This window comes from Pan paniscus, chromosome 7 (assembly GCF_029289425.2).
Source record: "Pan paniscus chromosome 7, NHGRI_mPanPan1-v2.0_pri, whole genome shotgun sequence".
Lineage (NCBI taxonomy): Eukaryota > Metazoa > Chordata > Mammalia > Primates > Hominidae > Pan > Pan paniscus.
This window is the reverse complement of record NC_073256.2, coordinates 74034626-74156521: the sequence shown is the minus strand read 5'-3', so window position 1 is coordinate 74156521 and position 121896 is coordinate 74034626. Positions and strand designations below refer to the sequence as shown.

The window sequence follows — 121896 nt, the reverse complement described above, 5'->3', positions numbered from 1 at the left end:
TAGCACACTTGATAATTGTAAAGTTGCAACAACATTTTGCAAGAGGGAAAGGTAAAAATCAAAGTATGCCAAGACCAGCTCGGTCGGGGAGACCCTAACCCAGTGGCGCTAGAGGAATTAGAGACACACACACAGAAATACAGAGGTGTGGAGTGGGAAATCAGGGGTCTCACAGCATTCAGAGCTGAGAGCCTCGGACAGAGATTTACCCACGCATTTATTGACAGCAAGCCAGTGATAAGCATTGTTTCTATAGATTATAGATTAACTAGAAGTATTCCTTATGGGAAACAAAGGGATGGGCTGAAATAAAGGGATGGGTCTGGCTAGTTATCTGCAGCAGGAAACATGTCCTTAAGGCACAGATTGCTCCTGCTATTGTTTGTGGCTTAGGAATGCCTTTAAGCGGTTTTCTGCCCTGGGTGGGCCAGGTGTTCCTTGCTCTCATTCCGTAAACTCACAACCTTCCAGCATGGGTCTCATGGCCATCATGAACATGTCACAGTGCTGCAGAGGTTTTGTTTATGGTCAGTTTTGGGGCCAGTTTATGGCCAGATTTTGGGGGGCCTGTTCCCAACAAAAGTAGAAGTTGTGAGACCTTGTGACTGCAAAGGTAGAAAAGAGCTAGGAATTAAAATCTGATAAATCAGAATTTAGCCAAGGAAAACAGAAGGAAATATGGAATAGGTTTTTTTTTTTAAAAAAAAAAAAAGGAAAAAGACTAAATTTTCTGGTAGTGCATTTAAATAAAGAATGCATTATTGAGAAGTCAGGGGAGCACTCAGTGGGAGCATGGTCAGTGAGCAATACACTCAAGTGATGGACATCTGGTAAATATCTGATGGGCAACACGACCCTAAAAAAAACCCAAGGTCGGCCGGGTGCGGTGGCTCACGCCTGTAATCCCAGCCATTTGGGAGGCCGAGGCGGGAGGATCACGAGGTCAGGAGTTCGAGACCAGCCTGACCAACATGGTGAAACCCCATCTCTACTAAAAATACAAAAATTAGCCAGGCATGGTGGCACATGCCTGTAATCCCAGCTATTCAGGAGGTTGAGGCAGGAGAATCGCTTGAACCAGGGAGGCGAAGGTTGCAGTGAGCCGAGATGGCACCACTGCACTCCAGCCTGGGCGACAGAGCGAGACTCCGTCTCAAGAAAAGAAAAAGGAAAAAAAAAAAGAACACAAGGCCTACTACACTGACACCCTCAATATTTTTATGTTTTGACATTAGCTATATTACATTTCTGAAAATGCCAATCATATTCAGCCAAGTATTCTTCATCTATACTGCAGGAGATCACGGAAACCATGGCTACATGATACTCATGTCTGGGTAATTTCTAATTCTTATTTGAACAGGTAACTTTGATCCTCTCCCTTCATTTTATTAACGCAGCTAAGGGAAAGATACTGGCATGGATTCTTTCCCAGGACCTATACACCCCCTGGTGGAGACAAGAACAAGTAACCAAATTCCCATACCCTGATGACCTGATGTTAACTTGTCAAAAGGTAACTACTGTATAAGATTTTGTTTTACTACAAGTAGCACCTTGATTTTGTAAAGATTAACAGGCTCTATGACCTTAAGTATTTATTACCAGATAATGACATGTCGGGGGGGGAAAAAAAACATAGTTCCTCACTCATTGTTACCTGACGTGGCTCCTCGCCCATACATACCTATCAGTAGGTGGAAACCACACAGTTCCTTGTCTTACAGCCTGGGTCGTTGTATCAGATCCAAGTCACTTTGTCAAAGAAGTGAAAATGTAATAAACAATAGTACTCTTGATATTTCTAATTGCTGCCAACCAGTGATATCTGATGTAGTCTTCTCTTTTCTGGCTTACAATTGAATAAGAATACCAGATTCTTGCACTAGATCAATGTAAAAAAAAAAAAAAAGATTTGATATTCCTATCTCCAGTTAAAGAAAAACATAATATTCTTATAGAATTAGTGCCAGTGCCTTTCAAATATTCTGCTTTTTCTGCCACATCATTTTTGATGTAATAAAGTTTCTACGATAGGTTTGAAAAACAAAACAAAAACAGCAAACATTCAAGGAAAATATATCAAAACACTAAAACACATTAGAACACTCCATACAAGAAAGTTAAACAGAACCCAAACTACCAAATCTTCATACATTAACATTTCATCTGAGGATGCTTTTGGCAGTGAGGCCAAAAATTACATTTGCTGAATAGCCTTCAGAAAATTACTTAATATGCTGAATACTATTTGATATGCTGCATACTCACCATATTTGCTGAATATCCTTTAGAAAACTACTTAATCCTTTATAATAATCTACAAAATGAATATGTCAATATCTCTGTACCTACACTGCTAATATACTATTAAGAAATAAGGACAATGTTTTTTACCCAAAACTGCAGGACAATGGAAACTGAATCATACCAACCCATAAGGAGATACTGACTTCATCTCTACTCACAATGTGATTCTTCACGTCACTTAACTTTTACCCATGAAAATAATGGGGATAAGATTTATTCTGCTTATCTCCAAGGGTTCTCATGGAAGCTGTATTTTTGAAATAATGAATTTTGTATAGGAGCGAAGAGCTTCACAAACTCAAGTGCTGACATAGTAGAGATATTTCAGGATTTATGTTTATATAGGCTTTTACGTTGTTGGTATTTATAGATATATCTCCATTTACAAATTAGATGACCCCAAGTGTTGAATGTAAACTGATTTTTGTAGTTAAGTCATTCAGATTGCACTTAAAGGGACTCAATAGAGAATCATCAATAAACAACTATTTTATTTTGCAGTTGAATTGGCACCAATACTAATGTTATCTTATATGTAAAGATATTCCTGATGAAAGCTGTCTGTGTTATAGGGCTTTGCTCTTCTAATCCTCTAGTAAGCCTTGTCAGAGCTGATGGTGCCTCACCTCTGCCTTGCCACTGGCAAGATTCCATTCACACTTGGTACTTCTCCTGACATGTTACTGTCAGGAGAACTCAATGTTCCAAGGAAAGGTCCCAGTGAGTCAGAAAGTTTTGAAAGTAATATTTAGAAGTATATGGAGAACAAGAATGGAAGTGAAAGTTTATGGAGTGTTTGAAACTTTATGGAAAGTTTATGAAAGTTTATTGAAAGTTGGTTGGAGATTTAGAAGTATATGAATAAAACAAAAAACCACCACCACTACCCTACCCTATTTACATATAGTATGAAGATTTTTAAAATATTTTGGGATATTTACAACTAGTAAAAGTAAATACCAACTTGCTTACAGTAGGAAGAATAATGAGGAAATAAACATGTTTTTGCATATACTTAAATGCAATTATCTAAGTAAAATCTTAGCTTTGGTGAACCATTAAAAGTGGTAAAAAGTGGAATTAGGGGATCTGTTTGCAGGTATAAAATAATAAGTTGTCACAAATTTAAAAACTTTTACAAATGCAAACATCTTTTATGATTTTATTATTTTCACTAATAGATTAAATTAAGGTAGCTCCTCCTAATTTAAAACTAATTTAGAGAGGGGAAAAAAAGGGTTTGTGAGTCATCCAGTGATTCTTTGCATCTAAGAAGGTCGGATCACGTTAATATATGCCATGCACTCACTGTGGCATGAACATGACCTGGAAACCCATTGAGGCTTCTTTTTGCTATTTTCATTACATCCAAAACAAAAGGATTGAGATGCTTGTGGGTACAGTCCTATGTTAAAAGTAATTTCTCATTTTAAGAACTAAATGTAGAGAACTCCTGATCTCTTGTAAACTTCAGTGCCATTTTTAATGTCAAATATACTTAAGATTTTTATTTATAATATGTAATAAAAACCTATGGAAATTAAGTAAGTACTGGTTGAATATTTTAACACTCATAAAAGGGTACTTTTAAGAACTATCCAAATTAAGAGGAATTTATACTATCATTTTTTTCTGAAAAATAATTCCAAAAAGAACATTGAAACTCAGGCATGTTTGCAGATATCCTTGTCTGTTTATAAAGGTTGTTTGGAAATCTGTAACTCCAGGTCATTTCTACTGCCTTTGCTTGCGTGAAAGATTGCATAAGTGAGTTAATTTAGAGAACAAAAACAATATATAATGACAAGTGAGAATTTTCTTTATAAGTTCAGCCAAACTGAGTGGGTAGCCAAAGTCAACAGCTACTTGAACTTGTTTGATTTCAGAGGCATGAGTGCCACATAACTAAAGCCTCTAGTATCATCTTATTTTCTGCAGTTTTTTATTTAAAAAATTATTACGTAGATTTAGAATCTCATTAACTTCTCTTTCACATTTTTTTGGGTGTCAGTAGTCAGGTAACAAATAAATGATGATGAGCTATTACATTCAAAGTTGAATGTAATATGAAAATGTTGGAATATGTGAAACTTAATAAAAATAAATTGAAAAATGGATATTACACAGGCTTGTATTATATAGCCTGCATTATATAAAGTTCATATATAAAAATAAAATCTATAATAATCATACTGTAAGCAATCAGATCGTATGACAAATGACCAGGAAACTTTGGTTGTTTCAGAGTGAAAACAAAAATAGTTACTGAACAGCTTGAGGGTTTTCTACAATGTCTTCATAGCACAGTGTTCTTCCCTATCTCCAGACTTCTAGAATCACAGCAGTTACTACTACTGGAATTAAGAAAATTGTAGGTATTTCACACACTGTGGGTTCTTATATGGGCATTCCTTCGGCTTTTTCTTCCCAGTTCTACCATGGGGAACTGCCAAGGACACTTCACTTAAAGCTATATAGATATTACCAACACTGAGAAATGAACCAACACCCCTTCTAAAATGTCTTTTTCCTCCCTTTAAAACCCAATCAAAACATATATATTTTATATGTGTGTGTGTGTGTGTGTGTATATACACAAAATTTTTTAAGCCAGGGTCTTGCTCTGTCACCCAGGATGGAGTGCAGTGGCATGAACATGGCACTGCAGACTCAACCTCCTGGGTTCAAGCGATCCTCCCACCCCAGCCTCCTGAATAGCTGGAACTGTAGGCATGTGTCACCACACCCTGCTAGTTTTAAAAAATATTTTGTAGAGACAGGGTTTTGCTACGTTGCCTAGGCTGGTCTTGAACTCCTGACCTCAAGCAATCCTCCTGCCTCGGTCCCCCAAACTGCTGGGATTACAGGCATGAGCCACTGCACCCAGCCAACATATATTTTTCTATCACCAGCATCAACTTTGTTGGCACTGCTCTCTCATTTAAAAAATATTAATGTATATATTTTCTCAAGGACCAGAGGGTTCTATTCTTCATTCACTGATTTATTATTAATTAACCATTTACCGAGTGACTCCTATATGTAAGATATTGTTCTGGGCTCTAGGGACACACAGTGGAGAGTCTGGAGGAATGGGAAAGGAACATGTTAGTCAAACAAGTTAACAAGAAAATATCAGGTATTGCTAATGCTACGGTAAACAGTGTAAAAAGTAACTAAGAGAGAAAAGAGATGACTTTAGATTGAGGCATCAGGGAAGGCCTTTCTGAAGAAATTACATTTATTAAGCTGAGGTCAGAAGGACAAACTGTAACAGAGTGTCATTTACCCTAAGTAATGTGCTGCCTGCAAATACAGGACTGTGTTCTTGGTAGGCCCTCAATAAGTGGTAAGTCCAAGTAGTCATCTCTAAGTTATGTACTCCTGGCTGGGCGCAGTGGCTCACACCTCTAATCCCAGCACTTTGGGAGGCTAAGGTAGGTGGATCACTTGAGGTCAGGAGTTCAAGACCAGCCGGGCCAACATGGTGAAAACCCGTCTCTACTAAAATACAAAAAAATTAGGAGGGCGTGGTGGTGCACGCTTGTAATTCCAGCTACTTGGGAGGCTGAGGCAGGAGAATCGCTTGAACCCAGGAGGCCAAGTTTGCAGTGAGCCAAGATCTTGCCACTGCACTCCAGCCTGAGCAACAGAGCAAGACTCCATCTCAAACAAAAAAGAGAAAACAAAACAAAACAAAAAAACCTCCAAAAGTCATTTACTCTATTGCAAAAGTACCATACACATGCTTAATATTAAATAATATAAAGTCAGATTAGTTTGGGTTGCCATAGAACACCAATGTACACAATATTCTAGACACTAACACCTACTCACATTACAAATACTTATAATAGGTTTTCTTTTTTTTTTTTTTTTTGAGACGGAGTCTCGCTCTGTCGCCCAGGCTGGAGTGCAGCGGCCCAATCTCGGCTCACTGCAAGCTCCGCCTCCCAGGTTCAGGCCATTCTCCTGCCTCAGCCTCCCGAGTAGCTGGGACTACAGGCGCCTGCAACCACAGCCGGCTAATTTTTTGTATTTTTAGTAGAGACAGGGTTTCACCGTGTTAGCCAGGATGGTCTCGATTTCCTGACCTCGTGATCCGCCGGCCTTGGCCTCCCAAAGTGCTGGGATTACAGGCGTGAGCCACCGCGCCCGGCCTATAACAGGTTTTCAAAGGGGAAAAGAACACCCTCCTAGCCTCAATATTATGTATTTTATAAGTACATGTTTAAACATGGTATTTGCATGTAATTTTACTGTATTAATAAAAACAACCACCTCATCCCCTGGAATGTTGAATCTGTTACCAGTTTGTAGAAAGGATGAACATTTCTTTCTATAAGATATCACTTCATCTTACTACCTTCTTTCTCAAAAGCCCACATACAGTCACAAATTCCAGGCTAGGGCAAGCAGGACCTCCACTTGTATCAACTAATTCATGCTTTCACTTTCAAGTCTACTGATGCTCTGAATATCTGTAGTATTTATAGTTGCTACTTTTTAATCAACATACTTATGGAAAACTAAACATTACAGTTTTTACCGTTCCTGATAAAAATGATAAAATCTGTTAAACAAGCCTTTCCCACAAAGATAAAACTGAAGAATAAAATAGGGAAGATGTTAAATACAGAAACCATGAGGAAAGACGTTTTATAATTAAGAATGTTCTAAAAAGTACATTGAAAGGTACACTATGTAAGGAAAACACAAACCAAAAATCAGTACAAAGGCATACAACAGAAAGGACATGTACTCATTTTAAATATTCTTCTATCTCCAAGGTTAAAGTGAGAAAAGGCACTGGCTCAAATATTGACACTAATTGTGAGCCATTTTCAACACTATTTCCAAGCCAGTGTAAACTGAAGGAGGTAAAGGACAGTAAAGAGAATCCTGTGAGGAAAAACCTTTCTTAGTCCTCTTTTAATGTTGCCTAATTATCATACACACCTTAATTCAACAATAATGATAAGCCATTAGAAAACATTGTATTGCTAATTAATTATGTGTGAAGTCTTTAAGTCCATGCGAATAAGTTAGTTAACTGTTACGCCCTCCAAAGAAAGCAAGAAGTGTTGTGATACAATCAACAAAACAGTGGTTTATCAGCATTCTCTTTCCCTGTAGCTTTCCTTTGAGTAGGTGCACTTGGAATTGTGCCAGTGAAGCCACATGAAATCAAACTATAGGACTCAAAGGAAATTTTAAGGTAGCCACTGCTGAGGATGATTCTGAATGTCTCTGCTTTATATTGTAGCAGGATAAGCCGCAGACAAAACCCCTCAGACACCGAGTTAAAGAAGGAAGGGCTTTATTTGGCTGGGAGCTTCGGCAAGACTCATGTCTCCAAAAACCGAGCTCCCTGTGAGCAATTTCTGTCCCTTTTAAGGGCTTACAACTCTAAGGAGGTCTGCGTGAGAGGGGAATGATCAATTGAGCAAGGAGGGGGTACCTGACTGGGGGCTGCATGCACCTGTAATCAGAACGGAACAGAACAGGACAGAGATTTTCACAATGCTTTTCCATACAATGTCTGGAATCTATAGATCACATAACCAGTTAGGTCAGGGGTCCATCTTTAACCAGGCCCAGGGCGTGGCGCCAGGCTCTCTGCCTGTGGGTTTCATTTCTGCCTTTTAGTTTTTACTTCTTTCTTTGGAGGCAGAAATTGGGCATAAGACAATATGAGGGGTGGTCTCCTCCCTTAATATAGAAAGATTTATCTAAAGGAAAATGAATCATGAAGTTCAAACTTTGTAAAAGAGTATTTTCCCCTGCACAGATCCCCAGGTCATAGCTATAAATTCCAAAGAGGCAAAACTGTTAAGCTAAGTGGATTAGAGCTAATTATTAGTTCTAGGACACACATACTATTTTCATGTGCTATAACACACACACACACACACATACATATACATGGTTACACATGTGTACTAGGGCTCTTTTTATAAACTATTTGAGTTAGAAGATACTTTAATTAAAAACTTTACAGAGGATTATAGAAATTATTAGCCTTTATGACAATATGGGTCACATATATATTCACATCATTGATCAGGGACACTCTTAAGGGGCAAACACTAATACAGGATTTAGGCAGATAGTGAGGGCAAAAGAGTCCTCAGCAGAACTTCCCTTTTAACAAAAAGCAGCCCTGGAAATCATTTCTTTTCTAACAAAGAGCAGCCTGAAAGATCGAGCTGCAAACATAGGTAAGGAAGCTGGAACCTTGCACGGGAGGAGGCCTGCAGCTGTGCCAATAGAAAAGGGTTACCTGGGGGCCAGACATGTCCACCATGGAAACTCCATCTTCCCTTTTTTGTTAGCATGTGTACAGTAAGAAAGAAATGGGCAACATGGAGAAGCTCAGGCAGAGAACCCACCTGCATAATCAAAGATTGGGGTGGGGGCTGCCAGAGATTTATACCCTATGCAGATGGCACACCTGTTCCTAACTGGCTTTTTGCACCCTATGTACATCAGCACTACCCCCCCCCCCCCCCACTAGCTCATCTATAAAACTCCCTGCATTTCACTGTGGATCAGCAACCAATTTTTCCAGGACCCCTCTTGGTAGCAGAGATCTTCTCTTTCTTTTGCCTACTAAACTTCAGCTCTTAACCTCACTGTGTGTCTGCATTTTTTATCTCTGTGGCTGTGAGACAACGAACCTCGGGTGTCGCCCCAGACAAGGCCGCTTCAACATGATGCACTTTTTAACAATAGACGTTGCATGAACCCCAAATACCTGAGACAAGTCTCAACTTAGGAAGTTTATTTTGCCAAGGTTAAGGATGCACAAGTGTGACACAGCCTCAGGACGTCCTGATGACATGAGCCCAAGGTGGTCAGGGCACAGCTTGGTTTTATACATTTTAGGGAGACATAAGACATCAATCAATATATGTAAGATGGACATTGGATCAATATGGAAAGGTAGGACAACTCGAAGTGTGGGAGAGGACTTCCAGGGCACAGGTAGATAAGAGACAAATGGTTGCATTCTTTTGAGTTTCTGATGAGCCCTTCCAAAGGAGGCAATCAGACAGGCCTTTGTCTCAGTGAGCAGGCAGGTTTGCGCTAAGCAGTTTCCAGCTTGACTTTTCCCTTTAGCTTAGTGATTCTGGGGTCCCAAGATTTACTTTCCTTTCACAGTTGTGACAAGGTTTTCAGAAATCCATTGTGGCAAAAAAGCAGCACCTGAACCTTATTATTTGGGTAGAATAAAAACAGAAACAGTAACAGGATATTCAGATAATATGCTACAACCAGTTCCTTCTCTGTCCCTGACAAAGGTGCACCAAGGGAAATTAAACCACAGGAAATGTTATTCATGTTAAAACAATCTATTCAGGACTCAAAACTACAAATCAAAGAAAATTTGAAAAACCTTTCCAATAAGTTTCAGTGAAAACATTCTTTATTAGTAAGCAGACATTTCAAACTTTTTGATTACATACATCATGCAAAATGACTGACCTCACAGATGGTTGTCTGTTCATTGTGACATCTTTTTTGAGATGATTATAAATTTAAGATGACTGCAGTAGTAAAAATAATTCATGAAAATGACTCTCAATGAAGCAAAACACTACATAGCACACATGAAATACTGTTCATCCCTCCTGGATGTTTAATTCTCTCCTAATGTAAATCTCTATCTTGGAAGACTATTATATACAAAAATGGCAGTTGTTTTTGTATGTGCATCTATAGGCACTCAACTGATAAAAAACAAGAAAATTTCAAATAATTTTACAAGGATTGGTTATTTTTCCTGTTTTGTTAATCCAAAACAGGACAATGCCCTTTGATTTACAGTGTTCAATTCTTTTAAGAAATCATTTTCTTCAGAAGATGATTTTGACCCATGAAAAAGTTGTTTTACCCCTGGTAATCTTTTTGAAATGGGGCTGGCTGTTACACATTATCCGAGTTCTTTTCAGTAAGTGAAAAGGAGTAGGGCTTATTTTGAGAATTCCTCTATATTACGGCACTGAGAAAACTTCTCTGCAGTGGTGGGCTCACCACTTTCATCCTGTGGTAGTTCTGGTAGCACTCCCAGTGTGAAAACCCTAGCACAGGTAAATTCACCTCTTTGAAATAAACAGTGACCCTGGAGAAAGGTGAATTCCAAATCTAGCAGCATATTCAAGTCATCTGGCAGAGAAGCAGGCATAAAAGAGTTTTCTAGTTACTTGGGGTGCTGCTGTAACAAATACCTAAAAGTGGAAAAGTGGCTCTGGAATTGGGCAGTAGGTAGAGGCTGGAAGAATTCTGAGGAGCATGCCAGAAAAGAAGCTAAATTGCCTTAAACAGACTGTTAGTAGAAATATGGAATGTTAATGCTAGGGCGGCCTTTTAGAAAGGAGCATAATAGAGAATACCTCGATTGCCATAGAATATCTAAATCATCATGAATAGACTGTTGGTAAAAAATGAGGAATATGTTACTGGAGAAGTGGAGGAAAGGAGTCCTTGTTACATAGTGGCAAAAAGCTAAGCTGAGTTGTGTCCTGCAGTTATGTGTAAAGCAGAACTTTTAAGTGATGACTTCAATATTTAGCTGAGGATATTTCCAAGCAAGCTGTGGAAGGTACAGCCTGCTGTCTTCTTGCTGATTATAGTAAAATGTGGAAAGAGGTAGATTGAGGGAAGAACTGTTAAATATAAAGAAACCAGGACTTGATGATTTGGGAAATTCACGGCCTATTCAAATGGCAAAAGCCACTAAAACTAAGATTCACTGTCAGGACAGCCTTTACTCTAGAGAAAGTGATGAAGATATGGCTGTATAACCTTTTGCTAATACTTCAGAAACATCAAAAGGTCTGAATATCAGGTCACACAAAAGACTCTTTGAAGATATTAAGGGTGTGAATCATAGATCCTCTCAGCTATTTCAGAAAAAGCCAAAAACAGAGGCAGGATTTTCCAGGAAAGATATGTGAGGAGCCTCCTATCTAAATAAGTGCATCCCCGTGACATATGTAGAAGACCCACAAGTTTCTTGACAACGTTATAGCAGCAGAAGCACCACCATTTTTAACAGAAAGCTTTAGAGAATATAAAAGAAGAACAAACTGATAAGCTGATACTCAGCTGCAAACGTGTGCTACCTTTTGTGAAAAAGTAAAGATGACTCTGAGACAGTCAACAAGCCCAGAGAACAGCACTGAGGTGAAGATTACTCCCAGGCCTTGAAACTTAAAGAAGGGTGCCTGGCTGGTTTTGTAAATTGATTGGTGCTGATGGCTCCTTTTTCCATCTGTTTCTGCTTTTTGAACAGGAACGTGTGTAACTATTATTGTCTGCCTGTCATGCCATCATACTTGGGAACAGATAACTTGTTTTCTAGGTTCACATGTGCACAGTTGGAATTATGTCCCAGAAATCACACACGGATCCTCTCCCAAACTTAATTTAGATGGCTTCAATGTGAGATTTGAGACTTTTGAGTTGGTGAGACTCAGATAAGATTTTGGATTTAGAGTTGATGCTGTAATAATGGGTTGTGACTTTTGAGCACCTATGAGTGACGTAAATTTATTTGTGATGAACCTGAATCTTTAACACAGGAGTGGAGCGGGGGGTGGGTGGGAACTGTAGTAGGCAAGAATAATGTTCCATGTAAAATGTTAATGTCCTAATCTCCAAACCTGTATGTAACCTTAGATGGTAAAAGAGATTTTGCAGATGTAATTAAGGTTACTATGGATTTCAACACAAGGAGATAAGCCTAGATTATCCGGTGGGCCTCATTTAATCATGAGTCCTGCAGAGAACCTCTCCAGGCTGGTGTCAGAGAGATGTGGTAATAGAAGGGTCATAGAGATGAAACAGCACTGGTTTTTAAGATGGAAGAAGGAGGTCACAAGCCAAGGAATGAGGATGTCCTGTAGAAGGTGGAATGACAAGGAAATTATTCTCCTGTAGAGCCTCCTAACAGAATGCAACCCTGCCAACAAATTGATCTTGGCACCGCGAAACTCTTAACCTGGACTCCTAACCTACAGAATTGTGAAGATAATAAATTTGTGCTATTTTAAGCCACATTTTGTAACTTGTTATGGTGGCAATGGAAAACTAACCAGAAGTAATAATTAAGGATGAAATGGTGTCTGGGAAGAAGGAAAAGCTTCTGGCTTCAGCAGAAATGCAAACATTTATGCTGGTAATTCTTTAGATCTAGTCCGTCTGACAGAATTTACATTCCTGTATTTCTACACTAGTCTTGTTCTGGAGAAGACATTCTAGGTTGAGCACACAGAATAGTGTTTAGTGTATACAGTGAGTTTCCTAGAAAAATGTGTTGAATGAATAAATGAATGTGATCAACGCAAGCTCTGGGAGGAACTGTAATTACTTGATTTTAAAATATTGTTGCTGTTTACCATATCTTCTTAAGAACTGCTGACCTTTAGGCTGGGCGTGGTGGCTCATGCCTGTAATCCCAGCACTTTGGGAGGCTGAGGTGGGTGGATCACCTGAGGTTGGGAGTTCGAGACCAGCCTGATCAACACAGAGAAACGCCGTCTCTACCAAAAGTACAAAAATTAGCCAGGCATGGTGGCGCATGCCTGTAATCCCAGCTACTTGGGAGGCTGAGGCAGGAGAATCTTTTGAACCTGGGAGGCGGAGGTTGCGGTGAGCAGAAATTATGCCATTGCACTCCAGCCTGGGCAACAAGAGCAAAACTCCATATCAAAAAAAAAAAAAAAAAAAGAATTGCTGACCTTTATGTGTTTCTGTTTAAGTTCACAACAGTCATAATTCTGTAAAATACAAGGCAAAACTGTAGTTTCTGATACTAGTAATATATCTAAATCAGTAAGTAAAAAGGATGTGTAAAATCTTAATAGGAGAAATAATTATTGTATGATCAAACAATTTCAAAATCAAAAGACACGTTTCAGTATATATTATAGACAAATTTTCAACTTATTTGATCAAAAGATTTCTTAATGGCTGTTGGTCAATGCTGCATCAAGAAACTTTAGTGCAAATTTTACCAAATGCATTTATCAAAAAGGGGTTTTGTTCATTTTTCTCTGCAAACAAATGTTGTTACATTAACACTAAGCATGTAACAACTCATTTGCCTAGAAATCCAAAAACTATCAACATAAGCCAGTCCTTCAACTAAAAACTCAAACATACTTATCTCAAGGTCTATTCCTAATCCAAATTTGTCTATATTCAGATTGGAAGACAGAATAACAATAAAACCAAAATTTATCTGTAAAAATAATAAAAATAATTTGGCTGTTTTTAATGCTGAAGTATTGTCCTTATTAATATGGCACATCATCTATTCCCACATGCTACTGCATGGACAGGAACAATATTATTTTAGTTGCTGGAGTAACACAGTGTTAAGAATATCTGCTTCTAGCAGTGTCAGGCTTTCATCTGTTAGCTCTTTATTCGGAAATGAAGTCACAAGAATAAAGTCAAGAGCTGCAAATTCAGGACGAGACTGTACAATAAAGTTCCGAACATCCAGGATCCTGAAGAAATAAGACAAAAATAATTTGTAATATAAAAAATCATATTTTCATGTAAACTTAAAACTGAATCATAATAAAAATCACAAAATTTTAATCTTTATATAAAGGTGTTGTAACTTTCTTTAATATATAGTATTTCAATTGAAGGATTTATCTTAGGCTTCAGTTAAAATGTAAAGTAACTTTAGTGTGTACTTAACATTTACTTTTCCTGTAAAATGGAAACAATCTTCAGGTAAGTTATGAATAAAGTAAGTGTACTAATGTTGTTATTTTAAAAGTGCAGGTCCAGCTGGGCACGGTGGCTTACGCCTGTAATTCCAGCACTTTGGGAGGCAGAGGTGGGCAGATCACTTGAGGCCAGGAGTTCAAGATTAGCCTGGCTAACACGGTGAAAACCCCGTCACTACTAAAACCAGAAAAAATTAGCTGGGCATGGTGGTGGCTGTCTGTAATCCCAGCTACTCAGGAGGCTGAGCATGAGAATTGCTTGAATCTGGAAGGCGGAGTTTGTAGTGGGCTGCGATTCCGCCACTGCACTCCAGCCTGGGAGACAGAGTAAGACTCTGTATCAAAAAAAAAAAAAAAAAAAAAAAAAAAAAGCAGGTTGTACTTTTTTCGGAGTATAAAATATGTTAGCAGCATATGACCCAGAAAAAGGTAACTATGATTGGCCTGTGGCAAGGTGAGTCTAAAACTATGAAATGTGCTATCATAGGAATAATTTTAAAAAGTTACTCTCACATAAACATAGTAATTCAACCAAAATCATAAATATATCTATTAGGGTCTTACTTCAATGGACAAATCAAATGTTGATGTACAAGTCAATATTAAAGAAACATTTAAAACTATCTGAAGTTCTTGACAAAAGTACAATTAAACTTGATTTACAATACACATTTATATTATGAAGTATTTGCTATACAGAAAATTAATCCCAATCAAAATTATCACAAATTTTTAAATGAATAAAGTCCCCAAAAGGTTTTACTATGTTAAATTAAATCTGATTCTACTTCATATAGTTTTAGTAACAACGTAAAACTATAGTTCTTAATTTATTTTTCTGTGATATCTGAGATCACATTAGTATTTGGATAGTTTATAGAGACTGTTTAAATACCACATATTTCATTTCTTAAACACAGCTATTGTCCTTTTAAAAATGTTTCTTCTGTCAAAAACTTACTTCAAAAGTAAACCTAAAGAATATCATATTCTTCATTACTCAAGTCACATACAGTTCTACTTAGATAAGCAATCCAGTGTATATAACAGCAAACAGGACACTGTTGGTAAAGAAGCTTACCTGTGTGTACTATTGAATCTTTGTATCAAACGACTCCCATCTGCTAACCTGATTTGAATTTTTGTTGTTGGCACTGAATCATCAATAAGAACAACTGCATTAAGTATTGATTTATCCTCCTCTTCTGGAGAGGAAGGTGTACTGACTATTTCAGGTGTAAGGCTAAAAAAGAGGAATTAAACACAAATCTGAATATGTAAAATATATGACAAACTGAAGACAGCGATAAACACTTAGAACATGGCTTCATTTGAGTCTCCTATACTTCTTTCAACCTCTTTCATTATATTAAAAATATTTTGGATCCTACGATTCTTATTTGGTTTATCTAATCTCTCATAAAAGCCTAACTTTGCATCCTTTCCTCATTTAACTGTTTGCAACTTCATCACTGTTTAGCAAACCAGTTTTATTTAGAAATACGAGCAACTCTGAGTTAGGGTCAAAGAATCATTAAGAGCACAGACAGACATGGTTTCACATCCCAGCCATGTCAACTGTGTAAAGTTGAGTAAGTACATCAATCATTTTGAATCCCAGTTCTATCATTTATAAAGTGAGGGAATAATACTATGTTATGAAGGTATATTATACCAGTAAGTCCTTAATATTGTGCCTAGAACACAGTGTTTCAACGGGTGCCAGCTATTGTGAACATATTATCAGCACTAAATTCATTTAATTTGGACTTGGTTAATATTATTTAAAAACATCTGATTCAAGCACTGCTTTGCAAAAGAGAAATAACTTCTAAGTACCAGTGAGGAATAAAAGGTTATTACATGACAATAAATTCATAATGAAGCTTGATAGAACATCTTACCATTAGAACTTGGTTACTAGTGACCCTAGCATTGCTGTCTTAGCCCCTTCTAACACTAGCAGGATGATCAGCCAGTATATGCCAAAAGTGAATGTCAAAAATAGAGGAGTGCTCTTTTGGTTAAATAATTCAAATAAATTTAGCTCAATTTTCTCAGTCATCTTAAGGAATTTTTGATAGTCTTGAAGTTTTTTCTCTTGAACTCTGAGATTTAGATGGTTTCCTATAGATTATTTTCTTCTGGAAGAAAGACACGCATGTATCTACATATTACTAGTATAAAAGTTCTATGAGCATTTGGGCTTTAGTCCAATCTAAATCATCATGACTCTTACTTCCATTCAAAAAGCTTCTCTCTCAGAGTACACAGTAAAGTGATAAAATTACCTGGTACTAACCGCTGACACTTTCTCTTTCTTTAGCTATTTCCTGATGCTAATTTTAGAACTGATTTGAGGATACATAAAAATATACATAAGGTTAAAATTATGACTTACAATAAATGATCAGATATTAAGGAATTTCTTTTTAATTTGGAATTGAGGGCCTAAGTAATTGCACTGCCAATCTGGTTTACTGTGCCAAGAGTCCAGCGTTCCTTACACAAGGGAGGGGGATGAAAATCCAAGAGAAAAGACAAGAGACACTGAATGCAAAGGTCCTCTTTACCTCCGCCTCACTGATAACCAGGTATACACATTATCATCGTCACTACCACCATTACCACCTCTGCCACATGCATTATTTCATTTACATCAGCCTGGGAAGCAGTGTTAACAGCATGGTTCTCAGAGCTGGATTACCTGGTTTCAATCCCAACTCTGCACTTATTCTGTAACACCAGGCAAGTCACTTACCCTTATTGTGCCTGAGAGCCAACAGCAGCAGTGCTGTAAAGATTAAATTAATTAGGACACATAAGCACTTCAAATGGTGCTTTTATATAGTTGGCACTACTAAAAGTTGGCTATTAGCATTATAATTATCCTAACAACAACTCTGGAAAAAAAAAAGTTACCCCCAATATTCCTATTGGTAAGTGAGAGAGCTGAGGTTTACATTGGGCTCTTTCTACACACCAAGTTGCCTCCCTGTTGTTTTTGTAATCTACTGCTTTCTGTTTTAAGGCAGATTCTGATCAGGTATGCTTTTTCTCAAAACAGAAAATGGAGGATGGGGAAGCTAGGTAAGAAAATGTGTGTATGTCACAATGAAACTATTGTATATGGAATAACAACATTTGAGAACTGGAATGGATGGACTTCCAACATAATTTAGGACAACCATATCATTTTATCTAAAAGAAACCGAGTTACAGAGAGACTAAAAGACATGCTCAGAACCACACAGACAGATAGCTGGACAAGCTGGTAGTGTGGTATTAAAAACCAGCCTAAAAAGTTATGTTAATTAATTTATTTTATTTATTTATTTTTCTGGGATGCAGTGTTGCTCTGTTGCCCAGGCTGGAGTGCAGTGGTGTGATCTCAGCTCACTGCAACCTCTGCCTCCTGAGTTCAAGTGATTCTCCTGCCTCAGCCTCCCAAGTAGCTGGGATTACAGGTGCCTGTCACCAAATGCGGCTAATTTTTTTTTTTGTATTTTTAGTAGAGATGGGGTTTCGCCATGTTGGCCAGGCTGGTCTTGAATTCCTAATCTCAAGTCATCTGCCTGCCTCGGCCTCCCAAAGTGCTGGGATTACAGGTGTGAGCCACTGTGCCCATGCAAGTTATGTTAATTCTAATATTTAGCTGTCAAAATCGCATCTGTTTGCTATTTAAAACTTTCTCCATATCATTCAATTGATAAAGCCATAGTAAAACTTTTACATTAAAAAGAAAATTTTTTAAGAAAGAAAAGAGAAATTAATTGGTACAACAAGGTTTGTAGGCAAATGGCAGGAAAGGATGTAGGTTGTAATTCCCTCAGAGACAGGAGGAGAAACACCCTCTTCTTCAAACTTATGGAGGGAGAGGAGGATGGAAATGACCAGCTTGAAGGCTGGAGGGAAACATAATAAGAATGTGAATTCCCGTCAGGTTCTATTTTCTCAATGAAGCTGGAAGCAAAGAAATTTGCTGAGAGTGAGGGGCAGGGGTCGAGGAGGGGGTTTAGGAAAGCAGCTCAGGCCTGTGAGACTGGCGAGGCACAGCACTGCCTGCTCAGCACAGCTGAGGCTGTCCCCAGAAGTACTGAGTCACACAGGGCTGACAACCCAGTCAGGCTTCAGTCAGCTCACAGCTGTTGAGGAGCTGAGATAAGGTAAGGCTTTGAAGTTTTAGAGAAGAGAGCCCTCAGGGTCTAGGGCCCCAGATGAAGTCAAATCTCAGGTAAGTGAGAGTGGCAAGCACAATCTTTTGAAGAGAACAGTAGGACAAACAGGCAGTGACTGTTCTTCTGCAGAAACATCAACTTCAAATCATGATTTTTATCATTATACACGCCAGCTCAAAAGCCTACCAAGAATGCCTACTCGCTAGTCCTCCCTATTAAAAATGACTCTGTGATTTTGTTAGGCACTACTCTAGCTCACCAAGCTAATTTTTATTCAATAATACAGTTTGTTCTACCATTGCAAATTTGCAGTTTTATATCTATGGTTTGCTTTCTTCTATTATGTGAGGGTACTATGTAACATTTTTACAGCATTTTGGTTTGCACCATAATTGTATATCACATGAAAAGATTTAGTTCCCATCTATGTAACATTCTGTGTGTAATTAGACTGCCATCTATGGAAGACAATAGATTATTTTCATTTCTGTTTTACTTGCTTCTTTTTATTTCCTGCTCAGTAAATAATTGTCTTGAACTCTTGAGAACCAAGCCATTTTAGAAAGTTACTTTCTAAATGAAGGTTAACTATTAAACTTTTAATATATTTCTTAATGTAAATCTTTAATATAAAATGTTCTATGTAATTCTTCACTTTAGAATATATGATATTTGCTTATTCAACATTTGGGTTTGTGAACACATAGGCTCACATCATCATGCTATCTCCTTCTACTAGAAGCTGAAAATTCTAAAGACTCCATCTCCCAGACTCTCTTGCAGCTAGGATTTCATGATTCTACCCTTCCACCAAGCAAACAAACATACACTTGTTTGGTGGAAGTAAGCACTGCAAAGTGGAAACTCTGTAGCTCTTCTGGTTACTAAGGTGGTGGAGGCATTTATTTCTTCGATGATGGAATGTTCTAGTATCTAGTCCCTAGTTTCATGGGCACCAAGCACCTGACTAGGGGACATAGTTGTTTTCTCTGGAACACTCTTCCACTGTGTTTGTTTCTCCTGGCTAAGGAAAGCTTGGTTTGCTTGCCTCTTCCAGATATTCTATAAACTACACAAGATCCTGTAAGAAACCTATTACTACCGGCAAGTAGATTCTGTTTTCCATAATCAAAATCTTGATCAATATGGCTAGTAAATTAACATGGCATTATTACCACTGATGTCTGTCACTTTCTTCCATCAGTTTCTCCTTTCTTTTCTGTTATTTTCTCTATTTGCCTTATAAGGAAAATGACTGGCCTTTGTGAATACTATCATCAGATAATATCGTTATTTTCATGAGTTTAATAATCACTGGCTCTTCTTAGCTGCCTTCCCTTTATGCTACCTTCTTCAATTCCAAGTCTAGATTTACTGTAGGTCTACTAACAAGGATGTGCCGTCCAACATTAATTCTTGGTCAAACATTTAAATAATAGAGAAGGAATATGTATATATTGAAGAGATGACTAGGCATTTTATCTGCATTCTAATTAATCATAATCTCAATAAATATTAAGTAAAAATGGGAAGTGATAGAAAATTAAGAACATACATACTATATATACACATACATACATATATATACACATACATACATACATATATATATATATATATGTTGATCACAACAAGAGGAGTAAAAACATAATATTATACAATTTGAGAGAAGCCTGGCCTCCAGTCTGGGCAACAGAGCAAGACCCCATCTCAAAAAAAAAAAAAAAGAGAAAGAAAGAGAAGCCTGACATGTAAAGAGAGACGAGGGAGAAAATTTCCAAGTAAACCTGTGACTTAAAATTAAAGAGTTTGTGTCCTAAGAAAAACAGGTCAACATAAATTCCTGTATTTCCTTTATGTCCCCAGCGCCAGTCTCTATCAGGAGAAGAGAATACAGAAAGGGAGACTAGAGATAGCAAAGCATAAAGAAGCAATATTGAATTCTTTCCTATCTTGAAAAATAAGGGGAGAATAGACAACCAGTGTACACGAGGCAACTGAAGGGGGCTTGGAAGGGAAGGAATCACATGAAGAGAAGCAAAGGATGCACCAAAGAATACACTGGAAACATTGCCAATGTGGCAATTCCATATTACCTGCAACAATATGTGGACGAGTAGAGGGTAACTTTTACCAACATATTTTAAATTTCTAAGATTACATTAAGCCATGGCTATTATAAAGGAAACCACTCATACATTCTGCCATGTGCGTTGGTTTTTAAATTGTGCTCTTCAAAGTCCTAAGGTTCTTTGGAAATGTCTCAGGTACAATGCCTTCTTTCACCGACAATCAGAGGAGCTCAGGTTTTACATATTGCGCTTCCATGACTTGAAAAAAGGGTTTGGCTGTTTAAAAACTATTGAAAATCACAAAGCTAAGCACATTGCTCCTGCTGCAAGAGTTTGGTCATTACTGATGGCAGACATGCATGCTTAAGTTGTGATGTAAGGTATCCATTATTTTATCTCATCGACAACCCTTTACAATTCTCTCCTTTGAAACCAGGTAATCTGAAAGAGGCATATAATATAGTGGTGAAAAGCACAAACTCTGTAGTCAGAGTGCCTGGGTTTGAATCCCACATGCTAGTCATTTCTTAGCTCAACAATCTTGGGCAAATTACTGCATCTGCAAAATGAAGTAATAACAGTATCTACATCAAAGAGCTGTTGTAAAGATTAAGTGAGATAACACATGTATAGGGCTTAGGGGGCCACGAACATGGTAACTGCAATCTAAGTATTAATTACAGTATTATTAATATCACAATATTATGATATAATGGTATCACATGATATAATATTATGATATAATATTAACAGATGTATATATCTAATGTGCATGGTTCATATTTTTGTTTTTTACTTCATAGGTCATTTTGCTTTTCTTATTCTCAAAGAAAAATTCATGTTCAACAAAGGTATTTTTCTCATTTTAGGATTTTTACCTTCCAAGTTTTTGCCCTTCTCCACTAAAAGCCTTGAACCTCAATCTAGGTTTTATGTATTCTTGATCCTGATGATCCTCCATATCCAAATTCACTTGGCCACCATGAACAAGGCGCTGAAGCTCCAGGGGAATCTCTCTTTTAAAAAGGGGGGAAAAAAGTTATCATTAAGTTTTCCAAGAATTAAACTACACTGTTGAGATTACTGTAATTATTTCATGAGCTACACTGGAAAACAGAATTTTTTGCTTAAATTATAACACAAAAATTTCCATAATGACTGATCAGTCCTTGTAGATCTTTTTTAAAGTCACTTCACATTACTCCTTACTGGTTCTCAACATAGGGATGCTTTGGTTGTCACAATTATCTTGGACAGCTTCTGGTATTTAGAAAGTTAAATTTTAAGACAGCAATTTATATGTAAATCAGCACTAGAAAATTCCTATGAGGATAAAAAGGTAAATGTGGATATTTATTAATAAACTCCTCGGAGAAAGTTCTGAAAATTGATATGGGTGTTTTTGCTTGTTGGGTGTACTAGTCCATTTGCATTGCTATAAGGAAATATCCGAGGCTGGGTAATTTATAAAGCAAAGAGGTTTACTTTGGCTTATGGTTCTGCAGGCTGTAAAAGCAACAAGGCACCTGAATCTGCTTCTGGTGAGACCTCGGGAAACTTACAATCACAGTGGAAGGCAAAAGGGGACCCAGCATATCACATGGCAAGAGCAGAAGCAAGAGGGAGACGGGAGGTTCCAGGCTATTAAACAACCAGCTCTTGAGTGAACTACCGGGGTGAGAACTCATTACCATGGGGATGGCACCAAGCCATTCATGAGGGATCTGCCTCCATGATCCAAAACCTCCCACCAGCCCCACCTCAGTAATGGAGGTCACACTTCAACATGAGATTTGGAGGGGACAAAACATCCAAACCATGTCATTCCACCACTGGCCCCCCAAATCTCATGTCCTTCTCACATCACAAAATACAATCATCCCTTCTCAATAGTCCCCCAAAGTTTTAACTCGTTCCAGCATTAACTCAAAAGTCCAAAATCTCATCTGAGATTCAAGCCATCTTCTTTCTACCTATAATCCTGTAAGATAAAAAATTAACTATTTACTTCTAAGATAGAATGGTGGTATAGGCATTGGGTAAACATTCCCATTCCAAAAGAGAGATCTGCCAAAAGAAAGAGGCAACAGGCCCCACACAAGTCTGAAACCCGGCAGGGCAGACATTAAATCTTAAAGCTCCAAAATAATCCTTGATGCCACGTCCCATATACAGGGCATATTGGTGCAAGAGGTGGGCTTCCAAGGCTTTGGGCAGCTCTGGCCCTGTGGCTTCTCTCATGGGTTGGAGGTGAGGACCTGTGGCTTTTCCAGGCTCAGGTTGCTGGTGGCTCCACCATTCCTGGGTCTGGAGGTGGCACCTCCCTTCCAACAGCTCCACTAGGCAGTGCACCAGTGGGGACTCTGTCTGGGGGCTCCAACCTCACATTTCCCTTTGGTGTGGCCCTCTGAAATCTAGGTGCAGCCTCCCATGCCTCTTTCACTTGTGCATTCTGTGTGCCTGTAGGCTTAACACCATGCGAAAGCCACCAAGGCTTACAGTAGTGGCTTGTGCCCTTCAGAGCGAGTGGAGGCCCAAGCTATACCTAGGGCTTTTTGAGCTGCGGCTGGAGCTGCAGCAGCTGGGATGCTGGGAACAGTGTCCAGAGGCTGCACAGGGCAGCTGGGCCCCAAGTTTGGCCTCCAAAACTACAATTTTCTCCTAGGACTCTGGGCCTGTGATGGGGGTTGGGGGGGGGCTGCCTTAAAGGTCTCTGAAATGCCTTCAAGGCTTTCTTCCCATCATCTTGATTAGTAGCACTAGGCTAGGCTCTCTTCTATTCATGCAAATCTCTCTATCAAGTGGTTGCTCCACAGCCTGCTTGTATTCTTCTCCTGAAAACACTTTCTCCTTCTCTACTACATAGCCAGGATGAGAATTTTCCAAACTTCAACTGGCTCTGCTTCTCTTTTAAATATGAGTTCCAACTTTAAATCATTTATTTGCTCCTATGTCTGACCACAGGTTGTTAGAAGTTGCCACAAAGCCTCTTGAATGTTCTGCTGCTTAGAAATTTCTTCCACCAGGGCCAGGCGTGGTGGCTTACGCCTGTAATCCCAGCACTTTGGGAGGCCAAGGTGGGTGGATCATAAGGTCAGGGGTTCAAGATCAGCCTGGCCAAGATGGTGAAACCCATCTCTACTAAATACAAAAATTAGCCAGGCGTGGTGGTGAGCACCTGTAATTCCAGCTACTTGGGAGGCTGAGGCAGGAGAATTGCTTGAACCTGGGAGGTGGAGGTTGCAGTGAGCCTAGATCACGCCACTGCACTCCAGCCTGGGTGACAGAGCATGAATCGTCTCAAAAAAAAAAAAAAAAGAAATTTCTTCCACCAGGTACCCTAGATCATCACTCTTTAGTTCAACCTTCCACAAAGCCTTAGGGTATGGACACAACGCAGACAAGTCCTTTGCTAGGGTGTAACAAGGCTGACCTTTACTCCAGTTCCCAATAACTTCCTCATTTCTATCTGAGAACTCATCAGCCTGGACTTCACTGTCCATATTTCTATCAGTACTTTGGTCACAACCACTTGAGAAGTCTCTAAGAAGTACCAAATTTTCCTTTGTCTTCCTATCTTCTTCAAGGACGTCCAAAGTCTTCCAACCACTGCCTATTACCCAGTTCCAAAGACGCTTCCACATCTTCATGTATCTTTAGAGCAATGCCCTACTCCTTGGTACCAATTTTCTGTATTAGTCTGTTTGTACTGCTATAAAGGAATACCTGAGGCTGGGTAATTTATAAAGCAAAAAGGTTTATTTTGGCTCTTGGTTCTGCAGGCTGTACAAGTAGCATGGTACCAGATTCTCCTTCTGGTGAAGCCTCAGGGAACTTACAATCATGGTAGAAGGCAAAGGGGGACCTGGTGTATGACACAGCAAGAGTGGAAGCAAGAGAGAAGGGGAGGTTCCAGGCTCTTTTAAACAATCAGCTCTCACTTGAACCGCCAGAAGAAGAACTCATTCATTACCATGGGGATGGCACCAAGCCATTTGTGAGGGATCCACCCCATGATCCAAACACCTCCCACAGGCCCACCCCCAACAGTGGAGGTCACATTTCAACATGAGATTTGAGGAGGACAAAACATCTAAACCATCTAAACATCATGGTGTGATCTGTGAGCACTGCTGTCATTCAGTGTCGAGGTAGGGGATGTCAGATGCACTGCAACAGGAGATTTGTCTTACGTGATAAAGACTCGTCTTGGGTTCCAAAGAATCATCATGTGCCCTCCAGGGAGTCACGTGGATAATACTGTCTGATCCTAAAACCTAACTCTGTCTCATATACAAGCAAAACACATTTTTAAGGCTATTGTATTAATATACTTTGAAATCTCCAGGAATGTACGACCATGTAAAGTGAGGGAAGACTGTACTTTGTTTTGTTTGGACCTGTACCAAGTCCTTGAATGCAATGCTACTTGTAGTAATTAAGCTGACAACCTCATATACTTCATTTTTCTGTTTTTATACCTGTCACATTTACATAGGAAGTGCTAGACTGCACAGAGGTACAAACTAACTACTTCTTATGTGTGCTGTGTGGTCATACCAGGGCATTTATAAACTAAAACATGTATCATTTTATAATAAATTACTTTATTTCTTCAATATATTTAAGGTAGAACATATATTAATTTCTTTTGGAGAATCACGTACATAGATTATATTATCTATGAGTTCTTCTTTGAGGATAGTGTAGATGGTTTTACAAAATATTTCTTATAAAAAGGAGACAATGGGTCTTACATAGCTGAGAACCACTACCTGACATTACTCATTTTCTTTAGAGTCTTTTCTAAAACTCTTATTGATCATAATTTGTACATTATTGCAGATATGGTGTGGCCCAAATTTTAAAATTCTTTTAATATACCACATTTGTTTAAACATTAGCCTACAAAGTTTGTGGTTTATTTTCATTTAACAATAAATTAGTTTTTATCTATATAACAGAACATTCATTCTCAATATGTTCTTTGTTTCCACTATCTTGAAATTAGTATCAATTTCTACAGTTATGTTGGTCTTCGCTTAGCCAATCAAAACTTCCCCCACCTAGTTGCTCGCAGCTCTTCCCAGTGATTCTGCAGGTTTCCAAGTCCACAGCATTGACTTAAACCATTATATCCTGTATTTGCCACCCCCATATACTGCCTCCTAGGACAGCTTCCCACCTTTCCCAATGCCTTCAGCATACTTCTTAGGGCATTTGTTGCCTTTGTTTGGTATCCTGACAGTAACTGTATATAATTTAAATTCAAAATTCATGCTAATTAGTCTTCTAAAAGACGAATTTAACCTCCACTCCATGTCAGCCACTCATCCTGGACATATTTCAACATTTGGAAATGCTCCACCTTCTATTCCTTTATGGAGTATAACCCTGTATATATAACTCTGGTTATATACAGTAAAACTCTGATCCTTTCCTACAACTTAATTCCCCAGTTTATGCTCAACTTTATGTCTTTAGTTGCATATCTACTTAGAAATAACTCCACTTTCAGCTAGTTTAATCATAACACAGAAAAGCTTTTATTATCATAGGAAAATCACTTGATTCCTCATCCTTTAGCAAGAAGAGCTGGTAAGTTACAATGTTCTTTGGATGGGTGAGAGCACTGAATATCTGAGTTTACTTTCACAAATTATAACTTCAAACTAACCTTTTGAAATCTTCTGCCAGCAGTAATGCCACATTAAAAGATTTCTAACATAAGTTGCTGAATTTCAGGCATACATGCAATGAGAGTCACCCTGTCAACAGTAAGCAGGACAGTGGCTTAGTGGGTGGGCAGCTACATACTAATTAATTCATTGATTATCACACTAAGATGTTTCTTCTTGGAGCTGGGTTCATAGTTTCATCAGATTTTAAGATGGGCCAATGTCCAATGCCCCTGGCCCACAAAATTAAGAACCAGTGACTTACATACAGATAGCAGTATATCCTTTATAAACTTAAGAATACCTACACCCCCAGCAACCACTTATTTAATATATTCCAGGAACTACTTCTTGAAAACCCATAGTGCACTAATAATGAGTAGTCTGTTAAGAAAATAAGTCCCACTCTACATAACAAATAGAATACAAATAATACATCTTACCCTCTCTTAACAGACTCCAGAAATTGAGCATTTGTTGGTTCATTGTAAGGTCTCAATTCTCCATCATCTAAACTGAAACCATTGCTCCACAGTTTAAGCAAAATCTGAACCTTTTGGGTATAGAAAAAAATATATATATATATATATATATATATTCACATATACATAAGAATATATCTCCCCCAAATAATTTTAAGTTCCAAATGTGATATCCTAAAACGTATTTACTTAATTTAAAATAGGGAGTTATTTCTACTATTCTTTATTCATAGTGAAAGACATTAATGAAACCACATGTGTTTGTTTAGCTAGTTTGCATTCAGCTTAACAAACTGACAATGGCTGCAAATACCAAAGGTCCTGCAGCTGGACCCTGGCCTCGAAGTACAATTATTGGTGGATGGTTCACAAGAAAATGAAAGCAATGAGAAAAGCTGTACTCCATGATTCCCACTTCCTTCATTTTCCTTCATCTGCACCCATACTCTTCTTTGCTACAGAGCTTAAATATTCATCCTAAGGGGAACAGAATTTCCAGTGACCTTCCAAGAAACTATCAATGTCTAAAATAAAATTAAAACTCCAAAATTTCAAAAGGCAACAGAAACAAAGAATGACTTTAGGTGTTCTTCATTTACACCTCACCTCATTTTAGATTATGAAAATATACCATTTATAATAATAACTATATATTTGTTCATTTTTCTTTTTTTAATTGATTTTTTTATCTTAAAGATCCAGGGTCTTACTATGTTGCCCAGGGTGGTCTCGAACTCCTGGGCTCAAACAATCTGCCCACCTCAGTCTCCCAAAGTGCTAGGATTATAGGCGTGAGCCACTGTGCCTGGCCCAAGTTCATTTTTTAAACACCTGTTTTTTTTTTTTTTTTTTTTTTAAAGAGATAGGGTCTGGCTATGTTTTCCGGGCTGGCCTTGAACTTCTGGGCTCAAGTGATCCTCCTACCTCAGCCTCTGGAGTAGTTGGGACTCCAGATGCATGTCACCACGCCTGGCTGCAAATTCATTTGGAAAATGAATCACACATTCTTTCAACAAATAGTTCCATATCTTTAAGTGCAAGGCATAATTGTGATATAAAACATAAAGATCGAGACTGAAAACTCACACATCATTGGTCCTTTTAACCCATGTTTTAAAAAGTAACAAAAATATATTTGTATTATCAATTCTTAATTTTAAAACCAACAGTTTTAGTAACTAGAAGCAAATATTTATACTTTTTCATTTTGATTATTGTACCTACATCTTGCAGCTGATTTTCTCCATAGATATATTCAGACCGCTTACAAAAAGAACTACCCAATCTGTATCCTCCACCTGTAAATGACTAAAATACATAGCAAGTGAGTTAAAATTCACAAAGGATTATTCAGCAAAAAGTTATTATGTGATATGTATTTTAAAACTAGATTAATTCTAATTAGCCAAAGTGGCTCATACTGGGGAGCCTTCAAGAAACAAAATTACCATAAGACTTGACTAAAAGATAATTTCAAACCATTGACGAATAATGAAATGAAAACCAAAATTTAAGTTTCATTACAGCAGTGGTTCTCAACAATGGATGTCAAAATTATCATAGAGGCTTTTTTAAAAAGACACGTTTCTAGGCATATCCCAAATTTATTGAACCATAATACCTGAAGCCATCAGGTAGTTTAGATAACCTCCCCAAATGATTCTGATGGAGAAATTCCAGGTTGAGAAATGCTACTTGTAAGAATGTATGAAATGATACCACAAAAGACACGTAACTGTTCGTCTTTAGTATATCAATATTGTGTCAGTTGATAACAATTATAAAAGCTGTATAGAGGTGGCTCATGCTGGTAATCCCAGCACTTTGGGAGGCCGAGGCAGGCGGATCACGAGGTCAGGAGATCGAGACCACCCTGGCTAACATGGTGAAACCCCGTCTCTACTAAAAATACAAAAAATTAGCCGGGTGTGGTGGCGGGTGCCTGTAGTCCCAGCTACTCTGGAGGCTGAGGCAGGAGAATGGTGTGAACCCGGGAGGCGGAGCTTGCAGTCAGCCCAGATGGTGCCACTGCACTCCAGCCTGGGCAACAGAGCGAGACCCTGTCTCAAAAAAAAAAAAAAAAAAAGAAATTTAGAAAGGTACAAAAGCAATTCAATGGAGAAAGGAGTGCCTTTCAAGAAGTGATGCTGGAGCAACTGGACATCCATAAGCAAAACAATAAACTCTGGTGTCAACCTCTCACCTTATATAAAAAATTCAAATAGATCATAGCTTTAAATGTAAAGCTGTAACATTTTTCCAGATAACAAAGGAGAAAATATTTGGGACCTACAGTTAAGTGAAAAGTTCTTAGACAATACAGCAAAAGCATGATCCGTAAAAGAAAAAAAAGGAATAAATTGGACTTTATCCAAGTTTATAGCTTTTGCTTAGTGAAAAATCCTGCTGAGGATAAAAATATGAATGACATTCTGAGAGAAAATATTTACAAACCATGTATCTGACAAAGGACCCATACCTATTAAAATATACAAAGAATTCTCAAAACTCAACAGTAACAAAATAATCCAATTAGAGAATGGGAAAGTAATGAAGAGATATTTCCTTGAAAAGAATAATACAGATAATGGCAAGGAAGCACATGAAACGATGTTCATCACTAGCTATTAAGAAAATGCAAATTAACATCATTAGTTATTAGAGAAAAAAATAAAACCATGGCATGTTATCACTATACACCCATCAAAATGGCTAAAATTAAAAATAGTGACAATACCAAGTGCTGAAAAGGATGCAGAGAAACTTGCTCTCTCATATATGTGGGAATATAAAATGGCACAACCACTCTGGAAAATAGTTTGGCTGTTTCTTAAACTAAACGTACACTTAATGTATGATCTACCAATTGCACTTCTGAGCATTTATCTCAGAGAAATAAAACCATAAGTGAGTAAAAAAACCTGTACCCAATTGCTCACAGCAGCTTTATTTGTAATAGTCAAAAGCTGGCAACTAAAATATCCCTCAATAAATGAATGGTTAAACTGTGGTATATCTATATAAAATGCTACTCGGGAATTAAAAAGGAACAAAGTTGTGATACAAGCAATAACTCGACAGATCTGAAGGGCATTATGCCAAGCGAAAAAAGCTATTCCAAAAGGTCACATATTGTATGACTCCATTTGTATAACACTGGAGTTTCACCATGTTGGCCAGGCTGGTCTTGAACTGTGATCTGCCCGCTTCGGCCTCCCAAAGTGCTAGGATTACAGGCATGAGCCACCACACCCGGCTGGTTTAACACTCTTAACATGATAAAATTATAGAGATGAAAACCCGACTGGTATTGGCTAGAGGTTAGGGATGGCATGAGAGATGGGGTGGGTGTGAGTGCAAATGGTAGGCTATGAAGGAGAGTTTCAGTTGGGTGATTACACATGTGATAAAAGGACATAGACAGAGAGAAATGCCAAATTCCTGGCTTTCATATTATACTACAATCATGTGAAACGTAACCATTGGGGGAACCACTGGGGGAAACCATTGAAGTGAAAGGTACATGAAACCTCCCTGTATTCTTTTTGCAAATGCCTGTGACTCTACTAATTATTTTGTAATTAAAAGGTAAATTAAAAAGTTGTTCAGAAATGTAAGAAATTGTCTCAACTTTCAATCATTAATAGAAATATTATAATTTTATAAAAATGAAACAAATATTTAAAACAAAAATATACAATTAGAAAAACAATGTTTGCAAATAATAGAAAAATGAAAGAGGAGGTAAAATATAGAAACAATGTATTTAGTTTAAAATTGAGCACTGACCTTAGATTTATCATCACCTGAAGCTCTTGTGGCTTCATTCAGAGGGACAGCCCCATGTTCCCTTGCCTCTTTGAAAAGTTCATTCACAATTTTCCCAGTTGAAGGTCGAACTATATTTAATCCACTGTATTCATGTTCACTTGAGTAAAACCTTTAAACATTTTAGTTCATGAATAAAAACTTAGGATAACAGACATAAACTGAAGTAAAAAGCTACATAGTCTTATGAAAATAAAAGTATTTTATTTAAAAAGAGGTATTATTTTGACTTCTATGAGAATATTTAATTTTTAAAATGGGATTAAGGAAAAGTATAATAAATAGGAAATAGATCATATACTTTCTCACTGAGTTTGCAAAGATTGATTCTAAGGGCAAGTTCAGCCTCCAGCACGGCAACTGGCTTGCTTGCTGATCCCTCAGCCTTCTGTAACTGCTTATCACATACATCTCATTCACTAATTCAGCACTTCTGATGTAGAAGGAAAAGCAGTGTCAACAGTCAAAAGATAGTCCCTTCTCCCTAAGAAGGCCACACTCAGTAGAGACCTAGTTAGTGACGAGATCTTTAGATTTAGGCAGTATAAACAGCTAATTCTAAACTAAAGGGTTATCTAGAGAGGATTTATCTTTCAGAGATATTTGGATTTAAGAGACCTACTCCCTTAAAAGCCCCTGTGTTTGTTAAAAGTAAATAATTTAGACAGTAATTTTTTGGCGACCAATTTCTACTTTGACTCCAACTTCATAAATGGTCCTAGGAAACATAAAAATTACCTTTATGTAAGATTAATAACCTACTTTTATCTTTCAAGATTTTTTCTATCAAGAATATCAGAAACTATAACAAATGAAGTATTAACATGGAGACTTCCAGGGTAAGATGACAATCAAACTTCTTTTGTTAAAATACTTGTAACTCTCCAATCCAATTCCAAATTCACACTGAACTGACACATAGAACAAAACAATGGGGGGAAATGATATCTGCCTTGGAGACTAGGAATGGAATTCACCTTCAAGGCTTTCTCCTAAATTAGAATATGCAAAACTGAGTAAGATAGAGGAAAGAACAGACCAGCTCTCACTTTGCAGTAAAGGAAGGAAAAGATCCATCAGGATGGAGAACAAGGAGACACCAGGAGAACCCTACTAAATCCCACAAACTGCAGAAGGTGGAGGTGGGGCTTCATCCTGCCAGTGCTCTGGAGAAGTACACTGGGCCCACATTTATCTAGAGCAGGAGCCTATGGAAGCCCTTGTCCCAAGCTTACACTCAAGGGTCCAGAGTAGCAAGCAAGGTTGAACACTGCCCTAGTTGGCTTTTAAGACAAGCCTTAGTGTTAGAAGCAGATTATTTTAGGTAGCGACGACAAACACAGAAAAGCAAAGCAACACTTCCTGCTGCAGCTGTCTGCTGCCGTAACACTCCTCCCCTCTCTGGAGTGCCCTGGAAACGAGGAATGGAAGTCACCTTCAAGGCTTTCCACATCTCTAATCTGGCAAAGTGAATAATCATTCCTTTTTATCTCAGTCTTAGTGAGAAAGACCTTACCGCAAAAATCGGTCATAGCAAATGATTTCCTATCTCCTTTACGGTTAATGGTTTTTATTATTTGAAATCTTTGCCTACTCTAAGGTCATAAAGATATTCTATTTTCTTCCAGAAATTTGTTTTAATTTCTATATTTAGATCCACAACCCATATGGAACTGACGTTTATAGGTGGTATAAGGTAGAGGACAAGAACTATTTTTTCTCTACATAAATGTCCATTTGTCCCAGTACCACCTAATGAAATTCTGCCCCTCACTGCTCTGCACTGTCATAAACCAAGTTGCCTATGATTCTGAGTTCTCGTATTTTGGTCCATGGTCTACTGTCAGTTCTTACTCTCTTAACCATTGCAGCTTTACAATAAGTCTTTGCATGCAGCAGTGTAAGTCCTCAACTTTAATTCTTCATGAATGTTTGGGGCAAAAATATTTAGGTTGATTGCTGAAGTAATTCTCTATACTCATTCAAACTAACTTATTAAATATAAGTGAAAAGGAATAAAAGATAGGCATCTGTAGTACAGAATTAGTACTTAGCTGGGCCTTAAAAGGATTTAGGACATTAGGACTTAGATAAGCACAGAGGACAAGGGACAAAATTCTAGGAATGAAGAGGAACACAGGAGGAAAACATCAAAATGACCAGAGGAATCAGAAAAAGAATCAGTCTTTTACAGTTTTCTTTGTATGCAATTATGTCATTACACATAATGAGCTTTATTTATTTCCAATTTGTATACTTTTGTTTTTCTAATCTCATTGTGCTAAAACCTCCAGTACAAGTTGAATGAAAATTGTGATAGGGGTTACCCACTGATAATGTTCCCAACTTCAGAAGAGTTGAGCGGTTTCAATCTTTTTAGATCCTAATGATGATTACCCAAACCTTAAACTTATTATCTGCGACTGGTACCCATCTTTCCCGTGCATTTACTCCCTGTGGTAAGATTTTTGCTCCCATTGTGCTACTGAGTCTCAAGGTTTGCTACTGAATACTCAAAGGTTCTGAGTTATCTTCTCATTGCCAAACACAAAAGACTTCCCTCAGTTATTAAACACTTTCCGAAACATTTGATCCTTTTGAGCCTATCCTCCTTCTCCCTTTCGCTGTTTCATAGTTGAACTCTCTCCTGGACTTTCATCATACCAAAATTGCTTGTTTCTTTGCCCAATGGGATCCAACATCTCCTTCTCTATTTTACTGAGTTTTCTTCCTCCTCCTCTTACATAAATATGCCTATATACTTGACTTCAATTCCCCTCTATTTAAGCTCATGTCATCATCAAAATATTTATCCACTGCCAAAGATAACCTCTTCCTATACAGATGACTCTGAAATATGTGCTTTTACCACTCACTTATGGTCCAGTGTTGAATTTAAAAGCACCTGCTAGATAGTTCTACTTCACTCAAGTTCATCTCCAAAACTGAAGCTATTTCTACACATAAGCCCTCCCATTAACAATCACACTTTTTCCTGTATCCCAAATTTAAAACATTTAAGTCTTCTCTCTTTCCCACTGGCTTACTCCCTATATCCCATGTCATTACATTTCTACAATAAACACCTTGAAAATATCCTGCATTAATTTCACCCTTTTCTCTCCATTCCATTGACACTACCTCAATCCAAAATTTATTTATATATTTTTTGAGACAACATATGGCTCTACTGCCCGGGCTAGAGTGCAGTGGCGTGATCTTGGCTCACTACAACTTCCACCTCTTGGACTCAAGCTATCCTGCCACCTCAGCCTCCCGAGTAGTTGGGACTACAGGCGTGCACCACCACGCCTGGCTATTTTTTTGTAGAGATGGGGTTTAAGCCCTGTTAACCAGGCTGGTCTTGAACTCGTGAGCTCAAGCGATCTGCAACGCTTCAGCCTCCCAAAGTGCTAAGATGACAGGCGTGAGCCACCGTCCTTGGCCTTGAATCCAAAATCTTATTACCTCATTCCTTAGTTTACCTCAATTGTTTCTGTCTTGATTTCTTTCTCTCTTTATCCTGTTCTCTCCATCCTCATTAATTTTATATAGTATTGCCAGTCCTATTTTCCTAAATGAATAGTAATAGCTAACATTTATCAAGGGATGACTATGTGTTTAGTTAATCCTCCTAACAATGGTATTACTCCTATTTTACAGGTAAGAAAACTAAGACTGAAGGAGTTTAAATAACTTGCCAATTGGCAAAACCTTATTAGAAGACAGAGAAAAAAAAATTACAGGGAGGAGGAGCAAGCCAGCCTGGGGGGCGGCTGCACAGTCTCCAGGATCCCCAGGCCTGGAAGGGGGTCTGTGCACAGTCGGCTGGCTCCGCCCCGCATCTGGTCCCGAGCGGGCCTCCCTCGGGCCAGCCCAATGTGACCGAGCCCAGTGGAGCCTGAGCAAGGAGCGGGTCTGTCACGGAGCCGGAATGTGGGAGGAACATGACATTGTGGAGATGGTTTCACCCAAATATCACTGGGGTGGAGGCAGAAAACCCACTGTTGATAAGAGGAGCTGATAGCAGTTTTTTGGCAAGGCCTAGTAAAAAGTAACCCTGGAGACTTCACACTTTTTGTTAGAAGAAATGGAGCTGTCACCCACATCAAGATTCAGAACACTGGGCCGGTCACGGTGGTTCACACCTGTAATCCCAGCACTTTGGGAGGCTGAGGAGGGCAGATCACAAAGTCAGGAGATTGAGATCATCCTGGCTAACATGGTGAAACCCCGTCTCTACTAAAAAATACAAAAAAATTAGCCGGGCATGGTGGCAGGCACCTGTAGTCCCAGCTACTCAGGAGGCTGAGGCAGGAGAATGGCATGAACCCAGGAGGCGGAGCTTACAGTGAGCCGAGATCATGCCACTGCACTCCAGCCTGGGTGACAGAGCGAGACTGTCTCAAAAAAAAAAAAAAAAAAAAAAAAAGATTCAGAACACTGGTGATTACTGTGATCTGTGTGGAGGGGAGAAATTTTCCACTTTGGCTGAGTTGGTCCGGCATTACACAGAACATCACGGGCAATTAAAAGAGAAGAATGGAGATGTTATTGAGCTGAAATATCCTCTGAACTGTGCAGATCCTGCCACTGAAAGGTGGTTTCAGGGACACCTCTCTGGGAAAGAAGCAGAGAAATTATTAACTGAAAAAGGAAAACATGGTAGTTTTCTTGTACGAGAGAGCCAGAGCCACCTTGGAGATTTTGTTCTCTCTATGCGCACCAGTGATGACAAAGGGGAGAGCAATAACGGCAAGTCTAAAGTGGCCCATGTTATGATTTGCTGTCAGGAACTGAAATACGATGTTGGTGGAGGAGAACGGTATGATTCTTTGACAGATCTTGTGGAACATTACAAGAAGAATCCTATGATGGAAACATGGGGTACAGTACTACAACTCACGTAGCCCCTTAACACGACTCGTATAAATGCTGCTGAAATAGAAAGCAGAATTCGAGAACTAAGCAAATTAGCTGAGACCACAATAAAGTCAAACAAGGCTTTTGGGAAGAATTTGAGACACTACAACAACAGGAGTGCATAATTCTCTACAGCCGAAAAGAGGGTCAAAGGCAAGAAAACAAAAACAAAAATAGATATAAAAATAACCTGCCCTTTGATCATACCAGGGTTGTCCTACACGATGGTGATCCCAACGAGCCTGTTTCAGATGACATCAATGCAAATATCATCATGCCCGAATTTGAAACCAAGTGTAACAATTCACAGCCCAAAAAGAGTTACATTGCCACACAAGGCTGCCTGCAAAACATGGTGAACGACTTTTGGCGGATGGTATTCCAAGAAAACTCCTGAGTGATTGGTCATGACAACGAAAGAAGTGGAGAGAGGATAGAGTAAATGTGTCAAATACTGGCCTGATGAGTATGCTGTAAAAGAATATGGCATCATGCGTGTTAGGAATGTCAGAGAAAGCGCCGCTCACAACTATATGCTAAGAGAACTTAAACTTTCAAAGGTTGGGCAAGGGAATATGGAGAGAATGGTCTGGCAATACCACTTTTGGACCTGGCCGGACCACGGAGTGCCCATTGACCCCAGGGGTGTGCTGGACTTCCTGGAGGAGGTGCACCATAAGCAGGAACGCATCATGCATGCAAGGCCAGTCGTGGTGCACGGCAGTGCTGGAATTGGCCGGACAGGGACATACGTTGTGATTGATATTCTGACTGACATCAACAGAGAGAAAGGTGTTGACTGCGACACTGACGTTCTCAAAACTATCCAGATGGTGCAGTCTCAGAGGTCAGGGATGGTCCAGACAGAAGCACAGTACCGATTTATCTATATGGCGGTCCAGCATTATACTGAAACACTACAGCGCAGGATTGAAGAAGAGCAGAAAAGCAAGAGGAAAGGTCATGAATATACAAATATTAAGTATTCTCTAGCGGACCAGACGAGTGGAGATCAGAGCCCCCTCCCACCTTGTACTCCAACTCCACGCTGTGCAGAAATAAGAGCAGACAGTGCTAGAGTGTATGAAAACATGGGCCTGATGCAACAGCAGAAGAGTTTCAGATGAGAAAATCTGCCAAAACTTCAGCACAAAAATAGATGTGGACTTCACTCTCTCCCTAAAAAGATCAAACTTTCGCAAGAAAGTTTATGTGAAGACCAAATTTGGATTTGGAAGGCTTGCATTGTGGTTGACTACCTTTTGATAAGCAAAATTTGAAACCATTTAAAGATCACTGTATTTTAACTCAACAATACCTGCTTCCCAATTACTCATTTCCTCAGATAAGAAGAAATCATCTCTACTATGTAGACATTATATTTTATAGAATTTTGTTTTAAATTGAGGAAGCAGTTAAATTGTGTGCTATATTTTGCAGATTATGGGGATTCAAATTCTAGTTACAGGCTTTTTTTTTTTCTTTTTATAACCTTAACCAGTTTTAATTTTTTTTTCCTCATTGTCGGGGATAAGAAGAAATGATTTGGGAAGATTAAGTAACAACATCTTAGAAAAGTGAGAACAATCTTATTTACCGTCATGTATCCAATAATGGATAATTCATTTTGATGGCTTCTATTTTTGGCCAAATGAGAATTAAGCTAGGGCCTGAGACTGTCAGAAGCTGACTGGTCTACCTTTGCATTGGCATTAGAGTCATAGAAAAGGAATCATGGATATTTATGAATTAAGAGGTGTAGCTTTTTTTTTTCCAGCCGATGACCAATTACAGTTTGGCTTTTGACTGAGAAGGTTGTGGTGGGAAAACGTTTGCCATATTTTCTTTGCATTTGAGTAATTGTCTTCTACTCAGAAAAAAGGCATCTATGAATGACCAGTGTTTTTGGTTGTCAAATGTTGCTGACAAACTTACCCTAAAACTTCAGTGGCTTAAAAAAAAAACCCCATCCCTGGCTGGGCGCGGTGGCTCACGCCTGTAATCCCAGCACTTTGGGAGGCCGAGGCTGGCGGATCATGAGGTCAGGAGATCGAGACCATCCTGGTTAACACGGTGAAACCCCATCTCTACTAAAAATACAAAAAATTAGCAGGGCGTGGTGGCGGGCGCCTGTAGTCCCAGCTACTTGGGAGGCTGAGGCAGGAGAACGGTGTGAACCCAGGAGGCGGAGCTTGCAGTGAGCTGAGATCTCGCCACTGCACTCCAGCCTGGGTGACAGTGCAAGACTCTGTGTCAAAAAAAAAACAACAAAAAAAACAACAAAAAAACACAAACCCACCCCCAACTGTTCTTCAATCTGAGTTGGGCTCAGCTGGGCTGTTCTTCTGCCAGCCTGCAGGTGGCCACTCATATGGTCAGCAGGTTGGCGGAGAGACTGGGATGTCTGGGCTTCTCTTTCTGCCTGCAGTCCTGAGTCTCTCCTTCTTCGTGTAGTCTCTTTCAGTGGCCTGGCTGGCAGGTAGCTAGACCTCTGACATGAAGCTCAGAGCTCCCAAGAGCTCAAAAGCAGAAGTGGCCAGGCCTTCTGAAGACTTAAGTCCAGAATTGTCGCAGCTTCCCTTCTACTGCCCTCTACTGATGATGATGATGATGATGATGATGATGATGATGATGATGATTTCGTCTCATCAGAAGAGAGCTGGAGTATGCCCTCTACTTACTAAACAAGTCACATGCCCAGACCAGATTTTAAAAAAGGGTGTGAAGTAGAGGTGCAGTTAATTGGGAGGCCACTAGTCTAACAGACGGTCACAACCACTGCCATGGAAAACCAAGGATATTAGCAAAAGCAGAAGTTGCTAGTGACCTTGGGAAGCCAAAACTGCTTACAGTAGCTGAGACAAGCTGAAAGACTGAGAAATAAAGAGAGGGTCTTCAAGAAGCTTCCTGAATGATTTCTGCCAATCCTGAGCCTGTTTTTGGAACCAGTACTTGGGGAAACTGATCTTGTGAGGATGGATGTGTTTAGGGACTCAGGGCTTTTGAAAGCAGCACCACCCCACTGGGGCACCCCCAGACTTGGGAAATGTGACTCTTTCTTAATGCCACTGGTTTTTAGTCAGGCCACAGTGAGAAGGAACAGCCCTAACAGGCCTCCAGCCAGGTTGAATGAGATCATTTTTGTTTTAGCCAAATGGTAAGATTTGCTAATGTTCCACCTTAAGTGCCTTTTCCAAAGACATCCCTCTTCGCCTTATATGTTGAATCATCGAGTGTGGATATTTCAATGAAAATATCATTAATTGACTTTTGTGATGGTAATAAAATGCTATGGCATCTTTGCTGTGAAGTTATTGTTTCCTCGGATTCTTCTGACTTTGGCTCCTGAAAGGAAGGCCTAGATCCAGCCCTGGTAGTAGTTCCTTTCTGAGGTCTCTCAGTCTCTTAAGACCCTGAGTTAGTTTGGCTGCCATTCTCACTAACAAAATGTGTATCAGCCCCTATCCCTGCCCCCCAATATTCATTGAACTTTGAATTGCTTCAGAACACGGGTGTGGCCTAAAGGTATTCCCTTATTAGGGAAATGTCATGACTGCTGTCTTCTAGTAAAACTTGTAAAGAAAAAGATTCCAGTTCAGTATTTGCAGCAAGAAGCTTGAATCCTGTTCTTTTTATTGCATTGTTACATTGACTCATTCTCCATTTTGCTTTGGTTTTGTTTTGACTTGACTTTGGGGGTAAAGTCTTTCACCAGCACACAAGAGTTTGATTGTACAAATATATCTCCTGTATTAACATCTCTGCCCGTTGCTTAAGATCAGTTGCTTTTATACTCAGAATGGAAATACCTGATCTTGGCTAGCTTTGTTTGTTATATTGATTTCATTTAGATTTCCCTCCACAAGGTCAGCAAACTATCATGTTCTTATGTAACCTTAGGCCAAGGCCAGAGTTATCATAGTCCCTAGGTTGCTAAGGCTTATCATGTGTTTGGTAAAAGGTGATTGCAGGTTCTCAGATGAGGTTACTTTACATGGGATGGAATCAGGCAGAGAGGCTGGGATGATGGAGAAAGCTTGAGGTGCAGGTTTTAAAAAAAGGTGTGGAAATTAAAGTTCCAAAGAGGTGGTTGCTGAGGAAGTGAGAGAGCCCAGGGCCAGTAATGAGAGAGCCCAGTCAGTAATGGGTGAGTCAGGTTATTTGGAAAGTTGGTATGACAAATACATGGTATTTGTCTACTTCTAGGTTGCTGGTAGGTATTAAATATGCACAATATTCCAGAGCTCACTGAGGGTTTTAAAATTATAAGCATAGGATTTTATATTTTGGGGTGAAAGAGTTATCTGGCACATGGTATTGGGTTTTTTTAAAAAAGACAAATTTCACAGTCTTAATAGCTTTAAAAAAAAAAACTAAAAGGCGCTTCATGTCTAGTGTGTGGCCCTCCTGAAACTTATGGTCATCTCTCCCACTGAAATCAAGGTCTTTTCAAATGTGGCTAAATGGGGATGAGAAAACATGTGTAGGACTTTCTTGGTGTGTGTGCCTTCTTTAAAGAGCCCAGTTGCTTCGGGGAAACAGTCAAGAAAATGGTCAAGATTGTTTTTAGAGGTAATTTTATTGGGGATTTTAAGAACTAATAATATCTTGAGTTATTTTTAGTTCAGGGGGATGTGGAAAGGTTTGCAATTGTGAACTGTTTTGTTTTAGCTTAGTATCCATAAGGGAAACTTAGACTGTAGACATAACTACAAAGCCAGTGCAGTTTTTATTTTCTGTATGTTGTTGGGGGAATCAAGTTTTACATATAGCAAGCACATGGCCTCCCTGATGTCAGGATGCCTTTGTCAGGATCTGTATTTGCCCTTAATTTTATTGAAATACCTTTTCCTTCTTCCTCTTGAAAAGTTCCAAAATATAGTTTATTGTATCTTTCATCATTAAAAATTTGTTCTTTTTTCACTACAGGCAGTTCACACAAGGCAAAAACTATTGAACAGTTGGTTTTAGTGGGTCATATAACTTTGCTGTATATCAAACTAATTTTGACAAGTTTTCATCCTAAGCCTCAAATCATGTAATTAATAATTTGTCTGTTTATTTGTGACCTAATTGTAATTCTTTTATTAATAAAAGCTAATGGGAAAAGGATCCCTGATTAAGCTGATGACTAGACCTACAATTAATTTTCCTGCAGTATATGAAGTACCAGAGTATTAAAAGATATTTAATATTTTATCGATAAATCTATCTTTTAAAGGGAATATGTTTTAGGATGTCATCTTTTGATGTGAATCATGTAAATGTTGATAATATGCTGTTTATTATACATTTAGTGTTTCAAGAGATTCACTTAATTGCCTTTTTGCCCACTTATATTATGTAGTCTATTTGCAACTGTTTTTTAAAAAAATGACATTAAAAGAATACTTTATGTAGAGAAACATTAGTGGATGTTAATTGTCTCCCCACCTATATTTATGGGTGTTAGCGCAACTGCTTTGCTAGTTGCAAAGCTGTATTATCAGAGTAAAAGTGTATTTGTAAACTGTATGGGAACTAAAAATTAGGAATAAAACCATTTTCTTATATGAAAACAAAAAAATTACAACTGAGATGTATCTATCTTGAGTCAAAGCTTTTAACACTGTATTATAGTTTTGTCACTAAATTTTTATTAAAAGACAAATTGACTTTCCACTGCCTTCTACACAGGGGCAACTTATCTTCTTGGTCTTCAAGGCTGTATCCGCAACTGGCTACATAATTTGTGAGACCCAGTGCAAAGTGAAAATCGAGTCCCCTTGTTCAAAACCAATTAAGAATTTCAAAACAGTAACAGCAAAGCATTACTCCAAGCACAGGGCCCTTCTAAGAATGGGGCCTTGTGCAATAGCACAGGTCACATGCCTATGAAAGCCTTCCTGGCTGCACCCCCATCTATCCAACCTTATTTGCTACTAAGCTACTAAAGTTCTGCTGGTTCCTTTTCTGGTTCCTCTGGTCATTTTGATTATGTGACTCTCTGTTCCTGGAATTTTGTCCCTTGTCTTCTGTGCTTATCTAACTCCTAATATCTTAAATCCTTTTAAGGCCCAGCTAAGTACCAACTCTGTGCTAGGCATCTTATTCACTTTATCTCATTTAATTCTCAAAGCAATACTACTATATAATGACTTGTGGAGGACATATCCAAGTTCTGATTGTGATATTTAACTTTTCATGGATGAATATGTCAAAACAGGCATCAGACTATATCCTGAGGGTCTTTCTGTAGATTACGTAACTCCTGTTGTAAATTAAAAACACAGACCATCTTATGTCCAGAGTTTCAGATAATGAAACTGTCTTGGCTTAAAATGACAATGAGACAATAACTGTTTTGATTTCAAATACTGCCCAAGGAGGTGGACCATGAAAATAAGCACTGTTTTCTGTACCAAACAGACCTGTAGAAATACAACGAAACTGGGAAAATTTCGATATTGAATATGAAATCAAAGGAAGTATACACTTAGCATTAGAAGATATCATACTTAGAAAAAAAGATTGCAAACAATTTGCTATACATTGTATTATAAACAGATTAAACACAGTTTACGTCTCAACCTATATATTTTAAGGAAACTCAGTTCTTTTGATAGATAAATTATTCTAGAAATCAAATGTGAGGCACAAAATCCTTACAAACTGGATTACTGAATTACACCTATTAATCACAGCATTGTTTCAGACAGCATAAAAGAAAACCCTTCACTGAAATATCTTAATGACTATATTTGAATAGCAAGGAAAATATTAATACAGTAATCTTATGATAAGAACTCAAATATTAAGTCATTCAACTTATGTTCAAACTGGGGAAACAGTGGCCAAATAGTGAGTAAAATGTAAGTACACAGATACATATTAAGTACTTTCAAGACTTGGGAGAATATATAAATTAAAGAAGCAGCTAAAAATACAGTATTTTATATGTATAAAGGTAAGAATTAAATGAAAGAATAGGATGTTCAAATAGTGTCAAGATACCAACCTGCTGATTACAAACGACACACAGTATCTTACAATGGAGTGCTGTGGTGGTCAGCACCTTAACCAAATGAACATATCACTAATGGTGGAAAATCCTGAAATTATGACTCCTGTTGTCATGTAATAAATAGCAGACAATATCACTTATCTAGCATACCCGACAAAAATTCTAATAAAAATCTAATCATGAGGAAACAGTGATCTAGAATGTTAGACATTTTATAAGACATCTGGCCTAGACTCTCTAAAAAAGTCAAGATAATAAATTTTAGATTATGTAGCTGAGCTAAAAACAACAATAAAAAGGTGGGAAGAATTCTGTGTATTCAGAAATTCAAAACAGGAATAATTAAATGCAATGCAATGTCCTCAGTTGAATCCTAAATCCAAAGAAAAAGCTATAAGAGATATGTGACTACTAACTATATATTAAATGGCATCACAGAATTACTATTAATTTTTTTTTTTTTTTTTTTTTGGAGACAGAGTCCTTCTCCATCATTCAGGCTGGAGTGCAGTGGTGCCATCTTGGCTCTCTGCAACTTCTGCCTCCCAAGAACAGGCGATTCTTGTGCCTCAGCCTCCCAAGTAGCTGGAATTATAGGCTCGTGCCACCATGCCCAGCTAATTTCTGTATTTTTAGGAGAGATGGGGTTTTGCCATGTTGGCCAGGCTGGTCTTGAACTCCTGACCTCAAGTGATCTGCCCACCTTGGCCCACCTAAAGTGCTGGGATTACAGGCATAAGCCACCACTCCCCGCCTGAATTACTATTAATTTTGTAAGGTGTTATCAATTTTGCAAGTGTGTGCTTCTTCTTGGGAGACTCATGCTGAAGTATCTAGAGGTGAAGTGTCATGATGGCTACAATTTCCTTTCAAATAGTTGAGTAAAAAAGAGAGAGAGAATACATGCGTGCACAAGTTCAATGTAACATTGTACCAACTTGGTGAATATAGGTGAAGTAAACACAGTATTTACTCTACTAGTCTTGCTTTTTGATGAACTGAAAACTTATAAAATAGACTTTCTGAGAATAAGATATAATGGGAAAACTGACGTTTCTTCCCCAGGGATGGTATTTACAGTACTAAAAAGATGTTAATGAAAATATTCCTGGCAACAAGAAAACTCACAGCAATAAAAGACACCTGGTTCTCATCTCTTAAGTCTTCACAGTTGGTTGTTTTTATACTTCAGGGATTTTAATAACAACAAATACTATTTAGGAGGTCACACATTAGAGGAATCATCACCCAAAGGAAGAAGAGACAGACTTCAAAAATCATAGATTCTTAAATGGAGGACAAAAGACCTGCAGAGGCTCCATGGAGTGGCTTCAAGAAACACACAAATCCTTAAAAACGAATGACAAACTTGCACATGAAAGTTGTTTTGAGAGGAGAATTCTATAGCTTTCATCAGACCCTTAATGAGTCCTATGACTCAAAAAATATTAAAGAACCATTGTGCCCAAGAAAAATAGTATTCAGGATATAATTTCATATGATATCTACCAAAATATTAGGTATTTTAAGGTAATTTTTCCGTAAGTTTCTTTTGGCTTTCTGATTGTAAAAGTTTTAAAAATAGTACCTAAATGATATTAATCATTTCTATTTTTTATCCAAATCTGCCTCGATCTTGGAATAATAATTTTTAAAAATTATTGAAGAAACCTTGAAGAAGGCCATTTAAAATAATTTGAAGTTAGTAAATTTTTAGAAAGGATTATAATTTCTTTTTACAACAAAACAAAATAAAACTTACCGTTGAGGTGGTGTCCGTGGGCTCTTGAAGACTGTAGCTTTAGGTCTATTAGACTTGGAAGATTTGCACTTCACTTCATCTTCATACAATTCTGCCAAGGCCAACTACATAATAACAGGCTTGTTACAAAGTATAACACTAGGAATAACCTCTTCCATACAACTAGAAGTTATGTATAGAACACTAACTTAAAATTGAGTGGTAAAGACTTTTCATGAAAAAAGCTGCTGCTTCAGATGATTCCTTTCTGAAATAAACTTACTGCATCTCATTATATAGAACTAACCAAAATGCCACATCTATTAGAATAACTTTAAGTTATAATAATTACTTGATTATTTTCAATTAACTATTGAACAGTGCCAAAATCTGTTTTAGGTAACAAACCATTTTCAAATTTAAACCTAAAATTCTTGTGCAATTCTTTTAAGAATTCCTGAAGATGTTCACACTAACGTCAGCTTCTTTCATCAGATCTCATAAAATAGTTTCATTCAGCTATTCAAGTTTTCAAACTCCAAGCATATAAAACAATTTCAGAAGTATTCTATTTAAAAGTCTACCAAACTTATAAATTTCATCGTGTTTAGGAAAATGAGTTTCTGAACAAACAAGACCATAAATTATATATGGTTTATATACCATTTAGAAAGTAATATTACCAAATTATACATTCTAGATATTGGCTGGATAGTTTATTTCAAAATGAAATAAAATTATATTTGTTCTTAAAATGGAATTTTAAAAAGTAATCCAATATTTCAGTATTGTATAGAATTTTTTCTGACTTTTGACATCTTTGGACAACAACTCAACAACTTCCTTTAATGCTCCTGTGGCTATTCAATTATAATTGGCATGACCATAATCTCTGTTTTTTTTTTTTTTTCAAAAAAACCCCAAAAAACAAACAAACGAAAAAACCCAAAACCAAAACAAAACAGATTAAAATGCTCCTTTCAGAAACACAAATGATATGAAAACTACCTCCAAGAAGAACAGGGCATTGGGGCAATGTTAATTCTTTGAAAATTCTATTAGTCAACTTTTAAAATATACACAAATAAAACAAAATGAAAGACTTCTAATTTTTTTACCCCTACCCTCCCACATTCAGTAACATTCATATTTGTACAATGGCAACTTTGCTAGAAATCTAAATTATAAAAGTGTTTGGTAATCTAAAAGGACTGAATTCAAATCGTAACTTAGGCACTTCCTGTGTGATCTTGGGCAAATTATTTAATTTCTCTGAGCCTTAGTTACCACATCTTCAAATGCCTATAAAAAATCACCGTAGAGTCATTTGAAGGATTAAATAATGTATGGAAAGCACAAAGCATGTGTTCCATCACTAGAAGATATTATTCTTAAATGTTTAGTAATGATTGTATCAGTGTTTCATTTTCCCCAAGATTTTTTTTTCTTCCTACAGTGTTATATCTCCTTACGGTCCTCTACTACTCCATCCCCTCCAAAAACACAAAACAAAAAACAAACAAATGATAGAGGAGAGAGAGACAGACATGCACATACACAGTCTGATGACTAGGGTCTAAAGTTTTCAGAAATTTTACCTCCCTGAAATTTCTTTAAAGTAGTATTATTTTATGGATTTCCTTCTGAGCTGATTATGTCAGCTTTATGAATTACTTTTATGATATTCCTATTCTCATCAATGAAAATGTCATCTGTATTTCAAAGGCCCATTTCAGCTCTCCTTCACAAAACCTTTTCTAATCTTCTTAATATCTTTTTTTCTAAATACTCATAGCACGTGATACCCCCAATGACATTCATATTAAGCATTATGTTGTCATTACTTGTGTACTTTTGCTGTTTTATTTCCCCAACTAGATTTTAAGTTTCTCAAATTGTTTCTAATATTGTACCTAAAAGGCAACAAATTGACGTTGAATTATATAAAGAACATAATAGAAAATAAATCAGAAATAGATATAGATAGATGTATTTTACATTGGGGTTATATTTGTTAAACACTTTTTGCTTTAACAAGATTTGAATAAATGCTTCCAATCAAATAACAATTTTCTTTGGTGACATAAATTAAAACAGCAAAAATGCCACTAGCCCCATGGAATGTGGAACATACATTAAGAAAAGAGGAATATGAGGAAAATGATATTAAAGAGTCTACCTGGCTGAAAGATCCTAGTTATTAACGGTACATCATTAAAAACTTAGAAGAAAATGAGTAATATTTAGAGGGAGTTGATGCCATATGGCATCATATGGCATGAGTTCATTAGTAAATACTACAAAGAAATTTAATTTATATTATTTAATATAGATGACATTACATCAAAAGAGGAAATGATAATTTAAATTGATAAATATTAATTGAAGTACTGGTCAAAACTAACACAACAAAAAAATCTCAAAACGTAATTAAGAAAATGTTTCAATAATATGCAGAGGATAAAGTATGTAAGTAAAGTATTGATAATCTTTCCTCTAGAATTTGAAATGTGAAGAACTTGAAACCCGAAAGCAAAGGAATCGGGTGAGAAAATAAAGTATATAGCAAAATATTAAAAGTACTGGAATTCTCAGCCTTAGAGTAACCAATTCTAGACGCTGTAATAAATGATTATTATACAAACACCTGGGAACTTGTAGGAAATGCATATGCTTAAACTCTACTCTAGAACCAATGAATCACACTCTGGGGTAGGGCCCAGCAATCTCTGACAAGCCTTCCAGGTCACAGATGCATACTAGAGAATCAACAATACAGAATAATGACATTCAATATGATTAGGGTACTTGTGGCAACACAGTTATCAGAACAGCTATCCGACATTTTAATTCTTCTCATTTATAGTACCCACTATTGAGTCCATCCTAACAAATCCAATCCTAACCCTAACAATACTGAAGTTATCCCTGTTCCCACTCCCTCCCCGTCCAACCTATGTAGAAACACATAATATGTGGAGGAAAACTGGGACAGAGTATACAACTAAATACCTTAATGAACATGTGTGTGGACGGGCTGAGGGACACCAGAAGAGAAAGCAATTCAGAAATACTATTGAACACTGGTGAGGTTTTGGGCTTAGTTTTGCCACTAACAATCCCACCCCTAACTTTCCCCCTGACCATCTCCTTATTTGAGGGGGATGAAGGGAGCTATGAAAATCTACTCTGATATGCAAAAAAACATTTCCGAGTCTGCAGTTTGTAACCTGGGGGCTCCCAGGGCTGGGAGGCCTTTTGGGAAGCAACTATGCAGCTTTTCTCTGGTGGTACCTGGAACACTCCCTCCTGATTTAGATGCTGACAAACCCTACACTGCATGGCAGCTAAGATACACTTACTCAGGGGTAATTCTGCTTGTTCCAATTAGTAATATGTTGCCCCTTTACTCACTCTGAAAGACTCTTAGAGCAAGCTGTTAGGAAAGTAAGAAATATCTACTGAAAGCTGCACGAACTGCGTAACTCTTAAGAAAAGCATGTCTAGATTAAACGGTAACAAGATAATCTATAAATAATCAATATCCAAGGTACCATTTGCGAAGAACATTATTTAATTCTTTTAAACTTTTGATACATACTTTATTTCTTGATATGCCATCCCTTTGGCTGTTTTCAAGTTTCTTTGCAAGTTCTTCACATTCATATTAAGTTCTAAAGGAAAGATTATCAATACTTAGATACTGTACTTGATACACCAAATCACATTCATAAAGAAATCAGTTATCTTCCTACTGCCCTAACCTACAAGAAGTAGACAGAAGATGAAAAAAAAAAAATCCCCATCAAAACTTAGGGTGGAAATGAAGGCATTCTCACAATTAGCAACATCTACCAGAGTATCTCCACACATTAATCATACTTTGATCCACTGGATTAAGACTGCAAACAATTTGCCAAGAATCAGGTGGTCATTAACCAAGCTGTTTTCACTTTTCACATAAAAAGAAGAAATGGATTTAAATTAGGGAAAGGACATTAAGTTATACACTCTATTAACTTTAATGATATTAGAATTGACTAGCCAGGGAAAGTTATAGCATCTTTCTCCTGAGGAAAAAGGAATCAAATATTTGCCCAGCAACAACTGAGCCAGGATAATGTAGGAATTTTGCATAGGCCCTTTATAACATTATTTAATCCTTACACCACCACCAGCACCCTGACCTTCCTCAGTTTACAAATGAAGACACAGGATCAGACAGGTTAAGACATTTCTCCTAAGTTCACAAAACTACTAAGTAGCAGGACTAAGAGGCAAACCAAAATTGGTGGGACTACTAACTTCATGCCGCCTCTTAGTGATGTGGGTTTATAATAGGAAAGATGAGGTACACAATAGCTTCCTATCCCTTGATACTGTTTACTACTACTGAACCAACTATGGGAGCTGGAACTATTCTACATTAAGTTCACCTCCTAATGTTACACTGATCTCTCCAGCCTCCAAATTCTTCGCTTTATGCACTGCTTATTTTGGCACCCAATCATACTCCATCTTAAAATGTTATGCTAAGTATTCATACCCTATTTCTTCGAAGAAATCTGTAGGCTTCCAAAAGGTAGAACTGTCTTTTACACTTACATACCTACCCATCAATAGAGTTCAGCACCAACTAAGGATTTGATGTCCTTATTTCCACATTCCCAAAGCTCAGCAGTATGTTACAATGGATGGTGGTTTGTTCACATTAGAATGAAGTGTGGTTGTAAAGTAATACAGTAAAACTGTTCTACCAAGATTCTCCTTAGTATCTCCTTACTGATATTTACTTGTTAAATTTTTATCAATAATCTTATAATGAGACACAAAAACGCCTAAAATGAGAAAAGTGGCGTTAGTATCTGATAAAACGGGATTTGGTGCGCTACTATTTAGCTAACTAATACTAGTGTCCTACACAACATTACGAAGTTTTATTTCCCAGTTTCTTCAGTGCAATGTTTTAAAGACCACAGCTTAGACAACTAGGCTGTATGGGCATAGAGTGCATCGCTTTCCTTCACCCCTTTAAAAGAAAAACCTACCTGATAAAATGGAACCATTTTTATATTTAAGTAAGCAAGTCAGAAATAGCATCCAAGACAAAAAAGAACAAATCACGTATCATTACTGTTCAGGTGACTGTCTACTTCCCTGCGGCCACAGTAACCTTTCTTCTGGAGTAAGTCTCAAGAAGGAAGCATCAACCCGTGAACCGACCAACTGACCCCGCAAAATGTCATTCTAAACGAATAGCTATTTTTACATCGTACGTGGGGTGGAAGGGAGACAAAGCACCAGCGCTGGAGGCTTGGACACTTGTGTTCACGACCACCACAGTGTCAAGACCCGACCTCGGGAGACCGGGCGCCGGATTCTATCCCCAGACGGGGTCGGGGAAAGGCTCCGCCGAGGCCAGAGGTGGCCTCCAACTCGCACCAGCCCGCGCCGTCACCAGCCCGCGTCCACCGCGGCGCTCCCTCCCGCGGCTCCTCGCCTCACCTGCAAATCCCGCGCGCTCGGAGGCCGCGGCCCGGAAGACCTCCTCTCCTGCTCGCCGGGCTCAGGGCCTCCGCCCTCCGCCATCTTCCGCTGGCTAGCGGCGCCCGCTGCGGACGCACCTGCCGCAACTTCCGGGGCCGGTTGCCTGGCAACCGCAGGAGGGGCGAAGACGCGCAAGGTGCGTGCGCGTCCCCGCTACCCGAACCCGCGCCCCCGTTTCCGGTGCTGGCCCACCTTTTTGGTTTCTCCTTTTTTCTTAAAGGGAGTTTCTCCGCAGGGAAACCTCTGTTAAGTTTTGTGTTGCTCCTGCTACTCGCCTAAAGGCACTGTAGGCCGCCCTAGAGGGCAGCATAGACTTGCAGATTCATTTAGCTCAACAATGAAAACATCCTCTGGATTTTTCATCTGATGAAAAATTGCAACCTCTCCATCTAGTCTTGGTCAGATTCTCTGATCTTTCCTATCAAGGATTGGATGGTACATCGTCACCACAGCGTGAATTAGCACTGAGAGTGAAAAACACCGTAAAAAGTGCTTGGAATAATTTGCTAAAAGCAGAACTCTGCCGGGCCTATGGCTCACGCCTGTAGTCCCAGCACTTTGGGAGGCCGAGGCGGACGAGGTGATCGAGACCATCCTGGCCAACATGGTGAAACCCCTTCTCTACTAAAAAAAAATTATATATATATATATATATGTATATGTATATATATATGTATATGTGTGTGTGTGTATATATATATATATATACATACACAAAAATTAGCTGGGCGTGGCGGAGCGTGCCTGTAGTCCGAGCTACTTGGGAGACTGACGCAGGAGAATCGCTTGAATCAGGGAGTCGGAGGTTGCAGGGAGCCGAGATCGCGCCACTGCACTCCAGCCTGGCGACAGAGGGAGGATCCGTCTCAAAACAGAAAAAAAGCAGATCTCGAGACTATCAAGCCCTTGTCATTCAACTGAAATTGATTTAGACTCTGGTCTTCTTATCCTAGGCACTTTTTTTTTTTGAGACGGAGCCTCGCTCTGTCGCCCAAGCTGGAGTGCAGTGGCGCGATCTCGGCTCACTGCAGCCTCCACCTCCCGGGTTCAAGCAATTCTCCTGCCTCAGCCTCCCGAGTAGCTTGGACTACAGGTGTGCGCCGCCATGCCCGGCTAACTTTTGTATTTTTAGTAAAGACGGGGTTTCACCATGTTGGCCAGGATGGTCTTGATCTCCTGACCTCATGATCTGCCCACCTCGGCCTCCCAAAGTGCTGGGATTACAGGCGTGAGCCACTGCGCCCGGCCTCCTAGGCACTTTTATGCCCAAGGGATGCAAAGGTAAAAAGAAATAGTCCCAGTCATTATGAAACTCAGTCTAGTAGGGAAAAGAGATATGTAAACGGATAAGATGCAGCTTGCAGTAGAGCTTTGCTTGGGAGGGTTACAAAGGAAATGTGAGCCATGTGAGGGGAAATACTCCGTTGGTATCTGCTGTGTGCACCATGCTAGGTGCTGGAGTCGACAGCTTGCCGCCCGAGCTTTGGCATACTGATCGTTTTGATGTATAAAGGCATTTGAGGCTGGGCGTCGTGGCTGACGCCTGTAATCCCAACTCTTTGGGAGGCCGAGGCAGACGGATCACTTGAGGTCAGGAGTTTGAGACCAGCCTGGCCAACGGGTGAAATCCTGTCTCTACTAAAAATACAAAAATTAGCTGGGCGTGGTGGCGCGTGCCTGTAGTCCCAGCTACTTGGGAGGCTGAGACAGGTGAATTGCTTGAACCCGGGAAGCAGAGGTTGCAGTGAGCAGAGATGCACCATTGCACTTCAGCCTGGGTGTCACAGAGAGACTCCGTCTTAAAAACAAAAAACAAACAACAAAAAAAAGCATTTGATAAACAGCAGGTGCAAGAAGAGCACTCTGACCTTTTCTTCCTGAAAGCAGGAAAAGAAACTACCATGTGATAGATGCCCTCCCTATACCAAGAGGAAAGATACTCATCACCAGAGAAGGGGAGTTGAGGCCGAGAAACATCTGTACAGATATTGTTAAACTAACCAGTATCTTCCTAGATACTCTTCCACGATTGCCTCTCTTTGTTCAACCTAGTATATAAGCACTTAGGCCTAGCCACTTCTTCGGGTGTTTATTTTCCTGTGAGGACACCCACTTATACGTAAAGTTTTATTAAATAAAATTTGTATGCTTTTTCCCTGTTAATCTGTTTTGTGTCCGTTTAATTCTTGGACCCAGCTGGAGACTCTGAGAGAGTAAAGGAGAAAATTTTCTCCCCCAGCTGTGCATTCCCTGTGTAATTTCATTTATCCCTCTACTAGGTAGTTATGATTATCTTGTTATACCCGAGGAAACCAGATGATGAAGACTAACTTCACCCTGTAGTAAATGGCAGTGCCAAATACTAAACTGCACTTGTTTTCCTGATACTCTTTTAACATCAGATTCTGCCCTAGAAATCTCGGGCTCTTTAAAAAGAAATGCCTCATAGAGCCAAAGACATTTTAGCTGAGTGTTGAAGGAAAGTACTTCCAGTAGAAGTATTAGACCAGAAAGAATCTTGGTAAAGGCAAAGATATTTACAAAGACACTGATATTTAAAATATTATATTCATGTCAGCAAATTGCTATATGGTTGCAACTTAGAAATGACAAAAGATGGTTATGGAATGGTGGGGAGGAGACAGATGTAGAATGGAGGCTTGAGACAGATTCTGAAGGATCTTGCCTTAGGTTGGGGATGGAATCCTCTGAGCCAGTGATTCTCTAACATTCTTGTACATTAGAATCACCTCTTCTCTCTCGTCTCCAGGTACTCAGATTTATTAATAATTGGTATAGAGTGGGAGTCAGGCATCATATTTCTTAAGATGTTCGCAAAGTGGATTTTGCTGCTGGCCATGACGGTATACCTGATGTTGGACTTGTCCTCCCACTCTTAACAACTAAAAACAACAGTTTTAAGGCATTGAGCAACAGGCAGTACAGGTCTGTGATATCAGAAAGAAGGAAAACGAACACGGTGACTATATTTGCCTAGGCTCTTTATTTTTATTTATTTATTTTTTGAGATAGGGTTTCTCTCTGTTGTCCAGGCTGGAGTACAGTGGTGCAATCACGCCTCACTGCAGCCTCAATCTGTCTAGTTAGAGCAATCCTCCCACCTCAGCCTCCCGAGTAGCTGTTGCCTTGGCTTTCTGCATGGAACTCTCATACACTGCTAGTGGGTCCTAGAATGGTACAGCCACTTTGGAAAAGAGTTTGTCAGTTTCTTCTAATGTTAAATATTCCATTATCATAAGAACCAGCAATTCTACTCTTAAATATTGACCCAAGAGGGATATAAGTATACATTTATAAAGTATTTCTACTCAAATGTTCATAGAAGCTTTATCTGTAATAGCCTGCAAACTGGAAACAATCCAAATGTCCATCAGCCAATGAATGGATACAATTTTGATAAATCATACAATGGAATACTACTCAATAGTAAAAAGGAAGAAATTATGGATTCACATGTCTTGAATGAATCTCAAAGATATTATCTTGGGTAAAAAAAGCCAGGTGCGAAAGAGTAAATATTGTCTGATTCAATTTATATGAAATTTTAGAACAGGCAACACCTTTAATGACTAAAAGCTGGTGGTAGCTTGGGGCTGTCTTTTGGAGTAAGGATTCAGTTCCCCAATTGTAGGATATGTAGGAACTTTTTGAGGTGACAGAAGTGTTTTATAACTTGATTGTGGTGGTAGTTACACAGGTATGTATTAATACGTTTGTTAAAAGCACACTGTATACACTTAAAATGCATGCATTTTATATGTAAATTATTCATTTATAAACTTGATTGAACAAAATCCTTGCTCAACTGATTCTGTTGTGCAGCTATGTTTGAGAGCCACTGCTCTAAGGCAACTGGGAGCCATTAAAGGATTTGTGATTTACAAAGATTACAGATGCATCAATGTGTATGATGAGTCAAAGTTAGGAAATAGATTATTACAACAATGGGAAGTAGTTAGGACTCAATTTTTATCAGTGGCAGTGAGAACAGAAAGAAGCAATACTTGGTAGAAATATTAACGTCAGAACCGACAGGAGCTGGAGTCTTCAATGTGGAATACATGAAAAAAAGAGGAATAAAAAATGACATCTGGGGATTTGGCTAGGTGATTTGGCAAATGGTGCTACCTGTAAATTATTGAGTTGAAAGGGGGAAACAAATTTCAAAGGAAATAAACAAGTTTGTTATGGACATTTTGAGTTCAAAATGTATGTGGAACACTCTGGTGAAAATGCATCATGGAGCAATTGCAAATGTGGGTATAAAGATTAGAAGATTAGGCAAGAGTTTTGGTTTGGACATACAGATTTGGGTGTTGACTGCATGTAAATGATAGAGTAGACAAGGCTTCGCAGGAGCAGTGTGAAATGTGAGAAGATTCGAGGATTAAGAACACTCAGAAACACCAACATTGAAGAACTCAGTGGAAAAAGGAAAGCTTTCAATGTAGCCCTGAGTAATAGAGAGGTGAGAGGAACACAAGAGACTGGAAAAACTGGTGATGAGGCAGTTTCAACAGGCATACCAATGATGTCATTTACTACAGATAATCAAGAAAGATTAGGACTAAAAAGTATCCACCGGACTAAAGGAACAGGAGATGCTGTCCCAAAAGTTACTACCAATTTCATAGTTAGTGAGGAAAATCCATATTTTACTAGTTTCAGAGTGACAGATAGGACAGTGAAGGCTACATATTCAATGAACTTAATGTCAATGGTGTGCAGAAGTTGCCGTGCACTGGCTTATGAGAGCCTACTGTTAAATTTTTAGGAATTTTGCAAGGCAGTTGTTAAACAGGGATTATTAAAAATTAAATGATATAAATGTACAACTAAATTATACAAAAAACTCATGCAATAAATATTCAAATATCTCATTTCCTAGTTATTCGAATACATTTTGCTATTATCTATGCTCCTGAGGGGATTTACATCTATTGGATCTATATGGTGGAGATGCTATTGCACACCTCTTCCCAATTCGCATTCAGTGACAACATGTTAGTAGCTTGAAATCTACCATGGTGTAAGTATTCCCACCTCAGAAATTGGTAAACGCCATAAATAAAAGTTCGATTTCTTGTTTTGTTGATTGCCCACTGGAGATTTAAGGATGTGTTGGAGGAAATGTTTACAAGGCAGATAAGACTTAAAAGTATGCTGTGCCTGCAGCTGTTATGCTGTGAATAGCAAAAGAAAAAAAATGTAAATTTTCCTCTAGTATTTGAAAATTACTAGCTGATTCTGGAAGAAGTTGCTCACGTCGTTGAGTTACTATGGATGTTTGTGTTTCACTTGCATCTTATGTGTATCTTGTTAATGTGAACAAAAATATCAACAAACATTCAAGTGGTCGCCTTGAAGTCTCCTTTCTTTTGGCTTGTGATGAAAGTGATATCTTTCCCCATTCTTCTTCAAAGAACTATGACCACATACCTCACTCTCCTTGATTCTCCATTTTCTATTCTCAAAGTGGGTGAGGAGGTTCAAGAATCATGACATTCATCGTCTTTGAAACATTCTCCAGGAGCATCTTTCTCACACCCATTTTGACCTATCGTATATATTATGGGGTGCTTAAACTGGAAACTTAATGTTAAACATTTTATTATACTTATTTTCTCCTGCCATTAGACTAAGCTCATGGAGTATGTGGGCCAGGACTTCATCTCTAGTGCCTTAACACAGAACCTGGAACCATAATATGTACTTTTAATAACTATTTGCATGAGTGAGTGAATGAAGGTGGTAGGGATCCTGTATTGGTCCGTTCTTGTGCTGCTATAAAGAAATACCTGAGACTGGATAATTTATAAAGAAAAGGGGCTAAATGGCTCATTGTTCTGCAGGCTATAGAGGAAGCAGAGCAGCTTCTGCTTGGCTTCTAGAGGCCTCGGGAAAGTTATAATCATGGCAGAAGGCAAAGGGGAAGAGAAGCAGGTACATCTTACATGTCTGGAGCTGGAGGAAGTGTGGGGAGGTGCCACACACTTTTAAACAAACAGATCTTGTGAGAACTCTATCACAAAGAACAGCACTGGGGGGACGGTGCTAAACCACTAGAAGCAGCCCCTGTTATCCAATCACCTCCCACCAGGGCCCACCTCTAGCACTGGAGATTACATTTCAACCTGAGATTTGGGTGGGGGCACAGATCCAAACCATATCAGATCCATAACTCAAACCACATTTGACTATCTCCAAAGCCCATTTTCCATTCATGGAAAGTCAAGAAATAAGAAGATCTATCAACAGATGTCTTCATTAGATACAGACAGGACAGACAGTATAAAATGCAGGCCTATTTATCTTGCACTTCTAAACCAAATCCAGCTCCAACTTCACAACCTAAATGAAACTCACGTTTGTGTAATTTTACATATGCTGGACATCACTGAGAACAAGATCAGAGGTCACTGTAATATATAATGGCCTTGTTCCATCCTTTAAAACATTTTTATCTCATTCTAAAAATAGAAATAGAATATTTACAGTTGGTAATTTTCATGGATTGCACATTATTTCATGTAATCTACAACAACTTTCTGGGATAGGTATTGTCTCCATCTTACAGAAGTAGTTGAGGATCAGAGAAATAAGAAGAATTTCCTTATGTCACTCAGCTATTAAGTAGCAGAACTAAATTTTAAATTCAGGTCCATTACACTCAAAAGCACATGTTTTTTTTTGTTTTTGTTTTTTTGGTTAAAAAATACCATCTCCGTGTCTCCTGGGAGCTTTTTGCAGCCTCTGACTCTTGTGATTGTACCTTTCCTGAAATTTCCTCATGATACTTCTTAACATTGGTCTTCTTACCTACCTGACCATTCCTTTTGAGCTTCTCCTAATATTTTATCTTCTATCCACCCTCTAAATAATGATGTTCTTTAGGGCTCTGCCTTTGCCACTCTTATTTGCTCACTGTGTATATGCTTTTGCTGTTCAATATCTTCTGTTCTCATACCTACTATTTACACACAGTCAATTCTCATTATTTACAGTAGTTATGTTCCTTAAAGTCATTGAGAACACTGAGTTATTGAATACTGAATCATTGCTGCTAGGGAAAATACAGGGTAGGTTCCTGTGAACTTCTTACATTTTCATCAACTGATCAATGCATAACCTTGTTTTATGTCTATTTCTGTTGAAGACCCCATGTTTAATATGATCATTGATCCACTCACATTGAACTCACAGCCACCAGCACTATAACTCCTGCATGAAGGAAGTTTATCTAGCACATGCATTTTCTCCATAAGGACATCACAGCCTCTTGTACTTAGGAACACCAGACAGTACTTCAGCACTACCCTTGGGGGCCATCTCAAACAGCAAAATCACCAATAAAAAGCACAAACATGTGAAAAACATGGCACTAAATAGACTGTGCAAGGACACTTACTTAAAGTATAAAAGCTGAAATAAAAAGGCAGAATGTCACCTTGTTTGAGCTCAGCTGGGAATGTGCTCATGGGGCAACAGAAATATTTTGCTCCTTTGTGTCTGGGTTTGATCACAAAGCACTGCATGTGTTGGTTTGGGGGTCACAAATACATTTTGTGAGTAGGTGAATATGCAAATATGGAATCTGCGAATAACGAGAATGGACTGTATCTAAGACTCCCAAATCTCTTTTTCCAATACCCAGGTCCCTCTCTTACCCCACATCTACATTTCCAATTGTCTTTTCAACTGATATTTTCATTTGGATGTCTCAAAAACATTTGTGTCTCCAACTAATCCTCTGTTTTTGTCGTACAAACCCACTTCTTTTTCATTCTATCATTTATTAGATCAGCATCTAGCTTCAGCTAGAAATCAGGGTCATTTTAAATTCCTCTTTTGCCTTTAACCTTACAGTTTGTTGTTTACCAAATCTTCAATTTTTCCTCCAAAATATCTCTTCGATCTGTATTCTCCTCTTCACTCTTGCTTCCACTGGCACAGTTCACGATCTTCAGACTTCTGCCTTGGTTGTCACCCTGCCTCCCAGCTGGGGCCTCTGCTTTCATTCTGCCCTCTGTATCGCTCTCAGAACTATTTTTTAAAAGCACAAAGACTATCATGTTGCTGTTCTGACCATAACCCCACCAATTGGAGGAGAATAAAAGCCAAATCCTTGTTATGGAACGTAAAGCTTTTCTTAGTCTGTACACTTTTTGTTTTACCACCTTTACCTCATTCGCTTCCCATGTGCTTTAGCTGTTCTAAGCCACTGATGGATTTGCAAATATGCCATGTCATTTTGCACTTCATTACCATTTCCTTTGCATGGAACTTTCTTGTCCTCTTTATACCCAGTAAGCATGTATTCATCTTTCATGATCATGAATTCTAATGTGATATTTTGTCAAATCTTTACCACCTTCCTGAGGCAACTTCCCTATATAACTACAGAACTTCGCACAGTTTTTGTGAGACATTTTTTCAGTGTACGTTTTGTTGTCTGGTGTCTCTACACTGTGAAGTTCTCAAAGAGCAAGGATTATGTTTAATTCTCTCATATCTCCAATGGTTGGCTTATAATAGAGGCTTGATAATATGTTCTGAATAAATAACACACATACAAATGCAATTAGTTGGGTGTGCTTATTTTCAATGTTTACTATATTTAAGTTTACATTTTAAACATAAATTTCTTTTTTTTCTCAAATCCATTTGGTTATCTATTTCCAACTTCAAGATGCACAGGATATAGGTTGTTATTAATAGGCCTAAATTCTGGTGAAATTTACCAGCAGCATGTTCACTAATTGTGATGCCTAAGCAGGAATGGGCTCCTTCTGGTTAAATGAAATTATTCCTCTCAAGTCTCCTGGGCAGAAAGAGTCTGTAGGGCACTTATACTTGAGTCAGAAGGACAGGCTCTACTATTTGATTAGATGTTTACTGTGGGAAATTTCATTTAAGTATGAAAACTTCTAAATTTTAGCTGCAACAATCTTTATTAATCACCTACCTAAATAAATGTGTTTTGTGTGCTGTGCTGTGGGGAGATTCAAAATTAAATAATCTAGCATTTGTTCTCACACTCCTAATTTCAATGTATAAAAATGATGCTTATAAAAATCTAAAGTTAAATTTGGTACTATTAAAAAAAGGACTATAGATATGAAAAGGGAGAAATTAATTCTGATTAAGAATTAGGGTAGCAGAGAGGGAGGCATCTGAAGTGACCATTAAAGGATTGGGAGATTTCAATAGACAAAGATGACATAAGGGCCTTCTAGGCACAGTGGACAACAGCAAAGTTCCAAAGGGGAGAATGTGTGGAGCATGTTTGGGGAATGGTAAAAAGATTCGGCTTCAGTGGAGGATCTATGCAGTGGAAAAAGGCCTTGGAATGATCAAGACGGGTCATAAATGCAATGCTAAGGAGTTTGGTCTTTATTTCTAGACATTATTGTGAAAAATATTTTTGATGCAAGGAAAATATTATCTGCTTATTTTAGCAATTGCACTTGGTATGTCAGATGGAGTAGGGGAGTAGGAGACTGGAAGTCAGTGGATGCCAGTGGAATATTCTGAGACAACTTCTGGGTAAAAGCTATGAGGCCATGAACAAGATCAGTGATAGTGAGAATGGAGGGGGACACATAGATTCGGGGCTTCAGTTGAATCATGCCAGGTTTACTCCTAAATTATTATGCAGGAAAATATTTTCTATCTTTGGGTCTCTGAATATTCTCTTTAAATCTCAAATTGTATCTCTTGTTTTTATAGTTAAGCCTGTCTGCATTATTATGCACCCCTGACTCAAATGCTTTTCTAGGTTAATAATGAAACCTATACATTCTGTTTCCTTGTATCAGAATTTAATCCACTGAAATTATTTTATCCCCATAAATTGCCTATTAATCATCATATTATTCTCTTCTATTTATAACTTAAGCTTTATTATTAAGCTCTTTATAGGCTGGGAGATACTTAAGATAGCACTCTGGCCAGTCACCTATAGGTTGGCGACAGGGAAATTGAGATGGTCTTTGTTGTTTGTGGGTGAATGAGTAACTTTTGTAAACACAACCTCCAACAATAGTTTCTATAGTAATTTTGTTTTATTGCTTATACTCAAATGAGCAAAAATGGTTTGTGACCTCATAGTAGATGCTTTTAAGCCAAACTGAATTAGTTAAAACATATTTTTTTAAGTTTTACATTAAAAAAATTATAAGTAGCACATAGGAAATCTTAAAATTATTAGAATATGAGATTACCTCTGCAACAATATTGGATTCAGCTTTAGGATATTAGAAAGTGTTATTTTCATAAGATGGGTACAATATCCTCTTATGACTTTATGTTATCTGTAAGAACAATAATGATATCCCTTTTTCATTCTCAATTTTGGTTAATTCTGTCCTCTTTCTTTTTCCCTTTATTAGCTTTGCCAGAATTATATAAATATTATTTCTTTTTAAGGAATCAACTTTTGACTTTGTTTATTCTCTCCATTTCTTTGTTTACTTTTTGTTTCATTAATTTTTGCTTTTTTCTTTCTTCTATGTTCTTTGCATTTAATTTAGTATTTTCTAACTTCTTAAGAAAGATGCTTAACTTATTGACTTTTCAGCCGTTCTTCATTTCTCCTATATGCATTTAAGGCTATAAGTTTCCCTCTAAGAATAGTTCTGCTTCAAATCTTATGTGAAAGAGAAATACAGTTGTATTTCATTTCAGCCATCAAAGATATTTTTATCTAGTTACATACAGCCAAATTACATCATAAAAAATGTAGGGACTGTTTCACATGTGAACAAAAGTTAGAGTGGAGACAAAGCAACAGCTGTAGTATGTAGAGTAGAAAAACAATTTCAGTAGAGCCTGGAACCCATGCCAAGTGACACCGTGAGAACATAACTCATGTTTCTGTCTCCACATCCCACCCAGGCAGTTCACAAACTCTAGAAAAGAACATTTGACTTTCCAAAGGAGTTTGGGACATTAATAGTCACTCATATCAGGATCTTAAGCACTCAAGTAACCCTGCATGGCATTTGGGTATATTTTGCCTTAGCTTTGCTAGGATGAGTGTTAGGTTTTTCATATCCATTCATAATTTTATCCTGAACCCACACATGGAGTGTTCTGGATCAGAGGCAGAATAGTTATTATTTCTTATATTATGATAATTGTGTCAGCCCCCTCCCCTGCACACACCAGTGCTTACTCCTGAGGTGTCCGATGGCCCAAGATGCTCCATAGGTGAAGGATGGGGAAAATGGATTTTCTTCACTTATGTACAGGACCTCCTGGTTCCATCTTGAAAGGAGGGAGAGAAACGTTTGTTCCCTGGAGAGGAGATGGAAGGGTTCTGGGCTCTCACTTTAACCTTTTGGACTAGAAAGTCATCTCTCAAGGGCCTCAGGAGCCCTGGTGTCTCTGTCATGACCTAGAGATGTCTCCAGGGTCTTGAGTCTCACTTTCTCTTGAAATGTAAATACATTCCATGAGAATCTCTGGAGTCCTGTCACTATAGAGTTATAAATTAACTTCTCAAGACTTACTTTTAGCTCAGTAATATGGTTTGGCTGTGTTCCCACCCAAATTTCATCTTGAATTGTAGTCCCCATAATCCCCACGTGTCATGGGAATAACCTAGTGAGAGGTAATTTAATCACAGGGTGGTTACCCTCATGCTGCTCATGCTGTTCTCATGACAGTGAGTGAGTTCTCATGAGATCTGATGGTTTTATGAGGGGCTTCCCTCTTCACTCAGCACTCATTCTTCTCCTTCCTGCCACCATGTGAAGGAGAACGTGTTTCCTTCCCTGTCTGCCATTATTTTAAGTTTCCTAAGGCCTCCCCACTGCTGCAGAACTGAGTCAATTAAAGCTCTTTTCTTTATAAATTATTCCGTCTCGGGCAGTTCTTTATAGCAGCATGAGAATGGATTAATACGCTCGGGATCCAAATTTTTCAGGAAAATTTATTCAGAAAGCCTCAACTCTGCAGAAATACAAAAATATTTTCTCAAAACTCCACAAAGACTTTATGCCAAAGCAAATGCCATCATCTTCTTTTACTTGCACCTCACCTCCTACATATTCAAAAATGTCAGAAGAGTGCATATGTAAGTTCTAGGTTTATGTTTATTACATACACTTTAGGATTAATGCAAAGACTGCTATTTTTCTGTCATTTGATTTGCTTCCCTTTCTACTCCTAACGTGTAGAATTATCTTTTAAAAAGTATCTCCAAAAACACGATTAAACATTTACATATTCTTGAATCTGAAATTTCATCATTAACATAAAGGAATACAAAAGTAAAACCACTTCCATTAGAAATTTGACTGGGGGAAATTTGGGGGGTTGGGTGGTTCAAGACCAGTGCACCAAAGTCATGGATAATGTCAGAGTCCACTAAGGTATGTAGGTCTGTGGGCTTCTGATAAATAACCTGATTGATACAATTTCTTTCCCTTCTGTTATAGTTTATATATATTCATTTTGGCTATCAGCTGTTTCCTTTAAAGATATGTAGTAGATCTACCTACAGAAGTAAGGGCCTTTTAATTTACTGAATATTGCATGTTAGATAATCTAGGTTTGCATGATCATGTGAAGATAAGACACCCTTTGAGGAGTGATATAGGAGTTCTCTATGTACAATGAGCGTGTGTGTATGTATCAGTAAGGAAAGCATACTATGGTAACAAATAATCCACGAATCTCAGTGTCTTATAAGCAACAGGGATGCTGATACATTGATGGGAGGCTCTGTCCCATGTTGTCTTCACTGAGAGATGGAGACTGATACCACTTACACCCTCCGGGAACAATATCTGACATCACACAGGGGGGTGAAATTTGGCAAATTATGCTCAGGGCTTGACGTTTTTGACTGGAAGGGACACATTACTTCCATTCTTATTTCTTTGACCAAAGCAAGTCACATGGGCGTACCTAACAATCACAGAATTAGGGAAGTGTAACCCTCCCATGTGCTTGAGAAGAGTAGAATGGGAAATGCCAGTTAGTAGCACCAACAATGATTTCAGTGTCATCCACACATTCAGAGCAGGGGAGTGTTAAAAGTTTTTCCTGCAGTGGTCCTGAAGCACTGGTCCTGGGACTTCATTTTACTCTGGAGTTGTAACAAGGATACTACATGGCTGACCAGAAAATGCACCTAAGAAAAAAGTACAGATGCTCCGGGACTTACAACAGGGCTACGTTCCTATAAACCCATCATCAGCTGAAAATATTTTAAGTCAAATATGCATTTAATGCCCTTAGCCTGCTGAACATCACAGCTTAGACCAGCCTACCTGAAATGTGCTCAGAACAGTTATATTAGCCTGCAGTTGGGCAAAATTATCTAACACAAAGCCTATCTTACAATAAATTGTTGGATATCTCATGGAATTTATTGAATGCTGTACTGAAAGTGAAAAACAGAATGGTTGTATGAGTAGCATTATGAAGTTGTGAAGTTGTAAGTGAAACACAGTAAGTTGGGGACAGTCCGTACTTACAAAATTGAGGGTAGTAATCCCTAAAAGATTCCCAGAAAACTGTTCTTTTCACCTCTGACACCACTAATGTCTTCCTTTTGTCATAGCAGTAAAAGGAGTTAGAATTGTTCTCAGTTCCGAGCTTCAGAATTATGCAAACATCACATCAGTCTTACACATGGACTTTGCAATATCTATTTTGGCTGTTCAGAGACATTTTTCTTCCCTTTTTGCTTACTTCCCAGTTCTCAGTTGTGCAATATGTTACTGTCTTTGTCTGTGTTAGTGAAGTGTTCAGACATAGAAAAATGACCAGATAGAGCAGGGATAAAAACAAAGAAAGAGCAACAGACACCAGAACGGCAGCATTTCTATTCATCACTATCTAAGTATAGAGCCATTGAGGGAATTTAAAAGCCCTGTGGAAACTAGCCAGGCAGAGGGCAATGGACGCTAGATTCCAATATGACAGGATGGTACAGAACAGGAGAGCTCAGACAGGCTGATTTTAGAAGATGAGCAAGGCCAGCGCAGACCTGAGACCCGGCCGCTGCCCAGAGGCTTATTGCTGCTCCTCTCGACTAATCTCTACCATCTCCTCCAGTCCCGCACAGCCGACCTACTGCAGGACCTCCCATTGGTGTGCCTGGAGTCGGCCGCGGTTGTGCTGACGTGTTGACGCCTCTCAGCGCTTAAGACGCAGTCCAAGGACAGGGTGGCCAGACGCTATGAACATTACTTCTGTCAGCGAGCTGGACACATGTCATTTCCTGTGGTTACCTTCTTGTGAAAAAGATTGCTTAACACTGACCTATAGCATTGCTTTTGCCTTTTCTCAACGACTTCCATAGTGCAGATCTAGAGATATTTAAGCTTTCTGGATTCTGAAATCCCTCTGATGAAGGACCATGGTGCTTTGTATGGTAACACTGGTCTCCTGTATTCACCTGTCCTTTCAGCCTTTCCATCTGTGTTTCAGCTAACCCTCTTCAGCCCCTGGCTAAGACAGCCGCCACAGCAAAGTACCACACACTGGGTGGCTTTAACAGCTGCAAGATTTACTCAGGGTTCTGGAGGCTGGAAGTCCCAGATTAGGATGCCAGCCAGCATGGTTGTGTTGGGTGAGGGTCCTTTTCCTGGCTTGCTGATGGCTGCCTTTTTGCTGTGCCCTTACATGGTGGAGAGGAAGAGAGAGATAGAGAGATAGAGATAGAGATAGAGAGAGACAGAAACAGAGAGAGAGAGGTGGTGCCTCTTCTTATAAGGGCATTAATCCCATCATGAGGACCCTACCCTCACAACATAATGACCTCCCAAAGGCCCCGCTTCCCAATACCATCACCTTTGGGATTAGGGATTCATATGTTGAACTTACACTTACAGGGACAACACAGGTCAGAACATTGCAACCCCTCAAATTACACAAGACATAGAATTAAGCCTCTGCCATTTTCCATGGTAGGACCTACATATATCTGCTGAAGATTTGTAGGATGCCAGGAACTCCTCAACATGTTAGACTGCACAAAGCATTTCACTAGAATATTCTCTCTTCAACATATATTTTCTCTGTGGTTCCTACTATTCTGTGCTATACTGTCCCAGGGTGAGGTTGAAATTTCTTGCTCCCCAACTCTCAAATCTAAATTCCCCATCCTTTATCAACCAGAACTAACATTGTATTTATTTATTTTTAACTTTTATTTTAAGTTCAGGGGCACACGTGCAGGATGTGCAGGTTTGTTACAGCGGTAAACATGTGTCATAGTGGTTTGTTGTACAGATTATTTCAGTACCCAGGTATTAAGCCTAGTATCCGTTAGTTATTTTCCTGATCCTCTCCCTCCTTCCACCTCTGCCTTGTGACAGGCCCCAGTGTGTGTTGTTCCCCTGTACATGTCCATGTAGAACAATCTTTTTAAAAAACAACTATTATAAACGAGCCATTTCCTGCAGCTTTATCAAGTCATTTTTTTCTTCACAGATTCTCTGAGAATTCTGGTGAATACAATCAGCTCAGTGTCATTGAACACATGCATTTTTGACCAGGCAGGGATGTTTTGAAATTACTTCCTGATTGTTCTTGGCTTTGCGAGATGTTTCTTGGCCTATGAAATGCTCCCGCATTTAAAAAAGAGAAAAAAAAGAAAAAGAAAGAAGGAAATTTGCAACGTGGCAAATTTCCACCAGAGGGAGCACCAGCCCACAGACTTCCGGTGTAATTTGACCAGGGAATTCAGTCCCAGCCCCAGGTTCCTTTAATCTTTATTGGGCACTAGAAGATGAAATCCTCAGAAATACAGTATTATCTAAAATATACATTAATAGAGGATTGACTATATGACTGTGCCTGCTATTATGTAGAAATGTAAAGTTGAATTTGGCAGAGAGAGAGAGAGAGAGAGACTGCTGATGTGAAATTTCAGCTGACGTTTTCATTCATTTTCTAACAGCCTAGGAAAGAACAATTAAAAGCAATCTTTAAAACACCTAGCATAATTGGATGTTGATTTTATTAAGTGATTTCACGGAAAATTGTAGGCAGATGATTCTTTACATGTTCTTCTCTTTGTAGAAACCCTGGAGGTGTAATGAACATCTGACTTTTTGCTTCTCCATTTTCCCAAGGCCCCCTCAATTTACACCCTTCACTCCTCTTCCTCAGCCCCAAGACAAACACAGCCACTCACTGTCCTCAGAAGTAAGGACCAGCCAGAGGCAGGGCAGTGAATAGGAACAACAAGAATGCAACAAATTAAATTGTATCCCGAGTCCCTACTATGACACCAGGTCTCCCCTGCCTAGAGAAGTGAGCCTTACAGCTGAATGCACATTTCATAGAAACCAAGAGGTTACTCTTCATTGTCAAAGTGAAGCATGAGTCTTGTAAAATTAAAAAAAAAAAAAAAACAGGCCATCTTTGAGTGAGTAATGAGATACTTGCCTTAATTTGATTCTTAATTATAATGACATATCTGGCCTTTGAAATTGGATGAGACTTGCTTGGGCCTGCTGCATTTGACTCTGACTTTAGCTGAGAAAAGACTAGGTCCAAGGTTAAACAGCCTCAACATTATTCCTGTCTATATTTCTTTGATTTTGATAGTACAGAAAAAAAGGAAGAAACTTTTTCTGATTCCTTCTTTTAAGTTTTTGTCTTTCATTTTTTCCAGGTAATATGAATTAATTTGATATCAATTAGGTTTCAGGCTCCCATTGTTCACTAGCTATCAGCAGAGGCATCAGTGAGTGCCTTCATACAAAGCATAATGAAATAAACACAGGGGTCTCCCTATGGGGTAACAGCCTTAGGCGGACAAATAATTAACTAAATATGGCCAGTGGTAAGTGGATGTAGTATGAAGTGGCAGTCACGGCTATTTCCGTTTGTTGTCGGCCCAGTCACAAGTCCTAGATTTTCAAAGAGCATCACTGGTTACTATGAGTATCACCAAGGGAGATCAGGAGGTAGTAAGTAATTCATGCAAAAAAAAAATATTCTAAGGGTTCTTCACTTTAAGGATACTTAAATACTAAAGTTCATACAAACAAAAGAGATGAATAAGGAAATAATTATGTATCATTTCAGGAGGATCTTTTACTTTTCAAAAGGATATTTTCTATGGGCCTTATAAATTAAAAACATTATATAGCGTGTTTATATATAATATAAACATATTTATAAAGCTTGATTTGTGCATGTTTTAAGAAATATAAGTGCTGTTAAAGAAGTAATACTGTGTACATATTTTTATATTATAGACATTATATTCCTTTTGAATCACTACCCCTAGCCCAGTCCCAAGCACACATAAATAGACATCATGGATATTTGGTTGATTAAGAGATGCTAAGCTCCAGCCCCTGAAGTACAGGAAGACCTTGGGGGTACATATCTACTTATTTCCTAAGACTATTTGGATCCTTGAGCAAATGTGCTTTGGCTTCATTTTCTTTAGGAGAGATTGATTTTATGTACAGATAGAATAGGATGGCTACTTTGTCATTCATAGAGTGGCTACTGTGTCATTCAAAGAATGCTAGGTCTTACTATCTGTATTCTCCCAACCTTCAGCCTCTGCTGATCAGCTGTGCTTCCTAAAATTCCTCTAGTTGAATCACTGGGCCATAGACTTTTAGAATTGAAAGAAAATTCAGCAATCATAGTGCAATTCTTTTATGTAACAGCTGAGGAAACAACAGACAGATTAGGCATGCACCAGATAGCACAGTGATAGAGCTCAGTTTTGGGGTGCCTCCTAGTTCATAAACCATCTCCCCTTTCCAAGGATCGCATCCCACCAGGAGATAGGTCATGGCAGCCATGCATAGGACCCTGCCTCTTGAATACAGATCAATGAGTTGCTGGTTGTCACCCAAGCTTGGCCAGTCTGGTTCTCTCTCCCGGAATATGGAGTTAGGATTCAGATGCGTCAGGTAGACAATGTCTCAGAAGCTGGAATTGGAACATGCAAGCCATGAGGCAGACATTTTCTGCCATGGAGACATGGAGTCCTGAAGGACTGCTGGACAGAGAGAGATAAAGGGAGCAGACCTCCAGGGAGAAGCACAGGTGAAGTGACAGCACCTTCTGCTTTCTGACATCTTTCCCCTTGCGAGTTCCAGTTCCTGCCTGTCCTGTAAGCACACGCTAACTTCCCCCTTTGTGGCAGGCACATGTGCATGCATCGTGCCATCAGATTCTCACAGCATCATTGTAAAATAAGTAGCATCATCCTCACGACGTCCACACTTGGAAACGTGCTCAGAGCAGGTGGAGTGTTGGCCAAGATTGGCCGCCTAGTTGTGTGAAAGAGACAGACTGGCCAAAACTCCTTGCCATTTTCTCCACACCGTAAACTGCTAGTACAGAACATCCTCTAGCTTAGCTTCTCTGCTCTGGCAGGGCCAGCAGCCCAAGGGCTCCAGGAGGAAGGGGAGAGCAGGGATGGTGTGGGACATCCAGGGAAGTCAGGGACTAGGGACATGAGAATACGGAAGAAAGAGACATTTTTCCCCCTTGAAAATGTTCTCCTGTTTGACATATCTTTCTAATTTTTTATATTACATATAAACTAGTTTTTTTAAAGCTATGAAATACACGGTGATGGTTAAAATTATTCAATCACGGTGATGGTTAAAATTGTTCAATCAGTGTAAGACTGAATAAAGTAAAAATAGAATCCTCTCTTTCTCTGTGCACGACAAGCCAAGCCCGCATGCCATTAAGTAACTACTGAGTGTCACAGAAGAGTCACAGGGCCCCACAGTTCCCTGCTTCCTCAGCGCAGAGGACAACTGAGGCTCCCAAGTTGTAGCCTCCAGGCTGGGGCGTTTTGGAGGATATCTGACCAGGGCGGGGCCAGGTGCAAGCCCAGAGAAGATGGGGAGGAGTAGGAGGGCAGTGTGGCTGAGAGCTCTGTGGTCCTGGCACCGGCTTCTGCAGACAGGCCTCCAACTCCCTGGTGGGCCTGGGCCCATGGAGCTTTCAGAGGCCCAAAGCTCCAGATTCAAATACCTGGGAAGCCTCAGGGGAAGAAGGGGACAAGGCTGTTGGCCTCCAATTTTTGTCTCCATGTGTATTAATGTTTCAGGGCTGCCATGACAAATTACTGCAAACTGGGAAACTTATTGACGTGCTTCTGGAGGCCAGAAGTCTAAAGCTGAGGTGTGGGCAGGGTCGGTCCCCTCTGACATCCCTGAGCGTGAGTCATTCAACGGCTCTCTCTGAGCTTCAGGTGTCACCGGCCATCCTTGGCACCTCTTCCCCTGTAGACATGTCACTGCAGTCCCTGCCTGTGTTCACATTGCCTTCTTTGTGTCCCTGTGGTTTCTCCTTTTCTGACTCTGTAAGGACAGTCATGGGATTCAGGAGCCACCCTAATCCAAGATGATCTCATCTCACACTTTACCTTATTACATCAGTAAAGATCCATATTACAAATAAAGTCACGTTCTGAGGTTCCAGGTGGACCTGAATTTGGGAATGGGGACGCTATTTAACCCAGTACACTGTATCATAAATATCCTGTCTATTTGGGGATGATGCGGCCTTTTAGGGGCATCCAGACTACTTTGAGGATGACTGCTCTAAAAAGGCAAATTCCTTTTAGAAAATTAGAGATGTGTTAGACTGTGAAACCCTTGGTATGAAAATGTTTATGTTGGAAATCTATTCACATCATTTAATAAATTTTAACATTACATTTATCAATGCAAGAAAAGGAAAAGACATTCAATTAGAAAATAGACTTTCAGCTATATTACAATTTTTGCACAGTTGTAAGGTAATTAAAATTTTAAATTATATAAAAGTGCAAATAAAGTTTTGCATCAATGGAGGCCGTGAAGAATTAGACTAAATCCTTTGTAAGAACATTTTTATTTATTTTTAAGTTTAATGGATACTTGATAGATGTACATATTTATGGGGTACCTGTGATGTTTCAATACAACAAGCATACAATGTTTAGTGATCAAATCAGGTAATTGGGACATCCATTACCTTAAACATTTATAATTTCTTTGTGTTAGGAACATCCCAATTAACTCTTCTAGTTATATTGAAACATACAATAAATCATTGCTAATAGCAATCATCCTATTGTGCTACTGAACACTAGATCTCATTCCTTCCATCGAAGTACGTTTTTGTACCCATTAGCCATCCCTTCCTTATCCCTTTCTCCCTGCTGCTCTTCCCAGCCTCTGGTGACCACCATTCTACTCTCTACCTCTATTCGATCAACTTTTTCAACTCTGACATATGTGTGAGAACGTTTGATATTTATCTTTTTGTGCCTAGCTTCAATTAAACCATTTTGGAAGAGTTTTGACCAGAAATTGCATGTAGCCATTTACAGAATAAAATCGCCCACTAAAAAATTATGTTGGAGATAACAAACTTAGAAATACATCAATATTTAAAAACAACTTTTCAGAAGTTTAAATCAGTATTTAGTATCTTCCCAAATACTATGTGGTTTTAATTATAATTTTGTAATATAAAGAAAACATTATGATTTTTTAAAATACCAAGCTTCATATAGATACTTTTACATCCCCTCTAGTTTTCCTCCAGAGTTTGGGACCATTATTTTGCTATGTGAGTCATAACCTGAACAAGGTGTAATGCATTATGTTAGGGACTTTTCTGTGCATAAACAAATGTGCATATTTGTTTGTATATATACATACACACATAGACAGTCCCTAACTTACCATGGTTTGGCTTAACAAGTTTTGGAATTTACAATGGTGCAAAAGCCATAGGCATTCAGTAGAAACTGTACTTTGATTTTAAACTTTGATGTTTTCCTGGGCTAGTGATATATGGTGCATGCTGAGCAGCAGTAGCAAGCCACAGCTCCCAGTCAGCCATACTATCATAAGAGTGAAGGACTGGCGCTCTGCCGTGTGCAGTGTTGCCAGCTGATTTTGCCCAACTTTTGGCAAATATAAGCTGAACACATTTAGGGTAGGACAGGCTAAACTACGGTGTCATAAATGCATTTTTACTTAATGATATTTTCAACTTAACAATGGGTTTATCAGGATGTAACCTCATCTTAAGCCAAAGAGCATCTGTATGTGCAGACATTTATTATATTTATTTATAAAATTAAATCCCATAAAGTCATATATTAATATATTTTGTATTTATTATATTATAAATATTTATAAAGTTCCATATTTTTACACATGTGAAATGACAGTATACATATAAAGCAAAGGCTGGCTCCTTCCTTTAAATAACTTTAATTATTTTTTTAGTATGCACAGTACTATGTTATTTTAAAAAACGGCAGCATAGTATTTTATATAGTATTCTATATTGATATCTTATAATTTGTCAGTCTTATATTAATAATATGCAGGTTGTTTCCAGATTTGTCTCTGCTATTACCAATAATGCTGCAATAAATATTTGTGCAAAAGTATCTGTAGACTGGATTCCAACAGTGGAATTGCCATGCCAAAGGCTGCGTGATTTAAAATTTGTTAGAGACTATCAAATTACTAGCAAACTTTAGCACTAATTTACTCTCTCACTTACAGTTTATGAGGGAGCCTCTTTTCCCACACTATTGCCAACAGTCTTAAGTTGTCTATCAGAAAGTTGAAAAATGCTACCTTCTTTCTTTCTTTAATTATGGGTCAGAAAATAAAGAGATATTATGAGAAATATAAACTCGCTTGCACTAAATAATTCAATCAATCATCATCTATAGGAGAAAACATAAGAACTTAATAGAAATTTATTTCTTAATTATTCTAAGATAAAATGAGGCAGTAAAAGAATAATGGGAAAGCTATCAATATAATAATATTTATGGGAAAACCAACTTTGCTTTTACTTCAAAAATGTTTTAACCATTATTAAAATGGATTTTGACAGTCAATATGGCACGTTGTAAGGGCAAGTTAAGGCACAAAGATCATGTGACTGAGAACCAGGGAACCTGGTTTAGAGTCTTACATATAATTAGTCATCTATGATAGTCTTATATACAATTAGTGGTATGATTTTGAGCAAATCATTGAACCCTATTTAGCCCTTCTGTGTCTATTATCTCATGTGTGTAAAGTAAGGGGTTAGGGCCTCAATACCTTAAAAAATTGTACAAATGAAAGAATTTCTAAGTTCAATCGATATTGCTATTGATGATTTCCAAAATGAAAATCTTCCTATTCTAATCCTCCAGTAGGTGGTGATATTATAACACCTCAAATAGTTACTTATCTAGTAACTTGGAATCTTTCTTCAAGATTCATTTTAGAAATATTCTTTTTCATTGTAGTAAAATTTTAATGTTATATAGAGAATGCATTTATAAAATTTCTGTTACATTTAATGTACTCACCTAAGATATCAGTTAATTATTAATTTGTTCTTTTAGCGTCTATGGAAAAGAAATCCAAATTTAATTAATAATCTTAGGTGACATGATTTCCAATCTGTTATCGTTTTCTTAATTTAGTAAATTTTATAAATAGTTTGGTTTTAATTAATTGACTTAATTAGAAGACAATAAGTGAACAGAGATTGAACTTTGTTTATCTTACTTAAACTTGAAATATACTTTATAAGAAGATAAAGGAGAGCCTCAAATAAGGTCTCCAGCTATCTTGCTAGAAGATCACCTTTTACTAATTGTATAATTATAAAAAAATCAAAGGCATCAATCAAAAACTTAGAAGTTCTCCAGAAGTTCCAAGAATTTATGACTAAGACCTCAAAAGCAAATGCAACAAAACCAAAAATAGACAAATGGGACTTAATTAAACTAAAGAGTTTCTGCACAGCAGAAGAAATAATCAAAGGAGTAAACAGATAACCTACAGAATGAGAGAAAATATTTGCAAACTGTGCATCCGACAGAGGACTGATATCCAGAATCTACAAGAAACTCAACAAGAAAAATCAAATAACTCCATTAAAAAGTGGGGAAAGGGCACAAACAGACACTTCTTAAAAGAAGAAAAACAAGTGGCCAAACATGAAAAAACTGCTCAATATCTCTAATCATCAGAGAAATGTAAATCAAAACCACAATGAGATACCATCTTGCACCAATCAAGATTTCAAACAATTCTTTTTTTTAGGTTCATTTCATTTGAATTTAATTTTATTTATTTATTTTTTATTTTTATTATACTTTAAGTTCTAGGGTACATGTGCACAATGTGCAGGTTTGTTACATAGGTATACATGTGCCACGCTGGTCAAACAATTCTTTAAAAAATTAATTATGTACATTAATGACATGTAGTTAGAAAATAAATAGATAAAATAACAAAAGACTGCATAAATGGATAGTGATTTATCTTGAAACATAAAATGTATATTAACAGAATATGATAAAACTTTAGTAAGAAATACAGAGGAAGATACTTACCATTATAGACTAACTATAGTAAAAATGAGAATACTGTTTAAGTTAAACATAGATTAAATGTAAATATTCACTAAGAGCCCCAATGGAATATTTTATGCAATGTGACAAGTTAATAATAAAAATCTCCTGGAAAAACCAGCAAAGAAGTACACAAAATAATTTTTTTGTGGTAACGATAATTGGCTTACTCTATAAAATTTCCAACACTTCATAGAACTTTTGTTAAAATTAGTAACTAGAGAACAATACTAAAAATGATAATTAACATTTAAAAAAATTAAGAAGGAATTACTCTGATAAAGATATTTTACTCCCCAAATATAATTTTACAGATGCTTATATCATGTAAGACAATTAATACTAAAACACTTTTACCGGAATTGACCCTGGTGAATGCCACCAATGCATAATCAAACCCTGGTTCTTAATATGCAGGTTAGAAGCCCTAATTAGAGTTATATTTTTCTACTTAGAAAAAATTTTATGAAATTCTGCTTTAAGTTAAAAAATAAAAGAATTAAGTTAGAAATGTGAATCACTTAGAGAAAAAATGGTTATACATTGTTTCCTTGACAAGACATAATTTTGCTATAAAAATTTTAAATAGGATAAGCAATAATCTGAGTTGATTTAGGAGGTATTGTCTGAATGAAGGATAGGGGATGAACTCAGAAAGTCTGCAAATTTCAATTTTCTTTCTTTTAAATAAGGAATGAATAAATCCTAGCTATCAAAACTCTAGCTATCTGAATACAGGAACCTAATAGACTTGGATAAGTGGTATCTAAACTCTCATAATCCAGACTCAGGAACTGAATTAAGATAATAATGAGATATACTATGATGGATTTAAGCACAATTGAAAGGAGAAAGGAGTCTATGAAAACTGGTCTACTTTTGCCAAGAGCAGAGAGGTCTATGTAGGTGAAAAATTGTTCTGTCTCCTGGGCACAGAGCTAGACTACTTTTCCTAGCCTGCCTTGATGTGACCGTCTGGTTGCAAGTGGGTTCAGCCCTCTGAGTTTGGCCTTTAGAAATCTTCTGTGATCGCCCATACTCTTCTTCCATCTCTGAGATCCATGCAGAGGAATTGGCCGAGGACTCTAGGAACCTAGGGGATGGCAGAGCCGCAGATGGAAGGCGTCTGGACCCTTTAGCTGCTGCCCACCTCGAATATTTGTATTTAACTTTGCATGAGTGAAAAACAGATGTGTACTAAGATCTTGGGATTTGTTACTTGCTCTAATGCATGTTACCAACTTTTTATTTCTATTTGTCAAAATACATTTTTTCTTAGTTGAAATTAATGTATGAAGCATATTTTATAGTCTGCTTTCTTCTTTCAACCTTTGCATCAACTTATTTTTGTATGTAAAGAATGTTGACATGCTAACAGTTTTGAACACCTATATTAGTATTTCATGTTGTTAATATTCTCTTGAATTACCCAGCCTCAACTGTTTTCCATTAGAATTCCACTTTTTCACCATAATAAATTATGCTATTCAATACTTTTGTACCAATTATTTGGGAAACTTATCCAAAATGAAATTATTTGGCCAAATAAATGAATGGTTGAGAAAGATAAATGTGGTCAGTGGCCATTACACACTATATAAATTCCTGAAAATCACTGAGCTGTGCAAAATAAAGCAATAAAAAGTATGATCCATGAAAACAATGATAGGTTGTACCTTATTAAAATTAAAAACTTCTGCTCTGCAAAACACACTGTTTAGGGAATGGAAAGACAAGCCAGACTTTGAGAAAATATTTGCAAAACATATATCTGATAAAGTACTGGCATACAAAATATACAAAAACCTCTTTAAACTCAACAAATAAGAAAACGAACAACTTAATTTAAAAATGGGCAAAAGACCTGAACAGACACCTACCCAGAGGAGATATAGAGATGGCAAACAAGCGTATGAAAAGAGGCTGAGCCTACCTCATTAGGGAATTGCAATTAAAAAAAGGTGCCACTACACATCTATCAGAATGGCCAAAATACAGAACACTGACAACACCAAATGCTGGCAAGGATGTAGAGCATCAGAAACTCTCATTCATTGCTGGTGGGAATACAACATTATACAGTCACTTTGGAAGACAGTTTGGTGGTTTCTTATAAAACTAAACATACTCTTACCACATGATCCAGCAATCACACCCCTTGTTGTTTACCCAAATGGGTTGAAAACCTGTTCACACAAAAACCTGCACATGGGTGTTTATAGCAGCTTTATTCATAATTAGCAAAAATTGGAAGAAACCAAGATGTCCTTCAGAAGGTGATTAGATAAATAAAATATGGTATATCCAGACAATGGAATATTATTCTGCAGTAAAAAGAAATGAGGTATCAAACCATGAAAAGACATGGAGAAATCTTAGGTGCATATTGCTAAGTGGGAGAAGCCAATCTGAAAAGGCTACATACTGTAGGATTTCAACTATATGTCATTCTAGAAAAGACAAAACTGTGGAGATAGACAAAAGATCAGTGGTTGCCAAGGATTGGGGATGGGGGATAGGAAAGGAAAGGATTAATAGGGGGAGCACAGGGAGATTTAAGTGAAGTGAAACAATTCTTTATGATACCATCATGATGGATACATGTCATTATGTGCTTGTCAAAACCCATAGAATTGCAACACAGAGTGAATTCTTTTTTTTTTATATTATTATTATACTTTAAGTTTTAGGGTACATGCGCACAACGTGCAGGTTTGTTACATATGTATACATGTGCCATGTTGGTGTGCTGCACCCATTAACTCATCATTCAGCATTAGGTATATCTCCTAATGCTATCCCTCCCCCCTCCCCCCACCCCACAACAGTGTGTGTGATGTTCCCCTTCCTGTGTCCATGTGTTCTCACTGTTCAATTCCCACCTATGAGTGAGAACATGCAGTGTTTGGTTTTTTTGTCCTTGCGATAATTTGCTGAGAATGATGGTTTCCAGCTTCATCCATGTCCCTACAAAGGACATGAGCTCATCATTTTTTATGGCTGCATAACATTCCATGGTGTATACGTGCCACATTTTATTAATCCAGTCTATCATTGTTCGACATTTGGGTTGGTTCCAAGTCTTTGCTATTGTGAATAGTGCCGCAATAAACATACGGTGAGTGAATTCTAATGTAACTATGGACTTTAGTTAATAATGTATCAATATCGGCTTATCAAGTGTAATAAATGTACGGCACTAATGCAAGATGTTAATTAATAAAAGGGAAGCAAATTATATGGGAACTCTCTGTGTTTTCCATTCAATTTTTTCTGTAAATCTAAAACTGCTCTAAAAAATGAAGTCTATTAATTTTTAAAAATACACACTAGTGGCCGGGCGCGGTGGCTCACGCCTGTAATCCCAGCACTTTGGGAGGCCGAGGCGGGCAGATCACAAGGTCAGGAGATCGAGACCATCCTGGCTAACACGGTGAAACCCTGTCTCTACTAAAAATACAAAAAATTAGCTGGGCGAGGTGGCGGGGGCCTGTAGTCCCAGCTACGTGGGAGGCTGAGGCAGGAGAATGGCATGAACCCCGGGGGGCAGAGCCTGCAGTGAGCCGAGATCGCGCCACTGCACTCCAGCCTGGGTGAAAGAGTGAGACTCTGTCTCAAAAAAAAAAAAAATACACACTGGCAACAACAATAAAAACTAGCAACAAACACACATCACAAGGCTAGGTGTGGTGGCTCACACCTGTAATCCCAGCACTTTGGGAGGCTGAGGCAGGTGGATTACCTGAGGTCGGGAGATCGAGACCAGCCTGACCAACATGGAGAAACCCCGTCTCAACTAAAAAATACAAAATTGGCTGAGTATCGTGGCACATGCCTGTAATCCCAGCTACTCGGGAGGCTGAGGCAGGAGAATCGCATGAACCCACGAGGTGGAGGTTGTGGTGAGCCGAGATCGTGCCATTGCACTCCAGCCTGGGCAACAAGAGCAAAACTGTCTCAAACAAACAAACAACAACAACAACAACAAAAAAACACATCACAGGGCAAAAATGAGATTAGAGGCCTGACACTCAAATACTTCATGAGTGGCACACATTGATTTGACTCATAATGACTAGGAAGTAAATATTTTAAGTAGTTAACAGCAAATAAAAAAAAAACACCTGAAATGACTAATGTTGGTGTGACAAAGAACACCAGGTGTATATATTCAATGCTGCTCATCTTTTAGAGTAATATGATGTACATAATAAGGGATGTGAATGGGTGTGGCTCACATGCATGGTGAATGGAGTTAGCTAGTAGGAATTGGAAGGGGGTATGTGTTTTGTGTATTCCTACAATTTAGTTCAGTTGGATGAAATATTCCTAGTGTTTCTTGCAGACAAAATCATGCATAAGAAAATGGGAAATTTGAGTAATTTTCCCAAATGAATAAGTTAATTAATTGTGCCAGGACAAATTTGGTTTTCAAAGCAAACATCATCACACAACTGACTGTAGTATTAAAAGGCTTATTAAAACAACAGTCTTTGATTTCTTTCATCGATGTCTTCTAGTTTTCAGTGTGCAGGTCTTTCACTTCCTTGGTTAAATTTATTCCTAAGCATTTTCTTTTTTTGCTATCTATTGTAAATGGGATTGACTCTTCATTTCTTTTCAGATAGTTTGTTGTTAGTATACATTATTATACAGAAATGCTACTGATTCTTGTGCATTGATTTTGTATCCTGCAACTTTGTTTATTAGTTCTAACAGTTTTTATTTGTGGAGTCTGTCTGCAGGTTTATTTTTTATTTATTTTATTTATTTATTTATTTATTTTGAGATGGGGTTGCACTCTATTGCCCAGGCTAGAATGCAGTGGTGTGATCATGGCTCACTACAAACTCTGCCTCCCAGGCTCAAGCAATCCTCCCACCTCAGCCTCCTGAGTAGGTGGGGCTACAGGTGTGTGCCACCACACCTGGCTAACCTTTGTACTTTTTGTAGAGGCAAGACCTCTCCGCATTTCCCAGGCTGTTCTTGAACTCCTGAGCTAACGTGATCTGTCCACCTTGGCCTACCAAAGTGCCAGGATTACAGGTGTGAGACCCACTGGCCGGCTGGGTTTTGTCTATATAAAATCATGCTGTCAGCAGACAGTAACAATTTCACTTCTTCCTTCTCCACAGTGAAGGTAACAGTGGAGACAACCTACAGAACTGGCTGTTGTGAATAATGATGCAATGAAGGTGGGAGGGCAGACATCTCTTCAACAAAGTGATTTCAAATCTTTGAGGTAAATGCCCAGAAGTGAGATTGTTGGATCCTCCTTCAGAATGGGAGACACAGAGACAATCTATAGAATGGGAGAAAATAATCTTTGCAGGCCATACATCTGATAAGGGGTTACCACCCAAAATACATAAGGAACTCAAACAACTGAGTAACAAGGAAACAAAAAACCCAATTAAGAAATGGGCAGGGAACCCTAATACACATTTCTCAAAAGAAGATATACAAACAGCCAACAGATGTATGAAAAAAATGTTCACTATCACTAATCATTAGGAAGCTATAAATCAAAACCACAATGAGATATCATGTCACACCTGTCAAAATGGTTATTATAAAAAAGATGAAAAGATAACAAGTGTTGTCAAGGAGATGGGAAAAAGGGAACACTCATACACTATTGGTGGGAATGTAAATTAGTGCAGCCATTAAGGAAAACTGTATTGAGATTCCTCAGAAAACTAAAAATGGAATCACCAGGTGATCCAGCAATCTCACTTCTGGGTATGTACCCGAAATATTTGAAATCAGTTTGTCAAAGAGATGTCTACACTCCTGTGGTCATTGTAGCATTATTTACAGTAGCCAAGTAATGGAGTCAACCAACGTGTCCATCAACAGATGAAAGCATAAAGAAAATGTGGCAGATATACACAATGGAATACTAGTGAGCCATTAAAAAGAAGAAAATCCTGTCATTTCTGACAACATGGATGTAATTGGATAACATTATGCTAAGCAAGATAAGCCAGGCACAGAAAGACCGATACTGCATGTACTCACTAAATGTGGAACTTTAAACAACTGAACTCAGAAGCAGAGAGTAGAATGGTGGTTACAGAGGTGGAGTCTGGGAAAGGCGAATGGGGAGATGATTGTCAAAGGGTAGAAAATCTCAGTTAAACAGGAGGAATGTGCATTTTTTTAGTATTATTGCACAGCATTGTGAATCTAGTTAATAATAAAGTATTGTGCATTTCAAAATTGCTAAGAGAGTAAATTTCAAATGCTCTCATCACAAAAAAGTTAGGTATTTGAATTGATGGATATGTTAACTAGCTTGATTTAATTATTTCACATTGTATACATAAATCATAACATCACTTTGTACCCCATAAATTTATATAATTAAAAATTGTCAATATACAGTTAAGAAAAATAAACCGCCTTCTGGGCTGGGTGAGGTAACTCATGCTTATAATCCCAGTACTCTGAGAGGCTGAGGTGGGAGGATTGCTTGAGGTGATGAGTTCAAGATCAACCTAAGCAACATAGGGAGATCTCATCTGTATTAAAATTAAAACAAAAAACACCGTCTGCTCCACCATTTTTATCCCACAAGTCCTGCCTCCAGAGCAATAAGTCACCTCTTTTTGTTTCTTCAGGTAATTAGGTCCATATTATTTTTAAAAATGCTTCACTTGCTATTCCTTAGCTATAAGTTTTACACATTAACAACTGACATCCACTTAATTTTTGTATTCCTCTCATGCTCACTTACCTACCACAATCCCCACTGTGAAGTTGGTAGACACTCTTAATTGTTATGTCTTTGTAAATATTGCTTGTCAATAAGTCAAGTAATTGATTATGAATAGCTTTCCTTTCCTGCATAATTTTTTTCTTTAACCTTGAGTCTTATTTATTTGTATTTATTATGATTGATTTTACAGATGTGTAGTGATAACTGAAATTTGATTTATATTTCTTTCCTATCTCCAGTGAAATTTGAGCAGTGATTTTATTCAAGTTTTTAATATGTTTAGAATTTGAAACTTCTATTAGTTATGTGGTCAATTTTGGAATTTCATTGGTTTCTTTTAAAAATTTTATCCTTGTTATTTTACAAATTTATTTTTCTATTTTACTGGACACATAGTTTTCAGTGTGTGTTTCACGTTTAACTCATTTGGAATTTATTGTGGTTTACGACGTGACATTTATATCTAATTTAATTCTTCTTCATACAAACATCCAATACCCTAAACATTTCATTTCCAGTCATTTTTTTCTTCATTGGCCCTGTTTTGTTTGTTTTTAGAATTATGTGTTGTTAAATGTTCATGCCATTCATTCTCTCAAGACCTGCATCATTGCCACAGAAATTCGTAGTTCTTCTATAATATCTATAGTGGATTCTCCTGTCCAGTTGAATTTTATTCCCTTGAGTATTGCTGGCTCTTTTCATTTCCTCTGGTATCTCTATTATTTGGGGGTTGGAGTACTTCATTCTTATTCTCTCTGTCTCTCTGTCATTATCTGCTTGTGTCTTTAGCTGTAAGTTGACTTGGTTGTGCCAGTTTATCTTAAGCACAATTCTACTCATGAGAGTATCTTCATCATTTTCCTCTTTTCTGCTGTTTACCTCAAGGAGGCAAATAGTTTAATGGAAGCTTAAGAGATTTTTTTTTCTAATATTCATAGTTTCAAAAAATACATTTGTGTTTTGTTATTTTTATTATATTTGTTTTTGGGTTTAGCTCAAAATAGGCACTATGGATTATTTCCACAACTATTTAGAAGTATTAATACGATGTTTTATTGAACATGATGTTAGTTTTACTTGACCCTTGCAAAAGAAGGTGGGAGACTGTGAAATCATGTGAATAGAGTGGCCTACTAATTGATTTTTAAATGATCATATTCATGATCAAGGAATTTGCCCAGGGGAATTACCAGAAGGTGAAGCTTGTGCTTCTGAATCACAAAGCTCAGTGTTGCTAATATTTAGCTTTCTGGAAATAATTACTGACATTCCTGGCCCAAAGTGATCCTTTGATGCCCAGCATTTATTGTCTCTGCCACTTCTTAGTCATTTGTATTCTGCCTGTTACAGTTATCATCTTTCTATGTATTTTTGGCCCAACAAAGTGACAAGCTCCTTGAGGATGGTTTTCTAGTAAATTCCTTCTCTTCTTTGTCTTATGTGTCTAGACAAATTTTTCGCATAGGTAAGTATTAATTGACAGAAACTTAGTCAATAACTTTCGATTATAGTTCCTTAGTGTATTTCCCTCATGTAAAATATTATTAATAAGCTACAATTTCTATTACTCTGTTGTTAGATACACACACTGATATGATTTGGCTGTGTCCCCATGCATATCTCATCACAAATTGTAGCTCCCTTAATTCCCGTGTGTTGTGGGAGGTAGCTGGTGAGAGGTAATTGAATCATGGTGGTGGGTCTTTACCATCCTGTTCTCATGATAGTGAATAAGTTTCACGAGATCTGATGGTTTTATAAGGCGAGTTCCTCTGCATATGCTCTCTTGCCTGCTGCCATGTAAAACATGACTTTTCTCCTCCTCATCTTCTGCCATGATTGTGAGGCCTCCCCAGCCATGTGGAACTGTGAGTCCATCAAACCTCTTTTTCTTTATAAATTATCCAGTTTCAGATATGTCTTTATTAGCAGCATGAGAACAGACTAATACACACCCAAACACACTTTTTTTTTGAGGGGCGGGGGGTCAGGTATTTTTGCTGACACACTTGATTTTGTTACCCTCTGTTTTGCCAGATCATAGGTGACACAATATTGCTAACTGCCACCTAAAGGGAAGTCTCAGAAGGTCATGAACAGCATGTGTCTGCTTCACAGATTGCTTGCCTTTTTCTGTTTTGCAGAATTGTATTTTTTAGGGATGTTTTTCTTCTCACAGCAAGACACACAGGAAGTTCAAAAATACATCTATAAATGTACTTCTCAGAAAATGTTTTGGTGTATAGGATTACTGATTGGAAGCAGGCAGCTCTACTGACTTCAAGAATATCCTGATTAGATGCCTTTATTTCCTTTGTAGCTTAAATTGCCATGTATTAATCAGAATTTGAAACCATTGATTCCAACCTCTTTGTTAAGTTGTTAGAAATTGCTAACCACTAGCTTAGTAACAAGACTAATGCCAAACTTGCTGTTTGTTTTTTGAGGTTGCAGAATAAATGAAACTGCAGAAACTGAAAGATAAATATGGCTCATTTTGCACTGACCGATGGAGATTGCTCAACCCAGCAGTATCAGGAAGAACACACAGGTCGTAAAGATGATATACCACGGGTGTGATTGCACACATTACTTCACCACAGAGAAAAACTTTTCAGGGTCAGACTATAGTTTCATAAGCATCCAGAGTAGGGTTATGTTTATAGGGAGTCTATTCATTGTTATTTAAAGAACGAAGATCTGTTTGCCTTAAAAATCTATTTAATTACTTAGCAAAGTCTTTGACATTCTAAAGAAAGATCTTATCACAACATCACGAAGAAATATATTTTTCTAAGACCCCTTTTGTAGACAATTTTACAACTTCATTAAAATTGACAGCCTGCACTTAGTGTGTAATATGTATTTTAATGGATTAAATTATTATTAATTAGATTAATAATTTTTGAGGTCTAATGCTATGCCTTTAAAACAGCTGCTGCATTAGACCAAAAAGGACAGCAATACTATTGTGAAGTGCTTCCTATGTTCTAAATGAAGCAGGATTGTCTATTGTTTAGTAATTTATTCTTTTGATGGTGATCAGAAAAGAGAAAGAGCTGCCTGCTTCATTGCTCGAGAAGCCTCAGGAAGCATTGAGTAGCGTATTGGTTCTTGGATCTGGGATATTGCCAACTTACTGGGTAGACTGTGTTAAGCCTGAAATGTGAGCACTAAAAATGTTTTAATGGGAAGCATTATAATGATCCCACTTTCATAAGACTCTCCTTCCTCTCCATTCTCCAATAATGGACCAATCTCTTCTGCTTTCTCTAGCCAAAGTCTCACTGGCACCAGTGAAAAGCTTGCACAAAAGAGGCAGAAGGGCTGGAATTCATTGAAATGGTAGTCATTTTGTACATATGTAAAAATTGCATCCATTTATTTTGTCACTTCGGTGGCTGGTTAGTGAAATAGTAGAGATATAAAAAGTAAGAATAGTACAAAGCTGAATTTTGGCATGTACAGAAGAGCCAGCATCTGTTTAGACCATCTGAGTGGTTTAATCTTGGTTAGGGTTATACATGAAGTTTAGAAAGGAATGCTTTCTTGTGGGTGCACAGAAACAAAGGGAAACTCTAACCACTAAGAAGTACTTTAAATTTTTACATAAAGAGAGTGGTATTGAATATCTGCTGTTAATAAAGTTAGAGGCTTGTACACAATTAAATGAGTTGGTTCAACATAGGTCTCTTGAATGTCTACCAAGAGGCAGCACCCATCCTAGGCACTAGGGGTATAAAGACCAATTAAACTGGGATCCTCTTGTAAGGAACTTGGAGTCCAGTGCAAGGGGTAAACACCATTGTATTCAGAACACCACTGAATCTTTAATATTTTCTTTTTATTTGTTTGGTTTTTATTGAGACAGGGTCTCACTCTGTTGCCCAGGCTGCAGTGGGAGTGGCATGATCATGGCCCACTGCATCCTTGACTTCCCGGTGTCAAATGATTCTCCCACATTAGCCTCCTGAGTGGCTGGGAGTATAAGCATGTGCCACCATGCCTGGCTAATTTTTGTATTTTTTGTAAGAGATGGAGTTTTCCTGTGTCGTCCAGGCTGGTCTCAAACTCCTGGACTCAAGCAATCTTCCTGACTCAAAGTGCTAGGATTACAAGAGTGAGTCTCTAATACTTTATTGAAATCTGTGATTACATCTCACCTTTCAGACACACTTATCTCTATATAGTTCTAGTATTTTATGTGTTTATGCTTGCTTTTCCATTTAAAATTGAATGTGTAAATGACCACATTAAAACTAAGTAACATCCAATTAAGGATATATGTATATCCTTAATCTCTATACATTAATCATTTTTATGTTGCCTTATTTATATTTTTCTTAGTATCATCTTATTTTCTCCATTTCCATCATTTCTTTAAACTTCAGAGCACTATTCTAGTAATTCCATCCCAGACTGAATGATCAAGATGGTTAATCATACAAAAGTGCAAATGTTGTTCGAGAGACTGTGCACTGCACCATGGCTTCAACCATGCTTTTAGAAGCTGATGTATAAACACTCAAATTGGTGTAAAAAAGTTCTTTGGGCACTAAATAATTAATCACAATTCTGCTTGCAAAAAGGCTAATAAGGCTGGGTGTGGTGGCTCACATCTGTAACCCCAACACTTTGGGAGGCCAAGACGAGTGGATAACTTGAGCTCAGGAGCTCGAGACCAGCCTAGGCAACACAGTGAGACCCTGTATGTATGTTTTTATTTATTTATTTATTTATTATTATACTTTAAGTTTTAGGGTACATGTGCACAATGTGCAGGTTAGTTACATATGTATACATGTGCCATGCTGGCGCGCTGCACCCACTAACTCGTCATCTAGCATTAGGTATATCTCTCAATGCTATCCCTCTCCCCTCCCCCCACCCCACAACAGTCCTCAGAGTGTGATGTTCCCCTTCCTGTGTCCATGTGTTCTCATTGTTCAATTCCCACCTATGAGTGAGAATATGCGGTGTTTGGTTTTTTGTTCTTGTGATAGTTTACTGAGAATGATGATTTCCAATTTCATCCATGTCCCTACAAAGGACATGAACTCATCATTTTTTATGGCTGCATAGTATTCCATGGTGTATATGTGCCACATTTTCTTAATCCAGTCTATCATTGTTGGACATTTGGGTTGGTTTCAAGTCTTTGCTATTGTGAATAGTGCCACAATAAACATACGTGTGCATGTGTCTTTATAGCAGCATGATTTATAGTCCTTTGGGTATATACCCAGTAATGGGATGGCTGTGTTAAATGATATTTCTAGTTCTAGATCCGTGAGGAATCGCCACACTGACTTCCACAATGGTTGAACTAGTTTACGGTCCCAACGACAGTGTAAAAGTGTTTCTATTTCTCCACATCCTCTCCAGCACCTGTTGTTTCCTGACTTTTTAATGATCACCATTCTAACTGGTGTGAGATGGTATCTCATTGTGGTTTTGATTTGCATTTCTCTGATGGCCAGTGATGGTGAGCATTTTTTCATGTTTTTTGGCTGCATAAATGTCTTCTTTTGAGAAGTGTCTGTTCATGTCCTTCGCCCACTTTTTGATGGGGTTGTTTGTTTTTTTCTTGTAAATTTGTTGGAGTTCATTGTAGATTCTGGATATTAGCCCTTTGTCAGATGAGCAGGTTGTGAAAATTTTCTCCCATTTTGTAGGTTGCCTGTTCACTCTGATGGTAGTTTCTTTTGCTGTGCAGAAGCTCTTTAGTTTAATTAGATCCCATTTGTCAATTTTGGCTTTTGTCGCCATTGCTTTCGGTGTTTTAGACATGAAGTCCTTGCCCATGCCTATGTCCTGAATGGTAATGCCTAGGTTTTCTTCTAGGGTTTTTATGGTTTTAGGTCTAACGTTTAAGTCTTTAATCCATCTTGAATTAATTTTTGTATAAGGTGTAAGGAAGGGATCCAGTTTCAGCTTTCTACATATGGCTAGCCAGTTTTCCCAGCACCATTTAGTAAATAGGGAATCCTTTCCCCATTGCTTATTTTTCTCAGGTTTGTCAAAGATCAGATAGTTGTAGATACGCGGCGTTATTTCTGAGGGCTCTGTTCTGTTCCATTGATCTATATCTCTGTTTTGGTACCAGTACCATGCTGTTCTGGTTACTGCAGACTTGTAGTATAGTTTGAAGTCAGGTAGTGTGATGCCTCCAGCTTTGTTCTTTTGGCTTAGGATTGACTTGGCGATGTGGGCTCTTTTTTGGTTCCATATGAACTTTAAAGTAGTTTTTCCCAATTCTGTGAAGAAAGTCATTGGTAGCTTGTTGGGGATGGCATTGAATCTGTAAATTACCTTGGGCAGTATGGCCATTTTCACGATATTGATTCTTCCTACCCATGAGCATGGAATGTTCTTCCATTTGTTTGTACCCTCTTTTATTTCCTTGAGCAGTGGTTTGTAGCTGTCCTTGAAGAGGTCCTTCACATCCCTTGTAAGTTGGATTCCTAGGTATTTTATTCTCTTTGAAGCAATTGTGAATGGGAGTTCATTCATGATTTGGCTCTCTGTTTGTCTGTTGTTGGTGTATAAGAATGCTTGTGATTTTTGTACATTGAGTTTGTATCCTGAGACTTTGCTGAATTTGCTTATCAGCTTAAGGAAATTTTGGGCTGAGACAATGGGGTTTTCTAGATAAACAATCATATCATCTGCAAAAAGGGACAATTTGACTTCCTCTTTTCCTGATTGAATACCCTTTATTTCCTTCTCCTGCCTAATTGCCCTGGCCAGAACTTCCAACACTATGTTGAATAGGAGTGGTGAGAGAGGGCATCCCTGTCTTGTGCTAGTTTTCAAAGGGAATGCTTCCAGTTTTTGCCCATTCAGTATGATATTGGCTGCGGGTTTGTCATAGATAGCTCTTATTATTTTGAGATACATCCCATCAATACCTAATTTATTGAGAGTTTTTAGCATGAAGGGTTGTTGAATTTTGTCAAAGGACTTTTCTGCATCTATTGAGATAATCATGTGGTTTTTGTCTTTGGTTCTGTTTATATGCTGGATTACATTTATTGATTTGTGTATATTGAACCAGACTTGCATCCCAGGGATGAAGCCCACTTGATCATGATGGATAAGCTTTTTGATGTGCTGCTGGATTCGGTTTGCCAGTATTTTATTGAGGATTTTTGCATCAATGTTCATCAAGGATATCGGTCTAAAATTCTCTTTTTCGGTTGTGTCTCTGCCCGGCTTTGGTATCAGGAAGATGCTAGCCTCATAAAATGAGTTAGGGAGGATTCCCTCTTTTTCTATTGATTGGAATAGTTTCAGAAGGAATGGTACCAGTTCCTCCTTGTACCTCTGGTAGAATTCGGCTGTGAATCCATCTGCTCCTGGACTCTTTTTGGTTGGTAAACTATTGATTATTGCCACAATTTCAGCTCCTGTTAGTGGTCTATTCAGAGATTCAACTTCTCCCTGGTTTAGTCTTGGGAGAGTGTGTGTGTCGAGGAATTTATCCATTTCTTCTAGATTATCTAGTTATTTTCATGGAGGTGTTTGTAGTATTCTCTGATGGTAGTTTGTATTTCTGTGGGATCGGTGGTGATATCCCCTTTATCATTTTTTATTGTGTCTATTTGATTCTTCTCTCTTTTTTTCTTTATTAGTCTTGCTAGCGGTCTATCAATTTTGTTGATCCTTTCGAAAAACCAGCTTCTGGATTCATTAATTTTTTGAAGGTTTTTTTGTGTCTCCATTTCCTTCAGTTCTGCTCTGATTTTAGTTATTTCTTGCCTTCTGGTAGCTTTTGAGTGTGTTTGCTCTTGCTTTTCTAGTTCTTTTAATTGTGATGTTAGGGTGCCAATTTTGGATCTTTCCTGCTTTCTCTTGTGGGCATTTAGTGCTGTAAATTTCCCTCTACACACTGCTTTGAATGCGTCCCAGAGATTCTGGTATGTTGTGTCTTTATTCTCGTTGGTTTCAAAGAACATCTTTATTTCTGCCTTCATTTTGTTATGTACCCAGTAGTCATTCAGGAGCAGGTTGTTTAGTTTCCATGTAGTTGAGCGGTTTTGAATGAGATTCTTAATCCTGAGTTCTAGTTTGATTGCACTGTGGTCTGAGCGATAGTTTGTTATAATTTCTGTTCTTTTACATTTGCTGAGGAGAGCTTTACTTCCAAGTATGTGGTCAATTGTGGAATAGATGTTGTGTGGTGCTGGAAAAAATGTATATTCTGTTGATTTGGGGTGGAGAGTTCTGTAGATGTCTATTAGGTCCGCTTGGTGCAGAGCTGAGTTCAATTCCTGGGTATCCTTGTTGACTTTCTGTCTCGTTGATCTGTCTAATGTTGACAGTGGTGTGTTAAAGTCTCCCATTATTAATGTGTGGGAGTCTAAGTCTCTTTGTAGGTCGCTCAGGACTTGCTTTATGAATCTGGGTGCTCCTGTATTAGGTGCATATATATTTAGGATAGTTAGCTCTTCTTGTTGAATTGATCCCTTTACCATTATGTAATGGCCTTTTTTGTCTCTTTTGATCTTTGTTGGTTTAAAGTCTGTTTTATCAGAGACTAGGATTGCAACCCCTGCCTTTTTTTGTTTTCCATTTGCTTGGTAGATCTTCCTCCATCCTTTTATTTTGAGCCTATGTGTGTCTCTGCACGTGAGATGGGTTTCCTGAATACAGCACACTGATGGGTCTTGACTCTATCCAATTTGCCAGTCTGTGTCTTTTAATTGGAGCATTTAGTCCATTTACATTTAAAGTTAATATTGTTATGTGTGAATTTGATCCTGTCATTATGATGTTAGCTGGTTATTTTGCTCGTTCGTTGATGCAGTTTCTTCCTAGTCTCGATGGTCTTTACATTTTGGCATGATTTTGCAGCGGCTGTTACCGGTTGTTCCTTTCCATGTTTAGCGCTTCCTTCAGGAGCTCTTTTAGGGCAGGCCTGGTGGTGACAAAATCTCTCAGCATTTGCTTGTCTGTAAAGTATTTTATTTCTCCTTCACTTATGAAGCTTAGTTTGGCTGGATATGAAATTCTGGATTGAAAATTCTTTTCTTTAAGACTGTTGAATATTGTCCCCCACTCTCTTCTGGCTTGTAGAGTTTCTGCTGAGAGATCCGCTGTTAGTCTGATGGGCTTCCCTTTGTGGGTAACCTGACCTTTCTCTCTGGCTGCCCTTAACATTTTTTCCTTCATTTCAACTTTGGTGAATCTGACAATTATGTGTCTTGGAGTTGCTCTTCTCGAGGAGTATCTTTGTGGCGTTCTCTGTATTTCCTGATCTGAATGTTGGCCTGCCTTGCTAGATTGGGGAAGTTCTCCTGGATAATATCCTGCAGAGTGTTTTCCAACTTGGTTCCATTTTCCCCGTCACTTTCAGGTACACCAATCAGACGTAGATTTGGTCTTTTCACATAGTCCCATATTTCTTGGAAGCTTTGCTCGTTTCTGTTTATTCTTTTTTCTCTAAACTTCCCTTCTCGCTTCATTTCATTCGCTTCGTCTTCCATCGCTGATACCCTTTCTTCCAGTTGATCACATCGGCTCCTGAGGCTTCTGCATTCTTCACATCGTTCTCGAGCCTTGGTTTTCAGCTCCATCAGCTCCTTTAAGCACTTCTCTGTATTGGTTACTCTAGTTATACATTCTTCTAAACTTTTTTCAAAGTTTTCAACTTCTTTGCCTTTGGTTTGAATTCCCTCCTGTAGCTTGGAGTAATTTGATCGTCTGAAGCCTTCTTCTCTCAGCTCGTCAAAGTCATTCTCTGTCCAGCTTTGCTCCATTGCTGGTGAGGAACTGCGTTCCTTTGGAGGAGGAGAGGTGCTCTGCTTTTTAGAGTTTCCAGTTTTTCTGCTCTGGTTTTTCCCTGTCTTTGTGGTTTTATCTACTTTTGGTCTTTGATGATGGTGATGTACAGATGGGTTTTTGGTGTGGATGTCCTTTCTGTTTGTTAGTTTTCCTTCTTACAGACAGGACCCTCAGCTGCAGGTCTGTTGGAGTACCCGGCCGTGTGAGGTGTCAGTCTGCCCCTGCTGGGGGGTGCCTCCCAGCTGGCTGCTCGGGGGTCAGGGGTCAGGGACCCACTTGAGGAGGCAGTCTGCCCATTCTCAGATCTCCAGCTGCATGCTGGGAGAACTGCTGCTCTCTTCAAAGCTGTCAGACAGGGACATTTAAGTCTGCAGAGGTTACTGCTGTCTTTTTGTTTGTCTGTGCCCTGCCCCCAGAGGTGGAGCCTACAGAGGCAGGCAGGCCTCCTTGAGCTGTGGTGGGCTCCACCCAGTTCGAGCTTCCCAGCTGCTTTGTTTACCTAAGCAAGCCTGGGCAATGGCGGGCGCCCCTCCCCCAGCCTCACTGCCACCTTGCAGTTTGATCTCAGACTGCTGTGCTAGCAATCAGCGAGACTCCGTGGGCGTAGGGGCCTCCGAGCCATGTGTGGGATATAATCTCCTGGTGTGCCGTTTTTTAAGCCCGTCGGAAAAGCGCGGTATTCGGGTGGGAGTGACCCGATTTTCCAGGTGCTGTCGGTCACCCCTTTCTTTGACTAGGAAAGGGAACTCCCTGACCCCTTGCACTTCTCGAGTGAGGCAATGCCTTGCCCTTCTTCAGCTCATGCACGGTGGGCGCACCCACTGACCTGCACCCACTGTCTGGCGCTCCCTAGTGAGATGAACCCGGTACCTCAGATGGGAATGCAGAAATCACCTGTCTTCTTCGTCGCTCACGCTGGGAGCTGTAGATCGGAGCTGTTCCTATTTGGCCATCTTGGCTCCTCCCTCTGATCCACACCTTTTTTTTTTTTTTTTTTTTTTAAGACAGAGTCTCACTCTGTTGCCCAGGCTGGAGTGCAGTGGCACGACCTCGGCTCACTGCAACTTCCCCCTCCCAGGTTCAAGCAATTCTACTGCCTCAGCCTCCCAAATAGCTGGGAATACAGACTCATGCTGCCATGCCCAGCTAATTTTTTGTATTTTAGTAGAGCCAGGGTTTCACCGTGTTGCCCAGGCTGGTCTCGAACTCCTGAGCTCAGGCAATCAGCCCACCTCAGCCTCCCAAAGTGTTGGTATTGCAGGCGTGAGCCACTGTGCCAAGCCTCTATTTTTTTTAAAAAAGGCTAATGATTTGTAGTTAAGTCAGGTCCTAAATGACCTATAAGTCAGGTCATGTTAGTTTGGAACAATGTGGTAGACTGAACATTAGAAACGTGTATTGCATCACATATGACAACAGGAAAAAGGAATAGAGACAATAAATTTTATTAGAAAACTAATAAAAATTTCTAATCTCAAGGAGTTTAACATTGCAATAACAATTCGTTGATGAGTGGACTAAAGGCAAATAGAAGAGGTCAATAAGCCAAAATCAATTTTTGGTGTTCCAGCTTGTCGTGAATTTGAAATTTTGGCCTCTAGGTAAATGTTTGGAAATCTATTTTTTGTTGTTGTCTATCATGCAGTTTGGGGGTCCCCAAACTTCTTGAGTATGAGGACACCCTGACTGCTAGTAATGGTACTATTATCTCTTCAGTCTGAAGATTCTACTTGGAATAGATGCTACTTGATGTGAGGATTTTGTGTGCTAGTTCTTTGGCTCACCCACATAGACCATGGACCTTCAGGTAGAGATCTGGTTCGGGAATGGGAAGAGCAGAGGCCTGAGGCTCATTTGTGTGTTCTCCTATCCTACTTTTCAACTCTAAATTCTAATTGGATTTCCCCTAAGAATCCCAAGAATTTGTGGGAAAAAAATATGTTTCAGGGGGAGATAGTTTAAAGTCTAAGAACTACACAGATACTGTGTGGGAAGGAAATAAAACAAGAGTTCATTATTGTCTATAAAACATTGCAAGGAAGATATCACCTGCTCTTGCTTGTTTTGGGAGTCATCAATTATTAATCTTTTGTAAGACTTGACATAAGTATGACAAGAGAATAAGGGATTTCCATGTTAGCAGGTCATAAGTGTAGTTCATAGCGATTTATCCCACTAGCTCTCTGTTTGTCTCTCTCCCCGTTGAGTTTCTCAGCAGAACCACTTCTGGGAAATTAGTGCTAATCCCTTCTCCCTACCATTCCTCCTTCTGTAAGCATTTATTGAGCACCTACTGGCTTCAGAAGTTCTGGCTAGGTGCTCAGGATAAAGGGAAGGAAAAAGCAGTGTAAAATGTGTAAATGATCTAAATCTGAAAAATTCTAAAACTACAAGAAGATAGAATAGTCTATTCCTTCACCTCTTGGATTTGAAAAATGCTTAAACAACCACAGAGAAACAAACAAACAAACAAAAAAAACTACATCAAAACCAAAAACTTCTGTAGAGCAGTGAAGTGATAATTAATAATAGTAATTACTAGGCACTGGTTTTCATGTATCAATTCATTTATTTCCAGCAAGCCAACGTGGTGGTTACCATTATTCCAGTTTTACAGATGAAAAATATGAGATTCATAGATGTTAAGTAACTTTCTTAAGGTCACACGGTTAGTACATGGCAAACACCATGAGCAAGGTTAAAAGACAAGCAACAGATTGACAAAAGATATTTGTAAATTGCATACCAAACAAAGACTAATTTTCCAGACTATGTAAAGAACTCCTACAATTCAATAAAAAAGACTGGCTGATTTAAAAATGAACAACACAATTTGAAGGCAAGGAAATTCAAGTTTACTATGCGAATGAAAATATGCTTAACTTCACTGGCTAGTGGGAAAATGCAAATGAACCACTGATGAGATGCCACTTTTTATCTTTCTCATATATAGGCATAAATTAATAGGTTGGGCAATATCAAGCCTTTTAAAGGCCTAAAGATGTTTTAGAGGCACTGCTTTCATATACTGTTGAGTGGGAGTAGACGGTGGTACAGCAAATTAGGAGGCATCCAGAAAAATGAAAATGACCACACTCTAATAGTACCAATTCTATTTCAGGCAATATACACCCAGTGTGTGTGGGTAAATGTGTAACAGCTGAATTTCCAGTGCAGGGTTAGGGGGTACTTAATTTGTAGGTTTGCCCTTTTCTACTGTGGAAATGCTCCCATCGTGGTCATATTCTAGTTATATAATGTCACTGAAGGCCGATAAGAAAGAGATCTGCACCATCGCTTTTCAAGAGTCATCAGAGTCAGGTCCAGCACAGTACTGTGAGATTTTCTGGCACAAAATTACAAGACACGTGAACAAGCATATTCACTTAAGATTGTTTATGACAACAAAAATTTGCAAACAAACTAGTCATCAATAAAGGAAGGAATAAATTATATGATAAGTTGTAATAAGATCATACCACAGTTAAAAGAGATAAACTGTTGTGTCATATATCACTATGTAACTGTTCCTACATGTATTGGATAGTTCTTAAAACATAATATGGAGTCATACAAGCAAATTACACAAAAATATTGTTATATTCTATAATATAAAAACACATGCAGTATATTAACAGATATTTTAAATTATATCTATGAAATGGAAAACTATATACCAAAATGGATAAATGGAATAAATGGCTATACACCTATGTTATACTTACTTTTGGAGTGTGGGAGGAGATAATGGCCTGGGGGTAAGATAGTATGATGATTAAAGTCTATATTAGTAAGATCTGTAATACTACTTCTTTTCTCACAGTGTCTACTCTCAGCCTTTTTGAATTTTGTGAGGAATAACTATAGAAAGTTCCTACTTATTTCATTTAATAATTCATCAATTGAAGAGGCATTTTTTTTAAACAGAGATTGTGATTATACCTACTTAGGGGGTACAATTTGATGTTTTGATACATGCATATATTATATGATAATCAAATCAGGGTAGTTAGTATATCTATCACCTCATGTATTTATCATTTCTTTGTGATGGGAACATTCAAAAACCTCTCTTCTAGCTATTTTGCAATGCCTGAATGTTAAACCATAGTCACTCTACTGTGCAATAGAACACCAGAACTTATTCCTCCTAACCTGATTGTAACTTTGTAACTGTTGATGAACCTCCTCCTTTCCTCCTCTCTAAAATCTCTGGTAATCACTGTTCTATTATCTACTTTTATGAGATTAACTATTTTTTAGATTCCACATATGGGTGAGATCATGTGGTATTTTTCTGCATCTGATTTCTTTCACTTCACATAACGTCCTATAGGCTCACCCGTGTTGCAAATGACAAGATTTTATTCATTTTTATGGCACAATAGTATTCGATTGTGTATATATGTCAAATTTTCTTTCTTCATTCATCCATCATTAGACACTTAGTTTGATTCCATATCTTGGCTATTTTGAATAATGCTGCAAGAAACATGGGAGTGTGGATATTTCTTTGACATATTGATTTCATTTCTGTTAGATATATCCCCGGTAGTGGGATTGCTGAATCAGATAGTAGTTTTATTTTTAACTATTTGAGAAACCCCCATGTTTTTAATAATGGCTGTATTATTTTACATTCCCACCAACAATGTGTAAGTGTTCCCTTTTATTGATATCCTCATCAACACTTGTTTTCTTTGTCTTTTTTTTTTTTTTTTTGAGACTGGGTCTTACTCTGTCACCCAGGCTGGAGTGTGTGACATGATCATGGCTCACTGCAATTAAACTCCTGGGCTTAAGCAATCCTCTTGCCTCAGCCTCAAAAGCAGCTTGGACTGCAGGTGCACCCCACCACACTTGGCTAGTTTTTAAAAATGTTTTGTAGAGATGCGGGTCTTGCCATGCTGCCTAGGCTGGTCTCAAACTCCTGACCTCAAGTGATCCTCATGCCTCAGTCTCCAAAAGTGATGGGGTTACAGGCATGAGTCACCATGCCTAGTCTCTTTTGTCTTTTTGGTTAATAACCACTCTAACTAGAGTGAAGAAGCATCTCACTGTAGTTTTGATTTGTATTTCCCTGATGATCGGTGATATTGATCATTTTGTTGCATACCTGTTGGCCATTTGTATGCTTTCTTTTGAGAAACATCTGTTGAAGTCTTTTGCCCATTTTTAAATTTGGAGTTTTTGCTATTGAATTTAGTTTCTTATATAGTCTTAATATTATTAGTCCCTGTCAGATGTATAGTTTGCAAATATTTTCTCCCATTCTGTAGATTGTTTTTTCACTCTCTTGTTTCTGTTGCTGTGAAAAAGCTTTTTAGTTTGACATAAGCCTATTTGTCTATTTTTGCTTTGGTTGCCTGTGCTTTGAGGTCTTATTTAAAAAATTCTTGCTGAGTCCAATGTCATGAAGCCTTTTCCCTACATTTACTTCTAGTAGTTTTGTAATTTCAGGCTTTACATTTCAGTTTTTAATCTATTTTGAATTGTTTTTTGTATGTTGTGAGAGGTCACCACTGTCTAGTCTAATTTTTCTTCATATGAATATTTAATTTTCCCAGACCAATTTGTTGAAGAGACTGTCTTTTCCCTACTGCGTGTTCTTAGCACCTTTGTCGAAAGTCAGTTAACATTGTGTGTATGAATTTATTTCTAGTCTCTTTATCTGTTCCATCAGTCCATGTCTGTTTTTATGCCTACACCATGCTGTTTTTGTTACTATAGCCTTGTAATATATTTTGAAGTCTAGTAGTGTGATACTTCTAGCTTTGTTCCCCCTCCCTACAACCCCTCAGGACTTATTTGGCTATTTGGGGCCTTTTATGGTTCTGTATAAATTTTGGAATTTTTTTTTCTAATTTTGGTGAAGAATATCATTGGTATTTTGACGGGGATTGCATTAAATCTGTGGATCACTTTGGGTAGTACGGACATTTTAACATTATTAATTCTTCCAATCCATGAAAACAGGATATCTTTTCATTTATTTGTATCCTCTTCAATTTCTTTCATCAATGTTTTATAGTTCTCAGTGTAGAGATTTTTTCACCTCCTAGGTTAAGGTTATTCCTAATTATCTTTTTTGCAGTACATGATATTTTTTCTTGACTTCTTTTCAAATAGTTTATTATTAGCATGTAGAAACACTATTGACTGTTCATATTGATTGTGTATCCTGCAATTTTACTAAATTTGTTTCTTGGTTCTAACAGTACTTTGGTAGTGTCTTTGGGTTTTCTACATATAAGATCATTTCATCTGTTAACAGACAATTTGACTTTTTCCTTTCCTATTTGGATGGCTTTTTTTTTCTCTTAATTACTCTGGCTAGAATTTCAAGTACTGTGTTGAATAGAAGTGGTGAAAGTGCACCTTAGACAAAAACTAACTTAAGATGAATTAAAGACTTAAATGTAGAACCCCAAGCTATAAAAAACCTAGAAGAAAATTCAGGCAATATCATTTAAGACATAGGCATGGGCAAAGATTTTGCCTTTGCAACAAAGGCAAAAATTGAAAAATGGGATTTAATTAAACTAAAGAGCTTCTGCACAACAAAAGAAACTATCATCAGAATGAACAGGCAAGCTACAGAGTAGGAGAAAATCTTTGCAATCTATCCATCCAACAAAGGTGTAATATCCAGAATCTATAAGGAACCCAAACAAATTTACAAAGCGAGCAAAATAACCCCATTAAATAACCCCATTAAAAAGTGAGCAAAAGACATGAACAGACACTTCTCAAAAGAAGACACTCATGCAGCCAACAAATATATGGAAAATAGCTCAACATCACTGATTATTAGAGAAATGCAAATCAAAACCACAATGAAATACCATCTCACGCCAGTGAGAATGGCCATTATTAAAAAGTCAAGAAACATGCTGGCGAGGTTGTGAAGAAATAGGAATATTTTTACACTGTTGGTGGGAATGTAAATTAGTTCAACCATTGTGGAAGATGGTGTGGAAATTCCTCAAAGATCTAGAACCAGAAATACTATTTGACCCAGCAATCTTATTACTGGGTATATATCCAAATGAATATAAATCATTCTATTACAAAGATACATGCAAGCATATGTTCATTGCAGCACTATTTGCAATAGCAAGGACATGGAATCAACTCCAATGTCCATCAATGACAGACTGGATAAAGAAAACGTGGTACATATACACCGTTGGAATACTATGCAGCCATAAGAAGGCATGAGATCATGTCCTTTGCAGGGACATGGATGAGGCTGGAAGCCATTATTCTTAGCAAACTAATGCAAGAACAGAAACCAAACACCACATGTTCTCACTTGTAAGTGGGAGCTGAACAATGAGAACACATGGACAGAGGGAGGGGAACAGCACACACTGGGGCCTGTGGAGTGAGGGGAGGGAGAGTATAAGGAAAAATAGATAATGCATGCTAGGCCTAATACCTAGGTGATTGGTTGATAGGTGCAGCAAACCACTACGGCACATGTCTACCTATATTATAAACCTGCACATCCTGCCCATGTATCCCAGAACTAAAAATAAAAATAAAAAAAAGTAGTGAAAGTGAACATCCTTGTCTTGTTCCTGATCTTTGAGGAAAAAGCTTTCAGCTTTACCCATTCAGAATGATGTTGGTTCTGGATGGGTAATATATAGCCTTTATGTGTAAAGGCATGTAGCTTCTATATCTAATTTGTTGAGAGTTTTTATCATAAAGAGATGTTGACATCTTTCAAATGTTTTTCTGCATTTATTGAAATGATCATATAGTTTTTGTCTTTCTTTTTGTTAGTGTGGTGTATAACATTTATTGATTTTGTACGTTGAGCCATCCTTGCATCCCTGGGATGAATCTGCTTAATCATAGCAAATGATCTTTTTAATGTGCTGTTCAATTTGGTTTGCTAGTATTTTGTTGAGGATTTCTGAATCTATGTTCATTGGGGATATTGGCCTGTATTTTTTTTCTCTTATGTCCTTGTCCAGTTTTAGCATCAGGGTAATGCTGGCCTTGTAAAATAAGTTCGGACATATACCCTCCTCTACAATTTTCTGGAATAGTTTGAGAAGAATTGGTATTTATTTTTCTTTAAATGTTTGGTAGAATTTAGTAGTGAAATCCTTAGGTCTTGGGGTTTTCTTTGATGGAAGACATTATTATTGATTCCATTTTCTTACCCCTTATTGGTTTGTTCAGGTTTTCTATTTTTTAATAATTTAATCTTTGTAGGTTATCTGTGTCCAAAAATTGACCCCTTTTTTTCTGGATTATCAAATTTCTTGGCATGTAGTTTCTCCTAATTGTTTTTTATGATCTCTTGTTTTTCTGTGGTATCAGTTGTAATGTCTACTTTTCCATCTATGATTTTATTTATTTGAGTCTTCTCTTTTTTCTTAGTTTGTCTACCTGAAGGTTTATTGATTTTGTTTATGTTTTTTAAAAACACACTCTTTTGTTTATTCTTTGAGTTGCTTTTCTAGTCTTTATTTTATTTATTTCTGCTGTGAGCTTTACTATTTCCTTCCTTCTACCAATTTTGGATTTTGTTTCTTCTTGTTTTTCTAGTTCCTTGAGGTGCATCATTAGATTGTTTATTAGAAATCTTTCTTCTAGGCTGGATGTGGTGACACATGCCTGTAATCCCAGCACTTTGTGAGGGTGAGGTGGGTGGATCACCTGAGGTCAGGAATTAAAGACCAGCCTGGCCAACATGGTGAAACTTTGTCTCTACTAAAAATATAAAAATGAGCCAGGCAAGGTGGAGATTATGTGCCTGTAATGCCAGCTACTTGGGAGGCTGAGGCAGGAGAATTACTTGAACCCAGGAGGCGGAGGTTGCAGTGAGCTGAGATGGCACCACTGTGCTCCATTCGTCCTGGGTGATAGGGTGAGACTCTGTCTCAAAACAAACAAACAAACAAAAATCTTCTTTTCTTGATATAGGCATTTATTGCTATAAACTTTCCTGCTACAACTGCTTTTCCTATGTTTCATGGGCTTTAATACGATGTGTTTCCATTCTCATTTGTCTCAAGCATTTAAAAACTTCTCTTTTAATTTCTGTATTATTTACTCATTGGTTATTTAGGAGCATGCTGTTTAATTTTCATGTATTTGTAGTTTCTGAAATTTTTCTTCTTGTTGATTTCTAGTTTTATACCATTGTGGTCAGAAAAGATATCTGATATGATCTCAGCTTTCTTAAATTTGTTAACACTTATTTTGGGGCCTAATATATGATCTGTTCTGGGGAGTGTCCCATGTGCAGTTGAGGAGAATGTGTGTTCTGTAGCTCTTGGATAGAATGTTCTGTATTGTCTTTTAGGTTCATTTGCTGTATAGTGTAATTTGAGTCTAGTGTTTCTTTGCAGATTTTCTGTCTAGATGATGTGTGTATCATTGAAAGTGGGGTATTGAAATTCTCTAATATTATTGTATTGCAGTCTGCCTCTCCCTATAGATCTAAAAATATTTGCTTTATATATTGGGTGCTCTGTTATTGGAGTACATATCCATTTTTGTTATATCTTCTCATTTGCTTAATCTCTTTATTATTATATAGTAACCTTTTTGTCTTTTTTGTACAGTTTTTGTCTTAAAGTCTATTTCTTCTGATGTATATTAATATGGCTACTGCTGCTCACTTTTGGTTTCTGTTTGCATAAAGTGTCTTTTTTTATCTTGTCACTTTCAGTCTATGTTGTCTTTAATGATAAAGTGATTCTCTTGTAGGCAGCATTAGTTATGTCTTGTTTTTGACATCTGTTAATTGGAGACTTTAATCCATTACATCCACAGTTATTATTTATAGGTAAGGACTTATGTCTGCCATTTTACTATTGTTTTCTGAATGTTTTGTGGATCCTTTGTCCCTTTCTTACTCTCTTGCTGTTTAACCCTGTGGTTTAGTGGTTTTCTGTGGTGTTAAGCTTTGATTCCTTTCTTTTTCTTGTTTGTATATCTGCTATAATCTCCTTCTTTGTGGTTACTGTAGGACTAACAGATAGAGTCTTTAGTTATAATAGACCCTTTTAAGCTGATAACAACTTAACTTTGTTGCTTAAAAATACTCTAGACTTCTCTCTTCCCCACAATTTGTATGTTTGTTGACTTAATTGATATCTTTATCTATTGTGTGTTCCTTAGCCTGTAAGTGTAGCTGCTATTGTTTTATACTTTTAACTTTTATGTTAGAGAACTGAAAGATTTACATAGCACCATTACAGCACTGGGCGATTCTGAGTTTGATTATTAATTTACCTCTATTGGTGAGTTTTATACTTTCATGTGTTTTCATGATAGTAATTACTGTCCTTTTGCTTACAGTTGTAGCATTCCCTTAATCACTTCCGGCAAGGCCAGTCTAGTGGTGATAAATCCCTTCAGCTTTTGCTCGTCTGGAAAGGTCTTTATTTCTCCTTTATTTTTGAAGTACAGTTTTGCTGGATATAGTATTCTTGGCTGACAGGTTCCCTGCCCTCCCCCTCTACCCCACCCCAACCCTGTCCATTTGACTACATTATCACATTCTCTCCTGGCCTGCAAAGTTTCTGTTAAGAAATCTCTTAGCAGTCTAATGGAGATTCCCTTATATATGACTTGAAGTTTTTCTCTTTTAACTATTAGAATTCTCTCTTTGTCTTTGACAGTTTGATTATAATGTGCTTCAGAGAAGAACTTTTTGGGTTGAATCTAATTGGAAATTTTTGAGCTTTCTGGATCTGGATTTCCATATTTCTCTCAAGATTTGGGAAGTTTTCATCTATTATTTTGTTAAATAGGTTTTCTAAGCTTTCCTCTCTCTCTTCTCCTGCTGACATTCCTATAACACAGATTTTTGTTCACTTAATAGCGTCACATAAATTCCATAGGCTTTCTTTATGTTTTTATTCTTATTTCTTAATTTCTCCTCTGACTAAGTTATTTCAAAAGATCTGTCTTCAAGTTCAGAAATTATTTCTTCTACTTTATGGAGTTTCTTGGTGAAGCTCTTAATTGTATTTTGTATTTTGCACTTTAATTATTGAATTCCTCAACTCCAAAATTTGTTTGATCATTTTTTACAATATTTACCTCTGTTGAACTTTTCATTCAGATCCTGAATTGTTTTCCTGATTTCATTGCATAGTTTTTCTGAATTTTCTTGTATCTCACTGAGTTTCTTTAAGATTATTTTAGATTCACTTTTTGGCATTTTGTATTTCATTTTCTTTGAGTTCTATTACTGGAGAATTATTGTGTTCTTTTGGAGGTGGTCATATTTCCTTTCTTTTTCATGTTTTTTATGTTCCTATGTTGATATCTTGACATCTGGTGGAAAAGCTACCTCCTCAGATTTTATGGAGTAGCTTTCATACCTTTTCTTGTAGAGGAATTCTAGAGTGTCAGTTGGGAACTGTCCATTGGCTTCAGTCCTGGATTGACTCAATAATGTGGCTTCTGTTCAGTGTTTTTAGCTGTAATTTTCATCAGTGACTCTGCAATTGCATCAGTGGCCTAGATTTCAGGAGTCTGTGATGGTGGTGATATGGTTTTGCTAGGGGCAGAGGCACTGGGCTGGCTGTTAGGCTGGGCGCATGTGGGGATAGTGGGCTGGCCACCTGTGTGATGGGGTCTCTGTAGGGCATATGTGGGCATGGTGGGCCAGAGAGCTGTGCAGCTGGCTCTCCAGAAGGAAGGGCCACACCTATAGTGGCTATCAGGTTTGGCATAGGCATGTGTGAGCATGACTGACTGGCCAGCTGTGTGTCAGCTTCCCCACTGTGCAGGTTCACTGGTTCTCTTGGGGGTGGGTGCCACATGGGTTTCAGTGCTGCTGTCTGGACCATTCCGCTGAGCCTAGGCTTCAGGTAGTCAAGGTCACAGTGCTGCAGCCACGTGAGTGTGGTGGAATGATGGTGGGGCCTTAGGAACAGAGAGAGGCAGTTGCCCACTGATCCCCAGGGCAAGATGCACTCTAGCAGTAGGCCTAGCTTCAAGATGGTAGTGTGCTGTAGGAGCTTAGGCCACAGGGGTGGGGTAGTGTATAATGTGGGCTTCTACTCTGGAGCAATACGGTCTCATTATCTCCAGGCAACTCTACAGACACTCTACAGACTGGATTTGGGGCCTGTGACCGTCTCTCCCTTAGCAACGGGTGCAGGTGTCTGTGGTGGTAATGGAGACCAATGGGATGTCCATCTTAACCTTTTCCCATAAAAGGAAGTCTCTCATGGCTCTTAGCAGATCTTGGTGGGGGAAATATTGTGGCAGAGACAGGGTGCCTTGCTACCTTCTCTGTGGTGCTATCCTGGGTTTCTGTGCTCCGCAGGGACTTTGCCATGCCCCTGGTGCTCTTCAGCCTACTTTCTCTGTCACTTCAGCTAAAATATAGTTGTTTATGTTGTTTTGGTCCCTTTTTGTGGGAGGGATGAGCATCAGGCAGTCAATGATCTTGCTGATGTCACTCCAATGCATCTTTAATAGCCACTTTTCTGAAATCAAAGGAACATTATCACATTAAATACACGTGTCTATTGTAACATATATCTCAACTTCAGAAACATCAAAATGTTTATTCAGGTGTGCTCACCATGAAAAAATATGATAATTCAGCTGCCTGGGATGGTTTAGCAGCTGCAAGGCATAAAATTCCATTACTTTTGATAACAGACATATGATTTGCAAAATAATACAATAGTTCTTAATGTATCTGGAGGTATATTAACGATTCGATATTTTAAATAAATATCAATATTTATTAAATACATTGTATGTACACAGGACTTGGGGATTACTTGAAGACATATAACAGAGCGCTCAAGAAATTGCCAATCTCAACTACTTGGAATGTAAGTGGCAATGCAGAAGGAAGTAAAAATGCCTCTGGGTGGCACATTCCTCTTGATTTGTAATAGAATGCATGCCTTTCCTAACAAAATTGTATGTAAAGTAAGGGAGAAGATGGGAAACAGCAGCAAGGAGAAATGATGGCCTGTGATAGCTAATGAGTGATGACAGCAGCCAGAGACACAGAGTACTGTAAAAACACCACAGCCAGGGCCATTTAGTGAAATGGTCATTCTCTGTATCTCAATAGCTCTTGAAGCTCTCCAAAGTATAAAAATATTTTCATCCTTTCACTTTCTTATTAACGAGTCTTGTGTAGCACAGCACAATAACCAATAATTTTATTGTTGCCCTAGAATCATCAAGAAAATGAAAAAAATATACTTTTTCAGTATGCTCAGAGATGCAAGATTTAGAAATATTTCTGTAAAGCCATGGCTTAATGTGAAACACTCTCCGAATGCCAAGAATGCCAGGAAAATGAGGCATGATTTTATTGAAAAATAGAGTTTATATTTATATGGGCTCTATGTTCTTTTCAGTCCTTCAGTGAAATAGGTATTTTATAAATTAGTGATGTAATGTTTTTCTACCAGATTTTTCTTTTTTCAGAGTTTTCATATTAGTCTTGTAATATTCTTTTCAGTTAGCAGAGGCTGGAATTGTTATCAGCTACCAAATGATGAAACACCTGGAGCCGTGGACATCTTGAAATGACTTGCTCATGTCTACACACCATGTCATTAGTAGAGCCAGGAATGAAGTCCAGGTTTTGCGAAGACTAGCCTAGCCACCTCTCATTCTTTCTATGACCTTGATATGGTTTGGCTGTGTTCCCATCCAAAATCTCAACTTGAATTAGAATCTGCATAATTCCTATGTGTCAAGGGCAGGACCAGGTGGAGGTAATCCGATCATGAGGGCAGTTTCCCTCATGCTGTTCTCATGATAGTGAGTGAGTTCTTAGGAGATCTGATGGTTTTATAAGTGTCTTGCATTTCCCCAGCTTCCACTCACTCTGTCCTGCCACCCTGTGAAGAAGGTGCCAGCTTCTCCTTTTCTTTCCGCCATGATTGTAAGTTTCCTGAGGCTTTGCCAGCAATGTGAAACTGTGAGTCAATTAAACCTCTTTCCTTTATAAGTTACCTAGTCTCTGGTAGTTCTTTATAGCCGCATGAGAATGGACTAATACAGACCTTATGTGAAAACACTCTAAGACCGTGTAGACCTCTCTTAGGGTAGGAAGTAATTTGATCCATCCTGAGAGATTTTATTAACAGAGCTTCCTTTATGTCAATATTTGGGAAACTATGCTACTATCAACAACCCACAGAATGAGGATGCTGGTCCCTGAGTGGCCTTCTTATCTTTGGAACAGCTGGGAAATCATCATACGTAATCAACTACAATATTCTGAGAAGTTTTTTTTTAAAAATCTTCAATATTCACCTCATGGAACTTGAGGAATCCTAAAATCAACTTGAAATTTCCTTCTTGGGAAATGTGGATGGAAATTACCCTGCTTTTGAGGTAGTATTGCCAGATGAAATATAGGACGCCCAAATTTAATATTTGGGACATACATATTGAAAATTATTTGTGGTTTATGTAAAATTCTAATTTATTCTGGTATCTTATATTACTTACTAAATTTGGCAACCCTATGTCAGTGATACCTTCCCCATCCCTGCCATCAACAATACCACTAACAAGTGCAATTGGCAAAATAAAAGAGGCTTGCAAGAGAAATCTCCTTGCTCCCCGATGAAAGATGGTAGGCAGAGGAAAACACCACACCTTCCTCTTCATTCCTTGATGATTAAAGAGAAAAGAATGAGAAAGAATTTTTGGACAGAGTGATCCAAAGTTATATATGATATATATAAAGTGGCATATATATTTCTATTTGTATATAGATTTACATATTTATATGTCCTTTATTTGGAATTATACTTTCAATACAAATTAGTAAAACCCTTATTTATCCTGGGGCATAATTTACTCAGCATCTATGTTCCAAATGTGTGAGGTTTTGGAAATGGAGGTAAGACAGGCATAGCCCCTTCTGTCCTGGAATTTAGAGTCTCACAGAGGTAGTCATACAATTTACAAACTTTGCTGTAATGTGTGGTTAATAACATGGTGGGGAAGTACAGGACATTTTTGGTTAGAAAACCATGTGGACCTGACAAAGCACATTTTCTAGGATTTATTTTGACTAGGGGTCAATGTACTTTTAAACATTCATTCTTTGTGCCTCCAGGAAGAACTCTGTAACAAGGGCAGTGGGAATTCGAGATACAAATCAAAAGTCAATACGTTAGGGCCATATGTGTGTGTGGGGGGGTTATCTGGGTGCCCTTCGTTTTATCTGAAACTCATCTATCAGATTACTAATAAGATTATTTTAGGCATTAAGACAAAAATGAAAGCAAATAATTTTCTTCTTTGTAATCTAGCAAAAGGAAAAAAATCTAGGAATGATAATCCAGTTAGGATTTTGAAGAAAGCAGTTTAATTAAAAAGCACACAAGTTAAGCTACAGGGCTCCAGTTACGAAGTGTGTGTGGGCACATGTGCTGTTGAGAAATGAAGAGATGCCTGCGGATGGTAGAATGCTAATATTATTTGCTCTGCTTCATAGACTTGATCTTGCCTGGGGATTGTCCTTTGTTACAACACAGTGATTTCTTAGAGCGGGGAGAGATTAAAGAAATGATATCTTGGCACTATAATTAAGTAAAACAGTTCTGTGACTAGAGTCTGAAGAGCAATTCATGGAGTCCAGCTCACATTAGCAAAAATAACTATGGATCGCTCTGGCCAATAATTCTTTTCATTGTTTTTTCTTTAATCAAGAAAACAAGAGTTTGACTGTGATTGCTGGAAGATTGAGTCAGATTATTGAGTGCACCTCCAATAGCCGTCTTCTAATTGAACTCTGTCAAAATAAAATCAGAGGTTTGCACACATGAACTACATCCAGAAATATTAAATAAAAGCTGCAATTTTGTTTTCATCTGACCTTGTTAGGCTGTAAGCACTTTAGGTCATTTCCAATTACTTTAAGAAGTTACATTATCATTTCTGTACTAGAACCTTGTAAAATGTGAAAGTATCATTATTCCAAAATGAATTTATTTCTTTATTCATTTTCCCAATGAGACCACATCAATACCAAAGCAATACTATATATTTGTGCTAGCTTTTCCTTGCAACAGCTTATGAAGATCTAATTACCTTGGAAAAAAAGTTTTTGGTACCTGTTAACTGAAAACTGGTTAAATCCTTTTATAAACACACACACACACACACACCACACACATACATGCATATACAGTTTAATTAACATAAAATTTTATTACAAGAAAATCATTGCTTGGAATTTATTCACTTTCTACAGGACCCAGGGATAAAAAGTAAGAGCTTAGCCCTGAGTGTGCATTCATTCATTAGAGAGTTTTCCACCAAGGCAGAAACACCTTTTTGTCTGTTTTGATCACTGCTGTATACTCATTATCTACAGTAGTGACAAGCACATAAAAGGCACTCAATATTTGTTGAATAAATTCTTAAACAAAAAAATAAAAGACGTATAGCCAACCCTTGAACAATGTGGGGTCTAGGGGCATTAACCCCTGTGCAGTCAAAAACTTAAGTATAATTTTTGGTTCCCCTAGAAGCTAACAACTAATAGCCTACTGTTGATCGGAAGCCTTACCAATAACATGTGAAGTTCAAATCCGTGTTGTTCAAGGATCAAGTGTATGTGGGAAAAGGAAATGAAAGGTGAGAATAATGCAAAGTGCCTTTTCTTTCCTCCCTTTTCTTCCCTTTTTTTCTCTTTTCCCTCTGTATATTCAATAAACATTGAATGGTTACTATATGCCAGTCCATGTGCTATGGTGTAGGGAAGTAGACCAACATCATCTCTGACGTTTGGCATGCTAACTGGCTGGAATAACTCTGTATATTATAATTTACATGTTTTCAAGAGAAAGGTATATGGGCTGCTGGCAACGGTAAGGTTGGTGGCACATAAATCCATCCAAGTGGCTGGATAGAACTTCCACAATTTTAGCACTAATGTACACTTCCAGTGACCATTGTGTGGACAAGAACCAGATAACTATGTAAGATTACCCAGGATTATTCATTCACAATCATTTGTTGTAATCAGTGAATAAAAGAATTTTTCATGATTGCAAAGATATAAAAATAACTTTATTACATAGGACTTTTTATTTATTGTAGTAGTGTCCATTGTCTTTGACTATTAACTGTTTTATTGTTACATTCAAGTCAGCTCTCATTTTCACCTCAATCCATCTGCCAAATGTTCTCCCTAACTCCTTGAACTATAAACACCATATCCCCAGAAGGTTCTATTTTTCCCTGAATATATCTTGCTAAATCTTCTCAAGTTTTATTGTGTAGCATTTGCATACAAAAAATGTACAACGTGTGCATGTATGTTTTGAAGTATAGCAATGAAATGATATACACTCCTGTTCCCCAGCTTTGGGCCAGAACATTGCTATTACCCTACCTGTGTGTTGCCCTTTCATTCTTGCTTCTCAGCTTTTGCTTGCACTATCCAGCCCTGCCTGGAATGCCTTCCTTGACGTCTCCATGTACCAAAACCTTCCTTCAAAGCTCTGCTCAGGTCCTATCTCCTGTAGGGAGATTTTCTCCATGCAGCCTATAATTTTCCTTTTCCCTGAGTTCTTACACTACCTTCAGGGCATATTGCTCATTGGACATTTCAATACATGCTGCTTTTGTCATGTGGTGTGATATAGTTTGGATGTCCCCCCACCAAATCTCATGTTGAGATGTCACCCCCAGTCTTGGAGAGGGGACTGGTGAAAGGTGTTTTGTTCATGGGGGCAGATCCCTCATGGCTTTGTTCTGTTCTCACGATAGTGAGTGAGTTCTTGTGACATCTGGTTGTTTAAAAGTGATTGGCATCTTCCCCCTTGCACTCTCATTCCTGTTCTCACCATGTGATGTGCCTGCTCCTGCTTAACCCTCTGTCATGAGTAAAAGCTCCCTGAGGCCTCCCCAGAAGCTAAGCAGATGCCAGCACCATGCTTATACAGCCTGCAGAACCGCGAGCCAATTAAAGCTTTTTTCTTTATAAATTACCCAGCCTCAGGTATTCCTCTATAGCAATGTAAGAGCAGCCGAACACATGGTACTTTCTCTGTGCTTTGGCTGTCAAGTAGACAAGTGTGAGCTTCAGAGGTAAGAGTTCTTGTTTCTCCCACAGTGCCCTTGCACTTTGCAGAGGCTTAAGATTTGGCAACTACTCTAGATGAAAAATTCTATTGTCAAGAGAATTAATGCAATGGATAGGACAATGAATGGGATTTCAAAACTTGTGTTTAATTCCAGATCGCTAACCCCTACTTGGTGTAACCTTGGGAAGCATAATTAATCCCTTTGAGAATTTCCTGATTACACACACACAGACAACACATGTGCATGCGCACACATCTGATGGCACCTTTGTGAAAATTAAATGAGGTAATGTGACTGAAAATCTGGTATGTATTGGTATGTTTGCTTATCCCACTCATATGTGATATTCCAAAGATAGTGGATATATTATTACTTTGCAGTATATAAAAGATATTATTGGCAACATAAAGAAACATTTGCTCTGACATATGGAACAGCCTTGAGCTCTTGGGCAAGCATCTCTCATGCAGTCATATCTTTATAATTTTTGAATTATGGATTAGAGCTTGTATCCTCTTAATTACTTTGGGGTAATAGGGATCTCCATTTCAGTTTAATTGAACCATATAATTTAAATAATTAATACGTTAAGCAAATTGAATAGGAGGTCTGGTTCAGGCATTCACAGTTTCTAATCAGGCAACCCAAACCAACAGGAACAGAATTCCAAGGAAAGGATTGAGACTAAACACAAACGAAACACAATGTAAAGACAGATGACTCTCACACATTACATTGATTACATGGAAGGCCATTGCTATTATGAAGTAAAATTCCTTTAAAAACTTCTCAAATAAAGGTTGCATTTACATATCTACAAGATAATATTCATGTTTTTTCAAAATTTTATTTGGATTTCAGAATCTTTAGGCTGAAGTGGACTATATAGATTCTTATCTCTTGGATTAGTTTTGAGATGAGGAAATTGAGGCCCAGAGAGTTCCTGTGGTTTGTCCAATGTGACAGGTCCAGTTAGTAGCAGAGCCTGAACTAGATCGCTAGTAATTTGAGCCCCGGCTCTTTTCCATGAGATTCTGCTGTCTTCAGGTTTCTATATTTTTAGCATAGGGATTTTCCGAGTTTTGGAAATCATGGAATCTCTTCGGCAGATGACCACTGTGTAAAACAGCTAAAACCATACCTTCTGTTTTGGGAGGTTTGAAGAGTTGGAATCCTTAAACCTCCTTTGTTCCCCACCCTAAAATTAGTGGCAGTCATGTAACTCCAGGGCTCAGCAGAAAAAAATAATGTCTGATTTGGCCTATTCTTTCTTTTAGTACTAGTAGATATCAATGTATATATTTAAAACACATATGCAGGTTAGGATTGATAAATAAACATAGTTTATTTATCAGTCTTACCCGGTCATATCTGGGTAAATTTGGTCACTTAGGAAAATGAAACAAGAAAATTATTGACTGTGCAAATGTGGCCACATGGGTGTTTTTTCCACACATTTATGTCAGCACATCTTATTTGTATTTTAAACACTTCTTTTCTAATGCTGGATTCTTGCTAGTTATGGGGAATTGTGACAACATTTGCAATATTTTCAAACAGCAATAGAAACTTTGAAAGAATATCTAAGGTGGCCAACAGACAGTAAAGTTTACTTCATCTCCATTATATGTTGCTACCATGCCTCCTCCATGAAATAAATTGTAGCATTTATTTTTATACAGTTGAAGATGCAGCATTCACTTACCACTTGTCAGAAGTGTTTCTTGATATGCTGCCCCTATGTGTTATCACGTCAACTCCATCTGTCCAGAACGCTGTTACTGTTTGACGCCATTGGGAGTTGGAAGATAGCAAAATAAGTCACACATTCTCAGGATGAGGCAGATTTGCATAGAGATCTAATCATTACAGTTATCTGAATCGAAGCCTTGTACGTGGGTCCCCTAAACACGACAGAAGAAAGCAGGCAGCACTGTGAGAAGACAGTGTTTCTATGCCAGCCTGTCATTGCTTTTCCTTCTTTTATGTCTCTTTCAAATTTTTCATTTATTAAATAATTGAATTCTTACTTGATATCAGCTTATCATGTTAACTGATGGCTATATATTGTAATGCAAAGGAGAAAACCCTCCAACCTGTTTTGGAAGACAGAGGATGAAAATTATTCATACAGTATACTATTTCCAACTTACTTTTCAATTTTGGAAAACAGTGAAAAAAACAAAGAATAATTCATATTTGTATTAATTCATTCAAAAAATATTCACTGAGTACAAATTATGTACCAGCTACTGGACTAAACCCTGGGAGTTGAAAGATTTATTTGGTGTGAGTGTATAATACAGAGGTGAAAAATATGCACAATTAAAATACTTACAATTCATCACGACTGGGGCTGTTTTGGTGCGAAAAATGCTTTGGGAATATCAGAGGAACCTTGGGAAGAGAGAGAGATTTTGAAAAAGAAGCTGGTATTTGAATTGGATTCTTAAGCATGAGAAGGACTTTGCCATAATAACCACAGCTGTGGTGAAAAATCATGTCTGGGAAAGAAAATAGATGTGCTGAGGGCCTGCAAAGTCAATAAAGGGGTTGAGGACACACTGTGGGGAACAGAAGCTGGCAGGCGAACCAGGTGTTCGGGGCAATGGAGTTAGGATCTCGGTGTACTTTTGTTGAGTGGAATAAATGCCTGTATGATAAGAATAAACTATTGGAAGTATCCCAAATATTCATTGCTGGGGGAATGAATAAGCAAAATGTATATATGGACAATGAAATCTTAGTCTTTAGGAAAGGAAGGACATTCTGACACATGCTACAACATGGATGAACCTTGAGGACATACTCAGTGAAATAAGCCAGTCACAAAAAGGTAAATACTATATGATTCCACTTATAGGAGGTACCTAGAGTAGTAAAAATTATAGAGACATAATAATAATATAATGTAGAATGGTAGTTTCCAGGGTCTGGAGGGAGGGGAGTTATCATTTAATGGGCACAGAGCTTCAGATGAGGAAGATGAAAAAGTTCTGAAGATGGATGGTGGTGGCAGTAGCACAATATGAAGGCACTTCTTACCACTAAACCATATATGTAAAAATGGCTACAATGACAAATTTTGTGTTATGAATAAATACCACAATAAAAATACCTTGGATCATTAAAATAAAAATAACTTGGATAATTAAAAAAAGAGAAATAGCTATTAAATGTATCATTCCTCATGGAGGTTTTAAACTCTGCAGAAACACTGATCATGACAGACTTTGCTAGATATCAGCATATGTGAGATTTACATAGGGGCTTAGGTGACTGCTAATTCAATATGGTGGTCATTAGGTTTTCAAAGAAAAGGAAAATTATACTTAAATTTTCCTAGTCAGGAAGATGGCTATCTTCTCATCATATCATCATATGGTGGAAAGAGGGCGAGAGAGCTCTCTGGGGCTCCCTTTTATTAGGGCACTAATTTCATTCATGGGAGGTCCACTTTCAGGATCTACTCACCTTCCAAGGGCCTACTTCCTAATACCATCACATTAGGGGTTAGAATCTCAACCGGTGAATTTGGGGGCGACACAAATATTCAGCCCATAGCTCATAAATAGCTAGGACATCTTCGAAACAAGTAAACATCACTCACAAGGAAATGAGTAAGAAACCTGAAAAACAAATCCATGTTTTCAGCTGGCAATGCAGGCTCTAAACATAATTAAAAAGAGGAGTAGGAGAGTGAATGGAGGAGACAACTTGAGCTAGGCTGGTCAGGAGAGACATCAAAATCCAAGTGTTCTTTTCATCGATACTCCTCAGTAGGAAGAGATCATTCTCTTCTACTCCATTGGGTGAACTGGACTTGGGTGGGCCCTGAGACATAACATCAGTGCCTGGCACCAGCCTTCCTGGGACAGAATGAAGCTTTCCTCCAGGACCCGGATCTTCAGACCAGTGCCTCCTTCTGATTCCTGGCACACAGGCAGCATTCTTCCCAGACCCTTGCATCATATTGTGGGGAAGCCACAGTAGCACCAGACCTTTCCCCACGCTGTGGCCTGTGCCTGCATCCCATGGCTCACCTAGACCCCTTTCCTACAGTTGTTCAGAGATGCTTTGTGATTTCCCAGCCCTCATTTTTATTTTGAACATGGTCTATCCGTTAGAAGGTTAGATTTTTTTCTCTTATGTTCCAAGAATTTTACATGGGTGTAATTCTTATTAATGATAAGGTCATCCTAACTATAAGTTTGGACACAATCATAGTGTTTCTGTCAAATATTTTAGGCTTGTGCTGGACTTCTGGTTTTCATATTTTGGCACACTAGTTTCTGATGTGTGAAATTGGCATGGTCTTTGATATGAGAATTCTATCTAACATGTCTATAAGGACCATTTTCAACCTCCAGGAATATGTCAAATGTTCAACCTATGTTCCAGTCTCTAATTTTATAAGCAACTCAGCTCACTATGGCCTAGACTCTGTATATAACTTAAATATATACAATCTTCTCCAATGAGGCTATTATACGCATGACTTGTGTGTGTGCGTGTGTGCACACACACACACACACACACACCACACCACTCACACACTCTATCCTAGGTCCACATCCTTAATTGTGTGCTTAACTTGCCTGTGCTTCCCTTCCCCAACACCTCAGTTCTCCTTCCATCCCACCCCTTTGCCCTTTCTCCTTGTTGTAGCTTGCACTTGTTTCTTAGACCTGTTGCTCCAAACTCCTCTCCCACATTTAACTGTATGTCACACTTATCCTCATATTTCAGCACTTTCCAGCTGCCAGGGAAAGCTACCCTTCCCTGTGGGGCAGAGACTGTGGGGTGTTCCAGCTGCAAAAGGCTTCAGATAATAAAATTTGCTAACTTATAAACAAAAGTACATTTTCCCTTGTTTAAATACACAATATATATAACTTCTGAATGTTATAAAAGACAGATGAGGGAACATTGCTCTTATTCAAAAGAACTTTTTCATTTACAAAATAATTCACCATAGAATTTTTCTCATTTAAGTATAATTTAACTAACAAGAATTTAATTTATGTGAAACTTTCAGTAATACACGGTGTGAAAGAGTACATTTCTATTATTATACCTTTCAAATTATTATTATTAAGGCTGAGTGGTAAGTGTTGTATACTTTGGCATATATAGCATGGATTGGCATTTACAGCATGGTTTATAAATATAGTACACTCAATAGAATGTTTGGCTATTTTTTATTGCAGAATAAATTTTTTTCCTTTTTTATTTAGAATAGAAAATTTTGAGATGAAACAGCTTAGAAAGTTTGGGGATGATTAATTAGAAGAAGCTGTCTTTTGGGAGAAGAAAATGCCTCACAATTAAAATGACATATTCTTGGAGTTTTAAAGAACAGCACCAGAAAAGTTTGTACCAATCTCAATCTACCAATTTTTTTTTGCTTAATATGTCTTCTTTTATTATGCTCTTGAATACTGATAGAGGGTTGACTATCGTTCGGTGGGCTATGGGCATCCACTTCCTATAATGTTCTTAATTGCTAAACTAATAACTAAAATGTGACATTATCTGAAAGTGCTTATGAGTGACATATTTAGAATATACCACACTGTTTTTCTTTCAAGTTGTTTTAGTTTTCAGGAATTCCTGGTGCTCTTGTTTCCTTGCAAGATGAATCAGCAGCGGCTTGCTACTCCTTTCACCAATGGTACTCAAGCGCGATCCTAAACAACTAAAATGATTTGACAACAACAACAAAATACCCATATAAGGTAACAGAAGAGGCATTACCTCTTGATAACCCATTCGAGCTAGCAACAAATGTGCAAATATGCAGAAAGCACCAGTCTCAAATTGCAGTGCATCTGTACCTTAAGCTAAATTTCTAGTGTACTTTTGGATGTGTCATAATCTTTTCCATCTGTCTTCTCCCACATCAAAATGCCCTGATGATGTGTTCAAGCTGGGGTCGTGCTCTAGGATCATATTCAGGTGTGCATTAAGATGATACGGCAGCCATAGCTACGTTTGCAGCTCTGACAGGAGGTCTCCTAAAGCCATTTGAACGCAGCAGCGCTGTCCTTTTGGGTTTGCCTATCTCTCCTGCGGTGCTGCGGTGTTCCAGCCTGCTCCCGACGGGCATGCATCTTGAATGAAGTCCCAGCTCTAACCAACCATTTGGCGGCAGCCTTATCGGTAGTGCCGTCTGTTGGCCCCACACCGGGCAAAGACCCCAGAGAAAGTCCCCTTAGGTTTTCTTGTTTAGTCAGGAAAGCAAACATAGGGAAATTGATCTTACCCCGTAATATTTTCCTCCGAATTACTGCCAGAATTTATTTCTGTTTCCACAGTAATCAGCTGCTGCCGTTGCTTTCGGTCAAGTCACTATTTCCTTCCCGCCTTTTAAGGGAAATTGCAGTTTACAAGTTCTTCATCTTTTGATTTGTGACTTTGAAATCTTTTACTGATTTACTGATTGAACAACATTTTTGTCTGTTTGTAAGAGTTTCCACCTCGGACCATTTAAAAATATAAACAGTACATAAGACAGAGCAGCTGCATTTAGAAGGAATTCAAGTTTAGACATTTCTCCACCATTGTACTGTCAAGTTTCTCCTCCGTCTCACTTAAAGCATGGCCCTCTTAGTTAGTTAGCAGAAAAAAAATTCCGTCCATTAGATATCAGCCTCATTTTCCTTCTGTTACTTAAACAGTTTCTATGCGTTCTTTCTTCCTTCCCTGTAGCATGAGAGTAAGAAAACACCACTCTCTTTTCTAAGGTTAGCCCCTCTAAATGTTAGCTGGACCCCACGCCTGAATCATGTATGCAACAATTACTTACAAAAAGCCTACCATGTGCTGGGTTTTTGCTAATGAGCTGCGGGCAAATGTGAACAAGTCAGGCTGGCCCCTCTCTTCACGGAGCAATTACCTCTCTAAGATCTGCCTTGCTCTACAAGTTACTCTCTCAACCACAACCACGCCCCCAAAAGCTACCTAGCGTTTAAATTTTCTGCTTATTTTTGACCCCTTCTCTTCTCCCTTAAATATTTTCCTATTTCAATAAACAATACCGCTTATTCCTGATGCCCCATTTCACTCCTCTCTGTTCTTCGTTTCCTTCCTACTTGCACATTCACTGCTCCTTCTGTGGCTTTCAGAAACTTGCCTGACCCAGCACTAGATATTTTAAAATGATGCTTGCCTCATCACAAAAATCAAAAGAGGAACTTGTTACAATGTTGGTTCCTTAGACTGTCCTTGGAAGACTGTGCCACATCTGACACAATATGTATGGGTTGGAGCCAAGGAATATGTAATTTTAATATGCCAGGTAGACCAGGGGTCCCCAACCCCTGGGCGGCGGACTGGGTACTGGTCCTCGGCCTGCTAGGAACTGGGCGCATAGCGGAGGTGAGCGGCCAGCAAGCATTACCACCTGGGATCCACCTCCTGTCAGATCAGTGGCAGGATTAGATTCTCATAGAACTGCAAACCCTATTGTGAACTGCGCATGTGAGGGATCTAGGTTGTTTGCCCATTATGAAAATCTAAGTAATGTCTGATGATCTGAGGTGGAACAGTTTAATCCTGAAACCATCCCCCACCCCATCTGTGGAAAATTTGTCTTCCATGAAACTGGTCCCTGGTGCTAAAAATGTTGGGGACTGCTGAGTAGATGACTCTTAACATCACTCAAGTTTTCATAACACTGAGCTACAACCTGTACAACCGGATTATCTTCCCATCTGTCTCCTTTGCCTGATGTGCCACCTCTATGTTACACCCTCCAGCCCTTGTTGTTCTTTCCTTACCTGCTCTCTGCCAGAGGCCCACCCAGGTACGAAGGCCCCAGCATCATGATCTGACTTCTGGTCTATATCCAGGACCTGAATCTTTGTAATCATTTTATTTCCCAGAATTTGCTTCTATTTTTTCATGTCTAGTGGGTATTTCCAACGTTTGTTTCACCATCACTCAAATTCAGCAGGTCCAAATGAACTTGTCAGTTCCCTCACCCCAGACAGGCTTCCCTTCTTGGCTTTCTGTTTTCTTCATAACTATCTGCGTTTTCACCCAGATGCCAATGTACTACTTTTAAAAGGAGTAAGCCCTCTGCCAATGGGACATTTGCATGCTGTGGCCAGGTGGGCTGTTTCTCAAAGGGCAAACTACATGGGAAGCTAAATTGTAATCAGAAGGATGATTGGTGTGTATAGCATCAGAGCAGGGGAGTTAAGCTTAAAATTGGACTGTCTAATGGTATGAAGAGAGTTAGCTGAATATACCTGTGTCCACAATGAAGATGGCATACCACTCAGACTAGCCACATCATGTCCTCATGCCATCCTCTTCCTGGGCAGAGCTTGCATGAACCTGCTGACAAGGCTTCTGCAAGTCTCATTGTTCTGTGCCTCCATGACTGACCCTTCATGAGCCGTCCCTCAGAAGTATCTGCATATCTACTGAGTTACCATAAAAGTAGGTGGCCTGGGAGCCATTCTCTCATTTGTGCTACCTTTAAGTGTTCTTACTCTGACCTTGGACATATTAATTATAAATTTCATTCCTGAGTGGTGGCCTAATTTTCCTTACTTATAAGTTCTTGGCAGAAGATAGAATCCCAATAGTCACCATTTACCAACAATAGGAATACAATCATATTGCATAAAATTAGGAATAAATCAGCCACAATTCCATACTGTAATATGATTATTAACATTTTTGTTCATTATCCATCTTAATATGCATTTTATGCCATTGTAATTATAATATAATATTCATAGCTGATGCTATGTTTTTCATTTCAACTTTTCCAGAGAAATACAGCAAAATGCTGAAAATAGAAACTGAGAGGCTAGAAAACAAAAGCTGAGAAATAGAAGGATTAATATGGGCAAACATAATGAGGAAATAATGAGGTAAAGAATTAAAAACAAACTGTCCACAAGAGTTTGCATGAGAGGTGTGACTGCAGTGATTGGCAAATTCTTTCCATAAAAACAATGACAAAACTGGATAAAATTGTCACAAACATTTCCAGGCTCTGGAAATTGACCAAATAAACCCCAATAAATTGAGAAACATTTATTGCTTAAAAAAAACTTCTGAATTTCAAGAATGAACAGTAAAAGTGTGGCATTCTTGTCTAGGGATGCTCCCTTTCCAACCCACACCCTTTTGTGTTTGGAGGTTTTGGATGGTCCTAGTTGGCTAACTTCCCCAAGGTTTACTTTTCCTCTTTGGTTTGATTCATATCAAAGATAAGTCTTAGAAACCACATGATGCTCAAGCAGTGTTCCGGCAGTGCTCTTGCAAGATGGTTAGTAAGAGCACGGGCCAGTTACAGTTGGGGTCAGACCAGCTGACAGGGAGGCTCCTCCTCCAGAGATCACTCTAAGGGTTTGGAAGATCCTTCTCCCTTTCATATACCTGGATTCAGTCTGGGTCAGTTACCAGATGTTTCTTTCATAAAGGGAGTTTAAGTTACTCATGTGAGGGTAAGCTTTGTTTTAAGGGTTATGAAAATTACATCTGTGCTGAAGTGGCCTTGTCTCCTGGAAATCTCCTGGCCAGGTTGTATCATATTGCTAAGTGGCACATATTAGCCCTGTGAGATGCTTAAGTGGGCCTTATGGTTATCATTGATCTTAGCCACAATATGTCTCTTTTAGTATACTACACACCACCAGCTCAGGAGGTACAGCAATTCTACCAGGATGGGGCTTGACAGTAGGTAGTTAGATGGGCATGAACAGGGCAGGAGAGGGTTCCCCTCCCCACCAGGATGTCAGGGGACCATCAGGTGACGGTTCAGCAGTTATGACACTGCCTCTTTAAAAATGATAGCTGGTTGCAGGCGCCAGGGAGAGGCAATTTCTCAAATAGATAAAAACATTTGAAATTGGTAATCAGCTTCCAATAAGATCTCAGGAATTGGGTGAGTGAGCTTGAGCACATGCATTAAGAGACAAACTGGCAGAGTATGACCTTCTGGGGGTATTCCACCAGAAAAGGGAAGGAAGCCTCAGGGGGGCATGCATGCAACTTCCTAAACACACTGTGCATGCTCACCTCTCAAGTGTTAGCAGGCCACTGCATATGCGGGTGACCCACTGCAAGAGAAGAATCAAGGGAAAAGGGACACAAGACACCAGAAGCATGCCAACAAGTCAATAAGTTAAACACCATATTTGACCTTCACAGTGCCCGCTTGGATCTCTCCCAAGTGTACTTCCCTTTCTTTCCTGCTCTAAAGCTTTTTAATAAACTTCCACTCCTGCTCTGAAATTTGCCTCAGTCTTTTTTTCTGCCTTATGCCCCTCAGTCAAATTCTTTCTTTTGAAGAGGCAAGAACTGAGGTTGCCACAGACCTGTACAGATTTGCCGATAGTAAACCAGATATTTGCCACCCCTAACAGGGCTGGTCGTGAAAACCAGGAGCTTCTCCACGAGGGAGAGCTAATTTGATTTAGGGTGAGAGGAGAAAAATCTGTACTCAATGGCATTGTCAGTAAAAATAGCCAACTTGGTAAGAAACGAACAGGGCAGACTTGAGGTTGCAGTACTGGGAGTGGCAGATTGGTAGACTAACCAGAAACTTAACAGGGAGATCCTAAAGCTCAGAGGTCATAGAGGGGTAGATAAGCTCTTTTCCTTTCTACCTGGCTGACTGGGAGGCTGAGTACATGTGCAGGGGTGACCCAAGACAGTTGAAGCTCTCCACATACATCTGGCTGACTGGAAGACTGCACGCATGCTGAGGGAAGATGGGAGAGGGCCCTGGGAGAAAGCAGAAGTGAGCAGGATTGGAATGCCTGAGTATTCTCCAAACCACACGAGGATCCAGCAACACAGGGTGAAAACCTTACTGGCCTGAGGTGTTTGAGCACAATCTTTAATCAATCATTGGCTGACTACTAAGCCATGCAGTCACATGAGTAAACCCTAGAAAATAAGACTAGAAAGTAAAACTAAGAATGCAAAAATAATCAGAGATCTTAGCGACTGTACATCATGGAGGATACAAATATAGCAGATTAAATCTAGAGAAGTTACTAAATAACAAATCAAAACAAAACAAACAGAAAAACCCAGCAACAACAATTCTCATGCATAAAAATTAGAATCAAAAGCTACTACAACATATTATCTAAAATGCCCAGTTTTCAACAAAATATTATGCAAAGACATGCAGAGCAACAGAAAGTGTAACCCATACTTGGGGGAAAAGGTGACATCATAAATTTTCTCTGAATAGGCCCAGATGTATTTAGCAGGCCAAGATGTCAAAGCAACTATTATAAACATGTTTAAAGAACTAAAGAAAACCATGCTTAAAGAATTAAAGGACAAAATAGCCAACATTTGGAAGCAACCCAAGTGTCCATCAGCAGATGAATGGGTAAAGAAAGTGTGGCACATATACACAATGGAGTACTATTCAGCCATAAAAAAGAATAAGATCCTGTCATTTGCAACAACATGGATGGAAATGGAGGATATTACATTAAGTGAAATACATCAGGCACAGAGAGACAAACTTTGCACATTCTCACTCATTTTGGGGAGCTAAACATTAAGACAATTGAACTAATGGAGACAGAGAATAGAATGATGGTTACATGGGTATAAAAATGTAGTCAGAAAGAATGAATCAGTTCTAGTATTTGATAGGACAATAGGGTGACTATAGAATTTAATTGTACATTTAAAAATGTCAGTAAGAATTTAATTGTACATCTAAAAATAACTAATAAAGTATAATTGGACTGTTTGTAACACAAAACATGAATACTTGAGGGGATAAATACCCCATTTTACATGATGGGATTATTATGCCTTGCATGCCTGTATCAAAACATCTCACATACCTCATAAATATATACACTTACTATGTATCCATAAAAATAAAAAATAAGCAATGCATTGAGAAACACTTATAGCTTTAAACACATATATTTAGAAAGGAATATCTCAAATCAATCATTTAAGCTTCTATCCAAAGAATTTAGAAAAAACAATAAGCTCAAAGTAGGCAGAAGAAAGAAATAACAACAAAATAGAAACCAATGAAATAGAAAAAAAATCAATAACAGAGAAAATTGATAAGTTGATCAGAAGTTGATCTTTGAAAAAGAATTAATAAATCTTCAGCTGAATTGATCAAGAAAAAAGCGAGAAAACACAATTTATTAAACTAGGAATGACACAGGGAGCATCACTCTAGACCCTAGAAATTAAAAGAATTATAAGAACAAAAAAGACAGAAAGAAAGGAAGGAAGAAAGGGAGAGAGGGATGGAGGGAGGGAGGGAGGAAGGAAGGAAGGAATGACGAAGGAAGGAAGGAAAGAAGAAAGGAAGGAAGGAAGGAAGGAGGGAGGGAGGAGGGGCATCTATATTTGAAAGGAAGTAAAACTATTTTTATGGTTTTGTTTTCAGATGACATTATATTGTATGTAGAAAATTCTAAAGAATCTGAAAAAATTACTAGAACTAATTAATTAATTTAGTAAGGTTACAAGATACAAGATCAGTATGCTAAACCCAACTTTTAAAATGCTGTAAGTTAACAATCCAAAAATAAAATTAGGAAAACAATTTCATCCACAATGGCATCAAAAACAATAAATAGGAATATATTTTAAGAAATAAGAGTAAAACTTGTATATTGAAAACTATAAAATATTGCTGATAGTAATTTAAAAATAAAATAGAGCAATAGTCCACATATATGGATTGGAAAAAATAGGACATCGATTCTTCCCAAATTGATCTATAGATTTAACATAATCCCCATCAAAATCCAGCATATTTTTTGTAGCTGTTGATCTATCTGATGATTCATATCATTCTTTACCTCTTGCAAACCCAATCTGTTTTCTGTTTCTATAATTTTGTTATTTTAAGAATGTTATATAAATAAAATCCTACAAATGGCCATTTGAAATTGGACTTTTTTTTCACTCAGCACAATTCTCTGGAGATTAAGCTGTTGAGTACATGAATAACTTTCCCTTTTTACTGCTGAGTAGTATTCAATGGTTTGGATGCAGCAACAACTTGTTTAGTCAATCACCCGCTAAAAGACATTTTGATTGTTTCCAATTTTTTGCTTATTAGAAAAAAAACCCCGCCAAGAACATTTGTGTGTACATTTTTGCATGAACTTAAGTTTTTATTTCTCTAGGATAAATGCCCAAAAGTGAAAATGCGGGGTTGTATGTTAGTCAAATGTTTAGTTTTTTTAAGGAGTGCCAAAATATTTTCAAGAATGGAAATACCATTTTACATTCCCATCAGTAGTGTATGAGTCATCCAATTTCTTTGCAACCTTGCCAGTATTTGGTGTTGTCACTAATTTTTATTTCAGCCACTGTGAGAGGTGGGTAGCATTACCTCATTGTGGTATTAATTTGCATTTCTCTAGTGGCTAGAGATGTGGAGAATCTTTTCATTTGCTAGTTTACTGTTTGTATATCCTCTAGTAAAATGCCTGTTCATGTATTTTGCCCAGCTTCTAACTGGATTTTTTTTTTAACTATTGAGTGCTGGGAATTCTCTACATATTCTAAATACTATTCCCTTGTCATATATGTTGCTTGCAATATTTTCTCTAACTCTGTAGCTTGTTTTTTCATTCTTTTGATCAGATCTTTCATGAGCTACATCATTGTCATTAGAGAAATATGCTTTTAAACCACAATGTGATACCACCACACACATGCAAATGTCTGTAATAAAAAAGACCAACAATACCAAGAATTGGTGAGGATGTGGAAAATCTGGAACCCATATACATTGCTGATGGACATGTAAAATTGTACAACTACATTTGAAAATAGTTTGGCTTATTCCTCAAAAATCAAACATACATTTACCCTACAATCCAGCTATTCTTCTTGGTAACTACCCAAAAGAACTAAAAATTAATATCCACATAAAGACTTGTGCTGATGTTCACAGTAGCATTATTCATAAAGGCCTCAAACTGGAAACAATCAAAATGTCTATTAACTGGTGACTGGATAGACAATGTGGTATATTCATACAGTGGAATACTATTCAGCAAATAAAAAGGAAAGAACTACTTTCACATGCTGCAATATGGGTGAACTTCAAAAATATTATACCAAGTAAAGGAATCTAGACACAAAAGACTATATATCTTAGATTATGTATTTATGAATTTCCCATAAAAAAGTAAGTCTATGTAGAGAAAGTAGATCCATAGTTACATGGGAGTGAGGATAGGAATGGAATTGACTGCAAATGGAAGGGAGGGAAGTTTTGGGAGGTGATAGAAATGCTTGAAAGCTAGATTGTGGTGATAATTGCACAAACTTCCAAATTTACTAAAAATTACTGACTTCTACACTTACAATAGATGAGTTTTTCAGTATGTAAATTTTTCCCAATAAAGCTATTAAA

General features: G+C 38.1%; 1 protein-coding gene and 1 pseudogene across 4 annotated transcripts; one reads left to right on the top strand and one right to left on the bottom strand.

Annotated features, from left to right (window-relative positions):
• Positions 1 to 9079: 9079 nt before the first annotated feature.
• On the bottom strand, positions 9080 to 49631 carry UBXN2B (UBX domain protein 2B). Of its 4 annotated transcripts, XM_003821974.5 has the most exons (8): positions 49471 to 49624; positions 43987 to 44090; positions 30260 to 30410; positions 27695 to 27778; positions 26432 to 26541; positions 21189 to 21326; positions 15142 to 15303; positions 9080 to 13829 (listed from the first exon to the last, which is right to left on the bottom strand). In XM_003821974.5, the coding sequence occupies exons 1-8, from the start codon at positions 49552 to 49554 to the stop codon at positions 13667 to 13669; spliced, it is 996 nt and encodes a 331-aa protein (XP_003822022.3). In that variant the 5' UTR covers positions 49555 to 49624; the 3' UTR covers positions 9080 to 13666. The 4 variants fall into 4 exon arrangements, with proteins under 4 accessions (XP_003822022.3, XP_008973708.1, XP_008973706.3 ...); XM_008975460.4 differs by lacking the exon at positions 21189 to 21326; XM_008975458.4 differs by lacking the exon at positions 27695 to 27778.
• On the top strand, positions 30424 to 40787 carry LOC100991088 (tyrosine-protein phosphatase non-receptor type 11-like; annotated as a pseudogene).
• Positions 49632 to 121896: the final 72265 nt, after the last annotated feature.

Coding starts and splice junctions, on each gene's coding strand:
- UBXN2B (XM_003821974.5), bottom strand. CDS start 49,554: ATGGCGGAGGGCGGAGGCCCTGAGCCCGGCGAGCAGGAGAGGAGGTCT. Junction 44,091..49,470: donor CGAGCGCGCGGGATTTGCAG/GTGAGGCGAGGA, acceptor GTTATTATGTAG/TTGGCCTTGGCAGAATTGTA. Junction 21,327..26,431: donor CTGGAGTCTGTTAAGAGAGG/GTAAGATGTATT, acceptor CCTTTTTAAAAG/AGAGATTCCCCTGGAGCTTC.